Source organism: Triplophysa dalaica, chromosome 7, assembly GCF_015846415.1.
Source record: "Triplophysa dalaica isolate WHDGS20190420 chromosome 7, ASM1584641v1, whole genome shotgun sequence".
NCBI classification, from domain to species: Eukaryota; Metazoa; Chordata; class Actinopteri; order Cypriniformes; family Nemacheilidae; genus Triplophysa; species Triplophysa dalaica.
Genome location: NC_079548.1, coordinates 4,935,369 through 5,047,868, shown reverse-complemented (window position 1 = coordinate 5,047,868; position 112,500 = coordinate 4,935,369). Strand labels below are relative to the sequence as shown.

Here is a 112,500-nt window from a genome sequence, read left to right as displayed (position 1 = left end):
ATATGAAGAAATCCGCATTGTGTGTAAAAAGTTATCCAAAGAACATTTAGTTATAATTTTATATCAATAAGTCAAGTCAGTAAATATGTTAATACCTTTAAACTATACTTAGCATGAAATAAATGCATTTTAAATTAATTGTTTTTTTATTTGGGATATTCAAATATGAGTTATATAAATAAAATGAATATTCTTTATTTGTTTTCATTTATTTGGGATATTTTTGTGCCTATGTACATACAGCATGGCCTTCCGCTCTGAGTCTGAGGAGTTCGGACACATCTGGTGTGAAGATATAAGTGGAGGCTCAATGATGTAAGTATATCATTTTATTAAATTTCATAATATCAGGCAAACATAACGATTGTTTAGAAATGTAACAGCACACCTTTCTTCAACGACTTGCATGATTTGAGGCAAAGGTCTGTTACACAAATGTTGAGGAATGAATTACACCTTTTTGTCATGATTCTGCCCCATCATGTCATATTTCTCTTGATCTAGTGGCAGGATCATGGCAGGGCCTCTTGTTTTATGAGGAGAGAGGCATTCTGGCCCTGTTGGCCTTTGATTTGCTCTCTCCGGTATCGTCTCTGTTCCCGCCCTTTCATCTCTTCATTAATAATTGTTAATTAGTTCATGCCCCGCACCTGTTCCCTCTTGATTTGTTCCCTTTATAATGCCCTTGTGTTTTCTGTGCTGTTGTAGTTTATTGTCATTCGATTCATATGGGTGAGTTCTTGTCTTGTCATTGTAGTCTAGTCTTTTGTAATATGTGGTAAATGTTATCTTTATTGTCCTGTTATACCTTTTTTTGTTATTTTACCCCCTCATGGGTTTTTGTTTAATTGTTATTATTATTAAAGTCCCTTGTTAACCTTTACCCGCTGTCTGTGCCTGGGTCCTCTGTCCTTGTGTTTTACCCCAATCGTGCCACCTTTACATAAAATATACATCAATATACAACGTTTCCATTCCATTCCATTCCATTCCATTTTCTACCGCTTATCCGAACTACCTCGTGTCACGGGGAGCCTGCACCTATCTCAGGAGTCATCGGGCATCAAGGCAGGATACACCCTGGATGGAGTGCCAACCCATCGCAGGGCTATACAACGTTTCATACAATAGAAAAATTGCACAAAAACAAAATATGAACAAACCCAGCAATAGGTATAAATTAGATTATTATTGGACCCAAGCACTCAAAACAGCTAAGCAATTATTGCAACAAAATATAGGAATATACTGGAACCAAGTGCTTAAATATTTCAATAAATGAAAAGACGCGTTTCATTGTATTAATATGTACAAAATATATTATTCTATATATTTTTAAATACAATGATTTAATATATCTATCATTACCAGAATGTGTAAAGAAGCTCACAACAACTTTTGTTTTTTGTTTTTCAGTTTTTTCTTACTTACTACTTTCTCGGATTCCCTCGAGAGAAACTCAAATGAATCTTTCTGGTGCAAGAGGAGAAGATCTGATCTGCACAAACAAGAGTTGTGGCTAAATATAGGTTTTTGTGGAAAACAAGTTTAATTCAAGAACAGTCCGGTGGCTCAGCTATTGACTTTATTGAAGAACATTGAGTTCACATTGATGAAAGTGTTGTGCGTCTTTTGCACAGTTTCCACGTTAGGTCTTGGGGAGCTCCGCATTGCTATAACATGTATGTGACGTATCTCCTGAGTGAGTTTTTTTTTGTTTTTGTGTGTGTTCCCGTGTGTCTATCTGTCTGTGAATCTTTTCTTTGTTCTCGCCGGGGTCTTTCCGGAGAGATATAGCACAATCACTGCAAAACTGGAGCCAGCCGCCCTGACATTCTGCCAGCTGTGTGTGTGCATCTGAAGAAACATGATCATGACCACAGCTTGACCACAAATGGAATGAAAGTTTGAGCAGAAGTCATTATCGGACCCACTTCACTGCAAGTTAATCTCAACGATATAATTATAGTTATCGTAATGTTACACTCTAAACGACATATTTTACGAGAAAGAATGATGTTGCAGGCCAGACTTTGATGACTCAGGAAATACAATGAAAAACACTTCATCTAAAGGTGTTGAAAAACTAATTTGTGATCTCATGTTTTTAATAGAACGGATAGTTTTGATCCATGATTATGATTGGCTGAGCCGTGTTCAAAGCTGTTGTAAAAAACTCTGGAAAACCTACGCATGTGAACGCATTACATCAGCATATCTGTGTTCCTTGGGATTGCATTCTTATTCAGTTTAGATAATAAATCATCTTTCACAATTTGCATTCATGTGAAGGGGGTATACATTCAGGCTGTAGTTAGTGGTAAAGAGATTTGATTATGAAATAAAATGTAAAATAATATTATAATATAAATGCATTAAATAATGATCCAGAATAAATGGTATTACAGATTATTTTTGCGTTTATTTTCTGAATATGATGTACGATGATGAAACGTGAGGGAAGTTTCATAAGGATGTACTATGTTAGTAGTATTGACTGTAAAATAAATGGTCAAATACATTAAATTCCGCCATTTCAATTAAAGGCTTGTACTTATGTTAGTATTTTATAGAAAGAATGTGTATTAAAAACTTCACTGATTCATCGGACGCACCAACATGGCCCAAAGTTAACTTCCAGTCTAAAATAACAATTTATTTTGTATTTAATTTATGTTCATATTAATGTAGATTTTTATTTACATTTTCTTGTATATAAATTAATGTTTTAAATTAAATTAAAACTCCTCAACAGTTACAGATTCTTTGCTATCTACCAGAAGTTAAGTTTGGGTCACATGATAATGTTTGTTTATCTTGTTGCCCCTGAAACCGTCTATAGAATTTGGAGACTATATGCAACATTTAGCAAATTATTATGATAGAGGTATTTCTTTGCAAGTCCCATTTTAAATGATTATTTATTGATTTATTTACTTGTCTTTAAGGCTATTTGAAGTGTTTAAATCATCATTACTCTCGTTGGGTGATTTAAAATTCACAATATCAGTAATCACGACAATATACAGCTACTGTCAATTCTGAACACTTAAAACAAGTAAAATGCATTATATATGTCAAATATAAAATAGTCGCCTTGGAATTATAAGGTTCAGACATTTTTGTCAAATTTAGTTATTTGCATATTCTTATTCTGTGTATTGTACATTACGTGATGTTTTTTCTTTACATTGTGTGCCTCTTTGGTACTTTTTAAACAAAAATGCAATTCAAAAACATAGTAAATTTTGTTATCAGTGTGTTATCTCAAAACTGCTAAGAATGCAAAACCTTTGTGAAAAATGTTTATGACGTATAAAGCTCCAGAATATGTGGCTTTAATTTTATTTGAATAACCATCTTATAAAAACAATAAACCCTGTGAAGCTGTGGTTTACTGTGAGTTTATACTCCACTCCATGTTGTACCAACAACACCGTTATCTATTCAAAATTCATTGCAAACCACAACTTCTTAGAACTTTATTACATGACGTTACATTGCTTGGTTTTGCCTCAGAACATTGTGTCTATCAACCATGTAAAAGCAATGTACTGCACATGTTCTCAAATCTTATAGGTTAATCTCATTCAGGCATTAAACATTTTGCATTTGCTTCATTCATTTCTCTTTAACAGTCAAACATGTTGTGAGTTCTGGACTGTGGGTGAGTTCTTGTGAAAACAGTATGAGGTTAAGGAGATGTTAAACTCTTCATAGTAAAAAATAGTTTGTAATCTTTCAAGAAGAGGTTGGTAATCTCATTGGGTTTGTTTAGGGAGATGGCCAGTCACACATTTGAATTTAGCATGGCTGGATGATAGTTTCGCACGATGATAGCATGTGCTCAATCCTCCAGCTTAATATTTGTTTTGTTTGGCAAACAGACATGCGGGAGGATCAGATGCACTTGATCCAAGCAGATCATTTCGGAGCAAACGTTGTTCTTCTGACCTTAGGCAGCGGGAGGACGTTTGACGTGATGTTCTATCCTGTAAGAGGTGGTAGATGTGGTCATCGACAAGCAGCTCTCTGACTAGATTACAAAAATAGATCATACAGGAGCAATTCCATTCGTCTTCCATGAGTGACTCATTGTTTAAAGAGATGTTTAATGATCCTCACTTTCCAGCTGCGTATGCTGAAAAACTGTGTTTGTCTTGTGAAGTTTATGGAAGACAGATGATTCAACACAGTTTAGTCCCTTTACACAACAACGAAAATGATATTTTGTTGATCTGTGTTTAACGTGGTCACATCATATTTTTTAATAGGTTGAGCGTTTAATTTTTTACGTTAAGATACTTTCAATTGCAGCTGTATATACAGACATGACACTACATCCCCAAAACACACTGACTGTGTGCTGCTACTTAAAGTAGTTCACCGAAAAATCTCAATTCACTACCCCTAATGTCATCCCAGATGTAAACTTCCTTTTTCAGTTATTCAAACATATTATGTCATGGATTAAAATGGCATCATCGTTTTAGGATTCTTTATCATGCAGTAGATTACATTTGTATTTACATTTATTCATTTGGCAGATCCAGGATTAATTCTGGAGAAAGCAAAGGAGACAATGACCAAAAAAATATATACTGCATATATAAATGTAATACGGTTCAATAAAAGGAGGAAGGAGGCGGGAACCGGCGAACATTCAAATAAAGTTCTAATAAAAATAAAAAACACGGATGTAAAAGGCCGGCAGCCACCTCACGGTCGACTACTGGTCACAAGAACATAAACACAAACTTAAACATGTCCGGGCCTGGTCCTCTCTCATCAGCAGTCCCGCCTCTCGTCCTCTTATATTCCCGATTTACTCTGTGAGATATGCAGGACCGGTGTGCGCACAGCTGATTCCAACTATCACTCACGTCACCGGCACCGCCTCCCGTCCCGCCTTCCTCACCACAATAACTATATATATATTTTTTAGACAGACAGACGGAGTTATTTGTTAGTCATATAGAAAGACATAAAATCGCACATAAAATCATCATTCAAGTAACAACGCAAGGTTGTGGGTTCGATCCCAGGGGATTGCAAATGCCTATGTAAAATGTATAGGATAAAACAATGTATGTCGCTTTGGATAAAAGCGCTGCCAAATGCCTAAAATGTAAATGTAAATGTAATTCAAATGACTCCATTTGGTTAATAAATAAATGTTAATAAATGTTAATAAAAGTGAAACAAACCATTTGTTTGTTAACCCTTGTCTTGATTCTCCTCGTCATATTAAGTCTCGTCTGTCTTACATTAGATTTTTGTTGAAGTTTAGTTTTGTTATCTTGTTTATGTTTCCTCTCGAGGGATTTTAAGTTCTGTCCTTTTTATGTCTTAATAAGGTATCTGTGTTAAGAGCAGTCAGCACTTGGGTTCTTTTTCATGTAATTCATGACATGTAACTTTGAATCTCATTTGTTCTTGTGTCTTATGGTTAATTGTCACAATTGTCTTATTCGTGTCACAAGACATGGAAGAACATTACATACATTTAAAACATAACTTTTTAAGGATAAGTTTAGGACTATCAGTTCGTCTGAACAATGAAATACTTTTTTTAACTATAAGCAGGTTCTACATGTATTAACCTTGTTTTATGTTTACATGGTAATGTTTACTTGATAAAATGATGCCTTTCTAATCTCAAAAGAAGTTGGACATTTTGACGAAAAGTATCATTAATCTTTGCATATTTCATTGTTGGCTTCATTGTTTCCACATCAGGCGTGTTGTCACATAAAAATTCCTCTAAAGAGTTTAACATAGCGATGACGGTGATGGTTTCTTGAGAGCACAGAAGATATTCTTAAATCGGAGTGAGAGCTTTGACCTCGTTTAACAGAGAACTCCTGTCTTCTCCTCCACAGTCTGGGTGAAGATCTTCATCCAAAGATTACAGGAAATACTCATGATTCTCATGAGCCCTTTTTTATATGTAGCACGTATCTATCAAAGTTCAAAAAGTTTCCAGCTGCTGTTTTTATTATTGCGCAATATTACTGTGTGAAGATTGTTCTTATGAATAAACCCGATAACCTGCAGGAATTTTTAACCATAGCCTAGATTTCTACTGTTACTATTTGCATTTTTCATCCATAAAATGAGGGTTTGCTGATTGCACATTAAAATTTGCATCAATAGATACAATCAAGTGTAACACCACTATATTTACGACATGTTTCACCAGTTTCTCTTCAGCAGTGTAATAAAAGCAGGAAACACATGGCGTCCAAACCTGACTTTTTCCGGGAATGCTGAAAACTTCATGGTCACTTTGTACATGAATGAAAAAAACTTGTCTATATCAGGAAATGTATAGTTTTCATTAAGCGCAAAATGAACTGGTTTAGACATGTTTACAGTCAACAGATTGATCTCTTATTTTTCTGGTAGCTTGTTAAGAACATGTCAACAGTTTACTCAACATCGGGATGATTTTGTTGATCAGTTTGATGTAACGTGTTGTAGTGGACGACAACTGACGCTGCAATGTCCCGAAAGCGTGTGTATTTTTTATTTTATTTTATCGTTTGTTATGCTGACTAATAGACGCACAGAAACCCGTCGTGCACAACTTCCAACATGGCAAAACCAAAGAAGATGATGAGGGCTGTTAGGTGGAATAGAGGGTATGCGCTGATGTCACTTTGCCATATGAACACACCGGGACACGACCCCTTGAGTGGTAAAACACGGAGCAAAATGACTGCTTTCACTAAGAGAAACAAAGAAACCGGGACAGTTGGACTCGACAGTGACTCTTTCAACTTGCAAAAGAACCAGGTGTCCTGTTTGCATTTACGTTGTTTTTGCAAAAATTGAAAACTTAAGAAACAGGTCAAAATAACCTAAAAAAAATGCTCTGTATTTTTTCAGACCTCAAATACTGCAAAGAAAACAAGTTTATGTTCACTTTAAAGCCAAACAACATGAGGTTTTATTTTGACAGACACTGGTGGAATGATCACAATGCATCTAGAAATGATGATTAAATGAACATTTGGAATGGTCTCATATTTTTTTCCGCAGCTGCAGTTTTGCACTTTTCTGAAAACAAAGCGCAATGCAAAATACTTTGTTGACGCTCTTGTTTCTGAAAGTGAGTTGCCAATTTTGCCTTCTCCATAACAATTTATACATTGTTAACGATGGCAAAGCAATGATTGTTTGGCAAGCAACATGTACACTGACATGTTTCTTGCCCACGACACAACAAAAATGTATGAGTTAAAATTCCATAATATCACAAATATTGTGTAGTTAGTTTTGAAGGATTCTTTTCGACATCGACACTTGACTTGAGACCCGAAAGAAAATAACATCCAAACACAGTATGCACAATGGCAAATATTCACACACGCTGTAGACCCTTAACTTTTCTCCGATAGAAAGTTAAGACCTTTTTAATCATTTTAGCAGTTGCCAGAAGGCCCTGTGTGACCTAATTTCATAGGTTAATTCCCCAGAAAACTATAAATACTGGGCCAGTGTTTACACTATAAAAACATTGCAGTGTTTGTTTGGTCAGAGGCTCGAGCAAGCTGATGCAATCACAACCAATAAGAAGAATTTGGGTGCTGTTTGTCTGACCAGTGGAAGAGAGGGGAGTGTAGAAAATGGTGTTCGGAAGATGCACACTTCATGTTTTAGTAAATGTTTGTTTTAGATTGTTCTTATGCTTCGTTGTTCTTTTAGTTTTGCAATCATAAAGCATTAGACATTACACAGCAGAAGAAACAGATATATTGACACCAAACGCCCATGTTAAATAAGGATGTCCGGCAGGGCCAAAAGTCCACGTTGTTTACTTGGCTAGATAGCAAGGATGGTCTGTCTCAACCTATTTATGGAAGATCAACAGATACAGGCACTCATTTATGTGGATAGCAAATGATTAGAAACACAGATCTGATGGGATTGAAATGAAATGTGGAAAATGTTTCCAAGATTTGACATCATTTTAAAGGAAGAAATATATTTGAAATAAATAAAATGTTTTTTTAATCTGTCTAAAGGTTCAGTGTATATTATGTATTTTGACTCAATGAGTTACTCATGCATAGCTTTCTTATGCTTTAGTGCTTCTTTAATGGAATCACATCTGATTTTATTTGCGGCGTTCTGGGGTTAGTAATGAAAGTGAACAGCTTGAAGTGAAGACATCTGCTTTGAGTTTTGCTGTCAGCTGGACTTCACAGTGAAAGTGAGATGCCATTCAATGAATACAGATACTGCTGCCTCACACAGACACAAACACACACACACACACACACACACTAACACGCACCACAAAAAAAACATTTTGAGAAATGTCTCAGTGGTTTTGTGTTCATGCAATGGAAGTCATGAAGTTCAATGTTGTTTGGGTACCAACATTCTTCAAAATATCTGCTTTTGTGTTCTGCAGAAGAAAGAAGGTCATACAGGTTTGAAGAGAGAGTAAATGTATTTTTTTTACATTTTTGGGTGAGCTATCCCCTAAGAAGCATATAAATGCCATCATTAATTTGTTCACTAGTGAAATATGTGTGATTGTTTGTGTACACGTTTGTTGATACCAAAACTCTCTTGATTTTTTGTTCTGTCTTGTCTTTTTGCCATGTTTTTCTTATCTTATAGTCACATACCGCAGTCTCACTGAAGATATGATCCGACATAAAACACCCGTAAGTGTTATCATACACCAGGGAATCAATTTTAAATTTACAAAGACTTCTGTTGAAATCTTAAAGGGGAATTTATAAACAACAGCAACGTAAACTATGACAATTTTAGAAAACGACTCTCATCATGCCTCAAATAAAGCAGATGTTTAGTGAATTTCATACATTTTTTTTGTTTTTGATTACTCAGAATGACCCAGTGTTTAAATATGTAGATGGATTGTTAAAACTGTCAGACTTGCATTTTTTTGTTCAAAAGTTGCTATTCGTTAGCCAAATATTCTTCATTGTTCAATAATTGCACTTTTTTACTGTATACTATAGTAAGGCAACAGATGGATATGTACGAGCAAACAATCCCTGCTGGTTGTTAGCAACGAAGAAAGAATTCACAGTTGAACAGTCTAAATATTGTTGTTCTGCTAATGGCTTTTAACTCCTTCTCTATCGTGACAGACCAACACACACTCCAAAATCATCCACAAATATTTGCTCATGAAATCACAGAGCGATTGCTGTACCATCAGTATATAGTAGAAATAAAGTTTTTTGCTCAACGTTTTTTGATCTCGATGGTTCCATATAGAACCTTCAATATCACTTTTCTTCGAATGGTGATTCTATGGCTTCTTTCTTAGCTTTGACATGTAGAAACTTAAAAGGTTTTAAATGTGTCTTAATGGAACCATACAGCCATTCGAATAAAAAACTTTAGCTTTGTCTGAATTCGCCCACCTCCCATCCTATACGCACAGCCATTTTGTAGTGTGGATCAACTAATTCCCTACATTTGTTTACTATTTTTCACTCACAATCCATTCTGATTTTGAGTGTACATCCGATGGACACTTGTGTGTTGACAGTTATTTTCTACTTTTTGAGAATACACAGATTAAATGAATGTTATATATAGCAGTGTTTCATTTTAAATATATTAAGTAATTTTATTAAATGCAATTAATGTAATAGTAAATAATTGTGACATACATTTGTTTTGTTCTCTTTTTTAAAAAGTAATACAATAAATGTGACAAATAATGTAAAAATAAACCATTTCAAAAAACAATCCATAAAGCCACACAGGTGTAATATAAGTGTGATCACAAATGTCTGCGACAGTACTGTCAGACGCAGGTTACATTACGTCAGCGTCCGAAATTGTTCACTCATCTTCATTTACATCTTCCCCATACAGTGAACTATTTAGCATTCGCGAAATAGGGAATAGTGAATTAGTGAACAAGTGAGCAAATTTTTAAGAGTGTACTATAGCTTTAAAATCTTGCTTACAAAGTTTGGTGTGTGTCTCATGCTTACAACTTTTAATATGCAAAGTGGGTGTTGAATGTTTATTATTCTATATGATAAGATTAGATTAGATTAGATTCAACTTTATTGTCATTACACATATACAGGTACAGTGTAACGAAATGTAGTTTAGGTCTAACCAGAAGTGCAATTAGCAAGTGCAGATATACAGTGTGAATAAATACAGAATACAATATTAGGGAAATAATTTACGTTGGGCATGTACTATGAAAATATGACAATCGGTATGTACTATGAACAATATATACAGAAGGCTATATACTGTGAACATTAATGTACAGGAGGTTATGAACAGATAACAATATAGACTATACAATAGTGCAAGTGACTTGAGTGTGCATTAGTTACAGACATTAGCTATTAAAGTTACAGTGCAGTAGATGAGTTAATGTGGTTATTAAAGTTACAGTGCAGTAGATGAGTTAATGTGGTTATTAAAGGTACGGTGCAATACATGAGTAGATGCAGATATACAGTCACAGTGCAGTAGATGAGTTAATGCAGTTATTGAAGTTATAGTGCAATAGATGAGTAGATGCAGTTAGTTATGCGATAGATGCAATAATGCAATAGATGAGTTACAGTGCAGTAGGTGAGTTAGTGCAGTTATTAAAGTTACAGTGCAGTAGATGAGTTAATGCAGTTATTAAGGTTACAGTGAAGTAGATGAGTTAATGCAGTTATGAAAGTTACAGTGCAGTAGATGAGTTAATGCAGTTATGAAAGTAGTCCATTAGTGCAAATGAGCATTCAGTGTAATGTTCCTGGTGTGCAAGTGAGCAGTATAGAGTGCAAATGATGCGTGTAAACAGTCCGGTAGAGCAGATACATGAAGTACTGGTATGTACAGTTCCGTCATGCATGGCAGCCCTGTAGTGCAATGTAAACATTGTAATAGCAGCATTAAGTTAAAGTTATGAGGGTAGTGAAATCAGTGGGGAGCAGAGTTCAATAATGAAACAGCTCTGGGAAAAAAGCTGTTTCCTAGTCTGCTGGTTCTTGCCCGGAGGCACCTGAAGCGCCTACCGGAAGGCAGGAGAGTAAACAGTCTATGAGCGGGGTGAGAGGAGTCCTTGAGAATGCTGCGAGCTCGACGCAGACAGCGTTTCTTCTGGATGTCCTCAATGGAAGGGAGTGTAGTTCCTGTGATGCGCTGGGCTGTTTTCACCACCCGCTGCAGTGCCTTGCGCTCAGCAACAGAACAGTTCCCGTACCAGACTGTGACACAGTTGGTCAGGATGCTCTCTATCGTGCAGCGATAGAAGTTCACCAGGATAGTTGAAGACAGTTGGTTCTTCTTCAGTGTCCTCAGAAAGAAGAGACGCTGGTGAGCCTTCTTGACCAGGCATGAGGTGTTGGTGGTCCAGGACAGGTCCTCCGAAATGTGGGTCCCCAGGAACTTAAAACTGGAAACACGTTCAACAGCCGTCCCGTTAATGTGGATGGGGTCGTGTGTGCCTCCTTTCGCCTTCCTGAAGTCCACGATGATCTCCTTTGTCTTTGAAGTGTTAAGGAGCAGGTTGTTGTTTGAGCACCATGTGGCAAGGTGCCGTACCTCCTCCCTGTAAGCAGTCTCATCGTTGTTGCTGATGAGACCAATCACTGTTGTATCGTCTGCAAACTTGATGAGGGAGTTAGATCCATTCACAGGCCTGCAGTCGAGTGTGAAAAGGGAGTAGAGAAAGGGGCTCAGTACGCAGCCCTGTGGTACACCAGTGTTAAGGGTGGTTGTGTTGGAGCAGATGTGGCCTAACCTAACAAGCTGAGGCCTGTTCGTCAGGAAATCCATAATCCAGTTGCAGGTTGTATTGTTAATGCCTAGGTTTCCAAGTTTGATGATTAGCTTGGAAGGGATTACGGTATTGAATGCAGAGCTGAAGTCTACAAACAGCATGCGTGCATAAGTGTCCTTATTGTCCAGATGTGTGAGCACTGAGTGCAGCGCCATGGACACTGCATCATCTGTGCTCCTATTGCTACGGTAGGCAAATTGGTATGGGTCCAGTGTGGATGGTAAAGAGTCTTTTAGGTGTGACAGGACCAGCCGCTCAAAGCACTTCATAACAATGGGTGTGAGTGCTACAGGGCGGTAGTCGTTCAGGCATGTCGGGCTGGAATGTTTTGGAATGGGCACAATGGAGGTGGATTTGAAACATGCTGGAACAACTGCTTGGGCGAGGGACAGGTTGAAGATGTCCGTGAAGACCCCAGCGAGCTGCTCCGCACATGCCCGGAGTACGCGACCAGGGATGCCGTCAGGGCCAGCAGCCTTGCGCGCATTTATCCGGCTTAGTGCAGTGAAAACATCTGTGGAATTTACTGTGATGATTGGGTGGTCGGTGGAAGGTGTGAGCCTGGTGGCAGGTTCCTTATTGTCTCTCTCAAAGCGTGCATAAAAGTCATTAAGCTCGTTCAGAAAGGCAGCATCTGTGGTTATGGGGATGGAGTGGTTGGGTTTATAGTCACTAATGGCCTGGATGCCCTGCCACATGCGTCGAGGGTCAGAATTGGTAAAATGCTCCTCTAGCTTCAACTTGTAGCAGTGCTTGGCCTTTTTGATGCCCCTCTTCAGATTTGCCCTGGAAGTACTATAGGCCTGTGCATCACCTGATCTGAAGGCGGTGTTGCGTGCTTTCAACAGGAGGCGCACTTCCTTGTTCATCCATGGCTTCTGATTAGGGTATATGGTGATCTGCTTTTGAGTTGTGACACTATCAATGGTGGTATTGATGTAGTCCAATACAGAGGAGGTGTAGCTGTCAATGTCCGTGTGAGAGCCACTGGTGGCCTGAGAAGCAAACATACTCCAGTCTGTGTGTAGAAACCTTTCCTGGAGTGTGAAGTCTGCCCCCGCAGGCCACACCTTGATGGTCTTCATTGATGGCTTCACACGATTAATGAGAGGTGAATACTTGGGGGTGAGGAACAAAGAAAGGTGATCAGATTGACCAAGGTGGGGGAGGGGGGTTGCGGTGTAAGCTTCAGCCATGTTTGTATAGACATGGTCTAAAGTTTTGTTTCCTCTTGTGTGGCAGGAAACATGCTGATGAAATTTAGGGAGCACTGTCTTTAAGTTTGAGTGATTAAAATCTCCCGCAACAATAAATGCAGCCTCCGGGTGAGCAGTCTGTTGTTTACTGATGGCTGCATGAAGTTCTTTCATAGCAAGCTTGGCATCAGCATCCGGTGGAATATAAGCTGCCGTTATAATGGTGGAAGTGAATTCCCGTGGCAGATAAAACGGTCTACATTTAACCATGAGAAACTCAAGGTTAGCCGAACAGTGTCTCCCGACAATAACAGAGTTCGTGCACCAAGCTTTATTGACATAAATGCACAGTCCACCTCCTCTTGTCTTACCGGATTCCTCTGCCGTTCTATCCGCGCGGTGTGTGTTGTAGCCCGCTAACTCAATAGCGTTGTCCGGTATGCCGCTGTGTAGCCATGTTTCCGTGAAGATTATGACATTGCAGATAAGTATGTAATATGCTGTTGAAGCAAAGTTGGGTAACACTTTCTTTGAAGCATGTATGTATAATGCATTATAAAGAGTTATTAAAGGGTATTATACATTGAATGTTTTCCTGCAATAACATACTAACTGGGAAAGCAATTCAATGTAAATGGGTAGCTTTATTTCAGCAGAGGTCTCTGCTCCCCTTTAACTGTGATGAAATGGAACGACATGTTTTTAATGTGGCTTTGGAAATCTGTGTGTGTGTGTTGTGAAGCAGGCTTTCACACAGCTCTCAAGGAAGGGTGTGAGAGACAGAAATTGGCCACGACCCAAAGCACACATGCTAGAAGTTACCAGCGCCTCTTACAGTACTGACTGGGTTAATAAAAACTATGTAACCTGCTGTGAAGCTGATCTGCACAGCCCGCGATAGACAAGATATTTGATCCTCTCTTAAAGGCTCAGTAAACAAGACTGTTGTGATTTAAGCTAAAGGGGTAAAATTTATGAGGTGGCAAAGCAACAATGAGCCACATCGTATATAGGCACAAATTTATATCAGATCGCGTGTATATATATTTATGTATGAAAGATACTTTGTATAAAAATGCAGATTGAAAGTCGTGGTGAGTGGCACGAAAAAAGTAATGGTAAATTTGTGTCCATGAACAGGAATCAATAGCATTAATTTCACGACTATTTTACAAATGCCTGTGAGACTGTGTTGGAAGGTTATATAAACGTTTAAACACGATAAATGTATTATACTTTTTTATGTATACAGAAATGTATTTGCTGGTTCGCCAAAGGGATGTTGTGGACTAAATCCTTTTTCAAGGAGTTGAACAGTTCGTTTTTTAGGTTTATTACTTAAATGTCGACAGGTTGTGATGATGCTGAATTAAGCATGAGTGTAATTCAAAACATTATGATCAGTTTTTGGATAGATGTTGGCAATTTGAGATGAATCTTAATTACAGATTTCAGACATCCAGGCAAAGATTTTTTGTGCATTGTTCCAGAAACCCAAAATCTAAAAACATTTAGTAATTGTGTTAGTATCACAGCGGGGGTTCTGGGTCAGGATCTGTTGAGATGTGGCATGTCCTCGGTCTGGGCCCGTTCTTCGTTCTCGCTAACTCGGTTAGCTGGATTTGATTGTTGACAATTTTGCATGATCTTGGATTGTTCGGTTCTTCGACGCTCATCCTTGACTTGTTGTCTTAACAACAGGTCCATTAGCTAAAACCTGCTCGGGAGCAGACTTATTTCATGTAGGCCTAAACAGGATTAGATCGTGGCCATGACGTAGTCAAGTCGGCTTCATTCATACAAAAGCAGGGCCGGCCCAGCAGAGTTGGAGCCCTATAGGCAAGATGTTAGATTGTGCCACTACTTTACAAAATAAATAAATCAAAATATCAGAAAATTAACTATTTTTAAAAGCAAACTGCATATTTATTTGAGTATAACATGAATTTTGATAGGAAGTAAATAAATAACAAAAAAAATCTTAAAAAATGTTTCTAATTACGTACTAATTGTCTGAAAATAATGCTACAAATAAAATAAAACTTTCTCTATAATACTGTAGTTGAAAATTAGAGCTCATAAAACGAATATTTGATTATTATTATTATTATTATTAAGATAAAGGTCAATGTGAGTTTTTTTTTACATTTTGTAAAGCTATGCAAATGCTAGGGAAGCAAATAAAAGCTTATTTTACTGTTTTGGATTTTCTTAAATAAATGACATGACCTAGTCACAGTGACTACTATTTGAAGTTCACTTAGTTGAAAGCAGTCAAAAACAGCACGATGCTGCTCCCACAAGCGCACAATCTTACTCAAAAAAGTGGATCATTTTACAAGTTTACCTGCAAAGACCACACTAGCTGGTCTCCATTAAACGTGCATGATAAATGCGTTAAGATGATCAAGTTAATCATAATCACATCATGATGCAAGAAGCTGTTCACGTGTTGCTTTTTGCACTGCCTGTCAGCACCCCACTTGACTCTCAGCCAGAGTCTAATCGACGGTCCCCTGACGGTATCCGCTCTGTTCCGGGCTTTGCCTTCCAGTCGTTCCGTCTCGTCGCACCCACGGGTTCCCACGCCAGTTACCGGACTTCCAGTCTGTCGGCCTCAGCCCCGTGTCTGCCGCCTGCTGTTCAGGTGTGCACCAGACTTTGTGGCTGATCTGGACTATCTGCCTATTAACTGTTCTCTGTTTGAAATTAACTTGTCATTTGCTTCCCCCTCAGTTGAGTCCCATCTCATTCATGACAAGAACAAATAAATGACAATAAATTCGCCCATTTAGCTTGACTCGCTGCTCCATGTCTACATCTTTGGTCTGAAAATGAGCGACGACTGGTTGTTCCATCACAGCGAGGCACCAAATCGCTTGCCCAACCCCTTTGCTCTTTCGGTTCCCCTGTGGTAGAATGAACTCCACCCTGGACAGCAGCATCCTTCACAACTTTCAAAAAACGGCTCAAAACAGACCTGTTCCGCATTTCTTTTACTAACCAATCACTGTCTGGCAAAAATATATGTATATATATATATTGTTGTTCATTCCTCTACTCCAGCTTTAATCCTTCTAGTAGCATGGCCTTGTAAACTAACGGTAGCATGTTGATAAATGTTTATATGCTCTCCTACAAAAGTCGCTTTGGATAAAAGCATCTGCCAAATGAATAAATGTAACAGTACATTGTGGGTTTCTGAAATTAGCAGGACTGACCTTTGTATTAGCTTATGATGATGTTGACATGTCAGATATCAACCACAACACTTTATTCATCTGTCAGCCTAAAGGAATGTTTCGCTGTGAAAACAAACGAGAAACAATTTATTTAGTTCTTCACGGTTTAATATATCACATTTAGCGAAACGTTTTCTTTAGACCGAAGGGTCTGCACGCCTTTTAAAGAGACTGAACTTTCAATGAAGTGTACTCTTGCGTTTTTTCTTATTCTGGATTGTGAACTGCAATGTTGTATGGGTTCTCTTTAGAGATGTTTTTGCTGCACTGAAGACATTTTCCCTTTTATAATGTCTGTGTAATTGTGTTGTGAATTTCTTTTATTTTTTTATACGGGTTCTCTTCTTATTTATACTGACTGTCTTTTGTTATTGTGTATTGCGTTTTCTTGCTCATTGCAAGTTCGTCTTTGTCCTTTACTGTGTTTTGTATCTTTTGTAGTACATTGTCTTTGCGATTCATTGTTTCCTTTAACCTAATTTCACTGTACCAAAGTAGATCACAAGAAGATTAATTTCCCTTTCAATGTTTGTATAATAAGAGCAAAAGCCATGACCTAAAGCAAAGTTTTGGGGTGAATACCAATTAAAATCTGTGCATGCTGCTCGTTTATAAGATCATTTGTAAAAACGATTTAATTGAAACTTACTGCATACACTATGTTTTACAAAGATGCGAATCAAAATCATTTTCTGTATAGTAATCTAGAAAAACTTTTGCTTTTTATATATTTAATCATATACAAAAGAAAAGGGTAAAAAAATGCTTGCCGTCTATCTAAGAAGCCAATGAAACACAACATTGCATCAAGAGTTACATACAGTATATTAAACTGAAGGACCTTGGAAGACACCGCCGAGAGCCCTCAGCTCCTCCTGACATCACTTCATTAATCCTCCTGACCGTAAATCTACGCTTGTTCCTGGTCACTGTCAGCACAATCACTTGACTCGGAGAGACAGGGAAATGTCTTTATCGGGCGGATGTGCTGTTTGTCATGAACGCAGTGTGTGGCACAGCTGATTAACCTGCCAACTTACAAGAGTTTATATTTGGAGGTGGCAAAGAGGATTTACAGTTACAGCTAACGCTTGAGTACCTTTTGCCATTTGTCTTGTATGGACGAGGGCAGTTGAGTTGCCAAACGTCTTGCCAGCTGAAGATAAGAACTAAAAGGCTTGTGTGGCTGATGATAGGGCATTCATGTTTTACACAAAGAAGAGAGAAACAGAAGTGGTGGTTTAACTTCATACATCTATAGTTCCTGTTGCATACACAATGCAAAAATGACAGTCATTGCATATCAGTACAACTAGCTTCATGTCATTTATTAAGCAATGTCTTGACTGTCCAGTTATTTAAATATGTTCGAAAAAGGACGACAGTGGCATTGCATTTGGCATATCTGAAGTTTTACTTCACGGTATTTTCAGAACTGACGCTTAGTCACAGATTAACGGTGCCAACATTAGATTCCATGAGATCACGAATGTTTTTGTTTTACGGGCAATCAGGCTTTAATATCTTTAATTATTGTGAACCCATCGGAGAGGCCAAAAACAGCCCACTCCGTTGGACCCACAACCATTATGAAAGTATGCAAGTCATCGCACCAAACATTGAACCCTAAAATGGAAAGTTAACTGGTATGCAGAGAAGACCAGTATATGTTGTGTTTTGGATATTTGGATGGCCAACCACACCGTTTAACCATCTTGACCAGTACCAGCTACCATAAACTAACCTGAGGATGCTAATTCATCCTGGTCTATACTCCTTCACACAGAACCGGTTGCTTGGGACATGAGATGTGTTATTTCCCGGACAGGGCTTGGCGATGTCACTGCTCAGAAAACAGTCAGCGGTCCCAATTCTCAAATGTTTGCTTCAGTTCACAACAAGGTGACCAGTTTCCCTGAAATAAGAGCCTGAGGCTGTTGAATTGTGTTCAGAAATGTAAGATCCATTTAACCCTGTTTGTGTTAGCATTTAAACAGGATTTTTGTATCCTTCAAGTCTTCTCATTAATCAATTTATCAAATGACATCTATATGTTAGATGTCATTTCTCTGCAGAGGTTATTTGCAGCCAATCATCTCATCCCAGCGGAGCAACTGTGGATCGCTGAGAGATGCTGTGGATCAAATGTTGTCTCCTTAAAAAATTCTGCCAGGTTCAACCTTTCATGCCTGTAAATCTTGGAGAAAATGGCTCAGGGTTAAATAATAGTGTGCGGTTTATAAACTTTCTCATATCGCTCTGAGATCGTGTATCTCCATAAATCGTGATTTTTCTTATTGTGGCCATAAATCATTATTATTAGTCTTCCTTTATGTTTGTCAGGGGTTATTGTAGATATCTAACTTTAAAAAGTGCTTGTCAACTTTGACAACACAGTATTTAAAAGTAAAGTGTTTTTCCATTTTTTGAAATAATTTTTGACATCAAAGGTTTGATAAGGACAGTAGTGATATATTTCTTACATTTCAAACACAATACATGTTAGCTTTCGTGCGGTCAGATTAAGGGTTGCGGACTTGTTGTTGCTTTTTTCTAATGTGTGTTTTTGTACGATTCACATCATTCAAATAAATATGAATTAGCCACCTTGTAAAATGTTGTACACTCTCCTAACTTCGCTTTAAAAACTTTGCACTGATATTTTCAGACATCTTGATTATTGGTTAGATGGTTGTACATAGGCAAAAAATGTTTGGGGCTTGTTTGGACCTTAGCAAGTGCATAGCATTGCCACCCATTTAGTGACAAAAATCACTCAAGGAAGTTGTTTGCTTCTCTCATATATTATTATAGTATTTGCCCTCATAAGACAAATGGATGAGCAAAATTTCCCCTGTGGCGTTTTTGTGAGCTTAAAATCCGATGACATTGTGATGTCTAATTAAGATCTTTTGTCTTCGTCAAAAACCTCTCGCTAGAGACTATGAGGTCAGAAATCATTGAAACACTCATCCCATTTGCAGCATTTTGCAAAAATGATAAGCAAAGCCATTATGTGATTGTATATCGCATCCATCAGTTCAGCTTATGTGACTGAAATGTTATGAGGAGTATAATGGTTGACAGAAAAAGCACAAACAAGATCCCTATTGGTTCTAATACACAGAACTAAGACATTTTTCAGATTTTTCTTTTGAGAAGACAAGATTCAGATTTGCGGTGATCGAATTCTCGATCAAATTCTTCCAAGGCCAAATTATTGTTCTGTGTTTGGGTGATGCCCTGTAATTCTGTGGCTTGAAGATGCTCGACTGTATACGCTCATAATGGTTTAGTCAATCGGAACAACCAAAGCCACAAAAGACGCCTGATGCCAGAAAACTACAGGAAGTCTTTATGAGTTTAGTGCCTCAATCTGGATGTTGTTGAGATCTGTTGGTCCTAAAGATGTTTTTAAGAGAAGACAAATCTGAGAAACAGAGAAGTATATCCAAAAGCCAAAATTTGCACTTAATTAAAAGAATCTGCTTGTTAAGAACACTCATAAAATGTATTTGTTGAATTTATTTTAAAAAGCTGCGTCAAGTGGTTCCACGCAATAATATTAAGTAATTTGAACTAATGAGCTTTTGTATGAACAAAAAAATTTAAGTAATGTTGACAACGTTTTTGAGTAAATCCAAACCATTGTAACAGTACTTTTAAGTTAATTATACTAAATATTTATCCTTCTCAACGGTACTTTTTGTTGTTATACATAAATTAAAAACAGCATATGTTTTTAAGCATTAAGCATATTTACCACTCTTCAAAACAATGGCAACCCTAAAACAACTAAAAAAAAACTCTGTTAACTGTCGGAGCCCTTAAAACACATGTTGGAATAAGAATGGAGGTCATGAATTCTTTGTAATACAGACTTACGGTGGGTCTCGTTTGAAGAGTAGCTGAATATTGCTAAAATAAAATGATCGCACACACACAAACAAAATTGAAGTGATGTTTTTAGGTTTATTGTAAAAAATAAATAAAAAAAGTTTATGGTTTTTCTTTGATTAAAAAGTACATTAAAAAAATATGGGTCGCCAAAGGATAACAAAAAAATCTCAGTACACTCTTTATAAAAAAGAATCAATTACTCTCCCTACATAAATTATTTAAAAAACACCAAAGACACCTGTATTCTAGAGTCTTGGACGTTTCGATTAGAAATTACATGCACAATATTGACGCAAACTTAAGTGTCCCGTAAACGGAACGAGTGACAGCTAACAGGCTACACCTCAAAGATAAATGAACATTAAGCGTAAACAAGTCTTTTTTCTTTACTGAAAAACTCTTAAATAACACTAAATTTCAAATTTGTACGCAAAGCATGATTTGAACTGAAAATCCCCCTCAACCAGTCATATTGAATTAACTTGTTTGTGTTAACTAAACTCAACAAAGGTCCAATATTATAGGGTTTTGCGTTCTACTCAACAATGTTCAGTTGACCAGTCAAACACTTGTTAAGTAAGCTGACAGAACTTACGTTTATTCAGTTACTTGCATTCTTTATGTACTGTGAACAAGGATGGTTTAAGTAACAGCAGCGACAGTTCATATTTTTAGTGTACATCACGCACCACCCTTTTTCAGGTCCGAACGCTCTATCAGACGCCAAAGGCAAACTACAAACAGTGCTAATATACACTCATGTTAAAGTACCAAAAAACCTCAGTTGTTGCCTTTATCTCCATAACAAAATCCCATACGGTTAGTGAATCATTTTCATGATGCATTACAATATTGATCTCGGAGAAACCGTAAGCCTGGCGACTTGTGAACAACGTGGGTTTATTCAAATGTAAGATTAAATTTGTGATATAAATAAGCAGTTCGAGGCTTGGACCCATAACCTATATTCCTTACGTCACTAGTGGATTCTCAATGCTGCCTAGGAAGATAGAGATATGAGATATGATATATTAAGAAGTATATCTTACTGACTCCTCTGTAACCTTTGGTTTGTATTATAATCCAAACCATGTCTTTATTCATGTTTGATCCCGGAAAGCCTGCAGGAATGAAGGCAAATCAAATTCTGATCAAAGTTCCTTTATCACAGACCAGACTGTTCCTGCATTATATTTTCCTGTGATACCACAATTGCCTATGGTGAAAAAACACAAGATAACTTGATGTGTGCAAGATGTGTATGAGATCTTAAAGGGATATTTCACCCAATAACATTATTGTCAGCATTTACTCACTCTTATGATGTTCCGGATGACTTCCTTTTTTCCTGCAGAACAGAAGAGATTTTAAAGGACGTTGGGAACCAAACAACATTGTACCTCCATGGACTTCTCCTGTATGGACATGTATTCTTTTATCCAAGAAATGTATGTTCATGGCAGGACATTTGAAGAATAGATATATTAAAAGGGCCATTAAACGTTGTCTTCAAAGTTGTATATACACTGTAAAAAAATCCTGTAAAATTTACAGTAAATTACTGGCAGCAGGGTTGCCAGCTAGTTACTGTAAATTTTACAGCCACAGTACTGTAATTTAATTTACAGGCATTTCTGTAATTGCATAATACAGCAAAAAACTGTAATTTTGAATAGCAACAGTATAATGCTGTATTTTTTACAGCCAATTGCTTGATTTTAATTTACTGTATTTAGAAGAAATACATAATCACTGTATATCCAGTATGTTTTGCATACTGGATATACAGTGTTTATTTATTTTTTAATTGATACAAAAATACATTACAGACAAATTTTGTACCTTGTTGAAAATATACATGAAATATTTTTATTCAGTTACAACTTCATAGTAGCCAACATGGCTCTTTAAACAAGGAATGTTTAAACATTAATGTTTAAACAACACGTTAACCAACATTACCATCATGTAACAGCATCGCAAAACAAAGCCCAAGTGAGTCTGTAAAACGGTCCACATCTTGATCCATCAGAGCACAACAAGTAGCTAGAACTATGGAAAAGAAAAAAGAGAATAATGTTAGATATTAATAGTCAGAGGAAAAACAGAGGTCAACATATACAGTCAGAGACAGTGAATATTAAAATGATGTATTTCAATGATGAGATGTGTATGTGTGTGTGTGTGTGTGTGTGTGTGCGTGTGTGTGTGTGTGTGTGTGTGTGTGTGTGTGTGTGTGTGTGTTTGTGTGTGTGTATGTGATTCTTACTTTTCATCGATTTCACTGAAAATTCATCATTGTGTTTAGAAGAGCGGCAACATGTGGGTTCACTGCAACCTGTTTCTTCTGTATCCTGGTATTTTAGATGACGCTTCTTCTTGTTCCACTCTCTGGATTAATATCTACAAAGAGTCAGGAAAAACAAAATATTATATATTAAATATACAAAATATATTATATTAAAACACATGAATTAAATGATCAGCTTGCTAGTGTTAAATAGGGAAGACTTCTAAATAATTTGCACTAAAAAAATCCATCTCTCGTTGAGAAATATTGTTTTAAAGGTCTTAACAGGTATATAACATTAACATATCTATAAAATGCAAGTAAGGAAGTTGTTCAACTTATACCTTTCATTGGACTCCAAGATACACGCTGCCCCATCCTGGTACTCAAGATTGAATATGTAACATGTTATGAACAGAGTGGCAAGGCCAGACATGAAGCTGTGCTGAGCACCGTCACACAACCTAACCTTCAGTGGTCAGCATCCAGTGGCCTGCATGGCAAAGTGTGTCCTAAAACAAACAATACCACATGTGACGATAGTTAATAGTTACTATACAATTTTATCTTTAAGCTTTTTACATTTAAACTATATTTAAGTATAAGTGACTCCACAAACAAACGCTAAGCAAATTACACAGAGTAACTTAATTACACTTAAAACCGTACTTATACAGAAATGTAAGCCATTAACGTTAGGGATGTCACGGTCAAGAAATTGTCACACTGGTATGTGTAACGGGCCGTCTCACTCCCACCCTTCAACGGTCATATCTGGGAGACAGTCCTGCTCTAACGATGAGGGTGTCGGTAATGTATTTTGCTACAGCTCTCAGCAGGCCTCCGTTACATATACTGTATATCTAGCTGGTTACGTACATTAATCACTTTACCGGGCTATCCTCCGTAAACATCGATTTACCAGAAGCTTTGGTGACTCGTTTTAATTTGGGCTCTCGATTTAACGGAAAACTGCATTTGCACATTTGAATTACACCACAAAATAATCACGACCGAGTGTGGTATTCAACACTAAATTCCTGTCAATCCCAACAGTCGAAGCATGTAACTTTTATAGCAATATTCTGTACATATGAGTTAATCCGTCACGTGACCCCAGAATGCATTGCACTTTACAGCAATATTCTGTATTATTTAAAAAAAACAGTCAGCTTCTGTAAAATAACGCTGTAGTTTTTACAGCAATTCGTTACAGTGTATTACTAAGCTTTGGCTGTTGTGTCATTCTTCCCTGAAGAAATTTATCAGAATATATAAATATAGAACAGTATTCATAATTGACAATCTGGGAATATGAAACGCTTGATATTTAAAGGATATGATGCAAATGTAACCAACCTTTCCAAAGGGCATGGACTGGTATTTGTTATGTCTTTCAGATAAGTGCCAAAAGAATGCTGTTTAGGAAAGGAAGTCAGTACCAAAAACAGTAACGTTACAGTGTCAGAGCAACTGTGGACTCTAAACTAACTTACATTTGATTAGTTCATTTTTAAAGATGACACCCATACAGCTTTCACAGATGTGCAAAGAGTACCTCTCACATCTGAACAGAAATTGTTCTTTTACAGCCCAAAAAAAAGATTTATGCGCACCCTTCCCATTCTTTTTTAACTCATTTCTCCTTCTTTCTACCCCAGCGTGATTCAGTTTGGAATGCTATAATTCTGGGTCTCATATGCCTGTCAAATCCTGTCAAATGCCCCGCCTTGATCTCTTTTAGCAACAACTTGTTTTGGTGTTAAAAGTCAGCAGTGTAAATGTGAGAGATGTGGACTTTCTATCTTATGGAACACGGTGGGAACAGTCTCTGACATATGTTCTCATCTGTCAAGATGCGCTCCCCCTGCTATTACCGGCAAAGTTTAGCTTCAAAATCAAACAGGGCCTAGCTAAAAGGTACATTGGTGTAGTGGTTGGTGCATTAGGTTTATGGTGTGCATTCCATTTGATGTCCAAAAATGATGCGCAGTCATATGGTGCCCAAATTCCACCTGGATCCGCCCCCAACTACAATGTCCAAAATGCACGAGCCATTCAATCCCAAATAAATAAGTCAGATAAAACCGCGTAGGTGGTCAGTTTATGCGTGTCTGCACACTGCAGCATCTGTGATGAGTGAGCGCGTACTTTTCTCCTTTAAGAGAGCGTGTCCTGCGCTATAAATACAGCCGTGCGCGCGGATCACTGGCCAGTGCACGAGCTAATAAAACCTGAGATCGACGTCTCTCTTTTGCTTCGCATTCAGAGTGTTTTCGGACTGTACATACTCCAGTATTAAAACAAAGCTCGTATTCTGAATAATAGTAGTGATAACATTTTCCTTAGACACTCCAAAGACGGAACTCCAACATCGTCGATTCTTAATGAAGTTTATTTCTGCATGTGCTGTTAAAAGTGAAGATGCTGTTTAGGTGTAGTCACCCAGACGGGGATTATTTAAGATGCAGATCAAATGGTGAGTTTTTCTTTTTATACTATTTTAGAAAAAGTTGCGTTATTTTGTTAATGCCACCTTTTGGTTCTTTGCAAATTGCTTAAATAGCTTTTTAAAGACGCAGTTTAAAAAATGAGAGGTAAAAGCTTGTAGGCTTATGTTTGTGTACATGTTAAAGTGACAAAGTATTTCCATATTTACCTTCGTATGCAGTCAGGGTGCTTATGCATGTTTGGTTCCATAAAAACCTGCTAATCTGAGGTTGCCTGCCAAAGCATTTAGAAGTGACCTTACTTATTGCTCACACATAGTTTTTTAATTATATTTAAGCAGTTGTTCCTGGAAATAACCATGTTTTGGTCAATGGTCAGAAGTGTTGAAATTTGTGCTGCGCTTTTTCTTACTCGTGCACCCTGAGGAGGAAATTGTGAAAAACAATGTTTCTATTCACTCAGTCTGCCAGCTTTCTTAAAGGCGTGCCAGTATATATACACGCCAGAAGGCTTATAATTTCTCTCAATAGATGTTAGTGTTTAAACAAAAATAAATAAATAAAAGTATAAAAACAAGAAGATGACATTCTGCATGATAACTTAACAGATCACTGGTTTGCTAATAAATCCAAATAACAAGAGAATATTTGAGCGAATGCAGTGAAATACTCTTCATCCCTAATGTTAATGCACAGGGTTGTTGATCAGACGAGTTATTTAAATCACTCTTTTTTCTTTTCTCTTCAGGTGTTCATCTCAGAGGTTAATGGTCCTCATAGCCCGGACATGTTAGCTATCCAGCGATGCAACTCTTCAGCTCTGGATGCGGTAGAGCCCCTCGCCAATCAGACCCAGAACTTATCTGGGGTGGAACCAGTGCGATGCAAGGAAAACCTGACCACCCACACAACCAGCCCGACGGTAGCAGCCCTGTCCATGACACTGGGCATCGTGTCCAACATCATAGCTCTCATCATCCTGGCCAAAGCTTACGCTCGCCTGCGCAAACGTTCCAAAGCCACCTTTCTTCTTTTTGCCAGTTCCCTAGTGGCCACGGACCTCGCCGGTCACGTTATCCCTGGCTTCCTGGTCATGAGCCTCTACATGGGTGACACTGGGCCGTGTAATTACCCAACCGATTCCACATGCACTTTTTTAGGTGGCAGTATGGTGTTCTTCGGCCTGTGCCCGCTCTTTCTCGGGTGTGTGATGGCAGCTGAACGCTGCATGGGCGTGACACGGCCTCTTTTGCACGCCCGAGTTGTATGCACTGCATACACCAAGATGCTGTTGGTGATGATATGGTTATTGGCATTGTTTGTAGCAATTCTGCCCTCGTTTAACTTGGGCAGATATACCTACCAGTACCCAAGGACATGGTGCTTTATAAAGGTGTTTAATAAGGACCCAGCGATCACAGATGGCATGGACACGGCCATCACAGACGTGATTTTTGTGCTGCTCTTTTCTGGACTAGGACTGGCGTCACTGGCCGTGGCATTTATATGCAACACAATCAGCGGTGTGACGCTGGTCACCGCCCGGCTCCGCAGGAGGACAGGCCACCAGAGATCAACTCACTCACATGATATTGAGATGGTGGCACAGCTGGTGGGCATTATGGTCACTTCTTGTATCTGCTGGAGCCCTCTGCTTGTGAGTATGAGTGTTACAACTTAACAGGGCAAAGACAACTGATGGCATTTATTAGAACATTACAGTAATTATTATATGATTTCATTTGATGTTTTATGTTATTATAATGGTTACATATTATATATACATTCTAAGTTTCACTATTATTTTTTGAATATATATATTTTAAAGTTTTTTTCATTATCAATGATAATTAATAATAATAATAATAATTGGTAATATTATTATTTTGTTTCATTTTTTTTAATAGGTACCAAAATATATATAATATAGAATCTCAAAATTATTAAATACTTGTTTGTATATATGATATACAAGATAACTCAAATATAAATATTTGTTTTTGAAATTGTGAAACAGAAGTATTAAATCAATAGATGTAATTATAAAATAAATAAAACAGATAAATGAAACAGGTTTATGTTAAATGTTATAACATCAAAGAGAAGACGATCGGGTACTCACATTATAAATCTATTAACTACAATTAAAATATTTTGTAATATGTTACCAGTATTTGACTTTGCATGCCAAGAATAATTTTTATTTCTTTGTAAAAAGTAATTTTAAAAAAGTAAAAACTAATTGAGTGTACCATCTATCTTAATGGTTAAATCAATTCTTGCTTTAGTGCACGAATTTTATGTGGTACTGACTAAATGACTCTTCTTTTGTACAGGTCTTTGGACTAATGTCGGTCATTCGCTCATACAGCGGTTCTATGAGGGACGAGTGTGATTTACAGACCTACAAAAGTTTAATGGTACTGGGAGTGCGTCTCGCTGCCTTTAACCAGATCCTGGACCCTTGGGTCTACATTCTCCTACGTCGTGCCGTCCTCAGGAAGATCTACCGCTTAACCACCGGCCGCAATGAGCGCAGGGGAAGCACATTCCGGCGCTGGGAGATTAGCTCCTTTCAGAACTCAGTGAAAAAGGCCATTAATCTGAATTGATTGAGTGTGTGATTAAGGGCTGCCAAGTGGAAAGGACAAGGAGATGGACAAATATGGCCATATCTTTGCACTGCAGTGTTACTGAACATACACCTTGCTAGAATAATGCATACACTGTAGAAGAAGCATACTGGATACTCTTGATCAACCACAGAGACGTCAAACATCATAATGGATTCTTTCTGCTAAATTAAATGTGAAATGAGAGTTTGACATGCTCTTTTGATGTCTTCTTCATTAATATAAACATGTGAATTGTGAGTAAGTGAAGGACTGTAAATATAATGGCCAGTCAAACTAAATTTTAACTCAAGTTTTAAAAATGTACATAAAAGGATGTAAAATATCAAAAGAAGTCAGGAGTCAAAATAAATGCTGTTTGTACCTAGATGTGTGTTTTAGTGGCTTATGTAGGATCATGTGCAGTTTGTGCATTTGAATCTGTCAGTCATTGTTAAGCGGGTAACACTTTTCATTTAGGTGAAGCATTTATAAATGTGTTCATTAATGATGAATAAGTCATTTACAAATGCATTATGAAGCAGTTATTACTGCATGAATAAAAAGAGGAAATTCCTGCCAAATAGTGAGCCATTTTTAACTCACGTGTTATAAAGGCCTAATACATTTATTTATACATTCATTATTTATTTGACTGGAAAGCAGAGTCATTATTATCTTGATGTTGTTTGCAATATAGGCTGTCAAACCGCACACTGTGTTATGTTGTTTTTCTTATACCTGCTCACTCTTTGGCAAGTGTTTCGATAGAATCCCTCTTTTTATTCATGCAGTTATAGCTGCTTTATAATGCAGTTGTAAATGACTTATTATAATCATATATAAATGACTTTTTATATCATTTATAAATGCTTCATAAAGGGTAACTTAATGTAAAGTGTCACCCTTAAGTGATTTCTTCATCCAAAGCTCTTTTTAGATCCAAGCTGTTTTAATTGTAATGTTAATTTAAGCTGTGCTGTTTTCAGCAGTTATACATGTAGTAAGTCAAATATCGACAAATGTTAAGTGTAAATTTACTTGTGCAGAAATATAAGCTAGATGTTATAATGGTTTCAGTGTTCCCCTGTCTGTATGTTTTCCTTAATTATTTGTGATCATGAAAAGTAAAATGTGCAAAAGTCTCTCTTTATCTGTCTGCCAATGCAAACATTTCAAACACACAATGCAATGATGGTTCCATGGTGAATAATACAATCATGCATATTAAAATCATACATTTTAACTTTAAATAGGCCTATAGTTTATTCACACACAAACTGATAAATCACATTTAATGATCACATTACAGCATATGTTCTGGATGAGAGTTTTAAAACTGTATGTGCAGCGGAAGTGTTTTATTTTATTCAAGTATCGCATCGCCCCCTAGCGATTGGTCCTACGCTATTACACTGTCTGTGACTCATACCTAAAATTAACGCCTTAAATGTTACTGTGAACGCACAAACTTGATCACGTGTCGTAAAATAAACGGCTTTCAGTAGAAACGCAATTATAAAAGTCTCCGTGTTCGTTCAAACCGCTAGAAAGTCCGTTTTATGTATGCGTCTAGTTCTACGTGTGATTCTACGTAACCACGCCTCATTGATTGATCCTATTGGTCTGCTTAGACCACGTGACTTGCTTTGCATTTCTCACGCCGATTCTCAACAGCGGCAGCGTTGGCCTCATCTTTGTCGCTGAACTGGTGAGTGAATCATAAATATATGATAATAACAGCGTTTCGGTTGATTTAAAGTGAGAATATATCGGTTTACTTCTTCATTTTTATTGTCAATGCAGTCCGGTATTGAAAGTTGTTCGACGTATACTGCACAAACGTATATATGTGCCACAAAGGCGGCGGCTAGCGGCTAGCATGCTAGCACATCATACATTTTAGCAAGAGAGCGACAAATCGGGATTAAATGAACGTTTTTGTTACATTTGTGATAACGTAAATCACGTGAACTTTTCTAACGTCTCGTTTTTCTATTGACATTTGAATTTTTATCCTGCTTTTATCCCGTTTGGGGGAAGGGTCACGACCATTTTATGTTTAATGTCTGTGATCGTGTGTTAAAATCTGGAAAGCCCCAGGCCTACTTTGAAATAGATTTAACAGTATTAATGCAAAATACGTAGTTCAATGTTTATGTTGTATAGGGTATTTCATTAAGGTTACGTGACATCGTGTTTCAGCACTTCGATGAACAAATGACCCCATTGTCTGCATTAAAATGGCCGCACGGCTGTTGTCTAGACCGAATTACCCCGTGTTGCTTTTCTGCGTCAACTTTTAGTATTTTATTAATTGTACAAGGAGATGGGATGACTACATTAAATGCGCGTTTCTCTATTATTTTTCGTAATTTAATTGTTTAGAGAAATGGACAATTGTTTCTTATTGAAGTGATTGTGTCTTATGGCTACACACTACAAGACTGCTCAAATCTGAACCGATTTTATTAAACTAGACATCATGCACTTGCAGACTTATTGAAAGTTTCGGATAGAAACACACTAACTGATCAAATCCGCAGACTGTCACAGACTTTCTGCAACAAGTCTAGACTGAAAATCTGAGCAAAAGTCTTGTAATGTACTTTAGCCTTTAGATGCTTTGCATGAACCTCATCTGATGAAATAGCGGATGTATTGTTGTTAAATAAGTTTGGTTGTTTTTTAGTTTGTTGTTTCAAGATGTTTGTTATACTTGGTCAGATGTTTTCCATGTTTTAATGCCTCCCGTGATTGTATTTTGTTACAGTCCGACCAAGACCGCATTAGATCAACCACATATAGACCAACACTGCCAAACTGAAGAACCTTTTCATACCAGCTATGGTAAAGTATACAAAGTCAAAATCTATGTCTAAGTCGTGCAAATTGCTCAAACTCTAATAACATAAAAATTGTTTGTCGTGTCTGCTGACAAAGCTGTGATTACACAACATTAACAGCATATTTAAATTGGTTTGTAAGCATATTTTAAGTATGTTTTCCTCAATTTCTTTTTGTTAAGCCGCCTCCAATTCGTCATCGTTCGATGCGCATCTTCGTCAATGATGACCGCCACGTGATGGCCAAGCACTCGGCCATCTATCCCACCCAAGAGGAGCTGGAGGGGGTGCAGAATATGGTGTCCCACACCGAACGGGCTCTCAAGGCTGTCTCCGATTGGCTGGATGATCAGGAGAAGGGAACTCCCAAAACCGACTCCATGGATGCTGATGAAGACGAAGAGAAAGAAACGTGAGGATAAAATAAAATTGGATCTAGATTGGTAATCTTTCTTAGTTCTCAGTATTTGAAAAGAGGTATTTTCTTTTGTTGCCCTCCAGTGAACCCAAATCTTTGGATCAGCCCACACGTTCTCTCCGTGGAGTAATGCGCGTTGGGCTGGTCGCTAAAGGTCTCCTTCTGAAGGGAGATGTTGACCTGGAGCTCGTGCTGTTGTGCAAAGACAAGCCCTCCATCAACCTGCTGAAGAAGGTTGCAGAGAATCTAGATGTGCAACTTAAGGTACTATACTGCTAGATCGACAGAATCCACGGTTAAAGTCTAGTTTACTAGTAAAGTCCCACTAAATCACCTCTACATCATATCTTGGGCAGCTCATCACCGAGGAGAAATATGATGTCACACCATATGTCCAAGATGCCACCATTGTCATCAAGAACTCCAAAGAACCACCGCTGACATTGACCATTCACCTGACGTCACCCCTCGTAAGAGAGGAGCTGGAGAAGCAAGCAGCTGGAGGTAGAGTTTGATCCCGCACGCCTTATGTCTCCCGTAAACGCCCTCCACCCCACAGACAGGAAGTGTAGATGGGACGGACTCAGGCAGGGATATTGTTTATTGGGCCTTCAATGGAGCTTTGGGGATATTGTGTACAAAATAGCCATGTAACACTGATTGCTATGTTTACTGCCACCTGAAGTCTCACAGTTCCATGCAGTGTGATATTTAGTTTTGATGGCCCAATATACAGTAAAAAAAGTGATGGGAGATACTTTAAATGAGAAGCAGAAAAACATGGCCCAAGTATTTTAAAAGGAGTTTAATGAAGGCTTACTGAGAATTAGGAAACAAAAATCACAAACCTTGTTTGCATGTGTTCATATAATGACAGAATGGAACAGTTTGCATTGCAGCAAAAATGAGAAGCAAACACATTGTCGAGTTCTGGCTCTTAGTCGCCAGACTTTCTTGCCTGTGCCTTTAAACAGCTGGAAGCAGGGGTTATAGATAATGCTAGACATTTGGGCACAATGCAAGCGCTGTCTACAGAGCGCTTGATAATATTTATAATCAAAGTCATTTAGTGAATCTAAATGTATATAACATAGAGGGCAAGTTTTAAAGTCAACATGATATAAAAATAGACCTTATTCTGCAAGCATTTTTAAACTACAGTTATTTTCTGATGATGTCAGCTGGGCCTTGTGTCCTATAAGTTAATGTTAATCAGTATTTCAAATGGTATGGGTTGCAAATGACATTTCATGTTGACTTTAAATCAGAGGACCATTGAAGAACACATGTTTTCCATGTCGGACAAGAACCGTACAGAAATCAATATTTTCAGTGAGGCTGGAAGCCTAGCCCTATCTGTGACCCCGCGGTTCATGACACCTGCCTCAGGACATCCTAAGCCATCAGTTTTGCTGCAGTGTGGACTCGTTTGAATAATACCTTTTGTGTATCTGACTACTGCTGACTGTGGTTCAAAATCTGATTCTCTCTGTCAAGCCTTCTAGTTTGTCAATTTTAGGGACGCTGGACCTTTGACCAACTGGACACTCTCTGTCTCGGAAGGGGCAAGGCAGTGCACCCAGAGCAAAACAGGGGGCGAGGAGGAGGGGTTTCCCCATTATACATGAAAGCAGATATTTTTTTGCCCTTTCTTAATTTAGTTAATAGCCAGATACAAAAAAACTCAAACTCTCTTGTTAAAATATACTTTTATTTTATTATATATACCTTCATGCCTTTTGCAAAGAAATAACGTTGTGGCTTACAAGAGTGATGAGTGATGGCTTACGTGCCTGCCCAGATTTAAACTTAGTGTATACCGGTCTCGTTTTTTCTAGCACCGGATGGGTTGTTTTTGTTGGTTTGTTAAGCGTGGGGGAGTTCCCCCTCCTCTCCCCTCCACACTGCCTTTGGTGGTGTTATCTGCCTCCTCTCCCCCTGGCCGTGAGACAGAAAAACACCCTTGGTCAAACTGTACATTGTCTTCTTATTCCACCTGCCAATAGAAACGCTATCAGTCAACGATCCCCCGGATGCTCTGGACAGGCAGAAATGCCTGACTGCATTGGCGTCTCTCCGCCACGCCAAGTGGTTCCAGGTTTGCATCTTGTCTTTATTTGTCTTCTAGTAGTTGAGTTTCTTCTGTACTGTTTTTTGTGTTAACGTTATTTCATGCTGTACTTATTCAGTTTTGTGTGGATTTTTCAGTGTTTCTGTGTAAAATGTCATATTCTTGCCAAATGGGTTTAAATTACCTTTCTGAGGGCGTCTTTTCCAAAGCTGTCTTACCTCTTCTTGGCAAATTTAAGCAGTTAGTATTTTTGTATTATGTCACTAGACAATTCGTATCATATTTTTGAATCCAAGTTCACAGTTAATAAATCTTCGTCTGGATTTTTCAAGCGTACCTTTTTTTTACTGCTATTTGCAACCAATTTTATGCGGTAATGCCACCATTGGAATCGTTGTGAGGATATTATAGCTTTGTGAATAAAATAAATATTTCACCTTCTCTCCCAAAGTAGTATATCATGCTAGGGATAGTTTGCCTAAAAATGACATTTTTTACCAATTTATTCATCCTCATGTTGTTGAAAACTTATACATAAAACAAAAGATGTTTTGCGAAATGTCTTGATGGTTTTGTTTTCACACAATGAAAGTAATTTGGGTTAAGCGTTGTATCTTCTTTTGTGTTCTGCAGAAGAAAGTAGGTCATAGAGGTTTAGAATAACTTGAGGATGAGTAAATGATGACAAGAGTTTTCAAAGCTAAGGCTTATTTTATAAACGCAGCTTTCAGATTAAAGGCAATATCTTATTTGTATTTGTCCTGAATTTTCTGTTTATTTCCCAAGATGATGTAATTAATATAGGTATAAATATATCTGTCATACGAATGTACTTAACCTAGCACTATGCTTTTTGTAACTATTTGTAACCACTTTCTACACGTTGCTAATAACATGTTATTCTGTATTAATGTTGTGTGCAAGTTTTGCTTTGGTGTTGTGTCACATTATGAGTCATGAGATAAACTGGTGGGTCGATCCTTCCCCCTTGTGTCTCCAGGCCAGGGCTAATGGACTGCGCTCCTGCGTGATTGTCATCCGTATATTGAGGGACTTGTGTGCTAGAGTTCCTACCTGGGCTCCTCTCACTGGATGGGTGAGTCCCAAAGCCTTACAGACTTTGTGTCGACCTCTGTTATTTCTGTGGCATAAAAGCATTTATGAAATTTCTCGTTTCTTGAAGCCCTTAGAGCTGCTGTGCGAGAAAGCAATTGGAACCGGAAACCGGCCAATGGGAGCTGGAGAAGCTCTTCGTAGAGTTCTGGAATGTCTTGGATCCGGAATCCTCATGGCCGGTCAAAGTGAGTATAAGACCAATACTTAATTTACAGAATATGATTGGATGCACGATTTTATACCAGCAACGATGTTGGGTTTTAAATTACGTTAAAAGCTTTTAATTCTAGAACATTGAAAAATGTTTCCGACGTGTCTTTTTTTAAGATGGTGCAGGCATCTGTGACCCTTGTGAAAAGGAACTTACCGATGCCATTGGTCACATGGACGGCCAGCAACGAGAGGACATTACACAGAGTGCTCAGGTATAATTCACATTTTCGGGTTATATGACGTGTTGTTATGTTGTCTGGGATTTTTGACGATGATGTATTTTGTGTTTGATTGACAGCATGCCTTGAGGCTTTCTGCTTTTGGACAGTTGCACAAAGTGCTTGGCATGGACCCGCTCCCCTCAAAAATGCCCAGAAAACCAAGGAGCGAAACCATTATAGACTACACAGGTAAAAGAAAAAAAATTGCTGCCTAGATATTTATTTTGGAGAGAGAGAATTTCCACAACAATTTCTGTGATCTTTTATCATTGCAGTTCAGATCCCACCCAGCGTGACCTACGTACCCCCCATGAAACGTCCAATAGAGGAGGAGACGTCAGACGAGAAGAATCAAAACAAAAAGAAAAAGAAATTGCAGAAGAAATGTAAATCTCACGCCTATTCTGCTCATTGATGGATCTGTGATTGCGGATCATAAACTTTTTGTTTCCAACCTGTAGCTCCAGAGGAGAAGGCTGAACCTTCACTGGCCATGAACGCCCTGATGCGTCTGAACCAGCTGAAGCCAGGGCTGCTTTATAAACTCATCTCTCAGACCGGTCCTGTTCACGTGCCGGTCTTCACCATGTCTGTGGACGTGGACGGAAAGACCTTCGAAGCCTCAGGCCCCTCCAAACGCGCAGCCAAGCTACATGTAGCCGTCAAAGTAAGAAACCCTGATGTGTTTAATGTGCCACAGACAGATAGCTGTGGAGTTAGATTTTTTCAGCCATACCAGAAGCTAAATACATCTCAAATGTAATGCTCTAGGTTTTGCAAGATATGGGTCTGCCCACAGGAGTGGAGCAGAAGGTTGCTGAACCAATGAAAATAGAGGAACCACAGGTGACCACAGAGCAACCAGAGACAGAGCCGCCACCACCAGTGACCCAAATGGAGCCAGAACCAGAAGCAACCAATACAGAGAACAGTAGTGATGAGGTAGTAAAATAGATAAAATTCATAGAAAGCGGCTTTATTCTTAATTTATCATTTTTGGTCGCATATGTTGGCATGCAGTGCAGATCTGGGGAATGTTAAAGCATGTGTTTCTCTGGGTCTTTCAGAGCGCTCGGCAGCAGGGTCCTATCCTAACCAAACACGGAAAGAATCCGGTGATGGAGCTGAACGAGAAACGCAGAGGACTGAAGTACGAGCTGATCTCCGAAACGGGAGGAAGCCACGACAAACGCTTCGTCATGGAGGTGACACGAGTAGCCATCAACGTATTTATGCTATACTATTGTTTTTTTTCTCTGTCTAAACATGTCATTCCTGTCTGACGTAGGTGGAAATTGATGGACAGAAGTTTCAAGGTAGCGGTTCTAATAAAAAGGTGGCAAAAGCTTACGCTGCATTAGCGGCCCTGGAGAAGCTCTTTCCAGAAGGCTCCAACTCGGATGCAAATAAGAAAAAGAAAATGGCTCCAATGGTACAGCTCTTCTGTTGATCATATTGGTTTTATTGATGTTAGGAGTTTGCCCGGAAGAGATGGTGTAATCTGTGTTTGATTTGTTTTCTTTAGCACACTGGTTTTGGGATGATGAGTGGGCCACCCGTTGACATGGCAGCCAATCCCCGGGGCAGAGGAAGAGGACGTGGTAGGGGGCGGGGTAGAGGATTTAACAACGGTGGTGGATTTAACCAAGGTACTTATGACAGTCGAAAACCATTCAAATGGACTCCGTTCTGTTTGTCTGTCTGTATTTCTTTATCTTCCATTTCGTCTGTCATTTTGTACATGTGCGCACGCATTCCTGTTCTTACTGTACATAATTCAGTGCCATATTCTTCACTCAATCTTTTAGAAGCAGCAAACAGACTCTTTGTTCTTTCATATATTGGTTCTTGTCTTTTAGGTGGATATGGAGCATATGGCTATGGGGGCAATGCTAACTCCGGCTACAGTAAGTGTTTTTTGTCACTAGGGGTGTTGATTTAAGTTGATGTCCTATAGTCTCTATTGTCGTCATGGCTTTTATTCCTGAATGTTCTTTAAGAGTTCAGAATATAATCTTGCTTTAAAAATGTGAATTGACTCCTGGTTTTAGTTAAACTGGTTCCAGCTCCTCTGTTATACATTTGATGAACATAGTTCTGCATCTTTGCTTTGTCTATCTTCTTTTGATTTCTCTGCTTTGTTGAGCCACGGGACGCAAACTTTCCTCGGCGAAAAACGAGAAACATTCCCAACATGCCAACGCCATTTTCTGAGGAAATACCTTGAGGGTGACCGGAGCAGAGAAATCTAAAAAAAAACGAAACAATATTTGATAACTGATTGACGCTCTTGACTCATGCCCATCGACATTGGTCGTGGCATGCCAAATCAATGATAACACAGAAGAGATCTAATTCTGTGCTTCTCTGCTCTGTTTCATCCTATAGGTGACTTTGTCTCAGACTCCTATGGCTACCAAGAATTTGCAACGTAAACCGGCCCAATATTTTCAATAAGCATGCGAAATAAAACGAACACTTGGTTTTTCCACATTACGAGTTTAACTTGTGACGTATCGCCCGCAATTTCACCTAAAAAAAAAATACTGCGCCCCACGATCACCTAACACTGTGGATGCAAAATGGGACTGTGCTGCCTTCGGTTGCTGTGGAAATCACGGATAAGTTGTGATGGTTTTTCCCATTGACCCGCTACTGGCACTCTGATTGGCTGTTGGTTGAATTTTGGCAGAACTGAAATTTGCATCACTTCAGAATCTTCACTGAAGTCCCTGTATGAGTTTTGTTGTATTTTTCTCGAATTATGTTACAAATGGCTTTTTCTAAGTCTGTACTTTGCCATGTCATTGTGTATTTGTTTTTTGAAAATGTGTTTTGTAATTGTGGGTTAATTACATTGTTTGGAAAGAACGGGTTTGATAACGTACAGCGGAAGGGGGAAGCACAGATTTTTTATTATTAATTTTTGATCCGCATCTATTTGCTCCATTTGTATTGTTTATACTTTGCTGTTTATGGGCGGTATTCATAAAATTCAGTTCATTGTAAACATTTTTTAACCTGCAAGTTTGATAAAGGTCTGAAGACTGTTTAGAGGTCTTGTGTGTCTTTTGTAAGGGCTTTTTGCTAACATTGTAAGTTGAATCAGTTTCATTCTTACAAAGTTCTAAAGAGTACACGTATTTAACATCCCTTGGAGTGGATAAACAAATCAATGTTTTGTTGATCAGTTTCTGAATCCGATAGGAGTCTTTACTACGTTTTCATTTATATAAAGCCTCAAAATGTGAAATGGCCTATGGGGTTAATACATGTTAATCAAACATTTTAAAACTGATCCATATTGAAGGATACAGTCAGCTGCACATGGATATCCACAGTGTTTGAATGTTGATAAAAGTATTTGTATTTAAAGGGACAGTTCACCCAAAAATGACAAGTCACCCTCATGTTATTCCAAACCTTTATGAATTCTGCACAACACAAAAACAAGGCTGTTAAAGGGGTCATATGATATTTAAGATGTAATGTGATGTATATACACCATTTAAGGTTAAAAGATGCTGTGTTTTCCATGTTTGTATCTCCTCTTTGCACCGCCTCTCTGAAACGCGCAGATTTTTTACAAAGCTCATCACTCTGAAAAGCGAGGTGTGCTATGATTGGCCAGTTAACCAGTGTGTAGTGATTGGTCGAGTACTGCAAGCGTGTGATGGAAATGTAACGCCTCTTACCATATTTGGAACATCAGGTTCCAAAGCAATTGTACTGACAGGTACGTCCACCTTACTTGCGTATACATTTGGGCGGCTTAGTCAAATCATACCACGAACTGACATAGATTTGTTGGGTGTGGTTACACAAGGCGTTTCAGGCAGGTCTGGCTGAGCGTTCGCTTTTAGATAGAAAGCATCTTTTGTTCAGACACTTACATTTTTGCACGTCTCATACATGCATGGGCAACTTATAACACACCAAAGACACAGAAAAACACCTATTCACGCCATGTGACCCCTTTAAAGTTTATTATGTAAAAGTCTATACTCTGTGTTCAATTTCAATGCAAACATTTTTGACAGCAGGACGTGTGACCTGAACATAAGATTATTGTAATAAATTGCATCATGTAAGGTTTTATGTCATTTCCATCATCATGTCGAGACGTAAATTTTGTACCAAGATGCAATGTACAGCAAAAATGTTTTTAGCCTCTTGATGAAAGAAAAGCCATTAAAACTGTCTGACTCTGTCAAAGCCTCAAGGTGTGTGATGTGTAAATGAGAACAGTGCCAGTGCTGTGGTTCAAATGTTTTCAGAGCCATCCAAGTCATTTTTATGTCCCTTTGCAGATTTCTATAATAACGGCGGTCCTAATGGTGGTTCGGGTCCCGGAGCGACAGGACCAGGCACAAATGCATCTCCTGGAGCACCAGCAGGACCTGCTGGCTTCAGTTCATATTACCAGAACGATGGAGGCTTCTCGTCCCCTGCTTCAACACCCAAAGTAGCTCCTAAGAAGCCACCCATGCTCCAGAACACGAGGAATCCAGGACCTCCTGGAGCGGGTCAGGGAGGAGCCTTTGGTCAGTTCGGCCAGGGCTTCGGACCGGCCAAGAAAAACTTCGGCCAATCTCAAGGCGGAGGTGGAAACTTCAATTACAGCACCGCTTATCCGTCGCAGGTGACCGGAGGGCAGGACTACGGCTATGAAGGTGAGAAAAACGTATTTTACGCTGCTTTGCAATTGATGCGCTAATACGGATTGTGACTAAATTTGTGACAAATTTATCTCGTAGGTTACAGCAACCAATCAAGCTTTGGTTCACAGCAGGGTGGTTCAAACCAGAATTTCGGTGGAAACGCCGGCCCATACAACAGTGGATCAGCAGGATACGGTCGAGGAGATGGCAGTATGAACTACCAGTACAGATAAACTGTCTTTTGTCATGGGTGGCGATTGAGCATCGACCCATTGTCTCGCTTTTCATTCTAGAGTTCTCAATCTTTGGCTCCGATCACCATCAGACCACCTTGGACTTTAAAAAAACAAATGGTAGTGTCTTTAAACTATGTGCAGAATAGTACATTTCTATGTTTCTTTAGGTTTGAGTTCTTCCAACCTGTAAATTCCCCAAAATGCTGTCCAAAGCAAAGCATGCGAAGACCTGATGTTAGATATTCCGCTGCGACATCCACACCTGATTTTAACCATTCTGACTTGTAAAAATGTGTTAGTCTGAAGCTGTAAATCTTTTGTTTTGTTTTCTTTCCTCCAGCTGACCAGCAACTTTTCATTACCTTGATTGCTGGCTATTCTTTTAAATTAAGAATGCACATGTGATGTTATGTTTTAAGTGGTTGTGATTGTGAAGGTTGTCGTGTGTCAGGTTGGTGTAGCGTTCTGCTTTTTTGGGGGACGGGGGACCTTTTTATTTTTTGCTGAACGATGTTGAAGAATGTGTGGTGTTTGTAATAAAGGATTTTATTTTGGAGGATATCTGATTTCTGGTGTTCATGAATGCAGGCACATGTGGAGGTTTTGACGGAATCGTGTTTTTTAGTCTAACCTACTGAATTGTTTGTTTTTAAACAATTTGATGTTATCAATTTGAATGAATTTAACATGATAGCTATGCTGGTTAGGATAAGCAGGAGAGTGAGTAAATAATACAAATGAATTAAAATAATATTTGTGGGCAGACTTTATTCAACATTTCTCTTTAACCCTTTGATACATGGATTATTACAAGGACATTTCTAACTTTCAAACATTTATTTGACAGTTAAAACTTATTTTGCAGTGTTACACATCCTTTAACTGCAGTTCGAAGTCAAATGTTGGATGTAGACTCTGTTTAGTGACGCTTTTAGCGATAGAAAAGTAGCGCGGCTGATTCAATCGTTTCTTTAGATGCACTTTTTGTCTCGTCGGAGGTCCACTGAAGGGCCGTGAAGTCTCCACAATGAAGAGGCTCCAGAAAGAATCCCCCACCACCGATACAATACTGCAAAACACATACTTGTGTCAGTTTGAGAACTTGGTCAAATCGTGTTTTTTGGTATTCAGACAATTTTTTTACTCACATGTTGTGAATCGCATCCAGTGGGTTTAACTCCAGAGCACATGGCCATTGCTGATTTATCAGCGTTAAATACTCTGAAGGTGACGAAACCAGATTCAAACTCTCCTGAGATGGAAAAAAACATCACAATTTCAATCTGATGACCTTAGACTGGGTTGTATTTATTTCTTTATGCTATCCTTGATAATGCTTTCCTGGGTTTTATACCTCTTAAAGATGATCCATACATGGCTTTATTTGATTCCTTGTCTCCAGTATCATAGACTACCGGACTGCTGGGTCCCATATCAGTCTTACAGTCACCTGCTTCATACTTCACAGGGTATTTCTGTCCAAACAGAAACCGATGTTAGAAAACTGTACAGTGTTTGTATTTTTTGTTTTAAAAAGTACCGTTACATTATAAATCCTTAATTTCCTAACCTTCATAGAGAAAATGCTGTTTATCCACTAAACTATAATTATATTTAGATGCCATTCACTGTTATAATTATCTAAATATTAAATGATTTAAATAATAATATTTTGAATTGCTTTTAATTTTATATTTTTCGTTTTAAACCAATATTGTTTTGTGCTTTTGTCGTTCTATTATTCATGTTTTTGACTTTCTATTGCTATTTAGGTATAACTTATTTTTAAGAGCTTTTTATTCTCAGTTGATGATAAAACCCCTGCTTATTACAGCTGTATATGTCCAGTCTCCCCCAAGTTTAAAACTTTCTGATAGTACACCGCTTAATCTGTTTGGCAATTTACAAACAAATGTTCTGGAACACTAAGACTATAAATAATATGCTTGTACATTAATTTTATTGAAATACGTCCTCAAAGTAGTCAAGTAGAGATAAAGTACTCCACAGCTTATGGGAAATATTTAGACACCAGATGATATAACACCAGAATTGTGTGACTTACCTGGAATAAATGGTAGAGGTTTCCACCATGCTCACTAAGAAAGTGGCTTTCTGTGTGATAGCGAAGAATCGCAGCAGTCGTCCAGTCTTTCAACACTTTATCATTCGGAACGTGCCACACTGCCACGTCCTGTGCGTCAATGTCATAGTACCCAGGATTCTGTAGACCATCAAATCAAATGTTATTTATTACATCATGTCAATCCACGTCCAGTAACTGTGAAGTGTCGTGTGTTTATCATCACCTTATAATCGTCACCAGTCGAACCCTCTGCTGTTCCAAACGTTACTGTGTTTGCCCATGTTCCCTCTCCCTCCGGCTTGTGTCGGTCATTGCCCTGCTGACTCGACCAGCGGTCACCATATGTGCATGCTCCGTGGATGTTGTTCTCATGCACACTGGCTACAAGCGTCCAGCCTCCTCCGGCTGTGGTCATATCACAGAACGTCTGGTACACTGAACCACTCTCTGTTGTCAGGAAGTATATGCCATCTAAAGAGAAATAAAAACAAAAAGTGTAGTATTTTTAGTTTTCAATATATGTACCAGAATGAACCGTCAACTGTTTAACATTAAAACCAGTACAAAACTCCTTTGGTTAGTGTTTTATTTCAGTAGGATTTAATGGTTCCCACCCACCAGATAGCATCTCACCACAAACGAGAGACCATTCTATCCCATTACAACCATTATGTGATGGTTTGTCAGAGCACTTACCCCGGGAAGCACCATATTTCTCTTTAATATCCAGGCAGCTCCGGCCGAGGGTCCTTAACCTGGCGTGATACTTGCCTAACTCTGGGTTTATATACGTGCCGTTTACAATAATGGGTTTTGGGGTCACATTTCCCAAAACATGAAGCCCTGCAGACAGAAGTTTGGACATGTCAAGACTAAACAATGTTAACATTAAAAACTGGAAAAAATGTAGCCCGAGATGTACATTGTAGAGAACATACTGCAGCAGATACTCGTGATGAACTTACCTGTGTGCAAAAAGCACATAAGAAAGAAAACAAAGTGCAGCATTTTGGGGTTTTAGCTTGTAGTTGTTTAGTGCCATCCACTGTGTTCGTCCATCCCAGCTTATATTTGCGAAAAAGTGGACTTATTGGGTAACAAGGTCAACATGTTTCATAAACTTGGAACCGCATGTCAAATCAGGGGAATGCCCATTATTGAAACAGTGATTACAATTCAGTTTGTTTACATTGTAGCAATATTTATCAGTTCCTGGCAAGTGCCTTTCCCAAAAACATGGGAAAATTGTATTCATTTGTGCACTTTTTTTTCCCATTGTGTGTTTGCACTCTAAACACTGTGGCAAAAATTCCCACTTTTAAGTAAACTTATCCGAGGCCAATGTCCACACATGGTGCTGTCTGTTCAACAGTTTTATGGGACTTTTAGGCATTGCCAAATAAGAGTCATTCCACACCAATGTATTTTTGTGTCTCTCTGTGTAAACACATGTTTAAATGATTTAAATGTTGTTTTTTATGACAATGCCCTTTGCCTATGTGATATTCTTGTATCAGCGAATAAAATAAAAAACATGGAAATATAACATAGTCAAATTAAATCTTATTTCTCATTATTATCCTCATCAGGATGCGAACCCTTCAGAATCGATGTTAATGTTTCAATGATTCCCTTTAACCATCATTTTGTTTTGTAAACAATTCAAGAAAAACTTATCACATATATCAATACATAGTATTTTTTATAATTTTATACAGTAGATACTACAAACCAAAAGCAAATAAATGTATTAAAGTAAATAAATAAATAACATTTAATAAAAAGAACAGAATACCATCGTTAAACATTGACATTGACCTGTTTTTACAGTACTTTTAATCCTTTTCAGTACTAATATTGTTTCTTTCTTGAAACATCGTGGTTAATGTTGGTATGACAATAGTAAGTTCATGGTTACTATGGTTTTACTATAAATACTGTAGTAAAATCTAAGTTAATTTACAAAAGGTAAAGACGTAAACAGCACTTATTTTAAGTTACCGTAAATAAACAATGATTTACGGTAATTAAACATCGCGCGTTTCTTTTCTCTAGGCTACGGTAATGGGTGTGACGTCACGTCCGGTTCCTCATCCGAACAGAAGGCGACTCCAGCATGGCTGACACCGGGCTTTTAGAGTCTTTATTGCGGCGGGTAGATGCGGCTGACGCCGGGATTGACAGCCAGGAGGCCGCGGCGGGTCTCGGCCTGGATCACCAGCTGATCGTGGGGGCCGTGAAGAGTCTGCAGGCTTTAGGAGAGGTGAACATCTCCGGCTGATGCAACAGCGCTGTCACTCACACTCATAATGCAGGCACATTATTGTTTATATGACATTTGCGTTGGATTATCTAGGATCAAAATGTGTTTACAATCGGGATAAAATTATGGGTGTTACGCTCTCTATGTTTCTAACAATTCAATAGAAACCATCACAGATATTCTGATGGGTTCTCGATGGTCTATGTGGGTCTCTACTGGTAATGTGACGGGTTTTATTGGTGTATGTAAACCAATAAAACTCCATTTCATTCTACTTGATTAAAAGCTTTATTTACTTAAATAAATGTTGTAATGGTTTCAATGGTAAACTGCTTAAGGGTGCATTATGGTATTTAGAACCATTAGAAATTATTTCTGCAGGAATCTGTCTGCCTTGACTTTCTATTGTGTCTGTATTGTATTAGGTTATCAAACATTTCAAAACATTGGGAAAATTGTACCATCTGTTGTTGGTGGAGTGTGAAATAGGAATAGCTTGTGACAGGTGGACGATGTTCACAGGTGATCACAGCAGAGCAGAGATCCTCAAAACACTGGGAGCTGACGGGAGAGGGCTGTGAGATCGCGGAGCAGGGCAGTCATGAAGCCCGGGTGTTCAACGCCATCCCTGCCGAGGGTCTGCCGCAGAATGAGCTCATGGTGAGACAGATTTATGTATACGTTATCCTTTAGGCATGTTAGGTGCATGTGAGGAACAGTGACAGGTGTCCTTGTGGATTTCTGACCTGTACTGTGTTTTTAGAAAATGCCAAGTGGGAAGGTGGGATTCAGCAAGGCCATGTCTAACAAATGGATCCGTTTGGATAAAGGTCATGAGGGAGGGCCCAGAATCTTCAAAACTGTGAGTTTTACAACAAATTGTCTGGTCTTAACTTTAATAGCGTTTATACTACACCTGATAACTTGTAACAATGATTCCAGTCTTTGTGAGTGTCGGCTAGTGTTAATGAACACATGTTTCAGGCGGAAACCATTGAAGACACGGTGAGAGAGAAACTGCAGCTGGTGCGCAAGGGACAGTCCTCAAAACTGGAAGAGAAAGTCAAGAACGAACTGAAGAAACGCAAGCTGCTCGCTGAAGTGTAAGGCAGACTTTTTTATTCTTTGTTTTGGGTCATTATGTTGCTGTGACAGCATCGTTGTTGGTGTTTTTCGTTTGATTCATGATGATAACTAGGAAGTGCTACAGACACAGGCTGAAGTTAAATCTTGGCATGAATGCACTTGGCTTTTTTTCAGTGAGAAAAAATTGTTACATGTATTTCTGATTTGAGTTAGTTCTTGCTGTTTGATATTTCAGGACTATTAAGTCATACCGGATCACTAAAGGAAGCGATTTCAGTACCACCATCACAAAACCAGAGACAGAACTCACATCAGAGATGATCGCCAGGTGAGAACAGCCACTCGACTGTCTTAAAACTCTTTAATAGCCCAATAACAGGTGGTCTATGTACCAGACACTGTGACTTCAGGGTCTCAGGAAAGAAAATTAAATCAAGCAGTATTTTCATATATTATTTTCATTAACATTATATATAATATTAATTTGTTGTGTATTTGCTATGACAGTATCTCCAACTTTTTATTCTTGTTTTCTATCTTTTCTCATTGTGTTTCTCAGTGGGAGCTGGAAGGAGAAGAAGTTTAAGCCGTATAACTTTGAAGCGATGGGCGTGGCTCCAGAATGTGGTCACCTGCATCCGCTCTTGAAGGTCCGGACACAGTTCAGACAGATCTTCCTCGAGATGGGGTCGGTCCATAACTCTTCTTCCACAGCAATACATCTTTAATTGTTTTCAAATGATTCATGGTTTTACTAGCTATATAATTAAATGTGATCAAATATAATTTATTTATAATCTAACACAAGCAGAAGAGATGTTTTGCAATGATTCACACTCTTTAATAATGTTTTGAGTTTAGGTTATTGCTGCCTTAATATATATATTTCCATATCAAATAATACATTCACAGGTTCACGGAAATGCCCACTAATAACTTCATCGAGAGCTCCTTCTGGAACTTTGACTCTCTGTTTCAGCCCCAGCAGCATCCGGCTAGAGACCAACACGACACCTTTTTCCTCTCGGGTGAGAAGACACTGCCACTGTCATAGTCCCAGAGTTACAAATTGCGTATTTTTCTAGTGTAAAGCTAAACTGTAAAAAAACGATTCTGAAAAAAACAGCTGGAGCGACAGAATTTTCTTTTCTTTCAGCTGGAGCGACAGAATTATACCATAAAATAACTGTTTTCTCCCTATAAAATTACAGGATATAAGAATGTATAATAAATAGTTTACTCTGTTTTTCTTGAAAATTTTCTGTAATTTAACAGTTTTGAAAAATACATTTTAATATGTAATAAATATTTTTTTCAATTGAAGGTTTTTTTTCATTTTACGTGGAAAATCTGTTAAGAAAAAGGAAAGTTTTTAAATGTACGTGTATGTGTTTTGTAGACCCAGCACTGGCTCATGAGTTTCCTCAGGATTATCTGGAAAGAGTGAAGAAGGTTCATTCTGAAGGTGGTTATGGATCACAAGGGTAAGACTATCGATGTCACGAGTTTTATTAATGTGAAATATGGATTTTGTTGCTGTATTTGTAGATTTTACGTTGTTGTAACATCTGACATCACTTTTAAGATACAAGTATGACTGGAAAATTGAAGAGGCTCAGAAGAACATCCTGAGAACACATACGACGGCGGTCAGCGCTCGGATGCTGTATAAACTCGCACAGCAGGTGCACGCTCGCTCAATGTTTAATACAAATGTTAGTGTTCACATATTGGCAGTAGTTAAGATTTTTTTTGTGTGTGTCTTTCAGGAGAAGTTTACACCAGTGAAGTACTTTTCCATCGATAGAGTTTTCCGTAACGAAACTCTGGACGCCACTCACCTGGCAGAGTTTCATCAGATCGAGGGCGTGGTGGCCGACTACGGTCTGACCCTGGGTGACCTCATGGGCATTCTGCACCAGTTCTTCACCAAACTAGGTACTTAAAACTCTTTTTTTAAACGATACCTTTATAAGTTTGATACACATGGTTGATAAAATGTGTACCTAAATACATGTGTAGTCTCTGTCAATATGCACCCATTTAAGATTACAACATGTAGTCTTCAGTAATAAAACCTGGGAAATTGCTTAATGTTGACTTTTTAGACAATTTGAATTTCATTATAACAATTTTATATTGTTGTGTTTCAGGAATTACAAAATTACGTTTCAAGCCTGCATACAATCCTTATACCGAACCTAGCATGGAAGTGTTCAGCTATCATGAAGGTAAACTTCACCAAAAACGATATATTGTGAAATGTTAAAAACAATTGTCATGTGTTTAGATTAAGAGAACCTGTCCAGACCCACCTGTAGTGATGTGGCTGTTTTTTAAGCAGAGTTTTAATTGTAGAATTTAAAGTGCATTAGATTATTTATTAGACTAAATTGCATTAGATTAAAGAAGATAAACTAAGAGGCCTCTGAAATAAAGTGACATAAACAGACTTTCACAAAGTTTATTTTACTGTTGTTTTTTTATTTACTGTTGTTACATGGTTTTTTATCCTTTCCTGAATTAGGTTATTATCCCCCAAGACAGGATGTTTTAGTTTTTTAGTCTATTATGTAGCTCTTCACAAATAAATACTCCACTAACGTCAGACACCCAGAAAATATTCCCATATTTTTGGTTTAACTTTCAGCTTTAGTTTTATCATCTATTCTAAAACCTAACAAACTGAATCTGTCTCAGGTTTGAAGAAGTGGGTGGAGGTAGGGAATTCTGGGGTCTTCAGACCTGAAATGCTGCTCCCCATGGGTCTTCCGGAGGGTGTGTCTGTCATCGCCTGGGGGCTGTCGTTAGAGAGGTAAATCAACACTGTTAACAAATTATAAAAATAGCTCATTTAGAAAAATGTAGTGTGAATAATTTTTTTTTCATTTTCTTCCCCTTTCGCCCTCTGTTAGACCTACAATGATCAAGTATGGAATAAACAACATCCGGGAGCTCGTGGGGCACAAAGTGAACCTACAGATGGTCTACGACAGCCCTATATGTAGACTGGACGCTTAATCTATCCGTACTCATCTCTCTACGCAGAATAACTCTTTTTACAAAAGGCTTGTTGACAGTGTTCTCAGTGTATATGGATTCATTGACACAGTCTTGACTGGCCTTGACGTTGTTACTTTCTAAATGATAACACAACACCATGAACTACATATCTTCTGCTCGGGCATTAGTTAAAAAATGAACCTGTTGGTTCAGGCTGCCATCAAAGATTTAGTGGATTTGAATAGAGAGGAGTATATTCACTTCTTTGCATGTGGACTGCGGTGGTCTTGAGTCCTCAACAAATGATATTGTGCACACTAAATGCCAAATACAAAAATCTACTGTCAAAGTTTGGTTAGTGTCCGTCACATTTCATGATTTTAATTGATATGTCATCTGTTCCACAGCCAATTTCCCATCTAAGCCTTGCATGAACAGCCACATGGGTTGTTCCCACAGCCATGAATACAATGGAAACTGTTAAAAACCTCCACTGTAGAAATGCCCAAATTAAAAATGTTTCTTGTTAAAAGTTGTTTGTTTGGAAGCTATATTCATTCATGAATGAAACTATTTTTTCACCCCTTCATGTAGTTCAGAACTTGTATGTGACTCTTAAGTGGAACACAAAAAAAGATATTTTGTGAAATGTCTCAATGGTTTTGTGTTCATACAATGGTGTTCGATGTTGTTTGTTTACAAATTATCTTCAAAATAACCTTATTTTGTGTTCTGAAGAAGAGAGAGAGTACATAATGAAAGACTTAAGTCTTGGGGGAACTATCTTGTGAGAGCAAGATCTTGTGTCTCTTTGGGGGAGGAGAGCTTAAGGGGAAGCCTTTGTTAGGGATTATGTCTTGTTTACTTGCTTTAATGTTGTAACATCTTAAGTGCCCGGGTCAAGGTAATGCCCTGACGTTTGGAAATAGCCTGTCTGAGATCAGCCTTACAATAGCCATCGCTCAACGTTTACTCCCTGAATGGATTCCCATTCTGTAGATGAATGTCTTGGTTATTTTGGCTGCAGATGACCACGTCACAGATATTGAAAAATATTTTTTTTGGAAATGTAGTTTATGTAGAGAGGCTACCACACTTTTATATTCACTTGTTTTGTGCATCGTAAGGGAACTTAGTACATATATGAACTTGGTAAATTTATTTACAGAAATTGTACAACAGTGTTTAAAGGTCAAAGGTCTGCAGAAAAATAAATTACAGCCGGATTCAATCTTGCAGATAATAGAACAGATCAGGCATTCAGATTCAAATGAATCATCTCAATCATCCAGTAAGCTTCTAGTGATCCTTTCAAGTGCATTTATTTCACTTTAGACTTCCATCCAAACAGATGTTCCCTTCGCCCAGCTCATTTCTGATTTCTGATTCCTGTAAAGTGATGCTCCTTTGGGACCACCTGAAACTGATAAGATGTTTCTGCATATTTGTGCCGGCACGGAAAGCCTAGACTTGTGTCGTTACGTCATCAATGCCGAAGGAGAATAATGCCAAGCATTTAAAGTTCTGATGTTTTTCATATTAATCCTTCTTTTTGGGATAACTTGATGATGTGCGGCACTGCTTATGGAGTTAATGTAATCGTCTTACACAACTGGATAAAAGTAATAGGACTCGAGCAATCCGCGCTATGCGTTTCCAAGGGGCCTTTATGGGTCCAAAAATGGTCTGTGGATTCCAAATAAACTGCAACAACATGCTTTTGTGTCCTCTTAGTGAGCCCGCTAAAGAAAGTCATAGAGTTTGATTTCCAGGAAATGCTTGAAGTGATCAAATGTATATCTGGAACGTTGTGTAAATGTTGTTGATTTACGACACATTTATGATATCAGAAAACACAGTTTGATCAGTATTGAAGAACATGTATAACTTCACATCTGCATAAGCTGAATTTGACCTGAGGTCTCTTTTGATATACAACTTACGTCTGTGAATCCTTTTTTTCCAGCCCCGACTCTTCATAAACATAATTCCCAAACTTTTATTCCTTTACATTGTCTCTTTGCTAATTCCTTTAGTTTCATGTTTTGTCCTATCAGACATCCCGTGGGATAGCAGGACTGTTGGGTACAGAGTTGTTGGGGAAGAAAGAGTGAATGTAGGGGATGGTGGCCAGCAGGAGAGGGCTCAGCTGGGGGCTGTCATCTGATGGTAAAGGGATAACCACATCATCCTGGTCCCACACATGGAAAGCGTTTGAACGGGACAGTGAAAGAGCTGTGGGTAGGTGGCTGGATCTGTTGCTTGACATGTCACCCTCTTTTTCATCATCTTCATTAGGGCCGAGTACACAGTCTGCCGGGAGAGAAAAGAACAGGGGTCATGGGTAACACTTATGTAACATAAGTCATAGCTTGTGCAGTCTCCCCAATCGGTTTCAATTCCAATCAATAGAGTTTTTTTTGATAAAAGCTGGTTTGAATGTCCTTGTAATGTAATTTTTGATTATAATGAACTTCAAATTATTATAATCTTAATGAGAGTTACATTTTAAACCATTCTCAAATCTTATATTATGCGATTTATATAAAATATAAAGCCTGATTCCACTACAGACACACACCTTTCTAAACCACTTTAATTTTATAGAGGTCATATCTCTTACCGGCTACATCTCTTGCCAGGTCTTTGATTAGATGTCCAACTATTGCATAGGCGACTGCAACAATGACCAGTGCGGCCATTAACAGATACAAGACTCCCTTTGGTAAGGGTATAAGGTCCCTGGGCACCGGCTTGTAGTCTTTAAACATCGGTTCCTCGTTTGGAAAGGAGTATTGAAAGGCATGTCCAGTCTTATCAGTAACATTGAAACTTGTAACGTTGAGTGAATTCATCACCAATCTCTCCCTCATCATCAAATCATATCAGAAAGCAGATGTTGTGTTTTGAACGTGCATTTCCTTTGCATTCACCTGCAGAATCCGACGAGTGTTGCTTTGATTTGTCATTGAAAGCTCTTCTGTGAATCATCTGCCTGTTAAGTATCTGGAAAAGTCAGAAAAATGATGCCACAGGACTGCAAAAAATTATCCTCAATCCGACTTCAACACAGAGTGGTGTTTAATGTTTATTCAGTTGTGATCGTTAAGTTAGTAGTTCAGTCGTTGAATATCCTCACCTGTCCTCATCTGTCTGTATATTCCAGTTTCGTTAAATGCGCGACAGATGTTTACTGTTTGTTATTCTAAGACTCATATTTGTCTTCGTTTTAAAGCTTTTTTGTATTGTGTGAGGGTTCATGAAACGTCCGTGTTGCGCATGCGCGTCTATGCAGTGTGCGCTGTCCGCGGTGCTGAAGTCCACGGGGCTTCGGGCTGAAGGCTACTTTCAGCTGAACTGCATTTCCAAGACCGCCCACTTTCCACTCGATTTAATCCAATGGTCATCATTGGATAGACGTTGATAAACTTCTTGATCCAGCCCCCGATGAGTTGATAATAGCCTTGCTTGTCACGTCTGACGTCCCTTAATTCCAGCTAAGTCGAGGATTCCGCGAAGATGGTGATCCCTCTGAAGAAGACGCGGTTTCCTATTGACATTTGTAACTCCCTGTCACTCGACTAATCTTGATTTTGTATTCGCAGAAACACAAAACTGTGTCAAACGTCACAGTATCCAAACCCGAGGGATATTTTTATTATTGACAAGCAGCCAAAATACATACTTGTTCGTTTAGTTGTCAACTTGTTGCATGCAATTATATATTTTATAAAATACCATTTTTAAGTTTAATTTTCAAGTCTAGTGTAATATAATAAATGGCTCCATCCAAATGTATCTTATCACACATACACTTTAAGGCAAATACCCAAAAGAAAGTTGCAGTTGGCGAATGCACAAAAACATTGTAACAATTACAAGACATTACATAAAACTCTTAGGCTGTTTGTTGGCTACAAGTTACAATAATTTCCCATGGAACTTTCTGTTTAACTTCTATTTAAATCCCTTGGCGTCCCTGGTGCAGACACATTAGTATAAAATGTAACCTTCATGGTACGAATGCATTACTATTAAAAAGTATACGGCAGGTGAAAGGCTGCGGGTATTAATTTGACACACTTTTTGAGACATGCATATGTGTGAGCTTTTAGATCACTAGTTTTATTTAGAATATTATATTATATATTATCTCTGGATAACACGAGGATCAAGTATTCCCCTGAAGCTAAGCAAACTGTTCTCTTGCATAACAGTGTGAGCTTTTGTAGGATTTGTTGATTTCCTAATGGCCTGCTTTAAAATCAACATGGCTCAACAGAAGACTATGAGCCGCCCATGTAAGTGGTTGTGTTCCACTTCACGAAAGACCTATTATCTCCTCATTGTGTTTTCCTGATGGATTCCCTCCAGGCAAGGCAAAGTGGGGGCATTACTAAACCGAGATAATCGCTCTGGGGTCAGTGGGTAGCATGAACAGTGTGTCCTGGTATTATCAAAGGTGGGCATACTGGTCAGATGTCATTATTTGGTGGTTTAAATACCTAGGTAGGTATTTTATCCTAGTAGGTTTTTAAAGCATAGTTTTTCTTAGTCAGGTACAAAGTGAACTGTCACATCCATAACGGTACATATTCCTTAAATGGGCATAACTGTTTTATGTTCTAATTGTTCCCTTTTGTTAGGTATGATTATTGTTTGGCGAATCATCTGCACATTTTAATTAAAAGAAAGTCTCACGCATAACGCATTATTTTTTCTCACTTTTAAATAAAATATCTCGTGCTTAGACTGGTTTAATTTATTGCTTATTAATCCATTCTTTGAGAATTTATATTTAAAGTTTTGACTGAAAATGACAAATCAAAATGCTGGAATTGCCAAAACCCCTTTAAGGAATATGAGAATACATGCGTTTTAAACATGGTTAACAATGAAAAGCCATTTTGACTGAAAAATATATATAATTAAACAGATGATTTCATGACAGCACATCCGAAAGTAGGGTCATACTGTTCCATTATATAAGGGAAATAATGAGAGCTCGTCACACCTCCCTGTATATTTTTTACCATCGGCCTCTCCTATAAAAAAAAAAAAAATCCCCAAAGTTGGGCCATCTTTAATAAGGTAAAAAGATGCTGAGCATTCATACAGTGGGTACGGAAAGTATTCAGACCCCCTTCAATTTTTCACTGTTATATTGCAGGCATTTGCTAAAATCATTAAGTTCATTTTTTTTCCTCAATGTACACACAGCACCCCATATTGACAGAAACACAGAATTGTTGACATTTTTGCAGATTTATTAAAAAAGAAAACTGAAATATCACACGGTCCTAAGTATTCAGACCCTTTGCTCAGTTTTTAGTAGAAGCACCCTTTTGATTTAATACAGCCATGAATCTTTTTGGGAAAGATGCAACAAGTTTTTCACACCTGGATTTGGGGATCCTCTCCAGTTATGTCAGGTTGGATGGTAAACGTTGCTGGACAACCACTTTTAGGTCTCTCCAGAGATGCTCAATTGGGTTTAATTCAGGGTTCTGGCTGGGCCATTCAAGAAGAGTCACGGAGTTGTTGTGAAGCCACTCCTTCGTTATTTTATTTGTGTGCTTAGGGTCATTGTCTTGTTGGAAGGAAAACCTTCGGCCCAGTCTGAGGTCGTGAGCACTCTGGAGAAGGTTTTCGTCCAGGATATCCCTGTACTTGGCCACATTCATCTATCCCTCGATTGCAACCAGACGTCCTGTCCCTGCAGCTGAAAAACATCCCCACAGCATGATGCTGCCACCACCATACCACATGATTCTCATTTACTCTGACATGCACTGTGAACTGTGAGGTCTTATATAGACATGTGTGTGGGTTTCCTAATCAAGTCCAATCAGTATAATCAAACACAGCTGGACTCAAATGAAGGTGTAGAACCATCTCAAGGATGATCAGAAGAAATGGACAGCACTTGAGTTAAATATATGAGTGTCACAGCAAAGGGTCTGAATACGTAGGACCATGATGATATTTCAGTTTTTCTTTTTTAATAAATCTGCAAAAATGTCAACAATTCTGTGTTTTTCTGTCAATATTGGGTGCTGTGTGTACATTAATGAGGAAAAAAAATGAACTTAAATGATTTTAGCAAATGGCTGCAATATAACAAAGAGTGAAAAATTTAAGGCGGTCTGAATACTTTCCGTACCCACTGTATATCTCAGATTTGTGACCCTGCATTTGAAAACCCAGCTGAAGTCCGTTTTTGTGACTTCTGAATCATCAACTTTGAATCATCCTACATAGAGTCAATGTCAAAGATTGAAATCAAACTTGCTCCATATATCATAATGACATTAGGCTATAAATCAGCATGGATTTCTCTCTTAAAATCAGTGGAATTTACATTATGCTTAGCAATGTCCCATCCTCCCATCTCACTGTTTGCTATGTTTGGATTGTAAATTGTAAATGAAATCTAGCACCTGGTTTGATTTTGAACATTTAACCTATTTTTTGCTCTCCATAAATGTGATTTTTGACTTTTTAGTAATTCTATGACAATCTATATCATTAAATGAATAACTAGTTGTCAGTTGTCAAAAAATAAATGTGTTTGTTTTGCTCATGTTCAGGTACTGTATATCCCAGCTGCCTCTGTAACACCGAGGATTAACTGTGACCTCTGACTTTCATTCATCTCATTATTGAAGTCCATTTTGTTCAGAGCTTTTCCAGGCCTCAATGAATTTCCATTCACGGATTACTGCTCAGATACAGAACTGTACTGCACATCATCGGCTCCAGTCTCTCCTAATACCTTTGAATTGCAAACCTAAGAAAAATATGAGGAACATAAGGAAACATCACAGACATCCTAATGGATTTAATGGTTATAATGGAAATTACTTTTAAAAGGAAACTATGATCTGATGGTCTCTACTGGCTTGTTGGTGTGATGAGGTCTCTAGTGGATATATATTAACCAGAAAAAATACCATCAAAACCTATTGGAATAAGATCCTTGATTTTTCTTGTGTATATTCTATGTGCGCGCGCGCGCGCTGCATACAAGCTATTAATATTTCAAAACAACAGGCAACGAACACCAAGCTCTCTAAATCCCAAATGCAATAAAATATTTGTGCTTTAAAACGTCACGTTATATCATTAAAAAATAACGTAACGTAAATTACATGCTTTGAATACCAGGATACATGACAATCACCGCAGTTTACCGAGAAGCGTGCTCACGCGCGGTGCAGGTCACGCGCATCATTCGAGGGATCAGGGAGGGATCTAGTAGATGTGTGAGGAGCCAAATGTGAAATACCTCCAATAAACGTAAGAAAATATCACCAGACACTCGTTATTTATGTATAAACAATTTGAGTCGATGAAAAAATAAGTCAAACACACATTACTCGACAGAAACACTTTACTGAAGCGAGTATGTTAAGTTGAAGAAAAGTCAGTCAGACAAGCTAAGCAACACGCTAATTACTAAACTTGCATCACATACATGCTAACGTGTAACAAAGTGACAAATTAAACAATTACATTGTTTATTGCACTTAAGTTTACGGGGGTTTTATTACAAAACATGGCCCACAAACTAAACTAAATGAAGTCATATTCTTCCACATGTGTCGTCTAGCGTAAACTTGCGAATTACCCTAAATACGATATATTAATACGATTATTAGTTTGGTAATATGTTATTTTTCAAGACTGACATCCCTTAACAAAGTGAACCACGTTTTTGGCAGATTGAGTACCATTTGCATACCTATAGTTTTACTATGAATACTATGGTAAAACTATGGTTACTGTAGAGACATTAACAAAAAATATTTATCATGATTTGACCATAGTTACCGAGGTTGGTTCGTTTTTTTTAATCTTAATTAATGTTCATATATATACATGACAAACACAGTATAAATGTTAGTATAGTGTATACTTATTGTTTGTATAGTTATTGCTTGTATTTATTTTTTATGTTTATTTAGGCCATGGCTCAGCAGCTTTTTGGAAGTTCGGGGTCCATAATATTACATTCAACACCCAAAACCGATCAACACCATGCATCAGCAAAGGTATATAAGATATATAAACAACAATAATGTTTAATAGCAATGTTGAAGTGATGTAGTTTTGCTAATGTTGAACTTCTTGTCCATACAGGTGTCAGATGAGGGGCATACCTCAACAGGTGAAACATCATCATTTGTAAACCTGGATGAGAGTATCGAACAACAGAGGTGAGCCAATAAAGCACAACTTATACTGTATTGTTGTTTGTTCATTGATAAGGATTGTAGTCTTCTTATCCATCTTTCACACAGTGAGGACTCCGGTATCTGTGTTTCAAAATCCTCAACTAAAAGCTCACCGGACCACAGCTCTGTGGAAGATGGTAGCAGCATACTGTCTCCCACAAATTCAAGAATAGAGGATATTGGAAAGCGAGCACAGGATCTTATCGAGAGGATCAATGAACGTCGGGCCATGGACCAACATGTGATGAACAGCTTTGAGGAGGAACTCACGAAAAAGGTACTCGGAGGCTTAGAAATAGGATACAGATGCAATCTAAATCTGGATTGTAATGATCCTGGTAAATATTGCCTGAACAGGTTTTATACTCAATTTCATAGATGTTCTGGCTCCCGTGTTTATATGCAGGTGAGTGAGATGTGTCAGCAGGTGAGGGAGCAGATGTTTGACTATTATGAGCAGCATAGTCAGGGGATACAGGCCATCATCACTGAGCTGTCTGAGGTGCTGGAGAAAAGCAGTCAGCTTAGCATGGAGCTACAGGAAGCCAGTCAAACTCTGAACGCTATTAACAAAAACCTGCAGCACGTCACAGAGCGGTAGATATTCAGCATAACACGACAGTGCTCTTTAAACGGCAATGATTTAATGAGTAAACAGTTAAAATGTTTTCTTTACATTTATTCTAATATGATTGATATGTTATTATACAGTTCATAGAGACAGAGAGGTTTGTTCACATGCTTTTATAGGTTAACAGGTTGAAAACTGAATTGCAAAATTGTTCCGAATTAGAGACAGAAATAATTTTATTAGCGTAATTTACATTAATGTTTGTATGTATAAAATATATTTGTTTCCAATTTTGTTGCATTACATTTTTTTAGTTGGCTTGGGTTACAACAGGAACTCATCTCATTTATTTGGTTTTGCCAATTCTCTTTATGGATCTTACAACATTGTAATTTTTTTTTAAAACAGCCTACCACTGAATATAGTTTAGATGATTTTTTTCTATTCAAAGCAATCCAAAAATGTAAAAAACACACGCTCTCACAAATAGAATTAGATCTCGGTAATCCTGCACATAACTTCACAAAACCTACATTTAAAACCAACTGAAGCAAAACTGTTTACTTCATGGTTACAAGCTCTTTGATGGTCGTGGGCAAATCTAGGCCTCCGTCTTGGGGTGGTCAGACTCTTTAAGCCATGTTCGAATTAAGCAACGTATTCCCCCGTCATCATATCTGGCACACAACAAACATACACTTTCAGACACAGGTGAGATTGCAATCCTAGATCAGGTAGATCAGGGCAAGTGTGAACCTGTGTCATCTATTATAGTATGATATCATAGCTTGTTTAGATTTTTAAACATTTTAAACCAGTTTTACCAATGTATGAACAAAATCACAACTTATCTTGTGTCTGTTTGAATGAATTCAGGGCAACAGCACCACCATGTGGGCATAGATTGTAAATGACAGTGTAGACTTTATACTTTATCAGTTTTATACAAAGCACTATATTTATGTACAAATGCCTCTCAATTAATTGCAAATTTATTTCGAGCTTTATTAAGCTTTACTAATAACTTTAAAAAAGTGTGAGATAAGCTTTATTAAGATTAACAAAAAGATGTGTTCGACTTCATGATGCACTGCGCAGATAAACAGGACTGTCACGAGACCCACTTTGGCCGCTGGGCCATTACAGTCCTGGCATAAGCCCATTATGAACACAGACAAGTGAATAGTGTAACTGTGGTTTTCTTAACTAATTTCGATTCCAAAAGCACGACTTTTGCAGGCAAATACTATACTACGTGATCATCTATTGAAATGAGATTTCCATAAAGATTTCCGCTTGACCTGAAGTGATAAGTTGTTCCATTATGATTGTTTACATTGTGTACATTTAGCCTTTAATGGAATCGCACACAAATAATTATACATATATATTTTAAATATATTTATTATAATTGTATTAAACGGTATATGGAATGTAGGCTGATATCTAGCAACAAATGATGTTACATTTGGCATAATGGAATTACACAATTCTGTAGATGAACATTATTTTCCCTTTAAAATGTTTTAATCCTGCAGCAAGCAGAAACAATGTAACAGGGCATTTCATTAAGTACTTCAACATTTTTGGACATAATGCCAAGTTTATGCTTTTTTCGATCGACATCAGCACAAAAAAGGGACTGTAAATTGTTTCAGTTTCTGTAAATCAGAATCAATCTATTTCTGTTGGTCCTGCTCCTCCTCCAACTTTTTTGTAAGCTGCTTCTTTGGCTTGCTTCTCCCTTTCAGCAGCCTTGTTTCTCCTGAATCATCAAATGTTGAATAATTCTGAAAGAATGTTTACACTTGGTGATGGCTTTCGTCGCTGTTGTTGATAACATGGTAACTGCCTATACACACTGCTGGTCAACAAAAGCTTTAAGCTCTACTGTATCCTCTCTTAAATAGTCATAAGGCCTACTTTTGGCCTCTGCAGTAGATCAACTCCCCTTATGACCAGAATTATGGTGTATTTGATGGCATCATTGCCCATTTTATCTTAAAAAGTGATCCTTTTTTGAAAAGTATACAATGACAAGTCATATACATTTTGCCAACCGTTTTTACTCATATTGTAATAACTGTTATTGTAATTTTACTTTGGTTCCTCTAAAATGACAAATGACTTGAAACTGGACTGCAGAGCTCTATATGCTCTTTATTTTCTAGTGCACTTCATTAGGTGTTTTGATCTTTCATTGTCATTCCCCGTAACGTATTTATGTATAACCTGGAGAGCACAGGTAAGCATAATAAAAACTCAATATAACATTAAACAACAGTTATATAAATAATAATAATCTTGAATATATAATAAATAAAACTATTAAAAATCAAATGTATACAAGTATATAAAGACTCAGGAAAATAAGTCAAACAGTTCAGATGTTTATTGACCAGCAACGATGGTAAACAATAGTTTAGAATTAATGCAGGGTATATGCAGGAATCATGGAGGTAAATTTGTTACTTTTTAAGACATTTTTTAAGACTCTTTCCATACATTTTAAGACCTCCTGGCCACTTTTTTGTTTTAATTGGTTACATTGGCGACATTTTACCTTGCATTAAGTAAGTACTGATTGCAAGATAGCACGACTAAACAGTCTTAGTTTGTGATAACTCCTTATTAATGCAACAAAATGTGGAAAGGTGGGAAAGAAGCACGAGAGAATTAATTGAGTGACTAACCTACATTGTAAAAAAATCCTGTAAAAAGAGGATAAAGTACTGGCAGAAATTACCAGTAGGCTACATTTTCCTTTATTGTACGGATATTTCCGTTAATGCTAAAATGCAAAGAACAGGTTTGTGCTCTCGTGGAGACCGGTCTTGTGAGGCAGCCTCGGAAGAATGAACTCGCCCGGTGACTTAAATGTCTCAGATCCAAAAATGTTGTGCTTTCAAAAAAGAAATGAAGACTATGCAGCTTCAGTAATCCCATTTCAGGTCTCTAGCCAGCCCGTGTAAACTTATAAAGAAATCTGGGTAGTGATTGAGCAATTTATTCTCTTCAAATCGAGCTTTGCTGTTGGAATAACAAACAAAAGTGTGAGATTTAATTTAACTGCAACAATAAAGAAGTATAGATCAAGCAGAGATTAATTCCTCCAAATCTGTATGTTGTAATTATGTGAGGTTTTGTATAAGACAAACGCCATTTCTTAGGATGAGCTTCAAATAACTTCTAGGATCTAAATTCAGAGACCAACTTCACATCACTTACTCATGCACCAGTTTGTTACGCATAAAACGAAACAGGCCAAGTATGTCCTCTGGTGCCTTTGGGTCGATGTCTCTGTGTACTGTCCATATCTGCGAAAGCTGCAAATACATGCATTTTTCAGTAACTCCAGATGTTCACGTTCAGTGTTAAAAAACAAGAGGTATTTACAAACTTTATCATTGATGATGGCAAATGTTATCTTACATTTTATTTAATAACAATATACCTTTTACATACAATGATTTGAACAGGGAGAGGAAAACTAATCTCTTGTGTTTTGCCAAGTTTTTCTATTGCTGTTTGATGCTTTTACTTACGTCAGTTTTCCAAGCAGAAAAGGTTTTCTCCACACTGTATTTCTTTGCTGTGTCACACAAGGTCCTAAGTTTTGCTACATCGTCACCCACTGCTTTACGAATATCCTGGCTGAAAAAAGTGCAAGTCGCTTTGGTTAAGGGTGCAGTTTTTGATTTACAGCGGCCACTAGTGTTGCATTATACATTTGCAACGAAAACACGACGGTGGCCACCATAGTACAAAAAGATGTCGTTCTAATGTTGACGCAGGGAAGATATCATGCTGGTATTTGAAAGACTATAGAAAGAGCAATGTCTTATTTATTACATAAAATAAAAGGTCTGTGGATTTTAAGTATAAAAAGAAGGATAAAAGTCAGGCAGCAGCTAGGAGCTGCGCTAATATTAATACTTTCCATTAGAGACACGTTAGGACCCGTGTAGATATCTATGAAGATTATTTCCAGCAGAGAGTCGTTGGAGAGAAACTCATCTTAAAATCACCCCCGAGGAGGTTGCTTTGATTCGGATAAGTATGTGAGTAACATTGGTTTTTCTGTTTGTTAGAACCAAGATAAGTTGTTGTTTTTGTTGTAATATTAGCTGTTTGACGGAGCAGTTTTGAGCGTCATTGTTTATCTGGCAACACTTTAATATTCTACTCATCCAGATACAGAGAGAGCGAGAGCGCATTGGAACTAAAACTGTAGAGAGAGCCCGTTTAACTCTCTTACTCAATGATGAATAAAACTTACATTAAATCCGCGGGTCACATGCGTTCTAAATCGTAGAGTACGATCCGTATGGATCGCGGATAATAAGAGATCGAAACGCGCGTTTTAGAGTTTTTTTGTCCGTTTAGGGCTGCAGTACAAAACATGGCGGCGAATTCAATTTATGTAGGGCCGCTCTGTGTGTAGATATAAACATCTTATTCCAAGGTATGAGAAACATAACGGTTCATTACGTTAGGTCTTATACACCTCTGAAGAAATAGCTTTGTATATTATATTGCATTTCTGTCAATAGATTCTCCTTAAAACCCAATATTGTTCCTTTAAGGATCTGCTAAAATAAATAAAGGTTGTGAAAATAAATGTTAATCTAACTCTCAATCTACATTAATAAAACCAAAGACATACACTCTAAAAAAGAAAGGTGCTTCAGGATGCCATAGAAGAACCGTTTTGTCTAAATGGTTCCATTAAGAGCCTTCAACATTTAAAGAACCTTTCTGTTTTACACAAGGTTCTTTGTGGCGAAAAAAAGTTCTTTACATTATGAAAATGTAAGAAAGAGATGGTTCTTAAAGAACATTTGACTGAACGGTTCTTTGTGGAACCAAAAATTGTTATTCTATGGCATTACTGTGAAGAACCTTTTAAGCACCTTTATTTTTAAGAGTGTACATGGTACATGTAATGCACTTATAATCACCATTTTTCTTTGATATTAGATATACTTTGATAACTCAGGATTCAATTCACTGTTTTTAAGTTACCTTTTATTTTTCGGAATTTCTAAATGCTTAATTTGCTCTTCGAGGGTCAATGGTGCTGTTGGGTTTCCTCGTTCACCGTTCTCCATCTGCTTGTAGAAGTTGTATATTTGTTCTATAGCCACATAGTGTTGTACTTCCTCTCTGTCTCCAAGTTTCCTAAGAACGCCATCTTTCCTGAAGAAAATAAAAATTTGCAGAGAAGAGTATATGTAAGTGAACAATATTTTGAGTTTGTGGCAATATTATTGCAAGTCTTCTAATGACATATGTAAATTGAGATCAATTTCAGTCTGCTTGGATAAGTTATTGTATGAATTCAAGCAAATGATGAAAGAAACGTTCCTTTAAGTTCTTAGACTTACAGCTGGATACAGATGCTAAGATGATACACAGAAGTCAAGATCCAAGCACTAGGAAATGAAAAGCTTTTCGAGTAAGAAAGCATGAAGAACAGAACAGGTAGAAACAGAGGAAACAAGAATGTGAGCAAGAAAACGTTAAGAAATGCACAGTTTGCAACTGAAGATCGAGCAGAAGATGCATCACAAAATTATCAAGGTGGCAAACATCACCACTTCATGAACAGGATAACAATTTATTCCTCAGGATATATTTTCTCGAAGATTCTAATCGATTGAAGACATGAAATATCATTTACCTGTTGTCATCCCAGAAGTAAGGATGCTGTAGGGCCTCTTCAATGGTGGGTCTCTGTGCCGGGTCTATGTTGATCATTCCCTTTATGAGATCTTGTGCTACTATATCAGAGACATCATCAAGAGAGTAATTCCCTTCTCTAATGTTCGTCTCTCGATCCTTAGAGTTATTTACATCAAAAGGATGATTCCCACCAGAAAGGATGTAGTACACCAACATGCCAGCAACCTAGAATAAATGACAACCCGTGAAGCACAAATGATGTGACAGTGAGAATAGTACGGAAAAGAGTTAAATGAGTCCTGAGATATTCAAATAAGATGATCCCCTCGTGAACATTGATGGTAGTTGTACTTTAATTTATAGACCAAGGACAAACACCTTCTATTACTATAAGTTGACATTCTTGTTTTCTCATTATTTTAGTACTTTTAGATGTGTTATTCTAAAGATAAACATTTTCATTTTTGAAACGATCCACAGATCCAGAAGCACTTCTTGGACTTCAGATTGAACCCTTGAGTGTTTATATGACAGCAATTGATTCAATTTATTTACAAACCTGAACGTCTGAGCTCATTTTGTATCTACTTTTTCCAGAAGGAACCAGCGTCTCCACGGCCTCCCAGCCTCTGGTACCAGCCCTCGCGGTATACACATCACTGCCCTCCTCCAGTTTGCGACTTAAACCAAAATCAGCTAGCCTTGCATTATTTCCTGAATCTGTCGAGAACAGTTTTGATATTACTTTATAATATCAAAAAAGGTAAAAATATTAAATACTAAAGGACCATACAAACTACTTTTCATACCTATCAAAACATTTTTAGGTTTTATATCCCGATGTATCACTTCATAACGATGAAGATATCCAAGGCCAAGAAGCACGTCCTTTACCATTTTCTTCATAGCAGTGTCTTTGTTTTCATGTTCTTGATTATTGAGGTCTTTCATGTGGCTCTCTAAATTACATTCACAAAGCTGTAGCGCAAGGTAATAAAAATTATCATCTTCTGCAAAATCCACATATCTGACTATGTTCTTGCTCTCAAGATTTAAATCTTGTAAATGCTTCAGTTCATTTTCAAAGTCCTTGTTGTTCAGTGGATTTTTTATTATTTGTTTAATAGCAACCTCAGTACCATCTTCTTTCAGGCCAAGATAGACATGTGTTCCACTGCTTCCTGTGGAAATATAGTATTTCTTTTTCTAGAAAAGTAGATAGTGCGGACTTTTTGTTTTGAGTTGTCATTACGTAACTCTTCAATTGTACTTCTGTGCTTTATAGAGGACGGGTTCCACCTGATGAGAACACCCTCAGGTTTGCCTGTGTTATCTTGTGTTCCTTCTTGAGATTGTAGAACTCCAGAAGAGGTCTGCGAGGAGGATCTAAAATACCACACCAACAGAAAGGATTTCAGAAATTGTGTTCAAAAGTATATCAATTCATATTTTACTATTTTCCACTCTTACTTTCAAGGTCTAGAACGAGGTAATGTTCATTTAATTTTAGTACTTCATAAAAGTAAAAATTTTCTTCAGGTCCAAGAGATTGTACAACCTCTAAAAGCTCTCTCATTTTCTCTTCACTAGTATCTTTGGCTTTGATTTTCGAATACTTCTGCCGGGGAAGCATTTGTTTCTCTAACAGCTTATCAGCAATGGGCATCACAGCTTTAACTCGATCGACCAGAGCTGCAAAGTGGACGTCTACAAAATCTGAAAGAGATAAAAACTACTTAAGAAATCTTTCTAAACCTTTTTTTCACAGTTAGCTTTAAAAACGTTCTATACAGAACATGTGTAACAACATGAGTCAATAAATAACATGTTGTGGTTATTGGGAAATATAAAACTCACTGTGATGAGCCATTGCTGTTCAGTTCTGTAAAACAAAATCTCAAGATGATCTACTTGCATTTACTCGATCAAAAATAACAACAAACAGCTTCATCGCCAACTAAAGCACTAACATATCATCAGCATAAATTAAACCACAGAAAAGATTAAGGGATTTCAATAGTCCGTAGTACAAGAGCTTGGGCAAGTATGACAAATTATTATCACATTTCTTTAATATACATTTATCAGGAAAGGCTGTTTAACGACATGCTTCCATTGTTTCAACTTAAATTGTGTTCAATGAACTACCCAGCAAACACAAAACATTTTTGCAACTTTTAACAATGTTGCATTTTGGTAACAATTAGGTAATGTTGCAGTACAACGTTTTAAAAACCACACCCTATATTTAATAAAATATGCAACTAAAAATGTTTTTAAAACTTAAAAAAATACCTAAAAGCTATATGTTTTTAAAAAAAGTTTGAAACATAATTAAATATCGTGTGTTTACAGCGAAGACAAAACCAGAACAAACGGTAACTTTTGTGACACGTTTTATTTAGGTGTTAAAATAATGTAATCTCCACGTTGCAATAAGACGTTCAAAAGGCGTTGTGATTGTACCAAAAATAACCAGGCTAAATGCAATGTAAATACTTGTATTTCCACATTTACATTTAGGCATTTGACAGACGCTTTCGACTTACATTGCTTTATCCTATACATTTTACATAGGTATTTGCAATCCCTTGGATTGAACCAACAACCTTGCGTTACTGACGCAATGCTCTTACCACTGAGCTACAGGAAAGCTAGCTCGGAGCATGCTACTGTTTGTGTTACAATGTGTATGTTTCTGTCTGTCTGTATGTAAAACTGCAAATTTACATGGTATAGGGCATAGATGTATTATAACTAAATTTGTGGTCAAATCAATGAACATGAAACATTAACTCAAACTAAACTTGTTATTTTAACTTATTTCCTTACTAGTTTACTTCTAATTTGTTTTTCTTATTGTTTTTGTACAGAGATAAAATCTTGGTTTTGGTTTATAAGTTTAGAAGCCCTTAAGTACTTGGCATTATGTGAAACAAATTGTTATTATACGGTCGAATGGTGGTCGAATCTGATTGGCTGAAACTAGGCTACTGCTTTACAATGAATGAGATCTAAATCTCAACACTGCGCAAACTTAAATACTGGAAAATGGCCACCGTCTTCATTCCTTTTTATCCAGTTTGATGACTGAAGTATTACCAGACGTCATGCAGTTTAGTTATGAACACGTTTACTCAGCATCAGTTCACAAACAGCATACATTACATACATCATTTCCGCATACCTGTGCACACGTATTACAACAGTGACCCTATATATTTTTTGACAGGTACAGTGAAGTGTATATTTGCACAGATATAGCACTTGATAATATACAAACTTTTGCTTAATTAACTAACGTTACCCTGAAAAGTAAGAGTAAAACCTACTTGAAGTATTGGGTCCAACGTCGCAAAGACAGAAGAGGAAGCGAATCCAACTAACTTATTCCTGGATAAAAGGCAAAATATATCACATCCATACCATCTGTAGTTTATATGAAACGTCAAAAGTAATTAAATTAACCTTAGATCGGTGGTCCCCAACTATGGACCTCGATATTCACTTTGCTGCAGATATTAGCCTCTTGAGTATACTTTTTGAGCGGAAGATGGAGAAGAACCGCGGAAAAAGTGTTGCGCAAGACTGATCGACACGATGACATCAAAGTCACGCGAGAATCATTTGATAGCAGACTGCACCGTTTGTATTTGAAACGCTCTCGCGGTACCAATTTGGTACTGCGCAGCGCCGCCTGCAATGAAGTCGAACACACCCAGCCGCACAGGCACGCCAAGTGACCTGTGAGTTTTTTTTTATTGCTTTAAACAAAATACATAGTACAAATACAATAACATAGTACAAAAAATAATATTTTTTTAGTATATTATATAACATTCACGATATAAATGTTCATCGTAAATTTCTTTTAACATCGAACGTGACCTGTGAGTTAAAATTTACAGATATGCTTTACAAAATAATAAACAACACAGTCAGTTGCAGTAAAACAAAATAAATAAATCGACCTCAAAGGACAATTTTGAGTAATGTCCAAGAAGAATCGTTTTTTTTCATATCAGTTATATGCTGCAAAAAATACTCCTTGTGCTACCGCGTCATACTATAACGGCTATTTTCCACCGCGTTTAAAATTATATTTAATATTTATCAAAACCAGCGTCTTTGTCAGATACGAACAAACCCAATGATTGGTGTTCATAACTGTCAATCAGGGAATCGCCAGGTCCGCAGTTGGCTGGCCAGTCGGACCCACCCCGCGTGTTTTTGAGGACTCGTGGTGGATAAATACTCATTGCTCGGCAGTTTCTGATGGAGAGACCAGTGACGAGCAGTAGCACTGAACTATACTCCAGCACATAGTATAGTTTGTAGTTTAAGTATAAACGTACTATCTCTAAAATGGACGTCATGGACGAAGGACCCAAATACGGTAAGTTTGTTTCGTCTTTAGTGTCGTATGTTGCCAGTGTGTTACTGTTGTGAAAGTTGATGGTCGGAATGCCAGCCTTCGCGTACAGAACAGAAACTGAAAGCGATTTTAATTCTTTTATATTAGGTATATTTTCCTTATAACGTGTAATGTTACCCAGTATAGAGCCAGTAGTCTCAGCTAATGTGTTTGCTAAATTTGAGTGTACATGTTGTGTTGTGGTGAAGCACACTGTGGCTTTTAATGGTATTGTGTGTGCTTTGGTTAGTTGTATAGTAGAGCAACGCCAATTAAAATACCCGCTATTTAAAGCTGCAGTATGATTGTTGCATTTAAATTCAGATTATATTTTGCACTGTAATTTATTAATTGAATGTGCTGCATTGTATTTAAATTGTTGAACTGTCATGTTTACTAATATTGTGACTTGAAGTATTTGAACAAATAACCTATTTCTGCTTTCTGTAAATATGGAGGTCGTTTAAATAAGGTTTCTTTCTGTTATACTTCTTTATATATACACATATATGCCCCAAATGTTACAATGGTTTATAACCCTCATTTTATTATTAAAGTAAGCAACACTTTTTTTTCCATATAGTAAAGACAGGTTTTGTGGATAGGTGGGCCTGTTTACCTCTATTGTATTTCCCAATCTTGGAAAGTCATATCACACAACAAACCAATACAGAAATTATGTGAAACTTCACATGGGAATATGAACCCGTGCAGCTGTTGGGTGTTGGCTATGACTAAAATCCCTCCTTGGCATATCGACAGTGGGTGAATTGTGTTTGGTGTAATTGCCTGCACATGGTTGCTGTCTGTGTGTTGTGAATGCCCTTAGGTATGGACAATAACATTGAAAACACTTAATCCACAATTACACAACAATAGTTACAATGCCGTCTAACTTGGACATATCGAATCGGTTCTTCTGCAAGCCACTGGATCACATTTGACTAACGTTAATGTAATAATAGCTCAAGCGTGTTTGTCTAGGCACATTCTCGTCCTCATTTTCTATAAAGCATCTATATCTATTTACAAGCACGCTTTTTCTTCCCCTCTCTCATTTATTTATCGAACTATTTTAGAACCACATCCCCGCATGAATGTTGTTTGCTATGAATTTTACTCTGAAAGCTTTGTTATTTGATCCGTTAATTTAGGCCTAATAGTTGCAGAAACACTACCTTTACATTTTACTCTAGTTTTCCTTGTAACTCTTGCAGTTCAGAACTGAAGTCGAGGGACTAAGTTATGGGAGGCCTGCCCAGTGTGCCCACAAGTCAAATTAGATATAATTATAGGGTGGTTTTTAGCAAGATATAAAGGATATTTCTGAGCTGTACTGTATTTATGTGCTATTTTAGCCGCTGAAGGCCCACGACCAGAGCAATTGAGCAGATGTTTCAAATTATGGAAGGAATAACAGTGTCATGTATCACAGACGTTATGAGCAAGCTACTTTTTAGCAGTTCTAACAGTTTTAACAGTATTGCAGTTGTGCCACACTTTAGCAATACGCAATACTAGTGAAATGTTTGGACACACCCCTTCATTGTTTACTATTGCTATTATAGAATAAATAGAATAATAGTATAAAGTAACAGAGAGATTTAGTGTCATAGTCTTAAGGTTTTGAACACACTTCTTCGTATAGTCTAGTGCAAAGTAAATATTTCCAGTTAAAGTCAGGTTTAGAGTTCTGTTTATTTCATAACGTCCTGAATTAATCAGTGCATTTCCTTATTATCAAGAACACAGGAAACAGCCAAGATTTAACCTAAGGTTTGGGGTTATATCTCAATTTCCTCGCAACATAAAGTATATCATGTCTTAATTGTGTGTTTTTGATTTTTATTCTCCCGGAATTACTGTCAGCAACAGAACCTTTACAGTAATATTTGATCAATTCTCATGTCTCTGTAAGAGCATTTATTATGTGATGACGCTAGGCTAGTGAACAGCTTTCCTTCCATTACTCCTCATGTAAAAAGGAAGTGCTATTGATTTGATTTCCTTTGCTTTTTTTACATGCTTACACTAATGGCCACTGTTTTGGACATTCATTTTTACAATTTGAAGTAGGGCAGTCACGATTATGAAATTTAGCTGACGATTAATTTTGTAGTGAATCATTGCGACTATGACGATTAATTGTCCGTTATAGGGCTTTGACATTTAATTATCATACGTTTTTGAGTCAGCTTTGAAACAACCATATTGTTCTGAATATAAGGCTATGTTTTTTTCTTGGAAATACTGGTTCATCATATATTTAAGGTTTTACGTTTCATTTATACAACCGCCAAATACTTGTAAATTAGGTAAATTGATCAGGAATGAATTGAAGCCACCAATGAAATGCTATCAGTCATAGTAATGCTTCTAGCCTGTTTTTTTCTTGCTTACAAGACTACAATAAAATTTTACTTCTATGTAAATGAAATTTTGGTAGATTGGATTTCACACTGAGATTATCTTAAATAATATTAAATTGTTCTGCAGGTTATTTTTATTGTATATGCTAAACTTTTTATTTTCTTGTGTTGCGGTGGTTCATTTTTTTAAGTATTACTATGTTTTAGGTACAATAAATACACTACTGCTCCCCTTAGTGTCTTCTATTGAGATGTGCAATAATTGCGATGGTCTGGAACCGTCCAGATGAAGCCAAATGTTTGATCTTTTCATTGTGATCGCTGTTACAGTGTTTCAAAAGATTGTCTTATATAAAAGAAAAAAAATTGTTAAGAATAAAAATTCTGTCATCATTCACACTCGTACTGACTTTCATGTTGTTCCAACCCCATGTCACATTTATGGAACACATAAGTTGGAAACCGTGTGTAAAATAGTTTTCTCACTATTGGCTTTCCTTGATATTCCTTGGTATATTGCACATATCGTGGAAAATATTTGGGGCACATTAAAGTTTTGTGAAAGTGAAAAAAAATTCCGGCAACTTTTTCTGGTGGGGAAAGAGTTAAAATAAGGGAACTCTCAAGATGTTGTGTTTTGAAAAGGTTCATCCCCTTTGTAGACCTGTTTGACACTGGTTCGACCAGTTTTCTACAGCGGTCGGTTATTATCGTGACTGAGAACAGGAAGTGAGGTATAGTGGACTTATCAGATCAGCAGATAGACACGCTTAAAATCAAGATGCCTGAGGAGGAAGATGCTTACAAAACAAACGGTAATATAAACTGATTAGATATCTTGTCTTGTGTGCACATTTGTGTTTAATATTGTTACGGGGGTGTAGGAATGATTTCTAAGCCGTTACGAAAATCGTAACTAAAGCACTCCATTTTGAAAGACTGTGGGTGTGGATGTTGACAACAGGCTGAAATGCCACAGCAGAAATTCCATTGTCATATTCTCATGAAGTGGTCAAGGTTGACTACATTTCAGAAATCTACTCCGTGTTAGAAGGAAGAAATCACTGTAAAGAAAAATGCTTGCAAAAGTTTTCATACTAAATTAAGTGAATTATACAGTTGACCTTTGTTGTTTTAATCTTCATATAGTTTTAAAGAAAGACTGCCATCAAATCAATTTGTAGGTTAAGATGATTTACATGTTTTATGCATGTTTTAATGCGCAATAGCTTTGTTTCACATTATTGTTTTTCATACATAAACACAAGCACATTTTCACTCTCTGTGATCCGAAACACAGTTGAGAAACTAAAAGGAAAAGATCTGCCAGATTCTCCCACAAGTCTGTTTTGTGGTTTGAGAATAAGAGCATTTTCGCATCTGTTTATAGTTTAAAGTCTGTTTACATTATTGAAGTACTGTGGAAACGGATTGGACGGCGCACTTGAAAAGTGTTTACGTTTCCTTACTTTAGACAACAAACAAACGACCTTAAAACTTCTCTAAAAACGATCTAAGAATGACTCCGAGAAATGATTTCCTTCTCTAGTTCCAGTAACCGCCGTACTGTTAACCATCCAGAAAGTAAAACTTTCCATAAAAACTTGCTCTTATTTTAAAAGATCTGTGCATACAAATGCCTTTTTGAAAAGTATGCTTGGTAAATGTGTTTCATTCTTTAAAATAATCGCAATTTGCTTTCACATTTGCTTCTGTAATGTAATCTGTATTGTAATGTGTGTATTTAAGGGTGGCTTTAATACCTTTGGAGCCACTGTTTATTTAACTTAATCTATCTGACTCATAGTATTTGATATGTTTGTGACATGTAAGACTTGTCACCCTTCGGTTTAAGTTTGTGTAAACACCTACCTAAGCAATAGTGACAGTGATGCTTGGCTTAGAAAGCTCAGCTGAAACAGGCAAGTAGCTCAGCACCACATGAACTTCATTCTTCCATCCATTAGAGCCTTAGAAAGCCCTTGTATTTCTGGCTAGTCTTCATGTCTGCCCGAGTGAAATGAATTCCCTGCTCCGCTGTGGTTTTGGTGGTGTGATGCAGTACATTCTGGTGGTCACGTGTCCTCTGTTGCTGGATGATCTTGTCTGAATATATGTAAAGCTTCCTTTCCCATTACTCACACGTCTGGAATGTTAGCTTCAACACAAGCTGTAATTGTGTCTCTCAAAAGCCTAAAGAGTATCTATGAAATGTTACTGGTTTCCATATTAAACCATGTTGATGATTTATAATGACCCAGTTAAGAAATGAGTATGACCGTTTTATTTCTCCTTACAGGACCGCCCAAAAAATATGACCCCACTTTCAAAGGGCCTATTCACAACAGGTAATAAAATGTCACGTTTTTATGTATTAATCACACTTAATACATGTGCATACAAATGCCTTTTTGAAATGTTTTGCTTAGAAATTGTGTTTCATTCTTTAAAACATAAAAATATCTCACATAATTTATGCAGTATTTACTTTGGGGATTTCTTGGGTATGTTGTTGGCAGAACAGCTGTGCCGTTTTTGCCACATACTGGGATGAAATGTTATTAAAGCCTTTTTTTCTTATTCCGTTAAACAGACGTGTTCATTTTAGATGAGCTTAACACGCTTTTATATTAGACATGCTCTGTAATGTCATTGTATAAATGCTAGCAGCTTTGAATTCCTCCATGGCTACGATAACTTGATCAGCCTTTCTTGATTACAAAATAGTACTATCAAACAGGATTAAAAATATCGCTGCGTCTGTGACTGCTCAGGTTTTGTCACAGCCCTTTGTAATATGTCTGTAACACCAAAATTCATCCAGAAGTTGATCAAGTTGACCACTTTTTATTTCTAATGGCTGTTTCTCTTCACACCACAGAGGATGTACAGACATTATTTGCTGCATCTTCTTCCTGGTGGCCATCGTGGGGTACCTCGCGGTGGGAATTGTGGGTAAGTCGTTTTTCAACTTTGCTTTGTCAAACTTATCCATACACCTGTGTGTCGAAGGACGTGGGACAGTTTGTATGGATGTGAGACTTTGACACATTTGGCTGTTACCCAACAATCTATCAAGCTGAAAAAAACACTCTGAACATCCAGATTTACATAAGTACCACGAAACGGCCTTCTAAGATAAGAAGTATGCATCAGCCACTCCTGATAAACTGGCTGAAAATACAAAAACGCTATGACTTCGGTGAGGGCTGTTTTAACAATCAATCGCATCCAGAATAAAAGTTTGTGTTTACATTATGAAACACACCTGTGTACTGTGCATATTAATTTTGTATTAACTATGTTAACACGTACATGTATATATTTAAGAAAAATATTGAATGAATAAATGTTAATATATAATTCAAATTATATATAAATAAATATTAATATTATATACATGCAAATACTTCCTTAATATATTGTGTATGTGCTGATAAACTTAAAATAAATATTCACAGTGCATATTAAAATGTATACACAAACTTTTATCCTGCATGTGATTAATCGTTGAACAGTCCAAACTTCTCTGTGTTGATTTGTATGTGTATACATTTGGTGTAAATCTTAAATCCTGCTGTGTGTTTATTAATCATTTGTATCTTTCTACGTCAGCCTGGTCTCATGGAGATCCACGGAAGGTGATCTACCCTACAGACAGCATGGGACAGTTCTGTGGACAGGGAAATCTGGAGTAAGCACTTCCGAACATGACATGATCATAGATTTGCACTTTGTGTCATTGTTGTCTTAGCGTCACTCTTTGAGTGATGACGTGTGTTTATTCTTGTGACGTGTGACGCAGGAAGAAGCCGCTGTTGTTTTACTTTAACATCATGAAGTGTGCCAGCCCCATGGTTCTGCTGGAGTTCCAGTGTCCCACCCCACAGGTTTGTCTCTTTCTTTATCTCTCCCACTCTATTTTTAGTTTTGATTGACATGTGATCTATACAGTTTTTAAATACAACTCTTGTGGTGAAAATTGATAAATGGACTAAATGTTATAGCGGACAGACTTTGAAACAACGTTCATACACTTTTCACAAGACTGGATAGTTAATGCAAAACAACAGCTTTTTTTCAAGGCCTGCACATGAATGGGTTGTCCTTGACCTTTTATCCTTCAGTCCTTGCAATGACATCATTTGTTTTTATATCTGTGTTTAGGTGTGCGTAGAGAAATGCCCAGATCGTACAATGACACTGCTTACTGCCAACAAAAATCCAAACGATTGGAATTATTACAAAGGCTTTTGTAGAGAAGACCCAGGGTTGAAGGCAAGTTTGAATGAAAAAAGTTTTTTGGGGGGCTACTATAACTCCCTGTAAATGTCTATTGACTGATGACTTTCTCTCTCTTATAAAGACTGTGCCAGACATTTTGAAACAGAAACTGTGCCCGTCTGTCCTGGTTTCCAGCAAAGCATGTAAGACTCTTGATTCATTGCTGATCTTTATTGCTATTTAAATATATATTGTGATTATTGCAGATGAAGTTTCTGTTTGACATCGCTAGAACATGACTAATATTTGATATTTCTCTCTAAGTTTTGCAACGCTGCTTTCCATCTCTGGGCAAAAAGGGTGAAGTCATCACAGTGGGTGATAAAGAAACGTTTGATGACGGAGAGGGAAACACGAGAAATGCCAAGGACCTTATTGCCGGAGTGAAGTAAGAACTTGTTTATATAAAATAAAATTGTTTTGCTGACTGTAACAAGTGGCAAAGCTTAAAAAAGCCAGCGATTCTACTGTATGTTTGTGCATCCAACAAATGAAGATGGAGAGACAATTTAAGAGAGCTATCGATTGTCAATCCACATTTGCTTTGATCACAGGAATGCCACGGTAGTCATGGAGGGTCGACAAGTTGCAATGAAGATCTTTGAAGATTACACAAAGTCTTGGTACTGGATCTTAATGTAAGTGGTTATAATAGTCAATATATCTCCTGGTTTCTAAAACCATTCATCAGTATTTGACATGAAGTTCATCATGTGGTTATCATCTGTGTCTTTAGTTGTTTGTTGATTGCTGTGGTAGTGAGTCTGATCTTCATCGTTCTTCTGCGCTTTCTGGCTGGAATCATGACCTGGGTCATGATCCTCATGGTCATTGTTGTCATTGGTTACGGTACAGTCTTTAAACGTTGGTTTGTTGTACCATCAGGTTAAAGGAAAAAAAACAATAGTTTCATTGTGCGTGTTGTTTACTCAGGTATCGGTCACTGCAGTTATAAGTATATCACTCTGAAGGACACACCTGGTGCTAATGTAACCCTACAGCAGATCGGATTTCAACCTGACTTCACCGTGTACCTGCACATCAGACAGACCTGGCTTGCCTTCAGTGAGTTGACCACTTATGTCATTAAAGTTGTCAGAATTTTAAACGTTGCGTTACAATTTTTCTACTTGTTATACATATGAGTTCATATCGAGATGTCATGTTTCTCCCTGCAGTCATCATTCTGGCCATCGTGGAGTTGATCATCATCCTGGTCCTAATCTTCCTGAGGAACAGAATCCGTATCGCTATCGAGCTCATGAAAGAAGCCAGCAGGTCTGTCGCTTTTGCCACAATATTTATCAGCTGTTGATAAATTATGAAGATTTTGTCCTACTGACCAGTTTTTTTTACCCCTTTCAGAGCCATCGGTTATGTGATGTCAGCACTCTTCTACCCTATTTTTACCTTCCTCCTCCTGACTGTGGTCATTGCTTACTGGGCCATCACTGCCGTGTATCCTTTTGGAGAATATATTCAACTGAAACTGTTCTCTCCAAAATGAAAATTCCGTCTTTGTTTACTCGCCCTCGAGCTTTGTTTCAATTTAATTTAATTTAAGAGAAATATAGTTGGATGAATGCTTGTATCCAAACAGTTCTTGGCCACCATTGACAACCATAGTAAACAAAATATTTCTATAAATTCCTTTGTTTTGTCGAACACAAAAGAAGATATTTTGAAGAATGATGAAAAGCAAACATTTCTGGGGCACTTTTTACTACCATAGCAAACAAAATAATTCTATAAATTTCTTTGTTCTGTTGAACGCAAAATAAGATAATTTGAAGAATGTAGTTTTGGGGCACTTTGACGACATTGTCATTTTTTTTACTATGGTAGTCAATGGTGGCCAAGAACTGTTTGGTTACAAGCATTCTTCCAAATATCTTTCTCTTTGGGTGAGTAAAAAATTCAAGGGGGAGTAAATAATGTCCATTTATTTTTTTATTTTTGGATGAACTGTCGCTTTAACATTTAATACTGGGCTTCAGACAGCAGCTGACCTCTAATCATCTCTTTAAAGGGATTTCATTGACAAGGTTAAAGGTTGACTTAAAAATTCAAGATTTTTGCATACTTTTGCTCCTGCAACACAAACCAAAAACACATTCAAACATTCAAATTTAAGTTGTTGGAGATATAATACAATTTTTTTAATTTTGCAAGAAATATAGTACAATATTAACTTCTGACTCATCAAGCAAATTCATCTACTGGACACTGTCAAATTAATTGTTTATTTAAGATATTTGTCATCAGAAATCATGTTGGTAACCCTTAACTGTCCTGATCAGCTTTCTCTCCACATCCAGTGAACCTGTTTATAAAGTCTTTAATGAAACCGTGTGTTCTCATTCCAGATTAACGTGCAACCCTGAGGTTTGTGCTCGATAATGCGTCCTCATGCCCTATCTGCACCTTGCATCATTTTGGGCACACACTAAGATTTATCTACAATAGTTACACACCTAAGAAAAGCATTTGTGGAAAAATTTGAGAGAATATTGTAATGTGTATTTGACCAAATGTTTTATTTTCCTCTGCTTTTGTAGAACTTCACCATGTCTGAGATAAAGAGAGAATGTCCACGCTCAGAGTGTCTCTTTGCTTTCTATGGTGGAGAGACGCCGTACCACAAGTACCTTATCTTCTTTCAGTTCTACAACGTCTTCCTGTTCTTCTGGTGTGCCAACTTCGTCACTGCCCTGGGTCAGATGACTCTGGCAGGAGCTTTTGCCTCCTACTACTGGGCTTTAAATAAATCTAAAGAAATGCCCGCCTTCCCTCTCTGTGCCGCTCTGGGCAGATCCCTCAGGTAATTCTTCACAAATGACTTGCGGTGTTTTTTTAAAGAGTACATAACTGGGGATTTTTAAGGTCCCACTTTGGTTTATGGATTGTCCAACAACAAGTTTATGTACATGTGTGTAAAACACTATATAATAATAGGCAGTTATTCTTACCTTACTTCTTGACTGACTCTCAAATAGTTCGTTCCGCGATTCATCTGGCCAATCCCCTCCTTACCGCTTGCCAAGTATGATGTGATTGGTCAGATGGTCTAGTCTGCTGAGATTGGTCTACCGCGAATGAGGCTCATAAGCGACAGTGTTTGGGGGAGAAGACTTTAGGTATTCACCTGGGAGTCCTAGCAAAACGTAGGCAGGTTCGCGAATTGGACTAGGGACGACTCGTTTGCGTGATTCAGAGTCGACTCCTTTTTCCAGGCCAACCACTTTCTTATTCATTCACCTTCGGATTTACAACTTGGCAGACTGCTTACTTTTCAAACACGGCAACATTTCACACTGCATGAAATTTCATTTTCATGATCTCATGTTATGTACGCTTTAAAGACAAGTTGTAAAGAAATTTTTTAGTTGATTTACTTTGTTTATTTCCGTTGCATTGCACTGTTGAAGATGAGCAAAATCATCTTATTCACCTTTAAAATTCATTTTGGTCATGTGCAGGTATCACACGGGTTCTCTTGCGTTTGGCTCTCTCATCCTCGCCATTATCCAGGTGATCAGGGTTCTGCTGGAGTATGTCGATCACAAACTCAAGGGTAAGAGCACAGATTTCACCGCATCATTTACAGTAATTACACAAGTATCCAGATCACTTGATTCCGATTGGACGAATGCAGGATTTTGCTGCCAAATTGTTGTATAATGACTTTAAGACGTTGTCAATGAGATAGTATCAGATCAAGAGTAACCAACAATACATTAGCCAGAAACACTATGCTATTTCTGTTTTGTATTTGAACTTTTTGTTTGTTTGTTTTCTCACCGCAGGAGCAGAGAATAAATTTGCCAAATTCTTGATGTGCTGTCTGAAATGCTGCTTCTGGTGCCTGGAGAAGTTCATCAAGTTCATTAACAGGAATGCCTACATTATGGTATGTGTTTATAGACAGAGGACTTTGTAAAGTTGCATTATTTTCAGCTGAAGAAACTAGAGTTTCTGGCTTCACAAACACGTTATGATATAGATAGTGAGATGGTGATTTCATTCTATAATGTGAACTGAATGGAGTGTCTTCTGTGTCACAGGTTGCCATACACGGGAAAAACTTCTGCGGTTCAGCCCGGGATGCTTTCTTCCTCTTGATGAGAAATGTCATCAGGTCGGTGACCTCGGCACTGCTTTGCATGACACAATAGTGCAATAGAGGCAGCTTACCAGGGAGCGTCATTAAACTACAACATGTTTTACAATTAAAAGTTTTTTTGTTTTTTTTAGGGTGGTAGTCTTGGATAAAGTGACAGATTTCATCCTGTTTCTTGGAAAACTCCTCATTGTGGGTCTTGTGGGTATGTATACGTTTCTGCCTGAGATACTTGAGCATTTGAAAACTTGTTAAGGTTTCGTCTAGTTAACTATTAATACAATACATTTTAAAATGTTCAAATGTAATTTTATACTTTAAGCTCAAGCCTGTTCTGATCTCCCCCTCTTTTGCTTTCAGGTATCTTCGCGTTCTTCTTTTTCTCGGGACACACAGATGCGTTTAAGGGCGCAGCACCCAGTCTGCATTACTACTGGGTTCCTATTTTGGTATGTGTTTGTGTTAATACTGTATTGCTTCTAGTAACTCGTGTGCATCTATGCGTAAGCATGAAATGTTTTAATATATTTTGTTCTTTCGTCAGACTGTGTTGGTGGGCTCATATCTCATTGCTCATGGATTCTTCAGCGTTTACGCTATGTGCGTGGACACACTCTTCCTCTGCTTCTGTAAGTACTGATTTTTACCTGTTTTCACTCCGTATATACTAAGTATAAACATAAACTCTGTTTTGGTAGATTTATGAAATGAAAAAGAATAACCTTCCGCCTATACAAGTTCCTGAAGGGATCAAAATGTATTGTTGTTTTGCTTAATCTGCATGGCAGTGCATGTAGCTCCATTTGCTCATGTCGACTTTCTAATCCGAGTCTTTTATATTATGGTGTGAAGCATTTCTTATCTGATGTTTGGGGTTTCGAAGCTTGTCTACCTTTCCTGTATTAACCTGAATCTTTCTCTCTCTTTTTCCTTTTGGTGCTTATTTCTTCTGTCTTTGTTCCTTATTTATCCCTCCTTCGATCTGTTGATCACAATCCAAACAACAACCTCCTCATCGTAAATGACACATTATATATGAATCACAAATCCTTTTTTAAAAACCTCAACCCACCCAAAACACCTCCCCCTTTAAACCCACTAACACGACACAAAGGTGAAGACCTCGAGCGTAACGACGGCTCCGCGGAACGCCCGTATTACATGACTGCTACTCTCCGCGAGATTCTGACCAAGGACCTGGATGACCCAGCGGCTCGGACCCCTGCCTCACGAGAGGAGACCATGCAGCTGACAGTTCCATACAAAACAGAACAGTGACATTCGCAAGCAGTAATGGAAGTATAATCTCGATTTCATGTCAAGACAAAATACTCGCAAGACCCATTGCTATTTAGCAAGCAATCGCAGATAAGTGAAAGTTTGAAATGACTGGTAAATGTGTTCACCTGAATTTGCCTATTTCACAAAAGGATGACCGAGACCAGACGTAGGGATTTCCATTCATTCAGCTTGTTTCCTCACAGGCATTCATTTTATATACCAAAAGCAACAGTAACATATGTTGTCCGACTTGTTCATGGTTTACTGGAAGATGTAAAAATAGGGAAAACAAACATTACAAAATCATTGTTTTTTGAGCGATTTATTTATTATCAAGGTCTGATATATGTTTGACATATCAGCATAAAGGGAACGCTACATGCCTAACTTCTGGTCTACGCAACTGTTTTGTGAAGTGTTCAACCTACTTCGGGTTCATACACATTACGCTGTGAAATAGGTCTATTCAGTCAGTTTACTCAACGACATGTTAAGTACAAAGACTTTTTTTAGTCTTGCTCAGAATCGTCCTCAAAAGAGAATGAAATATTGGGAATAATCAAAACTTTGCTAATGTGTTGGCAGAACATCTGATTTAAAAATGGCCCACATTTTCTCTTGTTTATCAGCCGAACAGCAAGACTTTGAAATGTCTTTAAAAGAAAGTCTCTTTCTTGTAGGGGTATCACAATTTACAGACATATTATTACAGAAAATAATTTTGACATTACTAACTATGATTATTGATATTGTGTTAATAACATTGTAAATGATTTTGAACAAATATCTTGTTAAGAGCAACAGTAATCAACAATATTATTAATATTCTGTCAGATATGATCATTTATTTAATTTCAATAGATGTCACAATATTGCTGTTATCATACATTTTGAACCATTTTACATCAGGGCTTTCCATTAAACATTTAAGCTGTCCATCAGCTGTAAGATGTTTGTGCAACAAGTGTCCCTTATACGTGTGTATCTCTGTTTAAAATGTCCAACCCCTGCAGTTTTCACTGTCATGGACATCACCGAGATGTCTTAAGCCTATTGCTGCTGATAACATTACTGCATTTTTCCTTAAGCCATATTTCTTAACGCACTTTAAAGTTTTGTGTCAATCGTTGACTCTTGGTAGCGATGCACAACTAGTTTAAAAAAAGCAAAAACCTTATTGCCTTCTTGGGGTTTATGTAATAATCTTCTACAACTTTCTATAACCACCATGTTTAACCTCACTGTCTGATTTGGCTGTTCTTGGCTCTTGGGCTCTTTTCTATTTTGTAATCTTTACTTGAAACTGTAATAGGCCTATGTTCTATAAGTCTAATATTCTGTGCAATAAACAATGTGCAAGACCCTTGGGTCAAAATGCATTATCTGTTGAATTCAAGTCATCTGTTGGTTTGCTGTTTTCAGGTGTGCTAATTTAATCTTTTTTAAATTACAATGTGTTATAGTACAAAATTGCCAAAAACAAAAACACATCAGTTATACATCTAAATCATTAAGAATTGTATCCAGTAGCCGAGATGTCTTAACAGCTTTGTTACCGTTTCATATTAATATTAAAGAATCATAAAAACTCTTTATATCTGTGGAAAAACAATCTACCATATGTTACACTTGACAAAACTTTGCTTTATGTATATGGTATTTTGCAAGTAGAATAAGAATTTTAAGAATATTTCTCTATCTATCTACTTCATGATACTTTAACCTGTTTTGTGTGTTGCTCAACCTTTCTCACATTTCCATTTAACACAGTGGAGGACCTGGAGAGAAATGATGGCAGCCCAGAACGGCCTTATTTTATGACTGATAAGCTTCTCAATGTCCTGAAGAAGAAGAACCAGGCCAAATAGTGTGATATGAGCTCAGTCTGTGGGCTGTTTCAGACGATCTTTTCAACTGATGAGATTCTAAAACAACGATTGACCTCGGTTTCCTTCCCAGAAATCAACTTTGTAAACACGGAACCATCAAATGCTAAATTGCTTGAGTATGAGGTAAAGCTCTAAGATTTTATTTAAATGTATTTTGTCACAGCTGCCAAACATTTTGATGGCAAATGTTTATTTTTGCATTGTTGTTTTTTTACTCAAGATATACTTCATAGTGTTAAATATGTTACATTTGGTATTGTTTTTATAGATTGATTTTTATCACCTTCCTATTGTGCCATTTGTCATATGAATTTCAATTGGTTCATGTGGTTGACTTGATAACAATAAATAATAAAAATAATGACAGCAGTTACGTATTTCATATGCATGCCCACTGCTTTATATGCAGCTCCGTAACTCAACAGAAGTATCTGTATAAAGGTAATGTAGTTAAAGTCATCTTGTCTTAAGACATTTGATTGAGGGGAGAACGTTTTAAGACTTTTGTTACATGTATGTGCTTCAATATGTGGTAAATAAAGAATTTTGTACAATAATGTGGTGTGAAATGTTTCTTATGAGATAATGACTTGAAGTGATGGATAATTTTCTCATCATGTACTCACCCTCTTGTCATTTCTAGCCTTTCTGATTTTCTTCCCTAAAACACAAAAGGAGATGTTTAAAACTGGCCCGCTTCACTGGTTTTGTGTCCATACAATAGAAGTGAATGGGGTCCACTGCTGTTCGGTTACCAACTTTCTACAAAATATCTTTTGTGTTCTGCATCGCAAAGAAAGTTATAAATGTTTGTAATAAAAGAGTGCGAGTAATGATGACATTATTTTTGGGTGAACTATCACTAAGTCATTTGAAGGCATACTTATCAACACGTTTTGTTATAACCTATTCATAAAAAGGAAATACAAATTATTTTAGAAAAGCTTGAGATTGTCACAAAAATAAGTGCTAAGCTTTGAGGTTCTGTCCATTTCATAGAGATCTACTAGGAGGCGCTGTCAGAATAAGTCACAAAAAGAGGTTGCTCTGAACTCGCCTGGAAGTTGCATAGGTTCATTTTTTGACAAAGTAGCATGCATATTTATTTAAAGATAAACTTACAGTTTGTAGCATAATACAGAATATGACATTTTTCTACAAATCCATAGTAAACTTTGCCAGATTGTCTTTAAAATAGAAATTAAACTCTAATTTCATACCGAGAACAGTGCAGTAACAATACATCCCAAACCAACATGTCTCAACCTTTACCAACAAATGTCCTATTGTTCTCTTAGATGAATTTTATGCGAACCAGTTATAAAATAAAAACATTATTTAATTAAGCTGTAACACAAACAGAAGGCTACAAAGGTAGATAATGTACTTGATCTATCTCCTTTTCTGATTATGACCCTTGGGGGGTCATGAGCCACAAATAACCACACTGTGAAGTATATAAACCTGAACACTCTGAACAATACAGAGGCACAATTCCCACTGTGATCTACACCGATCTCCATGATACTCACATCTCCAGGGGCTGGTGTCTTCCTGTAACACTATAACCCAGTTTTATATAATCCACACACCCTTAATGTAGTTCATCAGAGCTCAGATTTCAAGACATTGTGCTAAATCTGGGGGTTTTGTGTACTGTAAGAATAACACAAGAATATCTTGACGCATTTGTTGTTGACCACAGTTTATAATTGTAACTAGCTATGATGCCTAATTTCTTGTTAGATACATTATTAACGTAAGATTAGGATTGATTAGGCCATCTGACCTCATGTTAATGAAGGCCACATGCCTCCACCGACGTGAGAAATATTATTTGGCAAGTAGCAGCAAGATCAGATGATGCACGGTGACGGCAATACCCGCGTCACACAAAACCCTTGGGACAGACACACACCCCTCTTGCCCTCTGATGTGCACCAACCGGACAACCTCTTCCCCCAGGCATTTAATTCTGATGTGGGACTAAATCAAGACGGAAGGAAATATCTGTGGTTTATAGCAGTGTTTCTCTGATGGGCTTAAGATAATAGAAAATAAGAAATACTCAAAGTTAAAGAAATGACAAATCAATACATTTTGACATATGCACGGTTGTAACACCAAGCAATTGTAATGGGGTAGAAGTTATAGGGACTACAAATGAGATGGACTACAAATCCCACAGGTCAGATTGCTACAAAAGGAAGTCCAATTTTAGGAACTTCCTCTTTGAAGCACCATGTGGTGTGGGAACTTAAGGCTGTGTAAGAGCTGAAGATAAGACCATCAATTAACAGAACTGAATTGGTGGGTGCCCCGGCAGAAAATGTTGTTTGTTGCTTCAAAGAATTAAGCAGACCTATTTTAGAGCATCAATGGTGATTTTAGTCAAATCCTTTTTACTATTGCGAGTTCGCTTGGTTTTAATATTTATATGTGCCTTGTGTTTTAGTGCCTGTTTGGATCAACAAACTTTGGGTGTCTCAGAGATTTAAGCATGTAAATGCAGGTATTAATCCATACTAAATTCTTGGATTGAGTTTGATATTTTAATTTGTTTTATACTTGATTGTAAATGTTTTTAATTATAGTCACTTTTTATATGGCAATTAAACATTGTGTTTCTTCTTTTGCAAAGAATGCATGATTGCTGATTACTTTTCTTGTTTTCTTTACCAGAAATTATGGTGTCTTAATGGGTATCTTGGTATGATCCAAATGTTAAACCGGGTCCGTTATGGCAACGTGATTTGAGTTATTTTTGTATCTTTACTTTCTTTCTTGGTTTGTTTTGTTTTGTTTGTTTGTTTTCTATCCATTGTGGACCCATGAAATGTGGGGTTCTCGCTTGTATATGCCATGTGAATTACTCCGCCAAGGTGAAGGTATATAGGTGTAGTGATTTTGATTTTGGGTGATTATCGTTGTCTTGAATTTGAAGTGAACTTTTGCTTTCTCTTGTGATGTAGTGTGAGTGTGCACTTATTGGTGGAGTATTCTCTATGTGATATAACTGGTGGGCCCCATGCTCTGTAGGTGTTCAAAAGTGTCTTGTCGTTTTCGTTTCTTTGCCCATTCCATTTATCCTTGAGTTATTCTTAATATTGTTGAATAAATACATTTGTTCAGAGAAACAGACTGTGGTTTGTGCTTTGTTGAGTCATCTTCATCCCTAATAAGATGTCGGGGTTACACAATGTTAGTTTCTGTTAAAGTTTACTAAAGTGTTTTTTGGGAGAGATTTATTGATATTACATTAACCTAGTTTTAATATAATATTTCTCAATAGTGATGCAATAGTAAACGTAAATTTGGGTTACTATTAATTTACTACAGTAACCATATACAGTAGTTGAATAAGTTTATTTTTGTATGGAACAAAATGTCTTCGTTAGTACGTAAAGCAGGAAGCCTAGTATTTTCTTATTGTTCTTTTTTTAAGAATTCAGCGGCTGTCATCAATTTTTGCTTATTTTCGTTTACATAAATATTTTATTTAGACTTACATTTTTTTTTTGTTTTGAATGTTAACAATTTTATAACTATGTTGTGGTTGATAAAGAGAGATTAGTTTTTTCTAAATCTATATGAGCCCTCTTGGAACACAGGAACCTTTATCGCGACGAAATCAATATGCAAATTAGCGTCTTTTTGCAGCGAAATTAGCAGCGAAATTAATATGCAAATTAGCGTCTTTTTGCAGTCTTTTTGCACTCAAAATTAAATAACAAATAAATATTAGATAACACAGTAATTTTGCAATTTTTCCCTAGCAGTTTAACTGAATTTTTACGTTATACGTTCTTTACCAGAGCAAAAACACAACGCTCGAGCGCTTCCTGTAACGGGAGCATCCCCAAAACGTAAGACCTGTCGTTGGTTATCCGTGTATAACAAACGCATTTAATAAGAAAGTTACAGCATTTGCTTTGTGTTGTATATCCGCTTGCGTACACAAAGCTTTTGATTGGCGGAGCTAGGCGTCATGATTCCCTCCGCGAATCAGAAGAGCGCGTCAAGCGTTTGCAAATGGGAGCGGTCTTGCTGCGTTGAAAGCGCCTCCCTCCAAAGGTTCCCGTGTGAGCGCAGGTAAAGCGAACCATTTGTGGTTCTCGCTTAAAACAAATGTATTTGACCATAATAATTTCATTATACAGCGCCGGTTTTAACTTCATTGAATAGTTTAAATCTAACTTTCGAAGCTGCGGTGAGATCCATAGGAAACGTTTGATGCAATGAATTAAATCATCAAGATTTTGATTTCCTGCGATCTACAGTACATTGGACTTTAACAGTCATGGAAAGGAATTTCTCATAACAGCATTTTTGTAGAAATGGGAAAATGGGAATTGACAATGGTAAGATGCATTTTTTTCTTATGTCTGCGCTTTTTACATAATGCATATTGATTAAATAGTCAAACACCTCCTGCTGTGAACAAGCACTTTTGTCTGTATTGCCTACAGTAGCCTATGTTTCTGTAGACACTTTAAATATAGAAACAGATCATGTTGAGATGCTTGTCACAGCACCTGACTGCAATAAATCAGCAGTCAGTGTCTGTATTATGATGACAGAAGAGTCCATTAGACACTATGTGGGTCAGAGAGAGGAGCACAATACCATATTTTAACGTGTCTGCTTTTATCTACTGAGTGTATTTATAATGAAAGGGCTTTTCCGACACAACATGAAATTTACTGTTGTTTGTGACAACTTGCCCCAGGATGCTATTACATAAGTACACATTGCTGTATAAGACACATGACAGTAATCTGCATGACAATGGTATGCATAACCTGTTTCCCACCTTGATTTTATCACATTGTGCTGTATAATTTTTCTGTGCAACCTGTTCGTAAACTTATTAACATCTCATCCACCGGTCTAAGGCTCAGGGCTGTTCGTCATGTGCCTCTATTTTGGCCATTTTGATATTAGGGATGGATGTGGGCAATCCAACGGAGTCATAAAGGACCTGCTGGGCAGCAGTCTCAATACGTCTTTTCTCCGAAAACCTTGATTGTATTTTTTTTGTTATTTAAAGAAAAGCTGCTGTTATGTGACATCTGTATAGTGTCATATGAAATAATGGTGTGTAACTGTACGTACTGTATCTGTACAGTCACACCCTGTTCCTCTCGTGTGCGCTCCTATCAGATGGCAAATGCCCATGACCTGGTGTGATCGAATAAAAATGTTCTGAATGTTATGCATGCAGTTCAAAGGGCTGATACATTCGAAAAATGACAATGATCTTTAAGACAAGGTGAGCTGGAGATGTTAGTTAGTTAGTTAGTTTGAGTCCAAATACGATAGTGTATTTCTAAATTGACAGATTTCACATAGATGATAGTCACATTTAAAGGGATACTTCACCCTAATATGAAAATTCTGTCATCATTTACTCACCTCAGAGACGTTCCAAATCTGTATCAATTTATTTTGTTCTCATGAACACAGAGAAAGATATGTGGAAGAATTAACAGATTACCAGACAGATTTTGCTACCATAGGAAAAAAAAATGGTAGTCAAAAGTGCCCCAGAACTGTTTGCTGTCCTACATTCTTCAAAATGTCTTATTTTGTGTTCAACAGAACAAAGAAATATATAAAGTATTTTTTTCTATAATGGGAGTCAATGTCTTCCAAATATCATTTTCTCTGTTTATCATAACAAAGACATTTATACAGATTTGGAACAACTCAAAGGTGAGTAAAGGAAGAAGTTTCATTTTTGGTTGAAGTATCCCTTTAAAAGTAATGTTCTGTGTCATTATACAGCTTTAGTGGTACGTTTTGTATACATAATAAGATGTTTTGTGTCCCAGGCTGATAATACAATGACCCAGGTGCATGTTCTTTGAACTGCAGCGCTCTTGAGATGAGGACGGGTTTTCATCTTCTGCTTTGTAACCGGAGTAAATCATAAGACACTTCATTTGGCTAATTCATCAGGACAGTTTATATACTGAGAAGGAAATTGAAATTTGTAATAGCTGTATTTTATTTATTATTATTATTTATTTTTTATTAATTTAATTTTAGATTTATATTGAGATCTTTAATATTACTGACTTGATTACAGACTGCAAATCTGAGCTCAGTCTGTGAAATTGTTAAGATCTCTTCCAAAACTCTAATGGAGACATTTAAGAGATTTCTTCTTGTTTTTCTCAGGAGCAATGTCTGAGTCGCAAAGGTTTCCATTTGCTCTCATTGATATCAAGGAGGAAATAATTTAAATCTTTATAACATGTCATTTTCCTTTTTCTGCCCATTAACCTCTAAACAACCATCCAGACATCCCTCAACATCCTAGCGACCACATCCCGCATTATAACACCTGACCATCTGTCCAACAACACCCTAGATCGCCCGCTTCAGAATTATGGTGGCAAGGTTTATCTTTGCTTTTCTTTTCTTTTCTTTGCTGTACAGTCAGATAAAATACCACTCCAGTATTAACCACAGGCATCCTTACAGCTTTAGATTTGAGTCTCTTGTTTTGCTTTTCTCCTCTTGTTTACTCTTTTAACCCTTCAATAATGGGCCATAATTGATGGTCTTTGGTGACACACCAGCATATTATAGTATCTTACTGTCAATACATACGCCATACTTAGCAATACATCTAATCCTCCTGACTCATACACGTGTGGACTTGTGCTAATGATGCAGTGACATCACCTGCGAGTCAGTCCGACTCTAGCATGTAATAATGACTCTTTGTCCTCATGTATGTGTTTTTAGATCCAGGATGCTTTTAGCTGACTGGCTGTTTTAGAAAATGTCCATTGCGTGTAGTGTTTTGTCTATTACAATAGGGATCAGGCATTTAGTTCCTCTGCTGTTTGGCGTAGTTTACATCCCGCTGTTTATTAAAAGGTTACCCATAAGAAAGAAACAGATGCGATGTCTTTATTTTCCAGAGTATCTTTCCTTGACATTATTTAGATGATAAATTGAGAGTTGGAAACTTTTGAGGGTGTTACTTACATCTCATATATTTGTCAAGGGAAATAAAGTGTGAAATGTCACAGTTATCGATTTTTAGAAGAGATCTCAACAATGTCACAAACTGATCTCAGATTTGATAAGTCTGCAAACCAAAGTCATTATTTTTGAAGATCTTAATATAAACAGAAGCCTTTCTCATCAAATATACACAAATCCTGATTATTTGACGTCGTGGTTTTATTATTTTAACATCAGAAAATAAGTTGATAAGTTAAATGAACTCCATCAAATCCCCTAAGCTACAAAAAAACAACCTCTGAGCAAAAACACTGGGTGACAGATAAGATCATTATGAACTTTATGATTTAAGGTTAAAATTTGCATGAATGTCTAAAGGGAAAGTTTTATATTTTTACTCAAATATTTTTCCACTTTAATGTTTGAGTGAGAAGAACAGCATATCACGCTGCGAGACACAGATGTCATGATTGTATAATTCCTTACATTTCTAAATTCCCATTGCATCATGATAATGTAAAAAGAGAAGTCTAAAAATACATATAAATAATGTTTGACCCAGGAGCCTGTTCAGGAGTGGGGTGAGGAGCACGAAGACGGGGCGGTTTTTGGGGTCACCCTGCGCAGAGAGCCTGTTCAACAGTCGGCCGAGCCCACGGAGGCTTTCGTTCAGTACAGGACATGTAAAGTGCGCAGGTTGAAAGCCGCAAATCTGGACTGTCTGGTATCTCACCTCCTGGATCCCTCCTGTCAGGAAGAAGACTACGGGAGGATCCTTCTGTCCACATATCGCACCTTTACCAGCTCCCACAAACTCATCGAGACGCTCTTTCAAAGGTGTGTTTGTTTGGTTGCAGCTGTCATGCAGATGAAAATATTTTGTGTTGGCTGTGGTTTCTATGTCGTGTTTGTATTGTGTACGTCTCACTTCTAGAGTTCCTTGTTTGCCTTTAGTTCATATGATAGGTGTTCACCCGGACACTTCCTCGAACTCAAATATCAAAACTGGATCCATGTTACATTTACATTAAGTCATTTAACAGACGCTTTTATCCAAAGCGACTCACAGAAATGTTAATGGTAATTTTTGTATATATTTAAAGATGGTATAATTAGCAAGCTTTATCATATCTTCCGCTTAATAAGATTCCAGACAATTACATAATATCAATATAATAAATAACAAAAGTAACCTCCTGCCTTGAGCTTCAAGTCAGTCTCTTCAGCAGTGTTGGGTGTAACTAGTTACTAAGTAATTAGTTACTGTATTTTAATTTCTTTTCCCTTGAAAAAGTAAAGTATGGGATTACTCATATGTTTTCTGTAATTTAATTACAGTTACTTTTGATGTACTTAAACTAAATACTTTATGAAATATATGCGTGTGCAATAGTGTAATTGACATCAAAATTCAAAGTCTTACTTTAAAATCTGTGCTCACATTTGTAATACTTTGGTCAGTTAATAATATTATTTATTTGAATGAATTAAATAAGCTGTTTCATGTCTATCCTTTAATCACTTAACTAATCAAGGTCGATGTAGGATATAGAAAGTAATTAGTAATGAGTAACTAAATACTTTTTGGACAGAGTAATTTGGACAGTAATCTAATTACACTATTGAATATGTAATGAGTAACTAGTAATTAATTACTTTTTCAGAGTAACTTACCCAACACTGCTCTTCAGTCACTTTCAGTCTTTGAAAGACTGATGTTATATCCACCATGTTGCAATTCTTACAATTTTAAATTATATAATATTCAAAATGAAATACTGTCCCTTTGTCTTATGGTTTATTTGAAGATCAGTGACTTGATATCAAGTTCTGAAATAATTCAATTATATGGAGGTTCAGTGGTATTGTTTAAATTCATAGAGATTAGATCCGAAAAGCTTTAGATCGGAAAGTTTATGCTTAAATATTTGAAATTAGACAAATATAGAACTAAACTTCATTACGAGACTAAAATGTTATTGAATAAAAGTGTTTTTGAAATGGGTGTCTGCAAAATAATTAAAAATAAGCCAATAAGAATGGATGGAAACTCCTTCAATATTGTATGAAGAGAAGGCGAGACCCGAAAAAGCTGGATGATAATATGTGAAGAAAACTGCAGATTCAAGGCAAAAGGTGACTGCAGTGAAGATGATAAATATGAATGTAACAATACTTATAACCAAATTATAAAAATGTAACAATTAAAATGTATTTTGTTTTATATTTTTGCAGTCACAACATAATTCCTAAAGTAACATTTGTGTTATTCTTTAGTCTTGATGAGTTAAAAGTTAAAGTGTTTTAAAACGTTTACTTGGACGTGTGTATGTGGAGTATATATGAAATGTACTTTTTATTCCCATCTTTTAGGGACCATCTTGCCTCTGTGCTTGACAGCATCAAGTACACTAAGAGGTAATAAAAGCATAACATCTATTGTACTTCCAAATACTTTGTAAATTGATTATACTGTTAGAGTTAAAGTATTTGTTCACAATAAAGCTGAATATTTTATCAAAATTGAACAATGGCAGGCAGAAGTTGTGAAAAATGATTTTCAATATGCACTTCTATTCGGTATCTCTAGTTGCAATTATATTGTGGCAATAAACTCATATCTCATATGGCTCATATACAGTTTTGCAAATGTGGTTTTAATATTATTTTCATTCACAGCTCATTGTGGACTTTGCTTCAGATGTGGTTGGAGGAGTTCAGTGAGGATTTTAGAGATCCTCCCATGCATTCATCTCTGCGTCTCATGAGCTTACAGCTGAGGAGATACACCGCTCTCTTCCCATTGGCTAAACGCTACGAAGCGCTCCTTAAGAAGTTCCAGGCGGAAGGTTATTAAATATTGCTTTCATATTGCTATAAAAAGATGTAAACTTAATCAAAATACCATCTATATACGGATCTAACAGACATTACTGAAATAGTTGCTTGCAGAAAATGCACCTGTCTCTAAAGTCTTTAAACTAAAAAGAGGGAGGGGCCAACACTATTTAGCCTATCAGAAAACTTGTAGTATGTTCCCTACCTACACCCTACAATTTTGTGTGTTTGTTGATATTAGCTTGGTTAAAATGTGGTGACACAAATAGCAAAAGATTACAAAGGAGGTTAGTTCTTCTAGTTTTAAAGTCAAGATCTTAGTTCCTTACATTTTTGTTCAAACTCTTTTGCATGCAATTCAGTCGTTGTGGCCAGCGGATCAACCAATCATGTAAAACATCTGGACCTGGATCAGGGGAAGGACTTGGATCATTTATCCAGTCAGACGGATGTGGCAGAGCAGCTCACTCGCATGGACGCTGTGAGTGCCTACGTTCATTGCTTGCGTTTGATTGGTTCCTTATGATCTTCGTCTGCTGGAATTTGTGATCATCTGTTAATGTTGTTCTTATAGGAGCTGTTTATGAAGGTGATTCCATTCCAATGTCTAGGATGTGTGTGGTCTCAACGAGACAAGAAAGAGAATCTTTCTCCTACTATATGGGCCACCATCGCCCAGTTCAATGCCATCACCAACCGGGTCATCACCTCTTTGCTTTGCCCCTCGTCCAACCTACTCCCACCTCTCAGCCCCGCCTCCAGAACCACACATAGAGCCAGAGTCATTGAGAAATGGGTCAGAGTTGCACAGGTAAGGCCTGTTGAGGCATTGATGGAGGTATATACGTTTAAAACGAAACAATCATCTATAGAATATCATCCAACTGCTTTTCACAACTAGGGCTGCAGGGAGCTAAAGAACTTCTCTTCACTCTGGGCCATTTTGTCGGCCCTTCAATCCAACCCCATCTACAGGCTGAAGAAGACCTGGGCCGCTGTCAGAGGGTACAAAAATCTCCACAAATAGAAAGTTAAGAGATAACCTGGAAGAAAGGGTTTGTTCAAGGCATATTTCTTTGTAAATCTCTTTGCAGAGAGACCATGTCTGTCTTTGAGAACCTGTGTGAAACATTCCCAGATGAGAACTGCGTCCTGAGCAGCAGGGAAATCTTCGTGGATGTAAGAAATTGTTTGCGTCAGTGTCGGGCGGACACCTTGTTTCTTAATTTTTCACTCATTTAATTTTTTTCATAAATCATTATAAGTGGTCGACACGTTTTCTGTGGGTTCATGTAGTTACATACATTAACTAAATTTTTTTTAACCGATTAAAAGTTTAGAAGAGGTTGTCAACTGCAAGTTTTTGAACTATAAAATCTTTTTTGGTGTAAGAATGTCTTATGGGTCAATTTTTCAAAAGAGATTTATAGATTATCTGAAAGCTGAATAAATAAGCTTTTCATTTTTGGGCCGGGATATTTCAAACTCTGGAATCTGAGGGTGCAAAACATTTTTAATAGTGAGAAGAACGCTTTAAAGTTGTCCAAATGAAGTCCTTGGCATCGCATATTACTCACTAAAATATAGTTTTGATATATTTACGTAAGTCATTTAAAAATATCTTAATGGAACATGATCTTTACTTAATATCCTAATGGTTTCTGGCAAAAAAATATATATCATTTTGACCCATACAATGTTTTTTGGCTATTGCCAAAAATAATTCCCGTGCCACTCATGACTGGTTTTGTGGTGGGTCACACATGTGAGAATAGTTGTCAAATTGGTAGTTTTAATGATGTTTTTAATCTGTTTGAGGTCAGCTCAAATTTTATTTAATTTTGAGAATTTCCTTGCTAGGTCTATAAGAATTTTATATATCGTTGAATTGAATTGAATCCAATTATAATATTAAATGAAACACGTGTGATTTTTGTCTAAAATGTGCTTATCCATCACACAAATATGCTTGAAATTTTTGATTGATGTTCACCCGAACGCACCTTTAGTACTCCTCAGGGAACGTTTTATTACAGTGTACTTAAAAAACATTTCTTTTTCTTGATTTTATGATGTTTGATGTTTATTTACCCTTATGATATACGGTCTCACCATGTCTTAGGATGGCAGCCAATCTGACATGGATAACACTACCCCAGAAACATCCAAAAGATGTCGCCTTACAAGACAAATGGTATCAACACAATTCTTATCTAAATAATTTTGATATAAAAATTTGAATGACAGAATGATTTTGTTACAGAGCACCTATGGAGGGACGGTACCGTATCTGGGGACATACCTCACAGCACTGACCATGCTGGACACTGCCCTGCCAGACATTGTAGAGGTGAATCTGAAACCTTGTGTGTTTAGGAATGATGAGCGATATACTAAAAACACTCGTATCACCCAAGCAACCACACAGCTACATTCTAAAGACTACTTAAACCACCCTAACAGCACCATAGAAACACACTTCAGACTACTTTATATACTACACATGCCTCTTTAGTGGCTCTTTCTATGAGATGTAATATGTAAGTCGTCCTCCATATTGGAAAGGTCAAAACCAAATGTACCAAATGTTTTGGTTTACGTTTTATTTTGTTTTATTTTTATTGGGTTCAACCTTCTCTGACCATACAATGAGCAGGCATTAAATCAAAATATCATATTGATTTGGCCTGAATTATATTTTTATATCTTATCATCAACAGGGTGGCCTTATTAATTTCGAGAAGAGGCGAAGGGTAAGTCTTTCTTTGTGTTGACTGACTGTATCCATGGCCACTTATCTTCGTCCAGATGTTATTCGTACACATTCTGTGTGGCTTTGCTAAACAGGCTTTGATCTGATATGCTTATTATATGCTTATGTTTAAACAACACTCTTATCAGGCTGATATTCATCTACTGACCATTCATTTGTGCTGGGTTTCTTGCGTAACAGTCTTTTGTTTCTGTTTGATTTTTTCTTCTCCCTGCACACTGGATTTCTCGGAAATCGTCTCGTCTTTAGGAGTATGAGATTTTAAGGCAGATCCGACAATTGCAAGCCTCGTGCTGTCAGTATGTTTTAACCGATCATCCTGAGATCACTGCATGGATACAGAACCAGAAGCTTCTCACGGATCAGGAGAGGTGAGATAATGGCTGTATGAAACGCAGCATGAAACGTGATAGATCTACACAGGTGCTTTTCTTTTAAGTTATGTAATGAAGTGTAAATAAGAATACAATGCAGTCTTAAAGCGATACTTCACCCAAAAATGAAACTTCTGTCATCATTTACTCACCTTTGAGTTGTTTCAAATCTGTATAAATGTCTTTCTTCTGATGAACACAGAGAAAGAAATTTCGAAGAATGCTTATAACCAGACAGATTTTGCTCCCCATTGATTCCCATAGTTAGATTTTTTTTTGTGATGTTGTGTTGAACACAAAAGAACACATTTGTAGGACAGCAAACAGTTCTGAGGCACTTTTGACATTATATTTTATTCCTACTATGGGAGATAATGGTTACAAGCATTCTTCCAAATATCTTCCTCAGTGTTCATCAGAACAAATACATTTATAAAGATTTGGAACAACTCGAAGGTGAGTAAATGATGACAGAAGTTTCATTTTTGGGTGAAGTATCACTTTAAACCCCCCCCCATCTACATCGGACGAGCCTGACGCTGACGTGACATGTTGCAGCAACCTCCAACGTTCTTAACATGTTCGATGGCTGTAAGCTTGCTGTACCATTGATGAGTTTAACAACAGTAACGGTGTGAATGGTTTTGTTTACAATATTTCCTTGGAAAATCTATAATATACTATATTCTAGAATATTTTCTCGGAAACCTATAAGCATTAAATGTGAGTTATTATTATGTTGTGTATTTGCATGACAAAATGTGATTTAGGTTAGTGGAGAAGAGATAAGAAACCAGATGCAAAAACTCTGTATTTATGTTGTTAATGTCATTCAAAATCTATATGTGACTCTTTCTTTTGAGGAACACAGAAGAATTAGGGTAAAAGTGTAAAATGCATTATAATTCTTCATAATGTGTTTTGTAATGCATTATATGGAGTTGCAAAGAATTATAACAAATTTAAAATGTGTAGTGTAACGATGAACTGCTAAGTGTTATAATGTATTAACTGTTATAACAATTAAAAACTACTTTTATAATGAATTATACATACATGCTTCAAGGAAAGTGGAAATGGTTTTGTGTCCATAAAAGTCAATGGGGTCCCAGGTTGTTCGGTCACTAGTATTTTTCCAAAATATCTTTTGTGTTCTAGAGAAGAAAGAAAGTCATACAGGTTTGCAATGACATGAGTTAATGATGACAGAATTAATTTTTTAAGTAACTATATAAACTGTATATATGCTGCTACGAGATCATCAGATTCTGTAGCCACCATTAAGAATGTGCTGAAAAATCTCTTCCATCAGCACCTGACCGATTAGTTCTGACTTCTATCTCTTTTCTACTTTTCTATCCTTACAAAAAAAACCTTAGCTTTGTATACTGTGGTGGGCTATATGAGATCAGTTTTTACTGCTCTTGTCCTTTTTGTTGTCCTTATGTTTTGCGGATTGCTTCCAATGTTTACCTCATTTATAAGTCTGCGTCTGCTAAATGACTAAATGTAAATATATGGGTGTTTTAAAAAAGAAATTTGCTTCTGCAAAATCCCATTGATTGTATCTCTGATAAAATTTTAGATTATTAAGAGCACCTTCAATTTAATCCAGAATTCTGATATGACATCACTTCCCTTTTTTGAATTTGAAATGTTTCTGTGCGTCATCGCCCTCAGCTATGAACTTTCCAGACAGCTTGAGACTTCTCATGACTCTTCTCCATCATCCAGCAGCGGCTGGAATCACCGAGCTCTCACCAAGAAGCTCTCCTCGTGAGTAATTGTTCAATGTCCTTTAACTTTTGCACACAGCATTTCTTCATGTTTATCTGAGTCAAGCAACAGTGGAAGTAAGCAGCATCCAAAACAAATGATGCCATAAGGTCAATCTAACATCGATGTGTGTTTAAAGGCTCTTGTCCGGGAATGATGGATCTAAAAAGAATGCAGATCAGATCAGCCTGTCTTCCTCTGGATCCAGCAGCTCTGAGCTGGAGGAGATGTCTACATCTCAAACTCTGACGCTCATGACACCGGTACAATCACCTGTTTTATATATACAAATGACATAAATTAATATTGACTAACAAACCTTGTCCTTTGCCTGGTCTCTGTATTTGTTAGAAATGGATTTTAAAACATCTATGTGTTTTCTGTCTTTAGTCTCTTTCCGGCTGCGGTCAGAACAGGACTGAGGCCTTTCCCTCCTATTCTGGGTCTAGTTCTTCCTCCAGCTCACAGCAAGATCTCAGTCCATCCTCATCCTCCTTGGCATCACCTGACCCTCACCTGGTCTCCGCCCACAAACGCTCTGCCTCTATGGCATCACTCGCTTTCTACAACAAGCAGGTGGATGACTCCTGCATCATCAGGGTCAGCATGGAGTTCTGCAACAATGGAAACATGTACAAGAGCATCTTGGTGAGTTTTTTCTCCATGGACAGTGTTTCTGTAAGCCTGTCTGTTATGTACAACATCACAGAAATCCGACTTGTCTGGTTTGTTTAGAGACATTTTGCTTTGACGTGTTTTTAAACCCATGATATGTGATCCATAGAGTGTTTAATACAACTCTCGACCCGTGTGCGTGTTTTAAAAATGATTGTTTTTATGTTTAAGACGTGTAATCGATTTTTTATGACTTCTTGTGCAGTTGACCAGTCAGGATAAGACAGCTCAGGTAATCCAGAGAGCTTTACAGAAACATAACCTGGAGGATGTAAGTGAGCAAGAGTTCACTCTCGTACAACTTCTGGCCCAAGGCAGAGGTATTAAAAACGAATTCTGTCTTATTGTGCATTTGTTCCGAAAAATTGTGCGAAATATAAATAGCATGTCTTTGCAATGTTTTCAGATTAACAATGAAATAAAAGAGATTTTTATTTGAATGCATATGGTCCAACACAATAAAAAAAGAAGTGAAATAAAGTTTTAGGACTATAAATATTAAATAAATATATAAGTGCAATATTTATTCCAATTTTATTTCAATTTTTAGACATTTTTGGTATTTTTGTATGAAAATGATCAAGGACATCCAGGATGTACCATCCTAACAAATATTTATTTCTGTTTTGTAGAATTGCATATTCCAGAGAAGGCAAATGTATTTTATGCCATGTCAACATCTGCCAACTATGACTTTGTTCTGCGGAAATCCCCAAAAGGACAGAGGAAACATCTCACCCGCTCTGTCTCACTGTCCTCAGGACGATCCACAAAATAATCATGTCTTGAGGAGTGATAAAAACACAAAAATCTTTTCTTGCCAAGATTTCTCTCGGACCCAAATAGCAATGTCTAAGATGAAGAACAAATCGTTTTTTCAGACTCTCTCTATTTCTCTATTTCTGATTATGATAATGTTATCTCTCCAGGTATAAAATAATCCACTAGTTTTGTATTGAATCACAATAAGACACCTAGAGGCCTGGGATGGGACGTTTCTTAAAGGCACATGTGATGATAGACAATAATGAAAAGAAATATGATCGGTTCACAATGTTCCCTCTGATTGTGTGTGTGTCTCTCTCTCTCTCCCCCCCTCTGTGTGTGTGAGAATGTGTGTGTGTGTGTGTGTTTATGAGAGGTAACTCCCACAGTGTAAAGTGACATTTCAAAGTCACACTGTTGCACCATTTCTTGTTTATTTCCACATGTGACATCACTGCAATGTCAATCTGTGCTTTTAGAGACTAAAATGTAAACTATGTAAAATGTCATAAAGAGTACACTGTTAAAGATAAATAATATTATTATGTAGATATTTTAGTACTACAGAGTTTATTCATATTTTCTTACATTGTAAATTGTTTAATAGAGAAGCAATGAGAAGTCGTTTTTAATAACACTTGAAAGATTTTGTTTTATTTATTTTCTTTTTTTTGCACTCCATGTTTTCCAAGCCCTGCGACATTTCACTGATGAAACCTCTGTCCTATTTTTTGTCATAATGTTAAAATTTAAGACTCAAATTTGACGGATCACTTAACATAAAGCCCTGAAAAAAATGACTGAATAAATTCAATCTGATACCAACCTGAACGATCTGAGAGTACATAAAGAAGCTTAAAAAACGGAAAATCCTTGATTTTGTTTTTTATCGATTATGCCTATATATATAGCTTTATCAGCCAAAATCCCCTTGTTTTAGAGACAGATGGAAGAAAGGCTTAAAACCCATTGTCTCTTTTTCCTATTTGATATTGTGGTAGTAAAAATACTGTAACCAAAGGAAAGTTTATTATATTTTATGTATAATGTAATAAATTAATATTAAAGAAATTTGGGAACACTTGTATTGCGCAGTTTATTTGAAAATTGTAACACATGCTCCCCCTAGCGGAAAAAGTTTGAAGGTACAATATATGAATATTGCATTTTACACATTTTTTCTGGATTAAATATTTTAGTATTGTATAGTGATATAAATGTAGATATATACCCATCCTAATGTATGAACAAGATTGATTGATATTTGATCTGGTAAAGGGCACCAATTTGGTTCGTATTATGAGTTCTAGTTAAGTGCGCAGATTGGTTAACGAGTGAAGACCACTGATTGGTTCTTTTGTCTTTAAGGCTACATGGAGCAGTGAATCCACTTTAAAGAACTTGACGCAAAAGACGTGAAAGTCATTTTTACGAAACATGTGGCCTTTCCGATTATAGACGGTTTCATTTTAACATCATAAACATACAGCGAATGCGCTCTTTTGTGACACCCCTCAACTGAATTTCTGGTACACATTAAAAAACACTAGAGTGCATGTAGATTATTTCTAATAACAATCAAAAGAAACCGAGAAGAACCATAACTTGGCTTAACTTGTATCACCAATATTTAAAATTTAGACTGCGATACCAAACTCAACCGCTAGATGTCACTGTATCATAAGGTTTCTTTAAATGAGACCGAACTACAGGACCCATTCAACAAATAGTTTTATTTAATAAAATTAACATGCAAGGAAATCCTTTATTTCATACAATTATAATACAGTAAAATAATAATACAAATTAATTTTAACATATCTTAAATAAAGGTAAATAGTTATATTATCAGACACTACCCAACACAGACCGGAAGTTAGCTGAGGGGTCAGGCGCGCGTGCGTCCGATGTTTCTATTGTTATGATTGTAAATGAACTATCAAATATTTGCTTTAATCCTGTCAGGTAAATTGAAGAGAAAGATGATGGAAACAGGAGAGGACTGACGGGTGAGTGACATATGAGCAAATGTCGCATGTAGCCTAGCATCTCTGTGTATCAAAGCAGCTGGGACTCCTCATTTCTTACTTCCCATTATAAATCCCATAATATGACTCATTTAACCTGACAGAACCTCTGTAACGTTATATCTTTGCTGTGTTTGTGGTTTTAATGCTTCGAATGCGCTCACTCAGGAAAGTCCCCGCTTTGATGTTACCTGCATTAGTCACACATGTTGCTTTATTGTTATAAACCAGGGGGTTTACTTGTGTATATTAAAAAAACATAAAACAATGTTTAGCATAATGTAAATCTTTGCAGCACTGACGAAGTTGAAGAAAAACGCAAACGAGTTTTCTTGTAAATAGATAAACTTGGAGACAGGAATATAAGAGCGCACCTCAGCCACCAGATGGCGCGCAAGTCAAAGTCTGATGGGCACGTGTCACGATTATGAAAGTTAAAAGAGCATGTAGACTGTAGGTTAAATAGTTTTGGTTGTCTTATGTTACACTTTATGCAGCCTTTTTAAGTTTGGAAATAATATTATGTCCTATTAGCTTGTTCTCATTTGATGAGATCTTTTTCTTTGAGGTATGGCGACGAAAGTTAAAAAGTCAAGAGGAAATAGACATAAATAAAGAATGTCAAGCCAGCCTTGACATAGACATTAAAAAGGCCACATTCCAACATGTTCAGTGTGTGTCTGGGTGGGAAAGATTGACTCATTCTCTGGCAGGTCTGGGGGATTTTCACCGCGGGCCCATTGCCAGATGAGAGCGGGACCTGAATCAGTGCGGTGCAGTGCCGAGTCCAGACAGGCCCTGAGTGGGCCGCAGCGTGGGAGCAGACGGGGGATATGAAGCGCCCCACGCTTAATCACAGACAGAAGTCTGAGAATTTAACACTGGAAGTGAGCGACACAACTGAACTATAACGTTTCCTTGACATTCCACAAGGTTGCATGCTTGTTGTGTATAATTATGTATGTGTTTGATCACAGCGGCATTCTTGTTTCATATCGTAAATCTTTCAGTGTAGACGTACAGTCTGACAAAGTTTCCTTGTTAGACTCAAAGTGCCGGGATTGCAGGTTCAGTTACAATGTGACATCATATTTGTGGTTAAAACCCATATTGGTAAACACAAATCTGAATTTTAGGTTTGTGTGATCCCTAGGTAGTGTTTACCATCCTGTAATATTTACTTGAAAGGAGTTGCTGCAAAAAAATGAACCTTGCGTAAAACACAATGGATTTAATGGTTAGAATGGGAATTGTTTTGTTTTTAATGGAAATCGAAACTGTGTCAAAATTTTGTAATGGGTTTAAATGGGAAAAGCTGATTTTCATTAACAAGGGATAATCCACAGCTAGCTGCGAAGTGCAATAAATTATTATTACACGGCTGGAATGCATGATCCTGATTGGCCAGTCACAACATTTGCAGGTTCGTTATTCCCAGATAACAACCTCTCATAAGTAACACGTGGTAACCTGGTTGCAGCAAATCATTTTGACTGGTTGTTTTTGACAGATAAAATATAAATACACACAACATACTGTACAGTATATGACATTATATTTACAAATGATTTAACCAAATTGCATGTTCATGACATTTGAACGTAAATTTTTAACTTAAAACCGAATGTAAACGGCTTTTCCTTGCACAAGGTCAGCATTTCGTAATAATGAGCCTTGTCCAGTTTTTTCTCATGCTGCAAATAACCGTGTAACAAACGGGATAATGTACAAGCAGCTGGCTGTTATCGGCAAATAAGCTCCTTCAGTGTGATCACACTGTCGAGGCTTATTTCAGCCATAACAACCGGCTGCCTGTTCATTATCCATTACTTAACGCATCGCTAGCTGTGGATTATCCCGCTTATACCATGGTCATTTGCCAAATTAAAGCAGTTATTTATATAAGTGTAATTTTAAATAAAACGGGTGAAAATGTTATTTTCCTCAGTTAATTTTAAATGTAATCAAACTGACGAGAGCTACCGTGTGTTAAAGGGTATTAATGCACATCTTCCAGCCAATTAGAAAGGTGTATTCAGGCAGACCATGTTATATAAAAGCGTTTTTTTTTCCAGCAGGGTCGGGACAGTGCAAATACTGTTAGAATACAAATTTAGCTTCCTACTGATATATGATATATTCTTACTATATGACTTTAATCATTTATCGTCTGTTGCTGGAACTGACTGTAAAGGACGATCATTTTATTGGTGGAAGTGAAAGGGTTGTTTTCACATCGAGTGTATCGTTTTATTACTTGAAAGTCAACATACTAATTTTTTTGCAAATCATGTGACTCGTAATATTTTGTTTTTCTCAACTCAACACTTTTTATTTAGAGAGTAAATTACCTTTTATAAGGAAGAGCGCAGCTGCAAAACAAAGCCACTTGAATGCATTCATTAGTTTATAAAGGAAGTTTACAAACACACACACACATTAACTCATTCTTTTTCTGCTTTTTCACACACCAACGTGAACCTATTTGTATTAGTAACCTGCATCATCTAACAATAATTTACTGACCGACATAATAGCTTTCTTTCATTCACACACGCGCACATTTAAACACATGGAATTACAATGACAATATTGCAGAATCCTTCATTTTCAAAGAAAATCATCTTAATGTTTCAAACAACCCCACTTCACATATTTTCTTAACACGGTCCAATTCCTGAGCAAACAACAGTTGACCTACATGAAACCATGGACAAAACACTTTTGTCCTGTTGTTAAAGCAGCCCATTTCCATGTTCTCGTAGTCAGACTCAGTCCATGTTTACAATGAAAAATGAAAGCAATTAAATGATAATTAACGTTATGCAGTGCAGTCCTCTATAGAGAAAGGTTGTTGTCGACCCCTTTGTTAAAAAAAGCATGGGCGAGTTGTGTAAGGTGCTAGATGAGATGACAATCTGATGTTGACTGAAATTAAAACCAGATTTATCATGCCGCAGATGTGGGGTGTCTGAAGTGCGGGGGGTGTTGTCGTATCAGTTGGGACTAAAGCGCTTGTCATTACCGAGGGGAAGATTGATGATACGAATTACAGGCAAAGTAAAACCTGCAGCCAGGAAGTTGAAAATAGGAAGATTGCTCATTTTTCACCGCCTCTAAATGAACTGTTCAGTAGCAGAAGGACAGAATGATAAATGTCCCTGAGTTACACCGTCAGACCTAAAGGACCCTAAAATCTACGGGAAGAGAGATCTCCATGCTTCATTTCACTGACCTTGAGCTGTTCTGTTTGAGGAAAAAGACAAATATTCCCCCCCACTACGGTGGGTGTGGAAAATCAGATAAATGTCTTTGATTTTGTCCCAATCCTTTTCTTTTTTGATAGAATGTGTCTGTCCCAAAATGTGTTACCAACAAGGATATATTTACATAATTAAGTCTTTACAGTTTGTTTCATATAAATCATTTATAGACTGTTTCAGCACCAACTTGGGTCCGGTAGACCTCCACAAAGATTCAATAACTATTGAGTAATTTTTATCTAATTTAATGCAATTCATATACATTAAAATATTAATATAAACTGTTTAATTTTAACTAGAAAGTTAACTTCGGGCCAGGCACGTGCGTCTGATGAAACCACGTATAAGATGCTTTTATCCAAAGTAACTTTAATATTTAGTTCAACCAGGAATGAAAATGTTGTCATTTATTCAACCTCTTGTTATTTCAAACCTTTGATTTTCTTTCTTCTGCAGAACACAAAAGAAGATTTTTTGAGGAAAATGTGGGTAACCAAACAACATTGACCCCCATTGACTTCCTCTATATAGACACAAAACCACAGAGACATTTCTCAAAATATCTTTTGTGCAGAACAAAGAGTCAACAACCTGAGGGTTAATAAATGATGACAGAATTGTTATTTTTGGGTGAACTATACCTTTACGATTTATTAAGCGCATGAATAGAGAAAATCGAAAAATTCTTTGTTAAAAAAATATAATATATTATATTAATAAGGCCCATTTGAACACGTTTACCATGTTTATCATTTATTCATTTTGTGATAACTGATGAAAAATTACATTTTTTTCTGCTAAGTGGCTTTTGCAGCGCACATTTTCCCAACTGTTGCATCTCAAGGCCACGGTAAACTTTCCCTTACACTGCTCAGATGATTGTAGGACTGAAGCTGTGCTCATGCGTGTCTGCTATTTCCATCTGTTTAGATAAAAAGATGGAGAAAAACAATGTTGTTTTCTTTCCACCTCTCTTTGTCATTCTCTTATTTGGATGACGGTTTAATGTGTTTTCCATTCTTTCGTTTACACTGCGTGTGCGTTTGTGTGTGCGATGCAGAGCTCCTACAGGATGACTCATTCTCTAACATTGTCTCTCTCTCTCTCTCTCTCTCCCTCTCTCTCTCTCTCCCTCTCTCTCTCACTCTCTTACACACTCTCTTGCCATCAGCACATGGCCTCAAGACAGCACAGACTCTTGCGGCACGTGGTCGCCTTTCTCTTCCTCTCTCTTTCTATCCGTCACTACACCTTCTTCCTCTTGTGCTGTCATTTCTTTGTATTTCTCTGGCTCAGCCATCTTAGTTTTTTCGCAGGGTACGTACGTTACCTGTGCGGATTGTGTTGACTCTCTTTGTATCAACAATCCAATTCCAGACAAATCCAAACACCTTGTTAGATGCATTTGTAACCACTACCTATGTATATTTTAAAATAAATTGCTTTCTTTTATGTGCATTTTTCTTTAATAAAAATGATATTATCAGAAACAATCCGAGTGGAAAGTGAAACATATTTTTGGTACGCATTTGCTCAATGGCACTTAATGTGAACTCGTAATTGGTTGACGACCTAAAGATAGGATGAAATCTTAAATGTTTCTAATTCATTTCACGTCAATGTTTTACATTTTTCAAAAGGGTTGCATTTGAAATGGCCGATTTTATGACTGTATACTGTTCTCAACCTAAGCCGGCCTTCTGTTCAGATGAATCACGCTCAAGCAGACGACAGGCGGTTTATTTTTAGAGCATTTAATGAAGGCATAATTGAACTATTTAGGTTATTGTCAAAATGTCATGTAGCTACTTGTCTTCTCCGCACAGATGGTCTAACCTAACTAAACACTCGTTTCTTTGTCAACCACATTATTTGGAATGAAAGTCTACATTTGCTGCTGATGTAATATTGTTTCCACAAACATAAATGAATCTCCCTTGTGGGATGATGCAGTCTGTAATTTGCCTCCACCGAATGAATTACATCTCCAACCTGGTGCTGTTCTGCACTCCATCAAAGATATGACATCATCATTTAGTATTTTCCAAAGTTGCTTATTTGTATTATATTATAGTATTAGTATTTTGAAAGTTATTTCTCTCTCTCTCTCTCTCTCTTTCTCTCTCTTTCTTTCTTTCTTTCTCTCCTTCTTTCTTCGTCTCTTTCTTTCTTTCTCAAATGTTCCTCAACAAATTTGCACAAATCCCCATTACTTTACCTTTACAATCCACCTTCATGTTACACTGGACCCTATTGTATTTAAACAATTGTTTCATTTATTTCTGTTTTAATGTCTTTCAAGCAATTTTAGGAGAAACATTTGAGACAAATTTTATTCATAAATGAAACGCAACCGAGAACTCTCTGAAACTCTGATTAAAGGGTAGTTCACCTTAAATTTCTGATACCATTTACTCACCCTCAGGTTGTTCCAGATCTTTACAAATGTCTGTGTTCTGCTAAACAAAAAGGAAGATATTTGGAAGAATGTCAGCAATAAAACAGATCTCATCCCACATTTACTCTATAATCTGATATCTGATATTCTTAAAAATATCTTCCTTTGTGTTTAGCAGAACAAAGAAAAGTATACAGATTTGAAACAATCTAAATGCGAGTAAACGTAAAACTTTTATTTTTGGGTGAACTATCCCAAAAATAGAACTTTTTTTTCATGTGGTGGGGTTGGTAACATACTGGCAGACGGAGTTTAAACATAAACTCCTGGCCTGGATTGTTATTGTCTTCCTGCTAGAAGTATTACATGAATTAACAACAGGTCTCAAATCTGTTGTAAATCTATCTATAAAAGAACTTGACCGAGCCGTGGCCCAGTTTAAAAACTCAACAACAGCTGATGCATTCCTGTCCTCCAGCCCCCTCGGCGTCAAATCTTTACATAACCGCTTTGGCCCATGACAAGGTGTTACAATAACACGTTGCTCTCTCGGTGCATGTGAACTCTCTGTCTCTCGTCGTCTCCCTCCCTCAGGTGTTTATGTGAAATGAGGAGGAATTTGTTTGGCTTGTAACCTTACTCCTTTCTTCTGGAGTCGGCCGGATGCCCTTAATACAATCCCTCCACAGGCCAACGAGCTCAAGGTCTTCCCTCTCGCTCTCTTCTCTCTCCAGAGGAAAAAGGTTACTGGGTTACGCAGGTTTATCGCAAGGTCTTTTGATTTCGCAAGGTTTCTGTTATAGTAATATGTAAGCGTTTAGAAAAACTGAGTGTTTAACGTGGGATGGAAGACAGATTTCTGTCACAGTAACTAGGAAAAAGATATTAATTACCCATGTGATCGTGTTTATGATTTTACACTACAGTTGAAATAAGTTATGTGTAGGGCATTACCATTTAGATATTCACATTTAAATATATTGCATCCTAAAGAGAAATTACATTATATGCATTAAAATTGAAAAATGGTTGTATAAAAAAGTGTACTGTTAAAAAAGTGTCTTGATTTAATATTGTCTGAACTTCCAGAACACAATCTCCTATTTGTCACGGTACCGGTTCTCCATACCAATTTCGGTAACAAAGCAAAACACCAGTGTTTACTTATTGAAACACAATTTTTTTTGTAAAGCTCATTATTAATATAAATGGATAGAAAACAATGGTAAAAATGCTTAAAACATGAAAAGCTGTATTAAAAGCTTAAAAGTTAAAAAAAACTATAAAGATATAAATTTGACACATATACTGCACTATAGACTTAATAGACTTAGCTATTTAGTCATTTTTATTTATTTTGTAAATATTTTGTATATCATTGAACCCTGTTACTCAAAACATTTTGAGAAGAAAACATATTTTGTTGCATTTTTAAGAAGCTAGTGGCTCTCTAGCCCCTACTGCGCTTTATTTAGAATTAGAATTACACATTTGCAACTTTGTACTTTCAATATATTTCATTCCAACATTTGTTGCCAGAAACTGAGTTATGTGAGCTTAAAAATAAAAGATTACATTTACATTTATTCCTTTAACAGATGCTTTTATCCAAAGTGATTTACAGAGAGTTCATGAAGCAATGAGTGATATGTCGAACAGGAGCAATAATACAATAGGTGCTAATACAAAGTTACTAGTTTCAACATAAGCTAGACCAATACCTGTTGAGAGAGAGAGAGGGTTAGTGTTTTTTTTCTTCTCAATTGTCTTTCAAGTATTCACAGAAGAAATGGGTTTTAAGTAGTTTTTAAATGTTGTGAGAGATGTGGTTGGCAGGACTGAGTTAGAAAGAATGTTCCACCTGGAAGGAGTTGTTAATTACTTTATTAACAGTAATTAATAAAAAAATAAAAAAAATATTAAGCGCAGTAAAAAATGTACAGCTTGCATGCTTTGTATTTCTTGTATGATTTTAACTATAATTTTTAAATATTGTTGACTAATAATAAGGCTAGGTCCACACACCTAAACAATTTTATTAAATAGGCCTGCATGACTGTAAAACTGTGCTATAGATTTGTGCTATAACAACTATTCACGCGAATTGGCAATTTAGTAATTTCTATTAATGTTTTCATTTTACCCAAAACAACGTGAGAGGAAAAAATATATTTTGATGTAATGTACATTTATCAATATATATAAATTTTTTACTCTCTAGTGCTTACGGAGCTTTATAGTGGCCAAATTTGCAACCTTGTATAGTGTACTTTCATATTTAATTTCAACATTTTTTGCAAGAAACGGCGTTGTGTGAGCGTAATGTTTATTAAAATAAAATATTAAAAGTTGTAAAAAATTAAAAGCTGTTTCTTGTATGCTGTTAACTATAGTTTTTAAATGTCGTTGACTAATAATAAGGTTGGGTTATTAATATTATTGATAATTTGACATTTTAATTGCTAAAAATGTACTTTCTAGTGAGTAAATTCAAAGATATTTATCTCCCGTAACCCATAACCTCAGTGTTCACGTGCTCCCACATGTGCGCTTGTAAGTGATTTTCGGGAATGATGATGAAGATGGCATGCCGAGACAGATATCAGAGGATCAAACAGGTCATCGTTTTGCCATCACAGATATGAGCTGGGAAACAATATGAAGCGTGTTTTGTCTTAATTCATCCATGACTTTCTGTTTTAAAGTCACGTGCGCTTTTAAAAACCCTAATGCTACAATTGCCTTGTTTCCTCCGGACTTAACCTGATGCCGTTTATTGTTTGCATAAAGTATTTAACCTATCCCTTTCCGCTCCAAATGCTGTTGTGAAATGTAGATAAGACTGGAGCTGAATCATTAACAAATCAAAGTCTGGGTGCGGCCAGAAACGTCGAAGCAGGTCAACGGGTACACGTGAGGGGAAAATGATTCCACCTGTAAGTAAATATTTCTGGATGAGCTGTCATACACAGAGTTGACAGGTGATAAACAAAGAACATCTTTGGAACATTTTGTGTAGTAGTTTTTGTGTAAGCGTTTCCTTGTAAATCAATCACGTGTTTCCTTTTAAGAAGTGACTCATTTTGAGAAATGATTCTTGTAAGGTTATACGACGTACTGGCATATTTTACTGCTTAATATAAATTACAGAATGTGTTTTTCCTGAAAGTGCAAATACAAGTTCCAGAGTGCTTAACTCTATGAAAAGTATTTAATGTTAGTTTTCAACATTTTGTGGCGTGTGTTAAATATCAAAGAAAGCGAGAGATCTAAATTCACGTAGAAACGGTATCATTTTGATATGAAATGCGAGAACAGTGTGAAAATGTGGAAGTCACTGTGTGAAAATCTGCTTTGATGTAAAAAGCATCACAGCCTTCAGATCGGGAAGAAATTTGAGCTATTTAAAATTCTTCTAAAAATAGATCAACATCAGCAGCTGCGGTTTTGAATTTAAACCATATTAACAACACGCACGGATGCGGAATGTAAGTCATTTAATGCGGGAATAACATCCCATCGTCACGGGGTTCCACAGACACGTCTGTTATTTGCCCTTTGACCTTTACAGGAAGTTCAGAGTGCTCCAGTTGTTTGGTTGGGTTGCCGGAGCCCTTCATTGGGGCTCAATTTCAGTTTGGAAAGCAGGTGCTACTTTATTCTCAGAGCGACTGACATTATAAAATGTGTTTAAAGCTTTCGGTGTATAGACTGACTCTGATCTATATCCACGAGGTTTCAATGTGACCTTTGATCTACTTCACATATCAACACTCAATGTTAACACTGTGACAGCTGTAGGAATGAGACACAACATAAACCAACAGGAACAAATATCAATCATTTTTCTTCATAGCACAATCTTTTCAGAAACTTACATTTGTAGGAGATATTGTGAGTGTCACTTGCCCATTGCAACACCACGTATTCATAGTGTAATACTTGATCTTAATCTTGATATGCCTCACAGCATCTGTTTAAAAGTTTATTTCTCTGTAAACCTCTGTAGGTCCTGTTACATGGAGCACAAGGTCTTTTATCATCTTCCAGTACCTGCGTTTAGTCATAATGTATGTCACAATCTATGACACAATCTATCACACACAATGACATGTACACGCATGTAATCTGGCAATAATATTTCCAGTTAAATATACACTGGAACAACAAATGTTGCAAGGGCACAAAGAATTCCCGTATGTCCAAAAAAACTGAGATGTCGGCTTCCCCTTAATCTTTTCTCGTCCCACTCCGTCGCCTTTTTTCAAATCCCCACAGGATATGAGTTGGACTCTGTAAACTTTGGAGTATGCAGGCGGTGATGAAAGAGACAGATAAAGACCGTGAGAGAGGCGCTTTATCGCCAGCCCTGTGGTGAAATTCAGCATAGTTTGGAAATCTCGGAACACCCGGAGGTCTGCTTACGGCCAAATTACTTGCAGGGTTGCCAATAGGTTTTCCTACAAGAGTCCTCCGTCCAGATTCCATTGCACATTTCAGCTGGAAGAAAAACCATCTTGTGGTTTTCTGTTATATCAATTCATGTTTCATTTCAGAGAGCTGAGTGTACAGCCCGTGTGTGATGTTTTGGTTTTGCGGTCCGAATCGTTTCAACACACATTACTGTTTCCTGCAAGCGATGTGATAAATTAAAGTGGAAGAAAATATGATTTTTGTTAATGTAACTGTAACCCATGGCTTCAGAAAGAAACAACTGAGATATTAAAGAGATTGTTCAAAGCATTAATAAGATTAAATGGAACATTTTTCTCTTGAAAATACGACGCAAGTCTTCAGAAGAAATGTCAGTAATGTCACAAACTGAGCTCAGATTTGTCAAGTCTACAATTAAAAGTCAATATTTTTGAAAATCTCAATGTGAAAACATTTCTCAATACATCTACCCAGATTTGCTTCTAATATTTTACCTTTACAATCTACACTAATTTTATAATGAAAGAAAGACAACAGAACTCTATCGGATCTCCTGAGCTATTAAAGAGCAACATCAGCGCCATAAAATGTTCATCCATCATTCCATGACATGCACTCTGTCCTTTTCTCTTCTTTCTAAGGTATTTTGTTTGTTAATTCTCCTTCAATGGATCTTTTGTCAATGCTGTTTGCTAAGGCAGGAATCATTATTCCTGTTGCTTCATACTTGGGGTTTGCACAAATCTCTAATCTTAAATTCACAAAGGAAGGTGTGGTTCCTTTAACTTTACTTTTTTAAGCTGAAAAAAGTAGGCAGACAAAAAGAGTTTATTTGCAAAATCGGATCCCACTTCGTTTGTATTTTTTTGTCAAGAATCATGTTTTTTATTGCGTTTGTCAGTTGTATTTCTGTTTTTGTATTACTTAATCAAAACAACCCAACTGCAGTTTGATTTCTATTGTTTGGAATGCGCAATAAAAAACATGATTTTTTTTATTAAACTGGTGTAATCTGTTTTTGCAAATGAACTTTGCATTTAGAAATATGAGTCTTGGTCTGCGTACAAAAGGCGAGAAATACCCGGATGGTCTACTACGTCGGCCGATAATCATGAGTGTGGAGTGGATGGAAACTTCCAAACTATCCCATGATCCCACGGGAGCTGAGCAACGGTCAAATTTTAAAAGTAAATCAAATAAATATAGCGTACGTCCGTTTTTAATCTAAGTGCCAATAAATTAATTTTTTGTGACTTAACTATGTTTTTATATGAGCTCACATTTAGGTTGTTGTTAAAACCTCATCGGTCAAAGAGTATACGGGTCACATGACCATAAAACATGGCGGACGCAGTTTGTCCGAAATGTATTCATACTGCACCCGCTCATACTATATTGAACGTACTGTTTTAACAGCCGATAGGTAACTTGGGTCAAAGTATGCGATTTCGGACGCAATAGGTGTGAATATAGAAAACCACCCCTAACACCCTATCAATCATATAGCAACGTTCTAACAACCTCCCTGAATAATAACAGTATAACAGCAATCTGCCAAGTCACTATTTAATAATTTTGGTGATTTTTTACATAGGCTAGCAGCACTTTATTGTACACCAAAATGTACCGCTGAAGTTTGCTTTCACATTTTAGAGTTCAATATCTTCAAAGAGAAATCTCCTCTTATCAGCTCACAGATAAGTGTCAACAATGCAGCATTACAGATAACAAGTGCACAAGGAACAACAGACATTTGTTGAATTTCGCAGAAAAATGGTTTCATCGATGCTCTCTAGGATTCTAAGAAAAATGGTTTCGGTTATTTGAGAGAGAGAGGGCGAGAGAGAGAGAGAAAAAGAGATTGAACACAGTTTGGTCGCAATGCCCATGTATGCACAACGCTTAGCCCCGCCCTCTTCCTCCCAAGCTCGTATATGACTGGCTGCCCTCTCGTTGCCATGACGAGCAGGTTCACTCAAGGTCTGTGTTTGCTGGGAGGAGGTGATAGGGCAGAATGGGAGGAGCTGACCTACATTCTGCTGAGCTGCGTAGTAGCTATTGAACAAAACCATTCAGCATGTCACATTTTTACCAACGTTTATATATGCAAAAGGCGTGGTCCAGCTTTTTGGATGGCCCTTTGAAACGGCATCAGCCGTCCAAATGAAACATTTACAACATATCGATCAAATGACCGATGGAGGAGAATGCATGCATTTGAAAATCATAATCTTTAAAGGAAATAAATTTCCTTTTTCGATACATCATATAAAATAAGAAAACGATCGAGTCATAATTATAAGTGCTTGTTTAAACAAACAACATTGTAAAATGTCCACCTCTTCCTTATAAACTGTGTTGAATTGCTGGAGTTTATGATGTTGTTCAAATATTACAGATATGATTGTGGAAAGGTGCAGTTGTTATCTTAAAAAGTGATTTCCAACTAATCTGAGCCTTTAAAAACACTGGTCACTATTGTATCATGGTTGATTCATTCATAGTTTCAGAAAACATGTTATAAGAAATTAAATTATTTTATGTGGGCTACACTGTAAAAAAGCCTGAAGTGCATGCAATACATTTATTTGTCAGCTTGTGTGTTCCCATGGGATTCAAACCCATGACTTTTGCACTACCCCGATGCACACACATAAGACCTGTTACCATTCTGTAAAGTTGCATGTAATATATAACAAATATATCTGTTGACGATTCCACGAGCAGTTCCAAAGAGTTTACCAGAAAATGAGTCCAGCTTGCACAACAGGGTGTCAGGTTATAAAGCCAGGGTGTTATAAAAGCACGGGTAAACGCCAAAGCCATTAAGCTTTCCTCTCTCCGTCCACGCTCCTCTGGGCTCACATGGGCCGTCTGACCTAATTTCAGGCTACGAATAGAAAAATGACAACAAAAACAACAGCTGGAGCGGACCGCGTAGAGGGGAACGCACATTCAAGTGGGCAAAGATCCAGCTAGACTGTTGAAAAGCGGATCTGTGCTCCCTGAGAAAACAGCGGGGGTAGAAAATTGCACCATGAGAGCCTTACGTTACTAAACGCACATTAACAACTTGTGCAATCGGTCTGTGCTGCGTGCATTGAACACAGCTTCTCATTTATTTAATAGGAAAAACCAACAGGGTGATCACAGAATGATCAATTGTTTCCATTAATACCATTATGAAATATTAGCATTTTCCATTCAAACCATTACAAACTTTCTTGTGTGTAGAAAGAAAAAATTACAAATTATTCCAGTAGGATTCCAGAGAACACCCAACCAACAGAATCCATGATTTACCACTTGACACCATTATAGTTTCCGTTAAAACCAATATAATTCCCATTATAAATATTGTGTTTTAAAAAACGTATATGATTAACTTTAAGATTGATATGATCATTCTTTAATCTGAACCTTGATGATCATTTAGATGGGAAAACTGAGATTTCAGCTTTTAAACTAAAGCAGGAGGATATAAAGTCTCATTTGCTATTTTGAATTAAACACACAACCCAATCCTCTGTGTTATTAAGCTCATATTTCTTATTCTTATCTTCTCCAGCACATGGCCTTCTGTCTTTTCTCTGTACTTTCTATTAATGTAGCTGTGCTTGCATAATGGAAAAAACT

At 37.1% G+C, this 112,500-nt stretch overlaps 8 protein-coding genes and 2 long non-coding RNA genes across 14 annotated transcripts; 6 read left to right on the top strand and 4 right to left on the bottom strand.

Moving 5' to 3' along the window:
• Positions 1-22,117: 22,117 nt before the first annotated feature.
• Positions 22,118-22,879, bottom strand: LOC130425566 (uncharacterized). Its single transcript, XR_008907079.1, has 3 exons — positions 22,773-22,879; positions 22,408-22,541; positions 22,118-22,190 (listed from the first exon to the last, which is right to left on the bottom strand). It is a non-coding gene; the product is annotated as an uncharacterized LOC130425566 (long non-coding RNA).
• A 1,789-nt stretch (positions 22,880-24,668) lies between these two features.
• ptger1b (prostaglandin E receptor 1b (subtype EP1)) lies at positions 24,669-28,622 on the top strand. Its single transcript, XM_056753305.1, has 3 exons — positions 24,669-24,907; positions 25,627-26,535; positions 27,215-28,622. Exons 1-3 carry the CDS (start codon positions 24,905-24,907, stop codon positions 27,488-27,490), a joined length of 1,188 nt encoding a protein of 395 aa, XP_056609283.1. The 5' UTR covers positions 24,669-24,904; the 3' UTR covers positions 27,491-28,622.
• Positions 28,623-29,060: 438 nt separating this feature from the next.
• On the top strand, positions 29,061-39,831 carry ilf3b (interleukin enhancer binding factor 3b). 2 transcript variants are annotated; one of them, XM_056752024.1, is made up of 19 exons: positions 29,061-29,201; positions 30,264-30,340; positions 30,519-30,748; positions 30,838-31,018; positions 31,111-31,258; positions 32,761-32,852; positions 33,826-33,921; positions 34,009-34,126; positions 34,269-34,366; positions 34,453-34,564; positions 34,651-34,761; positions 34,837-35,042; positions 35,147-35,317; positions 35,443-35,580; positions 35,664-35,807; positions 35,901-36,024; positions 36,235-36,282; positions 38,686-39,048; positions 39,133-39,831. In XM_056752024.1, exons 2-19 carry the CDS (start codon positions 30,338-30,340, stop codon positions 39,267-39,269), a joined length of 2,520 nt encoding a protein of 839 aa, XP_056608002.1. In that variant the 5' UTR covers positions 29,061-29,201; positions 30,264-30,337; the 3' UTR covers positions 39,270-39,831. The 2 variants fall into 2 exon arrangements, with proteins under 2 accessions (XP_056608002.1, XP_056608003.1); XM_056752025.1 differs by lacking the exons at positions 38,686-39,048; positions 39,133-39,831 and adding an exon at positions 36,764-37,427.
• A 183-nt stretch (positions 39,832-40,014) lies between these two features.
• Positions 40,015-42,482, bottom strand: itln3 (intelectin 3). Its single transcript, XM_056752026.1, has 7 exons — positions 42,324-42,482; positions 42,055-42,201; positions 41,582-41,829; positions 41,338-41,496; positions 40,627-40,747; positions 40,421-40,524; positions 40,015-40,341 (listed from the first exon to the last, which is right to left on the bottom strand). Exons 1-7 carry the CDS (start codon positions 42,364-42,366, stop codon positions 40,204-40,206), a joined length of 960 nt encoding a protein of 319 aa, XP_056608004.1. The 5' UTR covers positions 42,367-42,482; the 3' UTR covers positions 40,015-40,203.
• Positions 42,483-43,439: 957 nt separating this feature from the next.
• On the top strand, positions 43,440-48,245 carry farsa (phenylalanyl-tRNA synthetase subunit alpha). Its single transcript, XM_056752854.1, has 13 exons — positions 43,440-43,621; positions 44,144-44,281; positions 44,385-44,483; positions 44,606-44,724; positions 44,943-45,035; positions 45,267-45,395; positions 45,620-45,735; positions 46,107-46,191; positions 46,293-46,392; positions 46,477-46,645; positions 46,861-46,938; positions 47,408-47,522; positions 47,623-48,245. The coding sequence occupies exons 1-13, from the start codon at positions 43,475-43,477 to the stop codon at positions 47,726-47,728; spliced, it is 1,494 nt and encodes a 497-aa protein (XP_056608832.1). The 5' UTR covers positions 43,440-43,474; the 3' UTR covers positions 47,729-48,245.
• A 6,607-nt stretch (positions 48,246-54,852) lies between these two features.
• On the top strand, positions 54,853-56,808 carry syce2 (synaptonemal complex central element protein 2). The gene is made up of 5 exons (XM_056752563.1): positions 54,853-55,009; positions 55,678-55,764; positions 55,853-55,929; positions 56,014-56,224; positions 56,354-56,808. The coding sequence occupies exons 2-5, from the start codon at positions 55,681-55,683 to the stop codon at positions 56,546-56,548; spliced, it is 567 nt and encodes a 188-aa protein (XP_056608541.1). The 5' UTR covers positions 54,853-55,009; positions 55,678-55,680; the 3' UTR covers positions 56,549-56,808.
• Positions 56,809-58,895: 2,087 nt separating this feature from the next.
• LOC130426046 (probable serine/threonine-protein kinase ireA) lies at positions 58,896-63,348 on the bottom strand. Its single transcript, XM_056752562.1, has 7 exons — positions 63,013-63,348; positions 62,763-62,923; positions 62,202-62,428; positions 61,544-61,717; positions 60,064-60,172; positions 59,747-59,844; positions 58,896-59,548 (listed from the first exon to the last, which is right to left on the bottom strand). The coding sequence occupies exons 1-7, from the start codon at positions 63,152-63,154 to the stop codon at positions 59,452-59,454; spliced, it is 1,008 nt and encodes a 335-aa protein (XP_056608540.1). The 5' UTR covers positions 63,155-63,348; the 3' UTR covers positions 58,896-59,451.
• Positions 63,349-65,534: 2,186 nt separating this feature from the next.
• On the bottom strand, positions 65,535-66,276 carry LOC130426048 (uncharacterized). The gene is made up of 3 exons (XR_008907138.1): positions 66,175-66,276; positions 65,672-65,900; positions 65,535-65,596 (listed from the first exon to the last, which is right to left on the bottom strand). It is a non-coding gene; the product is annotated as an uncharacterized LOC130426048 (long non-coding RNA).
• A 164-nt stretch (positions 66,277-66,440) lies between these two features.
• zgc:63569 (choline transporter-like protein 2) lies at positions 66,441-81,117 on the top strand. 4 transcript variants are annotated; one of them, XM_056752561.1, is made up of 22 exons: positions 66,441-66,599; positions 71,286-71,334; positions 71,868-71,941; positions 72,602-72,680; positions 72,792-72,876; positions 73,154-73,264; positions 73,353-73,413; positions 73,535-73,658; positions 73,825-73,908; positions 74,007-74,119; positions 74,204-74,335; positions 74,449-74,548; positions 74,636-74,728; positions 75,571-75,655; positions 75,829-76,091; positions 76,750-76,844; positions 77,077-77,180; positions 77,335-77,408; positions 77,525-77,595; positions 77,751-77,839; positions 77,935-78,019; positions 80,442-81,117. In XM_056752561.1, the coding sequence occupies exons 1-22, from the start codon at positions 66,569-66,571 to the stop codon at positions 80,537-80,539; spliced, it is 2,100 nt and encodes a 699-aa protein (XP_056608539.1). In that variant the 5' UTR covers positions 66,441-66,568; the 3' UTR covers positions 80,540-81,117. The 4 variants fall into 4 exon arrangements, with proteins under 4 accessions (XP_056608539.1, XP_056608537.1, XP_056608536.1 ...); XM_056752559.1 differs by lacking the exon at positions 80,442-81,117 and adding an exon at positions 78,505-80,067; XM_056752558.1 differs by lacking the exons at positions 66,441-66,599; positions 80,442-81,117 and adding exons at positions 69,671-69,801; positions 78,505-80,067.
• A 3,536-nt stretch (positions 81,118-84,653) lies between these two features.
• Positions 84,654-97,825, top strand: LOC130426362 (ral guanine nucleotide dissociation stimulator-like 1). Its single transcript, XM_056753094.1, has 17 exons — positions 84,654-84,921; positions 88,104-88,378; positions 89,915-89,959; positions 90,221-90,390; positions 90,742-90,860; positions 90,954-91,190; positions 91,281-91,384; positions 91,474-91,558; positions 92,502-92,573; positions 92,643-92,729; positions 93,100-93,132; positions 93,402-93,523; positions 95,207-95,302; positions 95,442-95,565; positions 95,693-95,950; positions 96,183-96,297; positions 96,610-97,825. Exons 1-17 carry the CDS (start codon positions 84,898-84,900, stop codon positions 96,753-96,755), a joined length of 2,112 nt encoding a protein of 703 aa, XP_056609072.1. The 5' UTR covers positions 84,654-84,897; the 3' UTR covers positions 96,756-97,825.
• Positions 97,826-112,500: the final 14,675 nt, after the last annotated feature.

Coding starts and splice junctions, on each gene's coding strand:
- ptger1b (XM_056753305.1), top strand. Junction 26,536..27,214: donor TCTGCTGGAGCCCTCTGCTT/GTGAGTATGAGT, acceptor TCTTTTGTACAG/GTCTTTGGACTAATGTCGGT.
- ilf3b (XM_056752024.1), top strand. Junction 33,922..34,008: donor GGGCTCCTCTCACTGGATGG/GTGAGTCCCAAA, acceptor CGTTTCTTGAAG/CCCTTAGAGCTGCTGTGCGA. Junction 36,283..38,685: donor CAATGCTAACTCCGGCTACA/GTAAGTGTTTTT, acceptor GTCCCTTTGCAG/ATTTCTATAATAACGGCGGT.
- itln3 (XM_056752026.1), bottom strand. CDS start 42,366: ATGCTGCACTTTGTTTTCTTTCTTATGTGCTTTTTGCACACAG. Junction 42,202..42,323: donor TATGTGCTTTTTGCACACAG/GTAAGTTCATCA, acceptor TTCTGTCTGCAG/GGCTTCATGTTTTGGGAAAT. Junction 40,342..40,420: donor CTGGATGCGATTCACAACAT/GTGAGTAAAAAA, acceptor TGTGTTTTGCAG/TATTGTATCGGTGGTGGGGG.
- farsa (XM_056752854.1), top strand. CDS start 43,475: ATGGCTGACACCGGGCTTTTAGAGTCTTTATTGCGGCGGGTAGATGCG. Junction 45,036..45,266: donor ACATCAGAGATGATCGCCAG/GTGAGAACAGCC, acceptor TGTGTTTCTCAG/TGGGAGCTGGAAGGAGAAGA. Junction 46,939..47,407: donor AGTGTTCAGCTATCATGAAG/GTAAACTTCACC, acceptor AATCTGTCTCAG/GTTTGAAGAAGTGGGTGGAG.
- syce2 (XM_056752563.1), top strand. CDS start 55,681: ATGGCTCAGCAGCTTTTTGGAAGTTCGGGGTCCATAATATTACATTCA. Junction 55,930..56,013: donor GAGAGTATCGAACAACAGAG/GTGAGCCAATAA, acceptor TCTTTCACACAG/TGAGGACTCCGGTATCTGTG. Junction 56,225..56,353: donor AGGAGGAACTCACGAAAAAG/GTACTCGGAGGC, acceptor GTTTATATGCAG/GTGAGTGAGATGTGTCAGCA.
- LOC130426046 (XM_056752562.1), bottom strand. CDS start 63,154: ATGAAAGACCTCAATAATCAAGAACATGAAAACAAAGACACTGCTATG. Junction 60,173..61,543: donor GAAATTCCGAAAAATAAAAG/GTAACTTAAAAA, acceptor CACTTTTTTCAG/CCAGGATATTCGTAAAGCAG. Junction 59,845..60,063: donor TTTCTGCTTGGAAAACTGAC/GTAAGTAAAAGC, acceptor ATGTATTTGCAG/CTTTCGCAGATATGGACAGT.
- zgc:63569 (XM_056752558.1), top strand. CDS start 69,768: ATGCCTGAGGAGGAAGATGCTTACAAAACAAACG. Junction 76,092..76,749: donor GCTCTGGGCAGATCCCTCAG/GTAATTCTTCAC, acceptor GGTCATGTGCAG/GTATCACACGGGTTCTCTTG. Junction 78,020..78,504: donor CACACTCTTCCTCTGCTTCT/GTAAGTACTGAT, acceptor CACGACACAAAG/GTGAAGACCTCGAGCGTAAC.
- LOC130426362 (XM_056753094.1), top strand. CDS start 84,898: ATGGGAAAATGGGAATTGACAATG. Junction 93,524..95,206: donor CTTCTCACGGATCAGGAGAG/GTGAGATAATGG, acceptor CATCGCCCTCAG/CTATGAACTTTCCAGACAGC. Junction 95,951..96,182: donor ACATGTACAAGAGCATCTTG/GTGAGTTTTTTC, acceptor CTTCTTGTGCAG/TTGACCAGTCAGGATAAGAC.